This window comes from Aotus nancymaae, unplaced genomic scaffold (assembly GCF_030222135.1).
Source record: "Aotus nancymaae isolate 86718 unplaced genomic scaffold, 86718_ANA_hifiasm-v0.15.2.pri h1tg000008l, whole genome shotgun sequence".
Lineage (NCBI taxonomy): Eukaryota > Metazoa > Chordata > Mammalia > Primates > Aotidae > Aotus > Aotus nancymaae.
The window spans coordinates 47075842-47220020 of record NW_026988419.1 but is presented as its reverse complement, the minus strand read 5'-3'; the positions used below and the strand labels follow the sequence as shown (position 1 = coordinate 47220020).

Genomic DNA, 144179 nt, shown 5'->3' with positions numbered 1-144179 from the left:
TAAGGCATTCCACATTCTAAAAAACAAACACATTAAAATATGTCTTTAATAAGTAATTACATTTTCAACACATGTATTTTCTAACCTGATATTTATTTTTTTTAGTTGATGCTGATAAAAGAGTGATAGAATAAAATTAGAATAATTTGAAGTGCCTGCACTGATACAACTATTTCTGCCCTCATTTAATGAGAAGACTATTTTTGAGAGACTATAAGCATAGCACATAAGTAGTTAGAAAAAAACTGCTGATTCCATTAGAAACAAGAATTTCTGCCTCCTAATGGAAATGTATTTATTGTACATAATAATCACCATAGCTGTTATGTAACTACAGATTTTCATTCTGCAGCCAAATACGGTTTCTCAAAACAGATTTCTGTTAAAAATATATGTATGTATAGTATATGCATATAAATATAAAATAAACTACACAATACAAAACCAAATAATCATAAAAGGTATATCATCTTATGCAAATCAATAAATTCTGACCCTCACCATTGTGTTAATAAATAAAAACTATAATTATTTTTCTGAACCATACATTTTCTTCAAGGAAGGACTATATTGGTTAAGTGTTTACCATGCTCCTATCACAAAAGTCACTACATTGGATATTGGAAGGTTCTATCTCTATGAAGTAAAATGGTGGCATCCACAAACTTACCTTTACATTTTCTTTCTTTTTTTGAAACGGAGTTTCGTTCTTGTTACCCAGGTTGGAGTGCAATGGCGCGATCTCGGCTCACTGCAACCTCTGCCTCCTGGGTTCAAGCAATTCTCCTGCCTCAGCCTCCTGAGTAGCTGGGATTACAGACGCGCGCCACCATGCCCAGCTAATTTTTGTATTTTTAGTAGAGACAGGGTTTCACCGTGTTGAGCAGGATGCTCTCTATCTCTTGACCTCGTGATCCACCCGCCTCTGCCTCCCAAAGTGCTGGGATTATAGGCGTGAGCCACCGCGTCCAGCCTGCATTTTCTTTTGTCATACTTCTCTTTAGGATTTTAAAGGTGTCTTAGACTCTTGAGTTCTTACTTGGTTAGCAACCAAAACTGATTTTTTTTAAAAAAATTAAAGAGCTATTTTTTCAAAAGGATTTTTTTTCAGATAAAAAATTTTGAATAATTATGTACTACACAAGAATTTTCACATTTCAAGAATTGTTTTATAGTGTAAAACTTTTGTTAAGGGCCTAAAAAAATTATTAATAATATTTTTGGAGCTTGTGGAAAGGTTGTACGATTACCCCTTATGACACTGACTAGAGATGAAACTTTATGTAGCTATACTTGACTATGCACTAAGACATTAAAGAGCGAGAATACCTATATGGGAAACATTTGTTTTAGAATCATAGTTTCAAATCTGATTTAAAATTGCAATAAATTTGGTATCTCACCTGTATCATGGGGAAAAATAAAATCTCCTGGCTGGAATCACTTCTTCCACTGTTGATATCTACAATCTATCCTCCACAAATCTTAAAACTACAAATCATACTATTTTAATTGCTTTTCACCTGTCAAATTCCATTTCGTAGTGTGACCTATAATCGTCTTACATTATTTGCATCTGCTGTTTCTCCTTTCACATTTCTAAACACTCATCAAATTGCTTGTTGTGGTCTAATCCTACCAGCCTTCATTTTACTTGTCTATGAGCTAAACTATTTCCAGCCTCAGGGTCTTTTAGTTTCTGTTACCCCTGCTTAAACCTTTTCCTCAGATTTTTCTCTTCTTTATTCAGATTTTAGTACAAGGTCCGCACTCCAGAGAGTTATGTATGATCAAATATTATTCCTTTTAATTTGAGTGGGATGATTTACAGGCAAAAACAGATGCAAGTGAGAATATGGAGAATGGGGAACATTCATACACTGCTGGTGGGAATGTACATTAGGACAGTCTCTGTGGAGAACAGCATGGAAGTTCCTCAAAAAAATAAAAATAGAACTACCATATGATCCAGCAATCCTACTGCTAGATATGTGCCCAATGGAAAAGAAATTTGTATATCGAGAAGACATCTACACTCCCACATTTATTGCAGAACTATTCACAATAGCTAAAATATGAAATCAAACTATGTGTTCATCAATGAATAGATAAAGAAAATATGGTACAAAATGGATGTTATTCAGCCATTAAAAATAAAAATAAAACCTTGTCATTTGCTTCAATATAACGGAACTAGAAGTCATTATGCCAAGTGAAATAAGCCAAGCACAGAAAGACAAATATTGCATGTTCTCACTTTCTATGTAAGGACTAAAAAAGTGAATCTCATGAAGATTGATTGGTGGTTAGATTGAAGTTGGATTGGTGGTTAGATTGAAGATGGATTGTTGGTTAGATTGAAGATGGATTGGTGGTTAACAGAGGCTGGAAAGGAAAAGGGGGAGGAGGAATGAAGAGAAGTTGCTTAACGAGTACAAATGCATGGTTTGATAGAAAAAATAAGATGAAATGTTTTATCAATGGAATGACTACATTTATTACATTGTACATTTTAAAATAACTATAAGAAAATAATTAGACTGCTTCTAACATAAAGAAGAGACAAATATTTGAGGCGATTGATATCTCAATACAACAATATAATCTTTACAAATTAACTATATGAAATTATCACATGTACCCCAAAACTATGTACATCTATTATACATAAATTAAAAAATGAATTATAAAAGAAAGTTGCTTCTTGAACCCTGCCCCCGCAACATGCCTGTATATCACAATATCCTGGTTTATTTTTTTTCTGTCCTCTAATACAGGACTTTACACATAATAGACATTGAATATATATTTCATAAATGACCAAATATGATTCACTATCAAATGTGATTGTTAATTTATCAATTTTCTAATTAGCATAAAATTGTGGAAAGGAAAGCAGAATCCTATAAAAGAAAAGGCATAGGATCTTCTATTAAAAACCAGAGTTTAAATATCATTCCCACCAATTACTCGTTGTATAGACAAAATATATAACAATGCTGGATTTTTTTCTATAAAAAAATTTTTAAAAACTAGAAATATTATTTATTAAATAAAATTGCATTTTATATGTGCAGCACTACTTAGAGGTTAATAAATAATAATTTATTTTCTTGTCTGTATATTCATGCTTAAAAATAACTTCTTGAGATATCTCAAGAGATATCTCATGCAAGGGAAGTTATTAGACAGCAAGTACATAGAGAAGAAATAAATATATACTTATCTGGATTAAAGAATGATATAAAATTGAAAGGTTTTGTCTAAAAATTTTGTCACTATGCAGTTATGAATATTGATCTTACAATACAAATAGACACAATTTAGAAGCCACTAAAACACTTCAGACATTTTTTTCTACATAGATATAATAAAATTTATTTGTTACTGTATATTTGCTTACAGGTTAAGAACAATGTAACGTACAACATGTTTTATAAGAGATATGGAAAAGAATAGCTTTTTCCTATTATCTAAATGTGAACTTGCTACCGTTTTTTGAACACACCCAAATATTTCCAAAGATACATATACCACAACAGTTCTAACTTTTTAAGTTACAGAAAAAAATCTGTTCTCATACAACAGACTTTGCATCTTCTTCTCAGAGGGCATATCTTTTGGCATTCTGTATCGAACAATTAATGTCATTAGAGAATAGAGAATTAATAACTCTCATTTAAAACATCTGGAGAATTTCAGTACCACCATAACTGCTGCCAACTTCTTCTGCCCAAATAGAAATCAAGGTGATATTCTTTATTCTTCCTCTTAAATTGCCTTCAACTAGTTTGTGAATTTCCAAAGGAAAACTATCATATCACAGTAAGATTCAAATTTAATTAATATTCAGGAGTAGAATAAAACACTAGATTATTAATTTAGTTTAATGAGTAATAACATTATCTTGACATAATATCAATTAATATATGGAAATCATTACTGTTTTAATTTTCTGTAATTAGAATATGAGAATGTAAAACCCTTATTATTTCCATTATTCCTAAAGATATTAAGAAAAAATGACTGACTTCTCCCTAACCATGGTTCATACAGAACCATAGAGCCTTAGATTGGTTACCTCTGTACAAAATTATGTAATGGTGCTCTAATTCATTAAGACAAAAGAAATAACAGTTAAATGATAAGTTGCTTAAACTGATTTTAAATTCTCAAATTTTTACTTTAAACCCTATTTAAGAAACCAAGGCATATGAAAGGGCATTTAAACAGAATATGCTTTTTCAATACCAACCATTTTGTTTATTTTATATTCTGCCTTGATTCTACAGGTGCAGAAAAATATAACTCATCTTGATAAATGTATTTTACTTATTTTATATATTTATTTCAATTTTTTTTTAAGAGACAGGGTCTCACAATGTTGCCCATGCTGGCTTGAACTCCTGGGCTCAAGTGATCCCCTGGGCTCAGTCTCCTGAGTAGCTGGGATTACAGGAATGCACCACTGTGACCTGCTTTGTTTTATAAGTTTCAATCAAGCATAGACATAAACTCTTCAAATCTGAAAGAGGCAAATGGTAAATTATATGATGAGAAAATACTGTAAGTATAATTCTGTTAACCAAGTGATTCTAATACAAAACTAATAGTAAATACAGTAGGAATTTTCTGACACTGTAACAAGCTTCCCTTTAAAAAATTTTCTGTTTTCAATTTTAAAAATCTAAGTTTTTGATTCATTTGATTCATTAGTTGTTTTAAAATTATAATTGCTTTTTAGCTATACTTTCAACTATAATTACTTTTTATTATGTTCCTTTATTTATCTTTAACTTAAAATTTACTTTGGGTATTTTTTTCCTGAAAAACCTCACTAATTATATGACTTGTACCTAAAAAGATTATTGTACTATCCAATGATAAATATATTTTTATAAATTATTGTAGGTTAAAAATTATTTTCAAAGACTAACATGCACTGAGCCACATTTATATATGCCACATCAGGCGTTGCTGTTTTTTAATATCAATTTTTGCCTCTAGCCATGATTACATACATTAATGGTTTAGACAAGTGTTCATTAACAACTAAGTATTTGATATTTTATTAAACATCTTGGCTGACAAACAAGAAAATAATTTTAAGAAAAAGTAAGCATGTCCCCAAATAGCTCAGGATACAAAGAAAAAGATAGAACTTATGTTTGTGAAATTATTAGACAATTACGAACAGGTAGTATCAGTGGCTCTGCTTATCAGTTAATCTTGGAGGAATTAAATGTGAGATGACATTTTGAGGATAAAATTTATAAATAATGTGCATTATAAGAATATGATTATTTTTCAAAGATTTCTTTTTTAAAAAATGTATTTTCACAAGTAGTACTAAAACAATAAACCTACTGTCTCAGTTTTAATATGTCGGCATTCTCACTTTTTATTGGATTTATAATTGAGATATTTTTCTGATTATTTAGTTTTTTCCTTAAGAAATGTAATCATACAGGTTGACACTGTATATAAATATTCTTCTGGCCGGCCAGGCTCGGTGGCTCACGCCTATAATCCCAGCACTTTGGAAGGCTGAGGTGGGTGCATAGCGAGGTCAAGAGATAGAGAGCATCCTGGTCAACACGGTGAAACCCCGTCTCTACTAAAAATGCAAAAATTAGCTGGGCATGGTGGCGTTCATCTGTAATCTCAGATACTTGGGAGGCTGAGGCAGGAGAATTGCTTGAACCCAGGAGACGGAGGTTGCGGTGAGCCGAGATCGCGCCATTGCACTCCAGTCTGGGTAACAAGAGTGAAACTCCGTATCAACAACAACAACAAAAAAATAAAAAATAAAAAAATAAAAAATTCTTCTGGCCATTAGTATAATATTTTACCTCTGAACTATCAAATATGATGTGCTGAAAGGCAAATGGCAGTATAGAGTAGTGGTAAACAACATGAGATTTTGGGTGGTGGGGTCAGACAGTTTGAACTGATTCCTAGTTCAGCAATGTAATAACATTACCTTTCTTACAATATTATTGCAGGAATTAAATACATTAATATAAGTAAAAAAATTGTAAGACTGTTCAGGGGCATATAATATGTTAGCCATTAATATTATAAATTAAGTGGCATTGACCCCAAGCAGTAGACTGAAGTTTTAGATTAAACACATCCAAATTTGTTATATTATTCCATGGGAAAGAAATGTGGCTTTCTTTTGTCAAGCAAGATATTACATGATTGATATAGAAATGCAAACCATAACCTCAACCATGTTAATATCATACTCTTAAGAGAATATTTCCCAAAATAGACCCTGCTAAATGCTAGTTTTTTAAGACATTCTGAGAGAAGGGTGCTATACCCAAACACTTTTTGAAAATGTTGTATATATATCATTTAGTTGGAGAATCATTAATCATTTAACATATAATACATTTTGAGCAAAAACTTCAGTCAAGAAAAGAAGTTAAATCCAGTAAGTCACAAAATTATATGCCTACACTTATGAGTGTATGTGTAAGAGAGAGTGATCTATGAATATACTGTAGAATTACTGTGGAACACAGAAAAATTTTGCTCTGAGTCCACAAAGATGTCTTTTTTACATAGGATCAAGGGGTGACAATGAGATATTGATAGTGATGAAAAACTCTCCACATGCAGAGAGTTTTATAAGTACTCAAAAGTTTGACTACTTATTAAAACTCTCCAAACATCTTAGGTCTGCAAAATTTTCCTAGAAAATTCACCTCTTAAATGCTAGTTTTATTATTAGATTGCTGATGATTGCTGCTCCCCTTCAGGCTAGAAACATGCTTAGAACACCTTTCTAATGATTTCACTTCTTTTCCAGAACCTAGGAAATGCAGACATATAAAATATAAGAAACATTCAAATTGTAGAAGTTACCAAGTTTTGTGAAACTTAAATTGTAGTAGAAGCTCAAGAAGTATACTTATTAATCTAAAACAATTTTCTCACTTTTAAAGTATCATTTCTATTGATTATTAAAAGCTGACTCAGCAAACAAACCCACTTTTTATATGGTCAGTATATTCAGAATCTATGAATGTTTTTAATTGTAGTGTTATTATTCTGTCAATATAGCTGAAGAGAAAAATGCTCAAACAATTCATATTTAATTGTTATTGTTAATTTATAGTTTACCGGTATGTGTAAAGTTGAATGTATTAAGTTTATAAAATATGAGTTTTGGCTTAGTGTGATAGGAATACTAATTTGAGGAACAGATGATTTGTACATTGAATTGCCCTTAAAAAATTAACGCTCCAGTTTGTCTTAAGTTAGCAAACATTGTGCACTGTACACAGTTCAAAACAGCTTGAATAAGCAGGGTAGAAAATACAGAATCAGAATAGAGGTCAAAAAATATCAAGCCTGCCTCACAAAAGTAACATGATAATGAAAACTGAAGACTAATAAAATAAAGTTCACTAATTAACTTTAAAATCATGCCTATCGGAATATAAAAACTCAAAATTGTTTTTCTATATGCATTTATACTTGTTTTATTCTTTCCAAATTTTAAAATCATTTCTGGCAGGGCACAGTGGCTCACACCTGTGATAACAGCACTTTAGCAGGTGGGTGGATCATTTGAGGTCAGGAGTTCGAGACTAGCATGACCAGCATGGTGAAAGCCCATCTCTAATAAAATTCAAAATAATTAGCTGAGCCTGGTGGTGGATGCCTGCCAACCCAGCTACTTGGGAGGCTGAGGCAGAAGAATCGCTTGAACCCAGAAGACGGAGGTTGCAGTGAGTGGAGATCACCTCACGAAACACCCGTCTGGGTGACAGAATGAGACTCTGTCTCAAAAAGAATAAAAATAAATAAATAATAAAATCATTTCTTTGATATTTAATATAATAAAAAGCTAAAGAAATTCTATCACTGCAAGGGAATTGAAAAACATTATCTTGAAATTATCTTTCATTTTATTAAAAAGTTTTATAAAACCTATCTAAAATATAATACCACTAAAACTTAAGCATCGTCTGATATTTTACCTTATTCATAAGAATAAAAATGATGTAAGAGAACAGTAAAAAGAAATTGTTACCTACCTTAGAGAGCTTTATGCTTTCCAGCCTTATCAGTTACTTTAAGTTGACATTCTTTACTAGGAATTATTTATGAGTGGTATGGTAGAAAAGAGAAAAAGAGTCTCTACCCCCTTCTTTCTTGATTGGTCCCGTCATAACATGGTCATCATATCTAATATTGACAGATATTTAAAATCGACTATCTTTCTCATGAGACATATTCACGTGTTCTCTACAAAACCTTCAGACACTGGGTGTCCCTCAATTTTATTTATTTTTATTTTAATAACTCTATCAGATTCACTGTTTATTTTTACATAATTTCCCAAGAATTCAGTGTTTACACTTCAGCTTCAATCATCTGTGGTTCCATTCTCTGTCCAGATGCTTTTCTTAGAACATCAAACCAAAATAAAAGTCTGCATTGGTTTTCTTTCCCATGGATGGCTTATATTTTTCACATTAAGGAATAACAAAGACAGCAGAATTAAAGAGTTAATATGCTAAGAAAAAAAAAAAACTGAGAAAAAAATTGCATTATTTCTACAATTTTCTTTTGATGCATTTTTCAGACACCTCAGCTGAATAGAACAGGCCCTGATAACACCATAGACTTTTACTTAAGACAAGCGAAGTTCACATTCTAGGAAACAAGGCATACTGGAAATAATCTAGGTCTCGTAAAGACTGGCACAAAGTTTCCATTTGTCTCATTTTTAGAACAAGGTTAACCTTTACTTACTGTATCAACCCATGAGATGAAAAGAAAATCCTTTGAAGGAGAAGATTTCAGAGAACTGAAAATTATAATATAGAAATGAAGAATTAAATAACTCTAAATAATAATGCAACAGATGAAATTAACAGATCATTAGGCATATAAGAAGAGAGGATTACTGTAGCCATAATTAATATTAATATAAATATATAACAGAAGTGCAGAGAGAGAACAAAACAGGAAATACAGAAAAATCAAAAGAGATAAATGGAACATGAAAAAGTCTAGTGTGTATGTAACAGTAGTCCTCAGAAGAGGAGAAAGGAAATAAGGAAAAGGCAATAGTTAAGGAAATAATTACTTAAAATGTTCTCAAAATGACAAAACACAGAGAGTCACAGATTAAATAAGCTCTACAATTTGTAAGAATATAAGTAAAGAATATTGCCCAGTGCAGTGGCTCAGGCCTGTAATTCTGTCACTTTGGGAGGATGAAGCAGGCAGATAACATGAGGCCAGGAGTTTGACCCCCACCTGGCCGACATGGTGAAACTCTGTCTCTAGTAAGAACACAAAATATTAGCTGAGAATTGTGACAGGCGCCTGAATTCCAGCTACTCGGTAGACTGAGGCACTAGAATCACTTGAACTTAGGAGGCGGAGGTTGCAGTGAGCTGCGATCGCACCACTGCACTCCAGCCTGGGAGAGTGAGACTCTGTTTCAAAAAATTAAAATAAATAAATAAATAAATAGATCCATAAAGAATACCATACCCAGGAAACGTTGTTATACTCTGAAAAAAAAAACAAAAAGTAAAAATATAAAAATCATCTAATTAAAACATACTTATTAACCTGGAAAAATTAACAGATGTCACCAAAAATAATAATAGTAATAAATAAATAACAATAAAATGATACTTTAAAATTCTTAATGAAAAATAATTTTCAAAATAAAATTTATACTAATAAAACTAAATCTATACAAAAGATAATGTCTTTTGTAACTGAAAATGAAATAAGAATGTCTTCAGGCAAATAAAATACTAGGAAATTTATCTCTATTACATCTATCATACAATAATTATTACAGGGAATTCTTTAGGAAAAAGAAAATTTCACATGGAACTATGGTAATGTGGGGAGGAATAAAAAGCACAAAAAAGTATAAATAAAGTATAAACATGTAGATTAATCTACATTTAATTTATCTAAATAAATACTGAGTATTTAAAAAATAGTAATATCTAAATCAGTAGAAGAAAATAAATTTAAAAGATCAAAGCAGAAATATCTTTAATTGTATTTTTGTTGACTAAAAATATAATACTAAAAATCAATGAAAGAATTGATTTTTTAAAAAAATTGACAAATCTTTGGATAGATGAACTAAGAATAAAAGAGCAAAGACAAATAAAATGAAATTAAATAAAAACATTACAACTGATACGACACGAGTAAAAAGAATAAGAGACCATTATAAACAGCTATATACCAATTAAGAGAAAAACCTGGAAGCAATGGACAATTCCTGGACATATGTAACCTACAATACTGAATGAAGAAAAAATACAAAACCCTGAACAGAAAAATAATGAATAATAAGATTGAATAAGTAATAATGTCTCCCATCAAATAGAAGCCCAGTGCCTGATGGTATCATGGCTGAATTCTACCAAACATTTAAAGAACTAATACCAATGTACTCAAACTATTCCAAAAAATTGAAGAGAAAATAAATTTTTCAAATTTTTTCTGTGAGGTCAGCATTACCCTAATACCAAAATGAGACAATGGCACAACCATAATAACAACAACAACAAAACTACAAACCAATATTTTTGATAAATAAGGATAAAAAGGTTATCAGCAAATTGCTAGGAAACTAAATTCAACAGCATATTAAAAAGGTCATTCACTATAATTAAATTCACTCTATGCAAGATTGATTCAACGTATGCAAATTAACACTTGCAATACATCACATTAACAGAATCTAAGACAAAAACTACAGAATTATTTCAATGAATGCAAAAGCTATTCAATAAAATTCAACATCCCCTCATGTTAAAAACTCTCAACATACAGACATCGAAAAATACATTGATATTATAAAGGCCATATATAACAAAGCCACAGCTAACATCACACTAAATGGGAAAAAATTGAAAACATTTTATTTGAGATCTGAGATCTGAGGCAAGACAAGGATGCCCACTTTCACCGCTTTTATTCAACCTATTACTAGAAAGTCCTGGCCAGAGCATAACACAAGAGAAAAAAATAAAGGGCATCCAAACTGGAAGGAAAAAAGGCAAAGTGTCCCTTTTTATGTATATATACATAAATTATGTCTATATATATATATATAAAGCTTTATATATATATACACATAAAACTTTAAATACTCCACACACACCCCCAAAAAACTGTTAGAATTAATTTAAAAAAATCAGTAAAATGGCAGTATTACAAAATCAACATGCTAAAATTAGTAGCATTGCTATATGCCAATAATAAACTATTTAAAAATTAAATCAAGGAGCAATCCCCTTTGGCATAGCTACAAAAGAGTAAAAGATCTTGGAATAGTTTTAACTTGGGAGTTAAAAAAGCTCTGCAAGAAAAACTATAAAACATTGACTAAACAAACTTACAAAGACACACACAAAAAATGACAAGACATCCCATGTTCATAGACTGGAAGAATTAATATAAAATGTCCCATACTAAAAAACACAAATTATGCAATTTGCTCTATTAGAATACCAATGACATACTTCACAGAAATAGAAAAATAAAACCCTAAAATTTATATGAAACCACAAAAGACCCCAAAAGTGAAAAAAAAAAAAAATTGAGCAAAAAGAGCAAAGCTAAGGGCATCACACTATTTTACATCAAAATATATTACAAAGCTATAGTAACCAAAACAGCTTGATACTGCCATAAAAATAGACACATAGACCAATAGAAGATAATACAGAACCCAGAAATAAACTTATGAACTTACAGCCAAATGATTTTTGACAAAAGCACTAAGAACACTTACTGGGGAAATGACAGTCTCTTCCACAAATAGTGCTTGGAAAACTGGATTTTTAACACATGTAGAAGAATGAGACTAGACCCTATCTCTCACCATATAAAATAATTCAACTCAGGATAAAGACTTAAATGTAAAACCTGAAACTATAAAACTCCTAGAAGAAAACACAGGGGAAATGCTTCATGACATTGGTCTGGGCAAGAGTTTTTTGGACAAGAATTCGAAAGTGCAGTCAACAAAAGCAAATAGACAAGTGAGATTTTATCAAACTAAAATGCTTCTGCACAGCAGAAAAAATAATCAACAGAATGAAGAGAACACTTAAAGAATAGAAGAAAATATTTGCAAACTATACATTTGACAAGGGGTACATGTCCAGAATATATAAGAAACTCAAACAACCCAACAGCAAGAAAACAAATAACCTGATTAAAAAATAAAATCTGAATAGTTTTCAAAAGTACACATACAAATGGCTGCTACATTTAAAAAATGTTTAACATCACTAATCATTAGGGTGATGTAAATCAAAATGATGATAAGATACCATCTCACCCAATTAGAATGGTATGATAGTTAATATGGTCAACTTGATTGCATTGAAGGATGCAAATATTGCTCCTGAGTATATCTGTGAGGGTGCTGCCAAAAGAGATTTACACTGGAGTCAGTGGACTGGGAGAGGCAGACCCACCCCAATCTGAGTGGGCACCATCTAATCAGCTGCCAGTGCAACTAGGATAAAAGCAGGCAGGGGAACATAGAAGTACTAGACTGACTAAATCTTCCAGCTTTTATCTTTCTCCCATTCTGGATGCTTCCTGCCCTTGAACATCATACTCCAAGTTCTTCAGCTTTTGGACTCTTAAACTTACACCAGTGGTTTGCCAGGAGCGCTCCCATCTTCAACCACAGAATGAAGCCTGCTCTGTCAGCTTCCCTACTTATGAGGTGTTGGGATTTTGACTGGCTTCCTTTCTCCTCAGTTTGCAGATGGTCTATTGTGGGACTTCACTTCGTGATAGTGTGAATCAATTATCCTAAATAACTCCTCTTTGTATGTACGTCTATCTGGTTATATCCCTCTAGAGAACCCCGACTACTGCAAATGGTTCTTATCAAAAACAGGAAAGATAAATGCTGTTAGGATGTGGAGAAAGGAGAATGCTTATACATTGCTGGTAGAATGCAGATTAGTACGGCAACAATAAAAACTCTGGATATTCCTCAAAAAACTAAAAAATAGAACTAGCGTATGATTCAGCAATCCCATTATTGGGCATAGCCAAAGGAAATAAAATCGGTTTATCAAAGCCGTATCTGTACTCCCATGTTTACTGCAGCACTGTTCACAGTAATTACAATATGAAACCAACATATAGTATCCATTATGGATGAGTGTTTAATATACCCAATAAAATGTTATTCAGCTATAAAAAAAGGAATGAAATCTTGTCATTTGCAGCAACATGGATGAAGATGGAAGGCATTTGTTAATTGAAGTGAGCCAGTCACAGAACAACAAATACTGCAGGGTATCACTCAAATCAAAACCTAAAAAAGCTATTATCATAGAAGAGAGTAGAATAATGCTTACAAAAGGCTGGGGCAAGGAGGAATATGAAGAGATTGGTTAATGAGAATAGGGTGACAGTTAGTAGGAATGTGTGCTGGTGTTCTGTTGTGCAGCAAAGTGATTATAGTTAACAATATTATTTGGTCTACTTCAAAATAGAAAAATGTTCTCATCATAAGTTAAAGATGAATGTTTGACATGATAGAAATGCTAAATACCTGGATTTGATCATTACATTATATATATAGTGTATATATAAGTATAGTGTAAAATATATATATAGTATATATAGAAATATCTTACCATACCCCATAAATATATCTAATTGTTATGTGTCAATTAAGAAAAGATCGTGAACAGGATAATAAAATTACAATATTGATTTGGAGACAAATATAGCAATGCATTAAAATAGAGTACAGAGCAGACACAAACTCATAAGCCCTCTTGAATTACATTACCACAAAAATGAAACTGAGTAAATGATGGTTTGTTCAATCAATGCTGTTTGTTAAATTAGATACACATATGGAAAAAAAAGATAATCACTTACAGATACACTGAAAATAATGCTTGATTAATTATATAATTAAACAACAAAGTTTTTAGAAGACAAATAGTAAAATGACGAACCCAATTTCTTTAAAAAGAGAGAAAAAGTGCTAATAAAGGAAATTTGATAAATTAATCTAAAATTTAAAATGTATCTTCATCAAAAGTAAATATTAAGAAACTAAAAAGTCAATCCAATAAATTGAATTTGTTTACAGTACATATGTTAAACAGACCACTCTTATCCAGAATATATAAATAACTATTAGAATAGTAAAAAATAGAGAGAGAGAACATTTGGTGGGAAAAAATGGGCTAAAGATTTAAACAGGCATTTTTTAAAACAGCTGGATGGCACGGTGGCTCACACCTGTGATCCAAACACTTTGGGCAGCCAAAGTAGGTGGATCACTTGAGGTGATCCTGGTTAACATGAGAACAGCCTGGTTAACATGCCAAAATCTGTTTCTACAAAAAATACAAAAATTAGCAGGTGTGGTGGTTTGTGCCTATAATCCCAGCGACTTGGGAGGCTGAGGCAGGAGAATCCCTTGAACCCAGGAATTGGAGCTTGCAGAGAGCCATAATTATGCCACTGTACTTCAGCCTGGGAAGCAGAGTGAGAACCTGTCTCAAAAAAAGAAAGAAAAAAAGAAAGAGAAAGAGAGAGAGAAAGAAAGAAGAAGGAAGGAGTGAGCCAAACAAAGGAATAGATGGTCTGCATTACCAGTTATCAGGGAAATGAAAATTAAAATTATGAGTACCATTATCTACCCACCACAATGGCCAAAATTACAAAAATAATAATAATAATAATAGCAACAAAGAAACCAGAACCAAACACATGCAAGGAGGAAAAAACTGACAATTACACACTGCCAGTGGGGGTATAAATTAGTATTTCAGAATTGTGTTCCTTAGTTCAGCTAAAACCCAGATTCTTGTCACATGTTCAAAAAAAATTAGGCACACACGTTGAAGGGTGTTTACAGAAGGGTTTTATTTGGTGAATAAAAGAAAAAGAAAAAGAAAAACCCTCAGCAAAGCAACATGGAAGTCCTGCTAACAGGCCCCTGACCTCACAGACTGAATCCCAAGCCACCACAAAGGAACTGAGGAGCTCAGGCTCCCCGCCCCCCCACACCCCCCCACCCCGCCTCCTCCGTACCCAACACCCAAGGTGCAAATTCCCTGTGGCTCCACCCACTTTCCTCAGTGCACTTCTCGGGCTCCAGTCTGCTGAGGGCATGCCTAGGCAAGCCCTGGGCAGATTTCCTGATCTGCACAAAAGCACCTGATGTAAACACTTGTGAGGAGGGTCAGAGATTCCGGTGGTACCCCTTTTCATCTGCCTACTCATTTGGCTATCTCATTAGTACCATCACTTTTCTTAAAGACAGCAAATATAACAGAAAGAAGCAGAACACCAATAACATTAAAAATACGGTCCTGCACGTAGAATAATTTATTTACACATGTACTAGGAATGGATATTATCAATCTTGTGATTTTCTTTAAAGGCTGCAAACATCATCTAGTTATGTGTAATGTTACTAAATGTTGGGTGACATGATCATTATGTATTTTGTGTGGATATAAGCAGGTCAATATTTTTGCACAGATCAGACTGTTAGGCTTCACTTGTTCCTGCACATTACAAGTAGCTGCATTAAGGAGGCACATATAGCTTTCAAAGACCTGTACAATTTTTCATATCAGAGGCTAGAGAGTATATAAAAATCAGAAGTTTAGGAAAATTCTGGTAACTTCTGATAAAATCATGTGTATCATTATAATAAGGTTTCTTCATCTTTCTAGTAGACTGTGAAGGGAAAATAAATCTTGGTGGCTCCAAATCACTAAGCTAAATGGGAAAGTCAAGCTGGGAACTGCTTAAGGCCAGCCTGTCTCCCATTCTGTTCAAAGTCATCCCTCTGCTCACTGAGATAAATGCATATCTAACGGCCTCCTTTGGAGAGGCAATTCAGAAACTCAAAAGAATGCAACCATTGTCTCTTATTTATCTATAACCTGGAAGCCCCCTCCCCACTTCGAGTCTTCCTGATTTTGCTTTGAGTTGTCTACCTTTCCAGACTGAACCAATGTTCATCTTGCATATGTTGATTGATGTCTTCTATCTCTGGAGAATGTATAAAACCAATCTGTGCTCTGACAATTTTGGGCACATGTCATCAGTCCCTTCAGAGGCTTTGTCATGGGCGTGCATCCTCAACTTAGGTAAAATAAACTTTCTAAATTAACTGAGATCTGTCACAGATTTTCAGGGTGCACAAGACAAACTCTTGCAAAGAGCTTTTTTTTTTTTTTTTTTATTGCATTTTAGGTTTTGGGGTACATGTGAAAAACATGCAAGGTTGTTGCATAGGTGCAAAGAGCTTTTGAAGCTAAATGCTTTTCAGGCAGTTGGCTTGGTCCATGGTATAAATAACCCACTTACTTCCCGTGTCTTTTTCCTTTAGCTCATAAAAGTAGAGGTGGTGCCTTGCTGCTTGTATCAGAGAGTGACGGCCACTACAGAAGCAGCAGCTAAACGTGTAGGTACAATCATTTCTAAAAGTGATTTTGTAACCTAATCTAACATTTATGACCAAATATGGGTTAGTAAAACCAATATGCAAAATTAGAAGCAAATCCAAATATCTACTCATCAAGAGAGTTGATAAAATATAGTGTATTCACTGCAAGGTGTACTATATAGCAATGAAAGAAAGACATACTGTTGGCATATGTATCGTGTGTTGATGGATGAATCCTGTAAGCATCAAGTTGAGTGGATGAAGCCAAACACAAGAGAATAAATCCTTTATTATTGAATTTAATTAAAGGTCAGAAATACGTAAAATTAATCACTATTTCAATTTGTTTTTCAATTTTATAAACACTCATCATCGTCTAATTTTTTAGCATTCTATCCAATGATACTAAAATGTTAAGCAGCTATTTTGTGTGTGTTTGTAAATCAAAAGTGATTATCTGACCTAAAAAGGTGTTACAATTTAACCTATCCTGCACTTCTCCCATTATCAGCACAGCTAGAGTGTTCTCTGTAATTTTCATTTTTTAAGTGTGATGTAAACAGAAACAAAAATATTTACAATTTCATGAAAAAAGTAACAGACACTGTCAAGTATTTTTTAAACCGTTATCAATTTTTAAAATGGAATCATTAAAGAGTGTACATCTGTCCTAGTGGTCAAAATGGCTTGTCTATTATAAGGCATTTGTTATCCAAACACAAAGATCATTCAATTATATTTCTACAAATTTAAAAATCATATTATGAAGGCTTTTGGAAAAATTATTTTCACTATTTAAATAACACTTACCCTTAATTTCAAATGGCAATATTTCTTAGCAGACAAGCACAATAAAATAGTTGTGTTTGTAAAATGATGACAAAAGAAAAACATATTAATTTAAAAGAAAATAAATTATTTAGACATTTTAAAATAGTCTCAAAGCATTCTAGGTTGTGATCTTGTGGTACTTTTCTTACTTCTTGGTTAGGCTAGGTCCGAGTTCTTGTCCCATAAGCAAGAAGAATAAGGCACATAGATTCCAGAGCATAAGTAAGGTGGACCAGGTTTTTTTAAGTGACAGAAAAGCCTTGAACAACGAAAGGGGACCTGATAATGGGTTGCCAGAAATGGGGCTGAGTTCTGGGTCTTTTATGTGACAGAAACAAGGATGTTCTCTGTGAGTTTTATGCCTCCTGGCATAAGAAACATTTCCCCCCAGTAGCTACCTAACAAGGGTAGTACAGGTATGGTTCCATTGGTGTTTTTTCTCTCCCAAGGCCTTCCATTTCTATCTTCTTAGTTGGCCTCCAACTGCCTCCTCTATCAATCTCAAAGATTCCATTTCTTTAGAACCATCTCATGTAGCAATGTGCTTTTACTTTAATGTTCTCAGCTGAGCATTTATTTCGTATTTATTCAAGTTTATTCGAATTTTTTCTCATGAGTTAGAAGATTTTAGTTACATTTTAAAAATTACCCAAGGAATTTTCACCATTTCCACCATTCAAGCATAATTTTAAAAATTTATAAAACTTTACATGTGTATATTCCAAAAAAATACTTAATATTAGTTTTGCAAACAATGGATTATCTATACTCATAAATAGCACCTTAAATATTGACTATAATTAATTGCTATTGATCTTCCTGAAATATTTTTTAAAATGTTTCCCAAAATTGTTTAGAATTTGTTAAAATCTGCTATTATTTCATTAGATAATTTTACTTTTTCCATTCTTGAAAGGAGATGGGAGGCAGTAGATATTGAAATTTGTAGTCTCTTTTATAATAAATCTTCTAAGAAAGATGTTAAAGCATGAAATAGTAATTAGATACTTTTGAAATCTTCCATGTTTACAATATTATGATAGATTAATAAAGCATTTACCTTTAGAGAAACTCTCAAACATTATCAAACTTATACAGCATTAATTTTGCAAAATTATATTTTCCAAATAATTATCGAAAGGTTACAATGCACAAGGTAGTGTGTTAACACTAAAAGTAAAAAGCAGAATGAGACATATTTCATGAGTCTTAGAAACTTTCAATCTCATGGAAGGTACTGATGTATTAATAAGTTATTATAATGTAGTCTTATAAAGTCAATCCTGTAGAATGTTAAGAAAGGTCATGACACATAATATAATATGGAGTCAGAAAATCTTCCTGGGAAAGAGAGCACATAAGCTGAGATTTAAAAGGGAAGTAGGATCTACCTAGGCAAATCACATAGACAATTATAAGTAATTCTTAGCTGTGAGGCAGAATAAGAAAAGATGTATGGGCAACAAATAGATAGTGTGCTGTGTAAAATATATTATTTGGGTTATTTCTGAAACTTAAACTAAAAACCAGGAAGTGGCAAGAGATTATACTAGAGCAATAGGTAGGAATCAAATGATGAAAGCTTTATGTCTGATAGTTGATATTTTGACTTTAATATTTTGACTTTAATCTTTTAACCAATTCAGAGGCATTGAGTGTTTTACTAAACAAAAGATATAGTCAGATTTGAATATTAAATAGATTGCTTTGATTGCTGAATAGATTAAGTTGAGGAAAGTATTGCAGAATTAAGACACTTCTTAGGAAGCAGCTGAATTTGTTCAGATGGATGGAAACCTGATCTACAGAAGTAATTTGGCTAATGGAATACAGAGAATGCAATTAAAAAATAATTATGAAATGAACTTGTAGTGTTTTTATTATTAGATTGTAGGAAGAAATTATCAAATTTTCTAATTTGATATCTGAATAGCTTTGCAATATTTTTAGTTAAGACTATTATTATAAATTATGCTGTGAATGTAGAACATAATCACTAATTCATTTGTCAAGACTTAAGTTAATCAAAGTTCTAAAGACACTTTAGATTCATTCTGAAATATTTTTCCATTTCATTTTTCTGAAATCTGCTTGAGAGTTGTGATTTTATAATTCAACTATGTGAATGAAATAACTGATGTAAGGCATGTTGACAAATACATTTCTAACAAATGTGGCAAAGTAGAGTACCAATATATGCATGTATTGTAAACCAAATTCCATTCATTTGTTCACTTATTAACAATTACTGATTAAACACAATGTAAGCAAGACATGTAAGTATTGTGCAGAACTTTGTGTTCTTAGGTATGTTAAAATCAATATGAATCTATAAAAATATAAAATCAATACAAATATAACAAGCAAATTTACAAATTAGGCACATGAGATCAGTTTCGTAAAGATGATCCTAAAACTATTTGGCTATTTTTTATCCTTTTTACAGTTTGTGGATTATGTCAAATAAACACAGTCGATTTTATGCAGTATTTGAGCCAGCCATATATTTAATTATTTGATTTTTTTACTTTAATCTGTTTTATTAAGATTCATAAGAGATTATTTAAAGAATTTATTGTAAATAAAATCTTTTAAATGTATAATGTATATTTTGAAGCTACATTTAAATTTATTAGATATAAATTTAAAATTATTCAATATTTCAATTATACAAATACTTTTCTAATTATAAAATATCTCTATCTCTAGTAATAATTTTAACTTACATTGAAGTTTTTTTTACATTATTAAGGTTATGCATTGTTATTTCCTTTACAATGACATGTAACATGAGTTTTAAAATTTTTTCACTTCCAACACTTCTTTGTCATTATATTTCATATACCTCTCTTTTATTCACCCTGCAGACAGACACTTTCCCCACAATTCAACGTGAGAATCATAGTCTTTTTATTGTCACATTTGGTTTACATCTCATCTAATCTGTGATATTATTCAACATTTATAATTCAACTTTTTACTTCTGATGACATCTAGAGTGAAAGTAGGTTGTATAAAAGCAACCGAGAATTAAAATGAGTAAACAACGATTCTTTGTGAGTCTTAGTTTACTCTTGTATCTTACTTTGAGTCATCCCAGAGGCAGAACCTGAGATATTGATGTAAGTGCAAGTAGTACTTTTTTTTTTTAGGGAGGTGAGTCCAGGAAATAACAGTAGAGTAATGGCATTGTGAGACTGGTAAAGAAAAGATACGGAATATAATTTTGATGAAACCTGAATAATCCTACCAGCCTCTAAATTTCTTGCTTATTGGGAAGATTACATCAGATAATACCTTGTTATCCATATTTTGAAGAATGTCTCTGATAAAAATTAATCCATGTAATTACAACAGTTTTCACAGATTAGGCAGAAAAATAAATTTTAGCTAGATTTTTCAGTCAGCTTCTATTTGTTTATGATGATTTCAGTGTACAGGCACACAAAATTGTGACATGGAAGCATATAATCTACTGTGATACTACATGAAAACTTCAGCTTGCTAGCATAATATTCTAATAATGTGAAGTAGATATTAGGTTCAATAACCAAGAGCAAATGAATACACTGCACAGATGATATACTACTTCCTTAGAGGAGGAAACTCAAAAGGAGCTAACTATATTGACACATATGCCTAACTAGACTCCAAAATTGGAATGAAAAAGAAATTGGTCAGGGATATAATAGCATACCAATCTCTTTGACCTGTTGCAATTCCATGTCATGTATCTGATACAATCAGAGGAGCCACCGTGTTTAATCCTCAGTAGTATATTGTTAATCTTTAGGAACTTGTTTAATACACTTGCCGAGTTGCACAATTTTAAAAATGAAATCAATTAACCTGTTTTTGTCATTTCCATAAACAAAGCAGTGATTTTTTAGTTACCTTTTAAGATTACTATATGTCTGCTTGACTCCCTGGGACTGACTGGTTAAGTTCACATTTACCATAGCCAATTAAAATTAAGAAAAAGCAAGATTTAATCAATTTGCCAGGAAGAGGGCAAAAGCAATCTTAAAAATATCATTGACTGGGAAAGTTCACTTTACCTAAACCATTGCAAAAAAGTCCAAGATCCCCAATAAGAAGTGAAGTTGGAGAATGGCTGAAGTGAGACTTTCCTCTCTCAGTAAATATTTTTCAGATTTTAAGCTTCAATAGAGATGGCAAGTCCAGTTACTGTTCAAGCACTTTTGTTGTTACTGTTCTAAATCTTGATCCTTTCAATTAAATCTAAAGACCTCCAGATTAGAGAGAGAAAATAAATATGTTTCTTGGCTATAAAAAGTAGTTATGTGGACCAGGCACGGTGGCTCACACCTGTAATCCCAGCACTTTGGTAGGTTGAGGCGGGCAGATCACAAGATCAGCAGTTTGAGACCAGCCTGGCCAACATGATGAAACCTTGTCTCTACAAAAATATTAGCCAGGCGTGGTAGCAGGTGCCTGTAGTCCTGGCTACTTGGGAGGCTGAGGAAAGAGAATCGCTTGAATACAGGAGGCGGAGGTTGCAGTGAGCCAAGATCGTGCCATGGCACTCCAGCTACAGGGTAAGACTTTGTCTCAAAAAAACAGTGATTATGTACCAGAGTGTATTTTTCTAGGAGCAATAATTCAGTATTCACTGTACTTGAGGAAAAAAGGAATTAGTCCAGTTAAATAATTGTTTAGTTTCTTACAATGCTTTTAAAATTTTAGTTTTGCTAAAAAATAACCTGGGGAATTTATTGGTATCATAGTTTCTCAGGACCCATTCTCAGATATTCTGATTTAATAGAACTGAGATGGAAATAAGAATCTATGTTTTGCTAACATAATGAGTAATTCAGGTACAGGCAATCTACTCCTTGAGAAACACTACATAACAACAGAAATATTGCTATTCTCAATGTATTAAGGATATTTTTTATTTGTTATAAATCAAACCTGTTGACACTACCAGTCAGATCAACATTATGAAGCACCAATATTTCAAAAATATCCCTGAGTAACTCAATCTACTTGGTCTTAGTTAGACACAGATTTTCTCTCTCTAAATTCCACAGTCTTTTTTAAAAAATTCAATAGGTTTTGGGGAACAGGTGGTGTTTGGTTACATGGATAAGTTCTTTAGCGGTGATTTCTAAGATTTTGGAATGCCTATCACCTGAGCAGTGTATACTGTATGCAATGTGTTGTCTTTTATCCCTCAGCCCCCTCCCATCATTTCCTCCAAGTCCCCAAAGAAAATTGTATCATTCTTATGCTTTTGCATTCTCACAGCTTAGCTCCCATTTACAAAACAGAACATACGATGCTTGCTTTTCCATTCCTGAGTTACTTTACATAGAATAATGGTCTCCAACTCCATCCAGGTTACTGTGAATGCCATTATTTCATTCCTTTTTATGGTTGAGTAGTATTCCATGCTATATATCACATTTTCTTTATCCACTCATTGATTGATGGGCATTTGGACTGGTTTTATATTTTTGCAATTGTAAATTGTGCTGCTATAAACATGCCTGTGTGAGTGTCTCTTTCATATATAATTCCTTTTCCTCTGAGGAGATATCCAGTAGTGGGATTGCTGGATCAAATTGTATCTACATTTAGTTCTTTAAGGAATCTCCACATTGTTTTCCATAGTGGTTGTACTGCTTTACATTCCCACCAGTAATGCAAAAGCATTCCCTTTTCAACATCACTAATTATCAAATGCAAACCATAATGTGATAACATCTTACTCCTGCAAGAATGGCCATAATTTAAAAATAAAAAAATTAATAGTCTTTTAAAAGACTATAGTAACATACTGATCTCCTTTTAAGAAGATATAGTTGGAATGGACTAATTTCTCCTAACATGTTTGAAATAGTTACAGAAAGGGGATATGTTGATCAAAGTATGCAAAGTTTTAGTTAGACTGCAAGAATAGGTTTTAGTGATCTTTTGCACTTCATGATGACCACAGTTAATAATGTATTGTGTATTTCGAAACTGCTAAAATAATAGATTTTTAATGTTCTCACCATACACACAAAAACCTTGAATTGGTAAGGTGGTGGATGTGTTAATTAGCTTAATTTAATCTTTTTTTCAATGTATACATAGATCAAAACATTACATTGTACCCCATAAATATATACAACTATTATTTGTCAATTAAAAATAAATAAGCTTATTTTCAAAAAGAAGTCTGATAATTATTGGTTTCAAGGCTGTATATTAGTTTCCCTGAACCAAAAGTAGAGAAACTTGGGGTCAGGAGTTTGAGATCAGCCTGGCCAACATGGTGAAACCGCGTCTCTACTGAAATACAAAAATTAGCCAGGAGTGGAGGCCCGCACCTGTAATCCCAGCTACTCCAGAGGCTGAGGCAGGAGAATCACTTGAACTCGGGAGGCAGAGGTTGCATTAAGCCAAGATCACGCCACTGAACTCCAGCCTGGGCAACAGAGTCAGTCTCTGTCTCAAAAGAAAAAACAAACAAACAAATAAAACAAAAAAAAGTTTTATAAAATTAAAACAGCTTTGTAGATGCTAAAGTAATGTTTAAAGTTCTGCAGTTTTTTCAAAATGTTTTTATTGCTAGCTACATTTTTATAGATGAAATAAAATTAGTATATTAATGTCAGCATCAGTTAAAGTGTTTGGTTATTGTATATCTTTTTATCTAACATAAGCATTCAATTGGAGGTTAATACTCAATTTTGTAATGTACACATATGCTGTGATCTCAATGATAGAGTAAAATTGTGACTGCTTTGCTATATATTTTTATAGCATAATATTTTGATTGATTATCTAGGTTAGGGAGTAATTTCGTATTTTCCTTTATCATGCATTTTGAATACAACTTGTTCACATTTGCTGATTACGTTTCTGCAAGGGCTTTCAACCATCTGTGCTCTGTAGTTGCTGAAAATGTTAAACCCAAAGGGAAATAAATGACAATAATCATTAACATGAAGCAACAATAAAGGGTCTAAATTTGCAAGCTCAGACATTGCCTACAGTTTATGATTAATGAAGGCAAACACATACTGAAAGCTGATTATGTGTTTCATTTTATGTGATGCCTAAGGGGCTATAGCTAAAGAGAAACAGTATTGGAATCCCTCAAATCTCAGTACAAGTTCAATTTGTTTTCCCACTTGCATTGATTTTTAGACAGTCCTGAGTAAACTGAATCAGCAATAACTCTTGCTTGCACTACAGTGCATGTTAAGCAATTAGAATATATTTATTTTCCATTCACCAAAGTTAGCATTGTTTTGTCTAGTAAAACAATAATACCTTGATTTGTAGATGAGTAAATACTCTTGGGGACAAATTAAAATGTACTGCCTTATAATTTTTGAATCTTTTTACATGCTCTAACATCTCTTGAACATTTCCTCTGATTTTATTTATTAAAGTCATCACAAAATTTTTCTTACGCTAACACCTCAAGATTTCCCTCATTGTGATTTGTCTTCTCAACCACTGACCCATGAGTTGTCTCAAGAGAAGTTATATTTTTGCATTTTATACATCTAACAGCTGAATTGATTGAATTGGAATTTGTATTTGTCCCTTTTACTTCATCTTAAGATAAATCTAAACTTAATATTCCTATGTTAATTTTTTTATTGATTTGCCTGCTTGATTGAAAGATAGACATTGTTTTTGAATTCATATTTATCTTTGATCTTATTTGTTTATGCTAATAAACTTATAAAAATACATATTCTAATTAACAACGAAGTGTTTACTAGTTTAAAGGAACACAAATTTTAAATTTCTATTTAAATTTCTTCATCCTGATTATGCTTTAGTTACATAAGTCAATGTCTATCATCTTAGAATAAACATTCTGAAATGTTTGAGGATGAAGATTCATCAAATATGCAATCTACTTTCAAATGTTTCAGAAAAATATTATACATATTTATATTTATCATATTTATATCATATGTTTTATATTATACTTCTTATCTGATACAGTTTGGATGTGCGTTCCCACCCAAATCTCATATTGACATGTAATCAACAATGTTGGAGGTGGGGCCTGCTGGGAGGTAATTGGATCATGAGGGTGCTTTCTCATACTTCAGCACCATCCCTCTTGGTACTGTCTTTGCAATAGGGAGTTCTCATGAGATCTGCTTATTTAAAAATGTGTGGTACTCCTCCACTCTCTCTTGCTTCCACTTTCACCATGTGATGTGTCTGCTCCCCTTTCCCCTTCCACCATGCTTGTAACTTTCCTGAAGCCTCCCCAGAAGTCCAGGAGATGCCAGCATCATGCTTCCTGTACAACCTGCAGAACCATGAGCCAATTAAACCTCTTTAACTTATAAATTATGCAGCTTCAGGTACTTCTTTGTAGCAATGTGAGAGCAGACTAACACATTTTCTGTTTTCGTTTTTGTTTTTTTAATTTTTTTTTTTTGGTGCCGTGACTCGGATACGAACACATTTTCTATATATACACATATGAAAAAGGGAGAGACAGAGAGAAAAGAAGGCGAAAATGATGGATATAATATAAATATTGGAAAAATGTTAAAGCTGGAAAATTTGGATTAAAGATGCATCAAATTTCCTTGCATTATTCTTGATTGTTTTCCTTTAAATTTAGTGTTAGTTCAAAATACATAGACGTTTCAGGAGTTGAGTATTTCAATCAATTAAAATGGAGAAGAAATCATTGGGATTAATGTGGTCAGAGGATTGTAAAGTAAGGTACTAAATATGTTGACTATATAGACTGAAGACATGCAAGATGATGAAAGCCATTTAATAGGAATGAAGGCATCAAGTTAGGATGAATATTCTTAATAAATGAGGGTAAATGAGCGGGAAGTAAATGACATAGAATGTGTTTCAGATTAATAAAAAAAGAGTTATACACTGATGAAAAAATCAAGATTCATGTCTGGAAGTGACAAAAATATAATATTTTCTGTTCTTCCCAGCTGAAACTTAATTTCCAATTGGGATAAACAATAGATTGAGCATTCAGAAAAATAAAATTGTATTGGAAATTTTTTTTTCTTTTTTTTTTGGGGGGGGGTAACTCCTGAAAAGCCTCTTTCCACCTGGCTTCTACACAATCGGTGACAGGGTCATCAAATCAATTTAGTGGGTAGTAGGTAGCATGTATTTAAAATAATAGAATAGAATTGGTATGTTTAGGATAAGAATTGTTAGGTTTTTTTTTCCAATTATATTGCATTTATGTTGATAATGGTTCAAAATGTAATTCTTATTGTGGATTGAGTTTGTAAAAAATGCTTGAAAGCTAATTGCTCCAAAAACTTTCTATAATTCCTAAGGATTTAACAGAAAGAAATTGAAGAGTGTAAGTATTATTTAGGGGAATAGATTAGTGCAAAGAAAAAGGAGAATAATATGTGAATTATAGTTTAAGACAGGACAAATATTTAAATAGCTTTTTTTAGGTGTACTGGACAAAAAACGATATGCAGACACAGGCTAACATCAAGATTCTATATGAAAGTTTTCTTTTCTTTTTTTTTTTTGGAGACAGAGTTTCGTTCTTGTTACCCAGGCTGGAGTGCAATGGCGCGATCTCGGCTCACCGCAAACTCTGCCTCCTGGGTTCAGGCAATTCTCCTGCCTCAGGCTCCTGAGTAGCTGGGATTACAGGCACGCGCCACCATGCCCAGCTAATTTTTTGTGTTTTTAGTAGAGACGGGGTTTCACCATGTTGACCAGGATGGTCTCAATCTCTTGACCTCGTGATCCACCCGCCTCGGCCTCCCAAAGTGATGGTATTACAGGCGTGAGCCACCGCACCCGGCCTATGAAAGTTTTCCATGAAGTTTTTTTAGTGCCACTTGATGTCAACTATGCTGGACTCTGACATCCTTTTATGTAGATGTGTCCATTAATTTTAAGAATGCATAGTAAACTAAATGTGGAAGTAGATACTGTGAAAATACTTCCAGGAAATTCAACTACATGTATGATGACAGTCTCAGTTAATCACAAACATAAATTTATTGCATTATTCTATCCCCTGAGATTGCTATTGCAATGCTGTCATGCCTGGACCACTGGCTAAGGAGCATGATTAATATAGTGATTCAAAGAGACTGTTGAAGCGTTTGAATGACCTTGTTATTACTTTATGCAAAAGTTGGTTAGACTCATAAGGAATGCTTCAATTATAAACTCCCAGCATTTGTGACTTGTATTTCTACCTGGAGTCACTAAGAAATTATATTTTTATTGGAAAAGATTGAATACACGTGAAATGGCTAAATGTAAAAGAGATAATTAAAATAAAAGTAAGTGTTATACAGCACTAGTAGTTTCTTATAATCCTGAAAGACTTAAAAACCTAAATCAAGTATCTGGTGTTTATTTTGTCAGCGATATCAAAATATTCTTTAGGAATTTTGTACCAATTTGTTTTAAGATCCTACATAAATTTGACCTCATTTAGAATTGTGATTTGTTCACATGGTTTTATACATTTATGGGAATAGATTAATGTCATATATTAAAATACTAAGTTAAAACATACTATATATCTTAAATCAGAATTTATACTAAAATATACATGACATTTTAGAAATTGATAATAAATTTGAAGTTTCAAAATTTATGAATAGAAACAGGAAAATTACATCATTTTAACACTAAAGAAATTTGTTATGTTTACATAAGTTAGAAATTTTTAAATACTTCAATGTATATGAATGATAAAGAACACAAATCTTAAATTTACTCAGATTGATTAGTTTTTACATATGATGCTTTTATGTAGCTATCATTTATCAAAGTGTAAAACATTTCCAGTGTTACAGAAGGCTCTCTCATGCCGACTTCCAGTGGTCTTTCTCCCTTGTCCAAAGCTATTTTGGTAACTGACATGATAGTGTTTCCTATCCTTGAGTTTTGTATAAATGTAATTAAACAATGTGCTATTTTCTGTATAAATATTTCATTCAAATGCAAAGAACAACTATTATTACAGTAACATTAAGTCTAAGATTATTAAATCCTTATAAATTTGACATTGTAAAGATAACTTTTTCTTTAATTAAAAATGTTTATTGAACATCACAATTTATCATTATTTTATAGGCATAAACAAAATCATCAAGATGTCTGTTTTTATGGTTGTTTACTTTCTCATATTTTTATGGGTTGAGGGTGGGATCCAGGTAGACTATAAATAAAAGGATTATTTCATATCTGATAGAGCTCTTTAGTAACAAAACATGGCATTGATACAGGGTAAGATAACTGTGAACCCAGGAGGCAGGTTTGATCTTGTGATCAGTGAAATCCCCGAGAAAATGACATCTCTGAGAAAAAAGATGTGAATGACAAAAAACCATTAGCCATGCAAATGGGTGGTGAAGAAAGTTCCAGGCAAACCTGAAGTGAATACTCATGGGTGACAATAATTGAGGTTGTGAATAAAGAAAGAGAAGTTTGAGTAGGAAATCTGGGCAAATCTCTAAGTAATAATAAAAATTGGTCCTCTGATACCAACTAGAAGCAGGACATTGCTGGCTCATCTTTTGAAAAAGATTAAAAATTAAAGCAATAATACTATTAAATTATTATAAATACAATATATATGACAAAAAAATAAAATGCAATCATTTTGTCTGTTTTCAGGCAAATTGTAATCTAATTGGGGAAGGAAAGACATTAATTGAGAGAAATTGACCTAGCTAGGCACGGTGGCTCATGCCTGTAATCCCAACACTTTGGGAGGCTAAGGCAGGCAGATCAGGAAGTCAAGAGATTGAGACCATCTTGGCCAACATGGTGAAAACCCATCTCTACTAAAAATACAAAAATTAGTTGGGTTCGTGATGCACACCCATAGTCCCAGCTACTAGGGAGGCAGAGGCAGAAGAATTGCTTGAACCCAGGAGGTGGAGGTTGCAGTGAGCCAAGATTGAGCCACTGCACTCTAGCCTGGTGACACAGTGAGACTCCATCTCAAAATAAAAAAAGTTTTACCCAAATTTTTATATTCAGTGAAAAATTATTTTTAAAACAATGTAGAATAAAGATAATTTCAGATAAAAACTAAGATAACACAATGCCAGCAAACATGTATTACAAGAAATGCTAGCTTTTACATTGAGGAAAATATTACCAGAGAGAAAAATCAAATCTTCAATAAGAAATAAAAAAGCATGAAATAGAAAATATGCAGATTAATACATTTTTAAGACCACCTTTGTCACCTATTCCATATTTCTTTAAAGAAATTATGACTTTTTAGTGAAACAGTTACATTTTTTATACATACTTATGCTATAATATGCATATATTTGTGTGTGTGTGTGCATGTGTAAAACTATAGAATTAAACACAGACAGTGAATTAGAGTGGTGCAAGATTTTTATACCTTATATGAAAGATAAAATACTAACTCTAAATAGACTGAAAAGTTAAGGAACTATAATTTAATCTGTGGAGCAATCACAAAATTTACAGAGGCAGAGCCAAAATAAAAATGGAGAAATTATAGTTAAATTGTCAAATACTTTCATTCAATTAACATAATAGAAGACAAGAAAGAAGAGAAAATGGAGAGCAAAAATAGAAGGAAAAACAGAAACTAAATAGCCCCCACAAACCCAGCATCTTACAGACTCCCATAGATCACATGTTCCTTCACTACTCCTCTGCCAATAACTCTCTGTATTCCAAAAACTTTTTGAGCATCTGTATTTCATTGTCTAAATGCAGTTCTGCAAATATGGAATAGTCAATCATGAAGGCATATAGTCCTTAGATAGCTCCTAACATGAAGCTCTATTTTAATTATTCCAAGCGAGCTCAGTATGTAACACAACATCCTCTCAAGCAAAAGTACTTCATGCCTTACCTAAACACTTGTTAGAGTTTCCTGGCTCCATTTAAATTTATATACTGCAGGCCTTACCTAACCTGACTTCTCATGCACCTTACCTGGTTTGTTTCATATGGATTCCATAAAGAGCCTTTCTGCCCCATTCTTATGCTAATACCTGAAGGAGTGACACTAAAATTTCTTTGATAAAGGATGTATTTTATTGATGTATTTTGAAATTCTCAGTTGCAGACTGACATTTTTGTAAAATGCCTGAATAGTATTTCATTTAAAAAATTATTTTCTTTTGAATACACATTTTATATTTTATGTGTAAATTCTGCTTAAGTTTTTTGATTGCTTCATCATTCAGTATACCTCTGAAAATGATATGCTATAAACACCTCACTATCAATTATGGCTAATATATTCAATATACATATTCAATATGTATTCAATATATTTAATATATCATGGATCTAATATATTCAATATATCATGGATCATACTTCCAAGTGAAACTAGAACCACCCCTCTTTTGGTCTTTATTTATTCAGCATCATTTGCATTTGTATAATTTGGTTAATGCTATTGTCATATTCAGAAAAGTGTATCTTTTTTAAAACAAACAATTCCAGTGAAGCTTTTTTTATCTTCAGTAAATTGAAGTTAAAATTATTAATATGAATTTTATAATCTTAATTTAGCTAATAAATTCTGTATTAAAAGCAGATGATTTAATCAAAAAGACTATAAATGAAGTTATTAAAATTAGTTTATGGTTGCCTAGTTTTTATATAATTTTGCATTGAAATTTAAGCAAACCTTAAAATATTGCACATTATAAATCTGTTCTATCCATGACAACTCGCCTTATGAGTCTATCTACATCTAAATTGGCCTATATCATGTTCAATATGCTGGTCTCCAGCAATTGTGTGCTGGCATGCTCTGTTAACAGTTGATAAATCTGAAATACACAAATCTGCATCACACTCCTGTAGCATTGCCTGAAATAATTCAGTCACATAATTGATCATGATCTCCAACAAAATTAAAGCATCCCTGGTTTTCTCAAAACTCTCTATACTGAACCTTGTAAAACTTATGGTCTATTTATCTAAAAGCACTTTACACAAGTAGGAAAGTCCTACACATAGCATCTCTTAAAACCAGAAAAAGTTAAAAAACTAAATTAGAAAAAAATGAATAAAAGTACACTCTATACTCTTTTTGTAAATTTTTTCTAAGTTTAAGTTATTTCAAAATGAAGTACTTAATATTTGTTGTTCAAAAATTAAGTTCCAAGAATAATAAAAATCTACTATAGGTGGAATATATGATATCTCATGAGAGACTCCATTGGTTCCTAGCTTATAATCATATCAGATGGAAACAGATAATTATTATGAATCAAATTATTTATTTTGTTATAATACCCTTCTGAGTCTTATCCTAAAAAGAATCGAATCTCTTTTTATTTTTATTCCCAACATTTTCAAGTTTTTTAATTTAATTTTCTTTTTCTTACCAAGATTTTTTGAGTTGAATTTTCTTTAGCTCATTTGAGTAGTAATGACTTTCTGTTAGACAAACACATTTATGTCAGTTTAGTGGTAAATTGTACATAAACTTTTTCTAAAGAAATTCTTTGTTAGCTAATGAACCAGTCAAAGTGACATCAATTTGACTGATATTCATTTTCAAATACTAGTCTTGGTAGTTCATCAAAGCCATTACAGTTGCAGCATCTGTAGTTGAGAAGAACCAGAAACCTTGCTTAATTGGCTGTTAATCACAGCAAATCAATATATCCTTTATAACACACTATATACTCCAGCAAATTTCTTATTGTATATAAAATGCTAGAATAAGATATCAAAAAACCCAGTGACTTAAAGTCAGCATTAGGAATATACTGTACTTGACACTGCACAGCAGCAGTATCCTAAGTTATCATTTTTAATGTGTCTTAGAGTTATTAATTATTGACATTTATAGGTTAATAGCTATAGATTTTAAAGAAAAACTTCATTTTTTAAATAATACAAGTACTGAGTGTGTGTACTCTGAAATAATAGCTTGTAAATATAGTGGAGTAATCTGATTAGACAGGATTGTGATTTGCTTTTAGTGCTGTATAACTACCAATAGATTGAACTCAAAATATTGGCTACTTTTAAATGTGGAATAATTCTGAGCCTATAAAAATTTTGAGAAAATTCAAGAAAAATAACTGTCTGGTATGTTAAACAGCATATGTATTTCCTTTCCAGTGGTGTTATCTTTCTCCCCATAGTAACACTCAGATTAAGATACGTCAGTTGTTAATGATATGAATAACTTGGTGTCAACCTACAGGTTCTTGGAATGAAAAGTGAAGAACACCACTAAGGCATACATTGTGTCCTTTTCTCTTACAATAAAATGTATGACATACTCTTAATGTTATACTTTTTTATTCAAATTCTCCTGTTTGAAATTTATATTGCTCACCTATAATGAATCCTGGGGAACAAACATTGGAAATAATATCATAAAATCTCTGTTCTCAAAAAAAAAACCTTTCTGTATAAAAAAATTCCATAATACAAATAAATATTGTTAATTTAGGGAATACTCAACTGTCAATATTAATGTTGCATTTGAAGAAGTATTTACTGTAGAATATATTTTCTCAAGCATATAATTATTGTTTTAGTTTGTCCTAAATACTATGAGGGATATTTAAGCTTGATATTATGTTATGGTATGATGTAGATACATATTTATCAATGTAAGCTCTACTAATTAGTTTTTAAAAATATTTTAAAATAAATTTTTCTTTTATAATAATTGTAGATTCACATGAGGTTTTAAGAAACAGCACAGACAGCTTAAGTACTTTTTATTCAGTTGTTCCAAAGGTAAATCTTGCAAGACCATAGTACAATATCAAAACCAGGATATTGACATTGAGACAGTTTAATCACACAGCATTTCCATCAATGCAGAATCATTTCCTTTTGCCTTGTATAGCCATACACACATACTTCTTCATCCAAACTAACCTTAATCCCCGGATGACCATTAATTTGTTTAATATCTTTGTAATTTTGTTATCCAAAAATGTTAGGCAAATGAAATCACAGAGTATATAATCTTTTAGGATTTGAACTTTTAAATTAGATTAAATTTATGGTATTTTATACAAGTCATCATTTGTATCAGTAGGGCATTCTTTTTCTCTGCTGAATAGTGTTTCATTGTATGGATGTACCACAGTTTGTTTACCATTCATCTTTTGAAATAAACCTGGGATTTTTCCAGTTTTTAATTATTATTAATATAGCTGCTATTAACATTCATTCACAGATTTTTGTGTGGACATTAGTTTTTGTTTCTTTATGACAAATGCCCTGGAGTACAATTGCAAGATTGAATGATAGTTGTATGTTTTGTTTTATATAAACTAGCAAACTACTTTTCATAGTGGCTGTACCATTTTCCATTCTCACCATCAACATGTGAGTGATCCAGTTTTTCTACATTCTGGTCAGAATTTGATATTGTCACTTTTTTTTTTTTAATTTTAAGACATCTGATAGATGTGTAGTAATGTCTCATTATATCTTTGTCTTCACTCCTAATGCTGCTGACATTTTCTCACATGCTTAATTGACAAATGAATATTTTCTCTAGTAAAATATGTGAATGTCTTTTGCTCATTTTCTAATTGTACTTTTAAAAAACTTTTAATATTGAAATTTAGAAGTGTTTTATATATTCTAGACACTAGTTATTTGTTAGATCTATGATTGCAAGTATTTCCTCCTACTCTGTTTATTCATTATCTTTGTATTCTTTCAGAGAACAAATTATAAAGCTTTGATAAAGTTTAATTTACTAATTCTTTTTATGTGAAGTCTAAGAACATTTTCCTGGCCCAAGATCTTAAAAATTAACTTTCAAGGCTTCTTTTTGTTTTTGAGTTCTGAAGTTTTATATGTTATATTTAAACCTATGAGATCCATTATTCATTTCAAATAAATTTTGGGGTATTGATCAGCTTTTTATTTTAGAGATGGAGTCTTACTCTTTCATCCAGGCTGGATATAGTGGTTTGAACATAGCTTACTGCATTCTTGGCCTTCTGGGCTCAAGCAATCCTCTCACCTCAACCTCTCAAATAGTTGGGTCTACAGATGTGTGCCACTACTCTTGGCTGTTTTTTTAAAAAATTATTATTATTATTTTAGTAGAGGCAGGATCTCACTAACTTGCTGAAGCTTGTCTCAAACTCCTGGGCTCAAGTGATCATCCTACCTTGGCCTCCCAAAGTACCAAAATTACAGGCACTAGCCACCATGTCCAGCCCTGATTAACTTTTAATACCACATTTCTGTAAAGCTCAAATGGAAAGATAGTTAAACACAGTGAAAGTACTTTTAAATATATAAATTTCCACATAATATGAAGTATATAGTCTAAAACATAAAGTTCAATGATTTAAAAGATTGACAAGAAAGCCATTTTGTTTATATAAAATGAATTTTATCATGAAGAGTACTCAATATAGTAGACATGTTTAACAAATTTAGCATGAAACCTGTCTTTGTAACCTCCTCAGAAAATGTTAATGCACACAAGAAACTTGCAAACCATGCTCTTCTATTTGTACACACATTCTATTTGACTAACTTTAATATAAAGATTTCTTACGGGGTTATGATGGGACAACTAATAATATACTAACTGAAATTATTAAAGTGAAGTGGTCTTTTAAAAAATCATAATTAGGATCTGTTTAAAATTGAATTTGGGATTTTTGGTTAAGATTCTGAGACTTTAGATATAAAGAAGGCTTAAATCACCCCTCCAATTTTACCACTGAAAATGAAAGAAAGCATTAAAAAAAAAAATGAGATCTGTGGAGCTAAAAGAACTTTATTTTCTAAAAGCAATCTGGAGACCGGGGAAAGTATTTTCAGTTTGCACCAAAGACTGTATCTCTTTTATTTTCTACAAAAAGCAATCAGCAGATTTGAGAGACAGAGCCTCCAGCGTAAAATAAAAGCATGCTTCTAGGGAAGTCTGGAGTGTTAGAGATTATAAAGGCAAAAACCACAGGACAGGAGAAGGGAATGAGAGGAGGGAGGAACAGGGTCTTCATTGGATGACATTTAAGTCCAAAATTACCAGTCTTTATTTCATTGACTGATTTCAGGTGGTTTGTTGTTTGGTCCTAGGTGGTCCGGTGATGGTCAGTTCAAAAATTTACAACTGCAGTTGTTTTCAGAAACTGTTGTTTGACTTTATTGCAGAAAAAGAGGTTTCACAACACTTTCTAAGGACATAGAGAGTGTGACTGCTCCCTCGCTCTGCTATGACCTTTTGGTTCTGCCCTTATTTTGGGGCTATAGGAAGTCCATTTTGTCTGTTAACTGGGAGCATAATTCCACCAAAGAAAGAATGAAAAACAGGAAGGAAGGGTAATAACAAAGTAGAAAATAGCAATCTTAACACCATTAAAATGCTAAGGTCAATGGGGCAGCCAAATGGCCCACTCTAAGGAGAGACAGGTACCTGCAGAAAGATTCAAGATAAAGTCAAATTCAGTTAGGAAGATTTCAGTTTGCTTGATTAGTTAAGTGATTGGGAATTGATTATGCAGTAGTGAGAGAGAATGGATCTCCTAGATACTGAAAATACAGGATTTTCAGTATCTGTAATCCTGTAATAAATAAAAAAGTCCTTTCATTTAAAGGTGTCCAACCCTTTAAATAAAAGAAATTTTTTGCTTATCTGTGGTGGCAGATATCATGAAAATTATGCACAAACTTTCTTTTTTAGCTCATAATCTGTTGTTAGTGTTAGTCTATTTTATGTGTGGCCCGAGACAATTCTTTTTTTCTCCAATGTGACCCTGGGAAGTCAAAAGCTTTTTCTTCAGAAACCCTTCCAGGTGCTCTCAGAAAAAATTGTGAGCATCCTGAGACAGTCTCCCTTGTAGTTTAGACCTGGGACAAAGAAAAAGCAGCTGCTACGGTAGTTTCCTCAAAATATGATAACCTGTCCCCACTATTTTCCAATGGCACAAATGGTTTAGTGTGTGGTAGGAAGGTAATGAAAAATTTGCCACTGAAGGACTTAAGAAAATCTGCTGTAGCTGAGAGAAATAAGGCTATCAAAATCAGAAAATAAAGTACAAGTGATACAGTTCCTATGACTGGAGGAACACCAGGGTCCTTTGCCTCATGCTGAGTTAGATAAAATGACTTGGACACACATAGAGGGGTTTTAAAGAGTGGAGAGTATAATAAGCAAGAAAGGAGGAAGAAGCTCCCCCAGATAGAGACAGAGGGAAGGGTCTCCAAACCAAGAGAGGAAACCTTGAGTGCAGAGGGGAAAACAGTTGGTTATATTAGGAGGCTGGAGGAGGTGGCATCTGATTTGCACAGAGCCCAAGGGATTGGTTTGACCAGGTATGTCACTCACGTAGCCTGGCAAAAAAACAGGCCCTCCCACCCTAGCCTTTTAATGTAAAAATGCAGAGTGTCATGATATCTTTCACACCTGGAATCGCCATATTGGATGGACCCAGTGTCTAATGGCTGACAGTTATATCAAAGCCTGCCAGCCTGATCCTTCAAGCTATTTTTCTGCTAGACAAGAAATGTTTCTGGAGCTGCTTTAAAAGAAAAACACCTTGCCAAGGACCCCTTATCCTCTCTATCTGCCTAAAATAATTTTTACATTACATTAATTTAACTGTGTTTTGTATAGCAAAGTTTAAACTTGTAAAAACTCTTGTAATACAAGTAAATTATTATTTTATTTTAATATAAAAGTAACAAGTAAATTATTATCTTTTTTCAAAATAAAAATGCCCAAAGTATGCATTTCTTACATATTTCAAGATGGCTATGCAGAGGGCCTATGGACAAGAATATCCCGCAAAGTTGCCCCTTGTGAGAGAGATTTGCATCTCTACAGAAAATCTGCATCAATGAAATAAACAGCCAGGCTTTCTCTGAGGCTCTTGCCCTATCCAAATCTAGAGAAGATGAAATAAGAGTTTGATATACCTTTGAAAATCTGACAAAGAACATGTACCATAGTCTACCATCTATTCTTTCTGAGGACTGCTCCTTGGGAGGTTTCATCTGCCTAACAAGGTCAACATTGCCCATGTTTTTCCTCTTCTCCCTCCTGCAATATGTCTTGCCATGCTCTAAGCCATTTTTCTTTCAACCTCAAGATGGTATAAAAGCATCAACCATTTGACCATTTAACTTTTTCATATTTTGTATAACTTTCATAATTCTATGCACATTAAAATATTTGTATACCTTTTTCCTATTAATCAGCGTATTATCAGTATTTTTCACAGATTTGAATTGTCAAAACTTCTGGAGAAAAATTTAAACTTCCCTATACAAGACACAGTTAAGTTAATGTAATGTAAAAATTACATTTTAGGCCAGGCATGATGGCTCTCACCTGTAATCCCCGCACTTTGGGAGGCTGAGACTGTTGTAGGTAGTTAGGCATGAGCAGGGCTGGAGAGGCTCTCCCTCAACCCACTAGAAATGTTGAGAAATGGTTCAGCATTTATCATATTACCTCTTAAAAATGATAGTTTGGCACCTCCAGAAGGAGGTCACATACTGATGTTCCACATTAAAACATCAATTGACTACAGGCCCCAGGAAGAAGCAACTTCCTGGACATGTGTTTTAAGAGACAAAAATGGTGAAATACGATCTTCTGAAGGCACATTCTACCAGTAAAGGGAAGAAAGCCTGACATGGGCATGCATATAACTCCCTAAACACACTGTGCATGCTCAGTTCCAAAGGAAAGCATTGGGCATATGTGAAACCCACTCTAAGGGAAGAATCGTGGGAAAGAGGCAGGCTTATAAAAGTCCTAGGATCATGGTTAAATGGGTTACTTGACTTCTCTTTAACCTTCATGAGCCTGCTTGGGTCTCTCCCAAGTGCACTTTCTTGTTCTAAGGCCCTTTAAAATAAACTTTCATCCCTGCTCTGGAATTTGCCTTTTTTCTGCTTTATGTCCCTCAGTTGAATTCTTTCTTCGGAAGAGGCAAGGACTAAAGTTGCTGTGAACCCTCACAGATTTGCTGCCAGTAATGCGGGGTAAGTCAGATCTCTTCCACTGGCAAGAAGACAGGAGGCTTGGTTGAGACTAGGAGTTTCCAGCCTGGGCAACATAGGGAGACTCTGTATTACAAAAAAAACCTAAAAAATAAATTATTGGCACGTTGGCATGTGCCTATAGTTCCAGGTCCTGAGAAGCTAAGATGGGAGGATCACTTGAGTCCAGAGTTCAAAGCTGCAATGATGGCACCACTGTACCTCAGCCCGGGCAACAGAGCAAGACCTCATTTTATATGTATATATTATACACATATGTGTGTGTGTGTGTGTGTGTGTGTTACAGGAAAGGGGTCATGACACCTCAGGGATCTGTCTATGGCTTACCCATAGACCCCTCAGGGCTGCTAGTTACCCATTTTTATGGTTATTTCTTGATTATGTGCTAAACATGGGGTGAATTATTCATGCCTCCCCTTTCCAGACAATATAGGGCAAGTGCCTGATGTACTGGTGGGAGTGTAGCAGTGAGGATGACCAGAGGTCACTTTCATTGTCATCTTGGTTTTGGGGGATTTTAACTAGCTTTTTTTACTGGAACCTGTATTATTAGCAAAGTCTTTATGACTTGTATCTTGTTCCAACCTCCTATGACTTAGAATGCCTTAACCATCTGGAAATGCAGCCCAGTAGGTTTCAGCCTCATTTTATCCAACTCCTATTCAAGATGGAGTTGCTCTGGTTCACATACCTCTGACATAATATGCACAATGTAGTATTTGGGACATACATAAACAAAAAACAAGGTTCTAGTGTAAGTAAAATTTGAATTGAACTTTTTTTTTTTCTGTAAGTTTTCTGTCAAACTTAGGAGTAAGGGTACAGGTAAAAACACTCCATCACTGAAGAAGGTGCAGGATAACATGCTGTACTCAGAACTATGCCAGGATGGGCAGGAGCACTGAGATCAGTTTCTAAGACCCAGAACACAAAGACTGCCTAAGGCTAAGTCTTGATCAGCAGGGACTGAGGAACTGTCACACTTGAGAGGAGACTAGGGAGACAAGAAAACTAATACAGGTAGAATTCTGGATCGGATCCTAGAATAGAAAAAAATAAAAGGCACTCCTGGGAAAACTGGTACAATTTAAATGAGAAAAGAAAAATAGCTCAGAGCAGTCTGAGTTATGTAAGGTACCAAGATCCAGAGAGACATGAGTATGGAACTTCAGCTATCTCTCCCACCCCACACTGCCTCCTCTCTGCTGCCATGCCTGGGGGCCACTGTTGAAAGTTATTTTGTTCCTGACTAGGTGTCTCATTCACTATCTTCAAGCTCCTGGAATTTGTAATAAAAAGAACAATGTGCAGCCAATAAATAGCTTATTTTGATGAAAATTCTTGGCAAACAACTCAGGAAACACCTCTTACTTTTCTTTAAAAATTCACTTTTAACTGCCACAAATCAAAGTATATATTCAGGGCAACTTGAATCTATATTCCTGGAATGCAAACCTCAAGCTCGACCCAAATACTCTTCACTTTCATTAATTTTGCCTCAGCTTTGTTGGGGGCTCAGATGCCCCCAATATGGCATTTTGACATGCTAAACTAAAGAAACCTCAAAGTCTGTGACCTCCATTCTCTAAACTCTCCTAAAGAAGCTGAAGTTTCTTTAGCTTCCTAAGATCCAGACCCAGCAAGAAAATTGTTCCTTCTTCTGCTTCTTTTTTTCTCATTATCTATTGTAGAAAAAAGATCAAGATGTGGCCACACCTGAGCAGGTCTTTCTAGAATTATAATCACTGTCCCCAATGATTATTTAAATTCCAAAGAAAACTATTAACAAGTTAACCCCTGTTCCTTGATCTATTCATTCCCTCATTCCCCTTAACAATCATTTATTGCCTTTCAGTAGAATTCCGTTTTTTCCCCTCTTTCTCCCTTCCACACCCTTCTTCATTTTGTTAATATACTGCTAGTTTGTAATAACTTAACAATAACAAATGGTGTGCAAAGAATATAGAGAAATTCACCATATCATGCTTATAATCACTGTACCAGTCTAAAATTATTTCAAATGGAAAGTTGAAAAACTAATTTTTTAACTGCCCAATGTATTCACCTTGCCTGCTGCCTAAATAGAACTGATTTATCAAGACAGGGGAATTACATTGGAGAAAGAGTAATTTTTGCAGGGCTGGCTGTACAGGAAACCAGAGTTTTGCTACTACTCAAATCAATCCCCACAAGCAATCAGGGACTGGGGATCAGAGTTCTAAAAGATAATTTGGTGGTAGGGGCTTGGGAAGCAGGGGGTGCTGATTGGTTGGATTGGAGGTGGAATCTTAGGGGGTTGAAATGAGATTTTTTGTTCTTGGGTGGGATTGCAGAACAATTTGAGCCAGGTTACCAGTCTGGGTGGTATCAGCTGATCCACTGAGCGCAGGGCCTCGAAAATATCTCAAGCACTGATCTTAGGATTTTTATAGTGACATTATACCCAGGAGAAGTTTGGGAAGGTTCAGAATCCTGCAGGCAGAGGCCACATGACCCCTAAATAATAATTTATAATCTTGTAGGTAATTTGTTAGTCCTACAAAAGCAGACTGGTTCCTAGGCAAGAAGTGGGTCTTTGCAGGAATGGGCTATTAGCAATTTTATTTCAGAGTCAAAATATAAATAAAATTTCTTCCCAAGGTTAGTTCAGTCTACACCCAGAAATTAACAAGGGCAGCTTCCAGATGGAGTTGATTAGGTCTGATTTCTTTCACTGTCATAATTTCCTCAGTTATAATTTTTGCAAAGGCAATTTCAATGTTACCTCTGTTTACAACAAAATGTAGAAAATGAAGCCAACACCTGATATAAGTAACGTAAGAAACTTACTAATATAAAATCGTTCTCAGTATATTTTATCATATTTGTGAAAATAAAATACAACATAGATATTTTAATTTACAATTAGTTAACTTACATACTGTAACTTTTATTACATTTAATTTATCATTAGGCAGAAACTATTTTCAATCAGTTGTGAATTAGCTCTAAATTAACTAATTTCTCTGTTTTATGTTTTCCATAAAGTTTCAGGAACAGGTTAAAAAATATGTCATTAAAGTCTTCTAAAGTCTTTCACTCCTGTTCTGAAATATGCATATAACTTTATAATTTTTTTAATATTTCTTCACAAACACTTACATAATTAATAAAATGAGATGAAGCTAAAACATGCAGCACTCAACTTTTATAACCTTCACACTTTTTTTTTTTTTGAGATGGAGTTTCACTCTTGTTACCCAGGCTGGAGTGCAACGGCATGATCTCAGCTCACTGCAACCTCCACCTCCTGGGTTCAAGCAATTCTCCTGCCTCAGCCTCCAAGGTAGCTGGGACTACAGGCATGTACCACCATACCCAGCTAATTTTTCTATTTTTAGTAAAGACGGGGTTTCACCATGTTGACTAGGATGATCTCGATCTCTTGACCTCGTGACCCACCTTGGCCTCCCGAAGTGCTGGGATCATAGGCATGAGCCACCGCGCTCGGCCACCTTCACACTTTTAAAGATCAGGCTAGTTATTCTGTAGAATGTCTCCTAACTAGCTTTTTCAGATGTTTTTTCATGGTAAATTCAGGTTATACATATCAAAATATTTCCAAAAAAATGAAATATTTGAAAAAAAATTACAGAAAGAATTGTGTGTGAGCCTTGACATGGCAAATAATTTTGACTTGTTCCTATGTTGATGTGGTTCACTTTGATCACTTTGTTAGAAGGTGTACAGTTACTCTTTCCCCTACATAATTAATGGGTTCTGTTCCCATTGTATTAGTCCATTCTCACACTGCTAATAAAGACACACCTGACAATGGGCAATTTATTTTAAAAAAGCAGTTTAATGGACTCACAGTTCCACATGGCTGGGGAGGCTTCACGATAATGATTGAAGGTGAAAGGCACATCTAACATCACGGCAGACAAGAGAGAACTTGTGAAGGAGAACTCCTCTTTATAAAACCATCTGATCTTGTAAGATGTTATTTACTATCATGAGAACAGCACAGGAAAGACCTGCCCTCATGATTCAATCACCTCCCACTGGGTTCCTCTCGAAACACATGGGAATTATGGGAGCTACAATTCATGATGATGTTTCTGTGGGAACACAGCCATATCATATCATTCCACCCCTGGCCCCTCGCAAATCTCATGTCCTCATATTTTTAAACCAATCATGCCTTCCTAACAGTCCCCAAAGTCTTAACTTATTGGCATTAACTCAAAAGTCCACAGTCCAAAGTCTCATCTGATTCAAGGCAAGTCCCTTTTACCTATGAGCCTGTAAAATCAAAAGCAAGTTAGTTACTTCCTAGATACAATGGAGCTACCAGCATTGGGTAATACAGCCATTCCAAATGAGAAAAATTGGGGCTACAGGCCCCATGCAAGTCTGAAATCCAGCAGGGCAGTCAAATATTAAAATTCCAAGATGATCTTCCTTGACTCACGTCTCACATCCATGTCATGCTGATGCAAAAGATGGGTTCCCCTGGTCTTAGGCATCTCTGCCCCTGTGGCTGTGCAGATTATAGTTCCCCTCCTGACTGCTTTCATGGGCTTCCATTGAGTGTCTGTGGCTTTTCCAGATGCAGAGTGCAAGTTGTTGGTGGATCTACAGTTTTGGGGTCTGGAGGACTGTGGCCCCTTTCTCACAGCTCCACTAGGTGGTGTCCCAGTAGGGACTCTGTGTGGGGGTTCCAATCCCACATTTCCCTTCTGCACTGTCTTAGCAGAGGTTCCCATAAGGGCCTGTCCCTGCAGCAAACTTCTGCATTGGCATCCAGGCGTTTCCATACATCCTCTGAAATCTAGGTGGAGGTTCCCAAACCTCAATTCTTGACTTCCATGGACCCACAGGCTGAAAACCGGTGGAAACTGCCAAGACTTTGACTTGTACCCTCTGAAGCAACAGACCAAGTTGTACCTTGGCTCTTTTTAGCTATGGCTAGAGTAACTGGGAAGCAGGACACTATGTTCCTAGGCTGCACAGAGCAGGGGTGCCCTGGGCCCAGCACACAAAAATACTTTTTCCTTATTGGCCTCTGGGCCTATGATGGGAGAGGCTTCTTCTTTATTTATTTATTTACTTAGAAACAGAGTCTTGCTCTGTCACCCAGGCTGGAGTGTAGTGGACAATTTTTCCTAGGAAATGGTTTGTGTTAAATTTCCTGACATCAAAATAGATATTTCACACTCTAAAATTTTACTTTAAAATCTCTTTAATCTTTATCCTTTAAAGACAGGCAAACTGTAAGATTGGATATTAGAAAAAATAAAAGAAAATTAGCAATAATAACCCTATTAAATTTAATTTTTCTCAAACCTCTAATCACATTAATCCAATGATTAGTATAAATAGATATCAAAATGTGACAGCTATTTTCAGGAACATATTAATAAAAACATTTATTGCATGTGAGATAGACAGAGATTATCTAAAATAATCCCATAATTTTAATGTTTAAGAGAGAGTGATGATTTAAATAACAAACATTGTCACCATCAGCTTCTGGTTATATATTTACTTGAGATGTGATTATCTATATGTCTTTATATAATTTTCAGTTGAGAAGGGACCTGTAAGAATTTAATCCTCCCGATCTTCAACTGTATCGAGTTAAGACTCTTAAAGCTCTGCTTGTGGTAAAACCACTTAGTACCCAAGGAAATATAATTAGTGCATTTATATATCAGACTTGAGGATTATAATAATATTTGTGTTGCTTTGGGGATAACTCAATCAATTGAAGTTCTGTATGAAATTAATCTCCAAACTGCCAGGTCCAGCTCACTTGCACCATGAACTAGCAGACGTTTGAGTATTTAATATAAATATTATTTTATAAATTTTTATTAGGGAAATATTTCAGTTAAAGAAATAAATCTTATGTTAAAAACAGTAATTCATAAAACCAGATAAATATGCAATTCTCATTTATTTTTATACTTAGAGCAATAACATTATTCTAAATCAAAATTGATAATACCTAATTAGAAAAGTATAATCACACAAGGCTTTAAAAGTCTCTTTCATAGAACTTTATTATGCATTATACAACAAAAGGTATTAATCATGAGTTTATATTCATTAGAAAATATTGTTATAATTTCTATATAATTAAAATTACAGGTTGATGTATTAACCTCAGAGGAAAAATAATTGAACACTAAATATTGAATTAATAAATCATCAATTAATTAAATAAAAATGTAAATATAAAAATAAATTTAGTGTAATAATACAGAAAGAATATGATATTACCTCTCTTCAATTGCAGCAATTTCCCTATATATTAGAAGTAACCACTACACTGAATTAGATCTGAATACACACACACACACACACACACAAACACACACACACAGAAAGAGAGAGAGAGAGTAGACAGATTTGTTTTTATTACCCTATAAGCTCCTAGGATATATAGAAACTAAACTAAATGTGAGAAAAACACACTTTTCAGATTTAGCTTCCTCCATGGTTATGAATGAAAACTTCTATCAATAAGATTTATTTTCACAAAATTTGGATTCAAGAAGCTGAGTGAAGCCTAAACATGATGAACTCAAAGAAATACATGATAAAGTTCATCATAAATAAGTTTCTGAAATAAAGACAAAGAAAAAATTTTGAGAGCAGCCAACACAAATTATACACTATAGGTGAAAAATCATTTGAATAATGGAAACCATGTAGGTTAGAAGAAAGTAGTATCAATTGTTTTCAAGTGCTGAAAGAAAAGAACTGTGTTAACTGAATTCTACATCCAGCAAAGGTATACATCAGAAATGAAGGGGAAATCAAGACATTGTCATATTAATTAAAATTAAGATAATTTTATTTTACCAGCATATTTATTAGAAAAGAATGGCTAAATAAGGTCTTCTAAACACATAGGAAAAGAAAAAAGATATCTTGAAACATCAGAAGAAAGAAGATGGTAGGCAAAAATAAGGTAAAATATTATAGGTTTAGCTTTTCCCTCTGACTTTTCTAAATTATATCAGATGGTTGTAGCAAAAATTATAAAACTGTCTCATGTGGTTCAAAATGGAGATTCAGGAAATATTTAAGACAATAATATCATAAATAGGAAAATGTAAAAGGAGACAAAGAGAGGTAGGATTTATTCCACTCAAATTGGTAAAATAACAATAGCCATAAACTTTCATAGGACAGAATATATTATTTTTTAAGTGCCCACAAAACACATACCAAAATAGGTAATATTCTAAGCCATAAAACAAACTTCAGAAAACCTCAAAGAAGCTAAAAGAATTGAAATAATACTTGCTCACAGTTGATTCAAACTAGAAATCAATAACAGAAACACACACAAAAAAAACCTTTTTAAATAATTTAAAGAGAAAATTTCAGAAGAAAGCCGAAGCATACATTTAACCATATTAAAGTGAAAATACAATATAGCAAAATTTAAAATTAAACAGGTAAGACTCATCAAACTAAAAAGCTTTTGCACAGCACAGGAAACAACAAAGTAAAGAGAAAATCTATTGACTGGAAGAAAATATTTGCAAGCCAAATCTGATGAGTAATTAATATTTAAAAAATAAAAATTCTTACTATTTAATTGCAAAACAAGTAAATATCCTGATTTAAAATGGGCAAAAGGTCTGAATAGAAATTTCTCCAAAGAAGACATACATATGGCCAATAAGTATATGAAAAGAGGATGATCAACATCACTTAACAGTAGCAAAATGCAAATTAAAACCACAATGACATGTCATCTCACACCTCTTAGGATGGTTATTACAAAACAAAACATAAATAACAAATGTTTGTGAGGATATGGAGAAATTTAAACCCTATACACTGATGATGTGGTGGAAATGTAAAATTGTGCAGCTACTATGGAAAACAGTGTTGAGACACCTTAAAAAATCAAAAACAGAACTACTGTTCAATCTAAGAATCCCAGTTCTAAGGCTATACTCAAGTGAACTGAAATTGGAATCATAAGGAAATATCTGCACACCCATGTTCATTGTAACATTACTCACAATATCCAAGGTGTGGAAACAACTCAAATGTCAGTTGACAGGTGAATGGACTTGTTTTAATGTGGTATATACATATAATAAAATATTTTTCAGTCTTTACAAAGAAAAGAAATTCTGCCATTTGTAACAACATGGATGAACTAGAAGGATATTATGTTAAGTGAAATAAGACAGTCACAGAACAAATACTGCATGAGTCCACTTATTTGAGATATCTAAAATAGACTCATAAAAGCAGAGAATAGAACAGTGGTTACCAGGGAACTGGGAGAGGAGAAAATGGGGATTTTCTATTCAATTGGTATAAATGTATAGTTAAACAAGATAATTAAGTTCTAGAGATTTGCTGTAATTGCATACTGTATTATGCAATTAAAATTTGTCAAAAAGGGTGATGATGTTGTGTTCTTACCACAAAAGAAAAAGAGGAACACAGGAAAACTTTTGTATACATGATAGTTTTACAGTGTATGCATATGTCCAAACTCATAAAATTATATGCATTAACTATGCACATTTATTTTTAATAGCAATTACATATCTTCATAAAGCTGTTGCAAAATTTAGTGATACATAGATAAATTAGTGTGGAGGGAAAATCTTATAGCAATAAATGCATACATTAGAAAAGAGGATATGTTTTTATCAGTAACCTAACTTCTCAATTCAATAACTTAGAAAAGAAGATCAAAATAAACTCCAAGCAAACATAATGAAGAAAAGAGAAAAATAAGATAATAAAATTGAAACTAGAAAAGTAGCACAGAAAATCAGCAAAACAAAGACTTTGTTCTTCACAGATACCTATAAAAGTTACGAGCCTCTAGAAAACTGACAAAAAAAAAAAAGACAAAGTGACACAGATTACCAATAATAGAAATAAAACAGGGAATATCACTATAGACCCTGTAGACATCAAAGAAAAAGAAAGAAATACTATAAATAACTTTTTCACCCATCACTTTGAAAATAACATGAAGTGGTTTATTCCTCAAAAGTAAATCTGATACAACTCATCTCATATTAAATAAACAATTTTAATAGCCCTGTAACTCTAAAGAAAATTAATTCATAATTTAAAACTTTCACTATATCAATGTCCAGGCCTTGATGGTTTCACATGTAAATTTTAACCAAATATTTAAAGAATTAACATTGATTATACACAATCTATTTCATAACATACAAGTGAAAAGAACACTCTTTAATTTACTTTATGAAGCTGGTATTACACTGATACCAGTTCTGACAAAAACTAGTAGAAAACAGTAAGTTAAATACCAATAATTCCCATAAATATAGACAAAAAAATCTTAGTAGTAGCAAATAGAATTCAGCAATATACAAAAATAATTATATTCATAACTAAGTAGGGCTTATTACAGAGATGAAAAACTCATTCAATAATCAAAAATAAATTAATGTAATCTTCCTTATTATACGTTACACAAGAAAAATCACATGATCACATCACTTGATGTGGAAAAAGTACTTTACCACATTCAACACCCATTTAGTGACTCTCAGAAAACTAGGAATACAGAACCATAAACTTATTAACTTGATAAAGAGCATTTATTCAAAACCTACAGCTAACATGTTTATTCATGAAACAGTGAATACTATCCCCTATGATCCAGAACAAGGAAAGAATATTTACTCTCATCTCTTCTATTCAAAATAGCGCTAGAAGTTTTAGCCAGTGTACTAAGGCAAGAAAAGGAAATAAAAGGCATAAGGATTATTTAAAAATAAATTAAGTAGTAAGTAAAAGTTTCCCTATTTACAGATCACAGAGTTGTTTATTTACAAAATTCCAAGTAATCTAGAAATCTCCTAGAACTTGTATCCAAAATTGAAAATATAATACTATTTATAGTCACTCAAAAAATAAAATACTTGTGTCAATCTAGCAAATCATGTACAGGACTTTTCTGCTGACAAAACACAATGCTGCTAAAACATATCTGGTAAGAGATAAACAAATGGAGAGACACACTGTGTTTAATGATCGGAAGTTTCAACATAGTACTGATGTCAATTGTCCTTAAATTAATGGACAACTTTAACCCAATTTCTGTCCAATTTTTAAAATAATTTTTTGTAGGCATAGACAAGATTAATCTAACATTTATGGGGAAAGACAGAGGCACTAGAATAAGAAAAACAAAATGCAAAATAAAAATAAGTGGAAGGAAAGACTACTTGATTTTAAAACTTATTATTTAGATACAATAATCAAGACTGTGTGGTAAAGACAGAGGTATAAACTCACAGATAAAGGGACAGAATAGAGGACCCAACACAAATTAACCAATCAGAGTTTTGTTTTTATTTTTTATGTGTTTGTTTACAAAGGCAAAAAATAATTCAATAGAGGAAAGATAACTTTTCAACAAATGATGCTAGAGTACTTATACATCCATAGGTAGAATAACTTACAGCTTAGTCTCACACCTTATGCAAAAAAGAAATTCAAAATGTTTCACAGATGTTGCGCCAAAAAGAATAAATCTTTTGAATCTAGAAACAGGCAGTGTTGTTGAACTGAACACTAAGAGCAAATTTATAATAGAAAACCTGGACTTAATTAAAATTTGAAATTTCACTCTATGAAAGACTTTGCTAAAGTAATGGATACACAAGCTACAGAGTAGGAGAAAATATATGCCAACAGAATATTTCACCAAAGCTAGTTTTTAATATAAGGAAAGAATTCTAAAAGTCAAGAGCCAAACCAAACCAAACAAATGCAAAACAACTCAATTTGCAAACTACAAAAGATGTAAACAGACATTTCACTGAAGAGGATACACAGAGTACATGAAGAGATGATCCTCATTAACTATTTGGAAAATGTAAATTAAAACCACAATGAGTTAATACTACACACCTATCAGAATAACTAAAATAAAAATTACCGACAAAACCAAATGCATGCAAAGATGTAAAGAAATAGAATAATTTATATATTATTGTTGGGAATGTAAAATAGGGTGGAAATTCTGGTAAACAATTGGACAGTTTCTTAAAAAACTAAACATGTTACTTCTATATGGTTCAGCAATTGCATTCTTGAACCTATATCACAGAAAAATGAAAATGTATACTAACATGTAACGTTGTATAAGAATATTTTAGCAGTTTTATTAATAATATGCAAAAAAAAAAACCCCAGAAACCAAATATGCTGCAATGATTGAACTATGGTAGAGTCATACCATGGAATACTATTAATCAATAAAAATGAATTAGCTGGTCATACAACTAACAAGGGACATGAAGGACCTCTTCAAGGAGAACTACAAACCACTGCTCAAGGAAATAAGAGAGGACACAAACAGATGGAAAAACATTCCATGCTCACAGTTAGGAAGAATCAATATTGTGCAAATGGCCATACTGCCCAAAGTAATTTATAGATTCAATGCTATCCCTATCAAACTACCATTGACCTTCTTCACAGAACTGGAAAAAACCACCTTAAACTTCATATGTCACCAAAAAAGCCTGCATAGCCAAGACAATCCTAAGCAAAAAGAACAAAGGTGGAGGCATCATGCTACCTGACTTCAAACTATACTGCAGGGTTACAGTAATCAAAACAGCATGGTACTGGTACATGGTACTGATACCAAAACAGAGCTATAGACCAATGGAATAGAACAGAGGCCTTGGAAGTAATGCCACACATCTACAACCATCTGATCTTTGACAAACCTGACACAAACAAGCAATGGGGAAAAGATTTCCTGTTTAATAAATGATGTTAAGAAAACTGGCTAGCCATATGCAGAAAGCTGAAACTGGACCCCTTCCTTACACCTTATACAAAAATTAACTCCAGATGGATTAAAGATTTAAACATAAAGATCTAACACCATAAAAACCCTAGAAGAAAACATAGGCAATACCATTCAGGAAATAGGCATAGGCAAGGACTTCACGACAGTATTATAATTTATGAGACTACTCTCATATATGTGATCTGTCACTTACTGAAACATCATTATGTGGAGAATAGGGTATAGATCATAAACAGGCACATATTCTCTTGCAAGACAGAGAGAATTTTCAGCCAGGAAGAAAACCCTGGCCTTTTAGGAGAGAAATGGGTCATTTCAGAGGACTCATAGGATTAAGGAAAATAAAAGAATTCGGGCTTTTTGAGTGCATGATTCCCACCTGCCCACACCCTAAATCTCAGGGGTTTATTCTTTCCAATCAGGGAAGGCATACTTGGGATAGACTGCTGGGGATGATAAATTCACAACCTTCATTGAAGCACTGCCATAATTATAATATGCCACAGGTCTTAGTGATTTCTACCCTTTATCTAAAAGAGTACCTTTTTTTTTACTGGCTTTGATGCTATCTGATTTTCGCATTTTGATTTAATTTGGTAATTAGTCACCCTCAGATAAGCATTGTTTTTCTTTGGTACATCAGCAACATTCAACAATAGTCCTTATATTTATTTTTGAATGATTAGTGTTGTTCTGAAGCTCTCAGAAATCTGAGATGCCACACTTAGCAGGGCATTTCCTTCAACCAGTGTACCATGCCAACCAATTATCACTGGTGAAAGTTTTAGCAATTTCACTGTCACTTTGACCATGGTATCTTTGTGCTTCATCTTTAACTGGTGAGTGATTGAGTCCTCATTGCAATTGATGATGCCTATGGCAATGTACTAAAACAAGTATCAGACACAAAAGATATACTTGGAAATATAAAAAAGGTACATAATCAAAAGAGTAGTACTCCTGGGGTTCAGGGCCCCAACAGGCAGTATTCTCTGCCTAGGTCTATGAGTAGTAATGTATTGAGCTTTAACCACACAAATACTTCCTCTTTTTGTGTATACCAATTTATATTCTTGCCAGTAATATTCAAACTTCTCAAAATACTTGCCAGCCTCTTTTTCATTTCAGCTATTATTTTAGATTTATAATAATATCAATTTTTAGTTTTGCTTTTTATTTTCTAATGGCTATTAAAGAGTTTAGCATTTTTTCAAAAATTATGACAATTTAAAGTCCTTTTTGGGGAAGCACCCAATTTTATTATGAATTATGCTTTTTTATTATTAATTTTTAGTTTTATATTTCAGATGTAAATTTGAGTAAAATTACTTAATTTTAATGTATCAATTTTATCTTTTATTAAACTTTAACAATTGCATTTTTTATATCTGATTGTAATATCATTGTCTATCTCAAATAATCAAGCTATATTACATATTTTTTCCTAAAAGCTTTATTCTTTTACCTTTCATTTTTGGGTCAACTGTACATTATGTCATTATCTTCTGGCTTTTATTGCTTATTTTGAGAAAAGAAAATTCTTGTTCTTCATCTGACATTAAACTGTGAAGCCATATTTCTCTACACTTTTGGGTAATGTTAAGACATGCTTAATGTAGTAGTTCTTATAATTATCTCTTTTAGAATCTGTATAGTTTTAGGATATTTGTAATGTGTGTAGTGTCCTTTCTAAGTTTGGGAGTTTGGGTGTATTTTGAGTCCTATTCTTTTTTAACATTGCTTCTAAAATCTCACAAAATTTTAAGAATATTTTATTTAATTCTTCTTTCTTTTCTTCAGAAACCAAGTTTTATGGGGAAAAAAAACCTTTCTTGTCTCTCAAAAACTATATTTTGAACTATTCTTTTTTATAATTCTTCTTTTTTCTGAATGCCTTGTTATAATAACCTAACATAGGTCCATGATTACTGTATGAGTGAATCATGGCCAGAGATATTAAGAAGCCATTGAATATTTTCAGCAGTAGAATGATATTCTCAGATCTACATCTTAAAAACAATACTTTTCTTGTAATATTATTTTAAAAAATTAATTACTAAAATAGGGAAAGACATGTAAATATTTCCCACTAGTCAGATAAGTAATGGGAGTGATCAGGAGAGGAGGAATCAGATGGGGAAAAATACTATGAACTTAACTGTTAATCCAAATTCAAAATTAATCTTTATTATTTGTGATGAGAATGTAGTAAGTCTGTTTCTTACTAAGATTAAAATCTGTTCAGGGTAAGTTATTAAAATCAAAACTATTCTCAGTGAAATTATTACCACAACAATACACAGGAGACAATTATTCTTACAAATTTCTTACAGCAGCACACTGATTTGCCTATCTTATTAGTTCCCATATTTAAACAGTATTGATAATGTGAAAATATTATATGCAACCCTTTATTTTAAACAGAGTTGTGCCAAAATTGGTGTTATTTCTGTCAAAATATTGTAGATTATGACCAAAAGAAATAAACAAAACAAAATAAAATCAATAACACATTCCCCAGGCACTAAACAGTAAACTGAAAGAGGAAAGTCTGTTTTTAGTGTATCATGACAGACCACAGCAGGGTTCTTTATGGGAAATGCTACAAGGCATAAGCTTTAATAGGAATTCAATTTTATGCGTAAATGTAAACTGTGTGATAATCTCAAATCTATTTATTCAACAGCTGGATCTCAGGATTAGAATGAAGATGACAGAGGCATAGAGAATTACGTTCCTACAGAGTCAGAAAAATCCCATTAACTTTTAATGACCTACTTTTCTTAGGCTTTTAGTTTAAAACTATGACATAACCTACTGGTTATTTTGTTTTATTTTATGAGTTAGATTCAGATTTTACACAATGAGTTGCATGTATTTTATTAATAATAGTCATTTTAATTTAGAGAGTCAGTCCAAGGTCAGGGTAGGTATTTAGAGACTAATTTAGAAGTGGCACAGAGAAACCTAAAGGATCATGTATGTAAAACAGGAAAGTTTTGAATGCCATCAAAATACATAGTAGTATACATCTAGAAATTAAATCTCAGTGCTATGGTAGTTCCCTTACCAGTCAGTACTTCTTTGTTCATCTATCTGCACAGCTGTCATCTTACAACAACAACAAAGCCTTTTATGACCAGCTAATGGTCTATGTTATTAGTTTAATTATTATCTGGCCACTTAGAGACTCAACTTATTGGAAAGCAAATGGTGATTATCACAATTGAAAACTCCCTTGGCTCACATTTTATTCTGGACACTATCTCATAGATTTATTATTTTGATGTTTTATATAAAGAAAAGTTTAAACATTTTATTACTGAATTTTGTGATTATATACAATAAGGCTTAAATAGTTCTTTTCCAAATTGTGAGTCTTATAAATTTTTCTCCACTTGATTACTTATCTGTATTAGATCATGTTACAATTAAAAAATAACAATTCTCATTGTGTTGTGGATACTGTTCTAAATGTTTCATATGTATATGTTTTTGTAAGACTTGGGTTATTCCTTAATAGGAGAGGGAGGCAGAGCAAGATGGCTGAATAGAACCCTCTTGCAATCATCCTCCCACAACACCACCAAATTGAACAACTATATACACAAGAAAGGACCTTCAGTAATAACCAAAAAAATCAGATGAGCCATTGCTGTACCTAATTTTAATATAATATCAAAGAAAGAGGCATCAAAGAGAGGAGAAAACAATCTTGCAATGCCTACACCATCCTTTGCCCATTCCATATCAGCACTGTGGAGAGGAGCTTGTACTCTTCAGGGAGGAAGAGTTGAGTGTGAGTCTATGCAATGTAACTCAGTACTGACCTGTCATGGCAAAACACAACATAGGGAAGAATTTTGTTGCAACTCACAGATGGAGCATTTAGACCAGGCCAGGGCCAGAGAGGAATTTTCTGCCTCAGCTCATGAGACTAAGTCCTGGCTGGCTCCACCACTGGTTGAGTAACATGACCTGCAGCTAAGAATAAACTTGAGTGGTAGACAAAATGAACTGCAGTCCTTGGGCAAGCCTTCGTGCTGTGCTGGTCTCAGAAGTAGTGGCCTTGGGGTACATATGATCCAGTGCAACACCAGCTGTGATGGGCAAGGGAGTATTTACATGACCTGTCTACCAATTCCAGGAAGTACAGGTCAAAGAGAGACTCCTCTGCTTGGGGAAAGGAGAGGGAAGAGTAAAAAGAACTTATGTCCTGAAACTTGAGTACCAGGTCAGTGACAGTAAAGCACCAAGTAGATTTCTAAAGTTTCCAATTCCAGGTCCTCACTTCTGGATAGCATTTCTACACCCATCCTGGACCAGGTTGCCAGGAAGGGAAGAATCCATTCACAGCAAGATCCAACATCTACTGACTAACAGCCCTTGGGTCTTGAATAAACATCACTGGTAGCCAATCAATAGTCACCACAGGTCTTGTGCAAAATCTCAGGTGTGACCCAGTGCTGTGCCAGTTGTGGTGGCCACAAGACTGCTCATGTAACCCCTCTCCCAAGTCCAGACAGCCCAGAATGTAGAAATTCTTATGCTGACTGGGGGAAAGAGAGGGAAGGGAGCAAGATATTTCGTATGGTAACTCAATAAACTCTCTCCTATCTTACCCAACCCTACTAAAGTGGTGCCTCTAGGAGTTGGTAAGAATCAGAGCATTCTTGGGCTTAGGACATCTCTTAGTGCTGATATGTCTACAGTGATCCCAAGTTTAGATCACAACACTCAATCTACTCTGAATACATAAAAAACCTGCTAAAGAAAGATGGTTACAAACAAGCCCAGACTGCAAAGATTGGAATAAATACCTAATTCTTGAATGCCCAGACATCAACAAATGTTCACAATCATCAGGCATATCCAGGAAAACACAATCTCACCAAATTAAATAAGGTGTAAATGTAATGACTAAGCAATGTGATCTTTCAGAGACTTCAAAATAGTGGTCTTGAGCAAACTAAGTGAACTTCAAGATACCCAGAGAAGAAATTCTAAGTTCTATCACAGAAATTGAAATAATTTTTAAAAGCAAGCTAAAATTCTAGAGCTGAAAAACTTAACTGACAAATTGAAAATATGCATGGTCTCTCAACAGCAGAACTAATCAATCAGAAGAAAACAAATAGTGAGTTTGAAGACAGCCTATATGAAAATACAGGCAGAAGAGAAAAAGAAAAAATAGAAAAAAAAATGAAAAATGCCTACAAGATCTAGAAAAATAGCCTCAAAAAAGCAATTCTAAGAGTTATTGGCCATAAAGAGGACATAGATGGTGAGATCTGAGTAGAAAGTTAATTCAAAGGAATAATAACAGAGAACTTTCCAAGCCTAGAGGTAGATAGGAATATCCAGAGAGAAAAAGGTCATAGAACTCCAAGAAGATTCAACCCTAATAAGATTGCTTCAAGACATAAATTAATTAAACTGCAAAACATTAGAAATGAAGAAAGAGTCCTAAAAGCAGTAAGAGAAAATAAGCAAATCATAAATAAAGGAGCTCCAATATGCCTGGCAACATACTTCTAAGCAGAAACCTTGTGGGACATGAGAAAGTGGCATAAAATATTCAGTGCTGAAGGAAAAGTATTTTCAACATAGAATAACATATCCAGCCAAACTACCCTTCAAATGTGAAATAGAAATAAAGATATTTTTCCAGGTAAACAAAAAAAAGCTAAGGGAATTTTTTTCAGCACAAGACCTGTCTTACAAGATATGTTAAAGGAAATTTTTTTTTTTTTTGGCTATTTATAATTTATTTATAAAAATATTTTACCAGTGATGTCTCAAGTGAGAGGTGATAGCAGCTACACAAAGTAGCTGTTTATTTTTAGAGACGGGGTTTCACTGTGTTAGCCAGGATGGTGTTGATCTCCTGACCTTGTGATCCACCTGCCTCGGCCTCCCAAAGTGCTGGGATTACAGGCATGAGCCACTGCGCCTGGCCCACAAAGCAGTTTATAGCATGCAGTGTTTCAGTGCCTCTGAGGGGGAGCAACAGCTTGTGCTCTCAGATGGCCCTCAGTCCTTCCCCTGGTCATCTTTTTGTCCTAGACTGTGGCCTAACTGCTCACAAGTGTTCAGCGGCATGCAAACAGCCTTGGCTGGCTTTTATTTAAACTGCCCTTTTTGTAAATGCCAGACTTTCTCATCAGTATTTGAGAGCAAATTTCGTTTTCAACTCTTACTGAATCTGATCAGATCACTGACAGCACCATCCATATTGCTCAATGCTGACAAAGCATCTTTGATTTTCTGCATGTCATAACATTCTGAAGCTTGAGTTACTGATGGAACTATTTTTGCAACTACACATCCTTCTTACAGTTCTTGCTTTCCTTTCAAGCAGGCCACAGGGCCCATGGCAAGATGATTTCCTTGAGGAGGAAGTAGTCTGAGACTTAGAAATGCAATTTGTATAACTGACCCTGGTTTTTCCCCTCCTTTAGGAATCTGATTCTTCTTCCTCTTCCTCCTCCTTTTCTGTCACATGACTCTTTGTGCTCAACTCCAGTGTTGTTTGGTTGATCGATGCTTCATTGTCTACATGCACCAACGTATCATGTGACTGTTCAGGTACAGTTTGAGAAGACAGCATCTCATCCCCTCTTCTAGAACTGATCATTGATTGGAGGGCTAATTCTTCAACCTTGAGGCGGTTCAGCTGGTCGTGCAGGGCAGCCTTTAACCGCAGCAGCGTCTCCTCCTCTTTGCGCAGTTCCTGAAACCGGCTCAGCATGTTTCCTGGTCACACAGCTGGCCTCCGCAGCTGCCGTGGGCCCGGCGCTCGGTGATGACGCCATCGCCGCCGACTCCCGGAAACCCAGGAAATTTTTCAGTTTGAAAGGAGAGGACATTAATGATAACCAGAAATCACCTGAAGGTATAAAACTCAATATTAATAGTAAGTACATAAATACAGAATAGTGTAACACTCATATCTTTAATATAAGACAGAAAGACAAACCTATCAAAAACAATAGCTACAATAATTTTTAAGAGATAGTATAAAAGGATATGAATAAAGACAACAAAAATTTGAAAGTTAGGTGATTGAAGTTAAAGTGTAGAGTTTTAAAGTTTTCTCTTTGTTTACTTTTATCATCATTTATTGGTAATCAAAATTAAGTTGTCATCAGTTTACAATAATTGGTTATAAGATGTTATTTACAAGCCTTTGTAACCACAGAACAGTAACTAATAACAGATAACACAGAAAACTAAAAGCAAGAAATTATAACATACTACAAAATAAAAATCATTTACACAAAAGAAGACATAAGGAAGGAAGAGAAAAACAATCAGAAGACAAATTACACATGGTAGTAGTAAGTTCACTCCTATTAATATTAACATTTAATATAAATACACTAAATTATAGGTGCCGCAATCCACCATGGCACATGTATACCTATGTAACAAAGCTGCATGATCAGCACATGTGTCCCAGAACTTAAAGTAAAATTTAAAAAAAGAAAAAGTGATAAAACCCAATGCTGCCTACAATACAAGAAACACACTTCACCTATAAGACACACATAGACTGAAAAATAGGAATGGAAATAAGTATTCTACAAAAGTAGAAACCAAAAATGAACAGGACTAGCTATATTTATACCTGATAAAATATATTTCAAGAAAAAATGGTAGAGAGGGATAAAATTTTCATTATATAATCATAAAGAGATAAATCCAGCAAGAAGATATAATAATTATGAATATCTATTCTCCCAACACTTAAACACCCTACTTTCAGAATTGGACATATCATTCAGAAAAAAGATCAACTAAGAAACTTAACCTGTCCTATAGACCACATGGACCTAATATACAATTACGGAACATTTTATCTAATAGCTGCAGAATACACATTCCTCTGTTCAGAACATGAAACATTCTTGAAGATAGACTATATGTTAGGCCACAAAACAAGTCTCAAAAATGTTTTAAATAAATGTATCACGTATGTTTTCTGAGCACAATGGAATACAACTAAAAATTAGTAGCAAGAATGTTGAAAACTACACAAACCCATGGAAATTAAACGAATGACCATATGTCAATGAAAACATTAATAGGGCAATTTAAAAATTTTTGTGAAATAAATAAAAATGGAAACACATTATAACCTATGGAATAGAACAAAAGTAGTACAAATAGGGAAATTTATGTTTATAAATGCCTACATTGAAAAATCCAAAAAACTTTAAATAAAAACTTAATGATGCATCTTATAAAACTAGAGAAGCTGGAGCAAACCAGATTCAAAATTAGTGCAAACAAATAGTAAAAATGAGAGCAGAAATAAATGTAATTGAGACGGACAAAGTACCAAAGATCCAGAATAGGAAAAGTTATTCTTTTAAAAGATAAAAAAAAAAAAAAAAAAAAAAGATAAACCTACAGCCAGACTAAGAAAAAAAAAAGACATAATAAATGAAATCTGAGATGATAAATAAAACATTGCAACCAACATCACAGGAATTCAAAGGTTTATTAGAGGATGGCTAGTATGAAAAAGTCGAAATAATAGATGCTGGCAAGGTTGTGGGGTAAAGGGAATGCTTATACATTTTGATGGGAGTGTAAGTTAGTTCAAGCATTGTGTAAAGTCCTGTGACAATTTCTCTAAGAGCTAAAATCAGAACTACCATTTGACCCATCAATCCCATTGTTCCTGTATGTACATACTGTGAATCCTGAATACCTGGGACAGCTCTCAGTTAACTTAGAAAGTTTATTTTGTCAAGGTTGAGGACATGCACCTGTGACACAGCCTCACAATGTCCTGATGACATGTGCCCAAAGTGGTCAGAGCACAGTTTGGTTTTATACATTTCACAGTGACATGAGACATCAATCAACATATGTAAGATGAACATTGGTTCAGTCCAGGAGGTGGGACAACTGGAATCAGGGCGGGGGCTTCCAGGTCATAGGTAGAAAAGAGGTAAGTGGTTGCATTCCTTTGAGTTTCTGATTAGCCTCTCCACAGGAGACAATCAAATATGCATTCGTCTTTGGTGAGCAAAGGGGTGACTGAATAGAATGGGAGACAGGTTTGCCCTGAGCAGTTCCCTTTAGCTTAGTGATTTTGGGGCCCCAAGATTCACTTTCCTTTCACAATATTTATGATAAATCTTAATTTATAAATTAGGTACAGTTAGAGATTAATAACTAATAATAAAATAGAACAATTATAACTATATACTGTAATAAAGGTTATGTAAGTGTGATCTCTTTTTCTCTCTTTTCCTCTCTCAAAATATCTCATTTTACTACACTACGGGGAACTGAATCCTTAGAACATTCAACCTTGAATAAAGGAAAACTGCTATATTTTTTAATTTAATTAGATTAAACCTTAAATTTAATACTAAAATTGCCTTTGACTAATTGAAAGTGAAATTCACACATAGAGGAAGAAAATTGTAGTTTGAAAATTATCAATTTGTCATTGTCATAAACTGATATTAAGAACATTTGAAGACTATTTAATTGAATACAACTGTACTTGCTTATAAAACATTATTCTAGCATCTTACAGTGGAACATCTGGCAGGCTACATGACATTTATTAAATTTGGCTTTTTCTCATATAAGGCATGCCAATGCTTCAACTTAATAAACATCGATGGCTCATGCCAATCATTTGTTTCCTGACAGCCCAGATACACATATTTATTTGAATGATTTGGGGCTATATGGCATCCAAAACAAAACAAGCAATGTCATTGGAGTCAAAACTGAATCAAATTACAAAGAAAAATAATATATGCACAAAATAATTTGCAGGAAAAGAAAGTATACAGTCATTTGGAGCTGTTTTTCTGATATAACATTGCATATGTGATGGAAAATATCAGAAGAAAATAGGAAGCAGATAATTGATAGAATAACCTGCTATGTAATTAAAAACTGTGGAAACCTGGTTCTGGAACTGCTTGGCATTCTTCAGACAGTTTTACACAAAGCAAGTATGGACAAAATGACAATTCATTTCATCTGTGCCTTTTTTCTCTACCCAAAATGCGGTCATCTATGGCAAAACTATCTCTTTTGTCCTAATTATCATGCAGTAGTCTCCCACTTATGTGTTAGCCTATGCTCCAAGACCCCCAGTGGATGCCCAAAACTACAAATAGTACCAAAGCCTATACACATTATGTTTTTTATTATACACATATACCTGTGATAAAGTTTATAAATTAGGTACAGTAAGAGGTTAACCAAGACAACGACAATAAAATGGAATAATTATGACAATATACTGTAATAAAAGTTATGTCAATGGTGTTTGTTTCTCTCAAAACATCTTATAGGACTGTACTCATTCTTCTTTCTCTGATGATGAGAGATGATTAAATGTCTATGTGATAAGATAAGGTGAAGTGAATGGCACAGGCATTGTGACATAATGTTAGGCTGCTATCGAACTTCTGGTTATACGTCAGGACACACATCTGCTTTGGTTGATCTTGGATCATTGAACAATAACAATGTCTATGATTGACTGTCAGGGGCAGACAACGTTTGGAATTTTTCACTTAAAATTTTAGATCAGTTGAATAAATAATAAAATATTTTCAAATGCTATAACATAGTCTTTGGCTAAACATATCTATAATGTTGTATTTCTACATAACCAAACATACGACCAAACAAAAAGCAAAAAAAAAAAAAAAATTGTTAAACTCAAGGATACATATCATACCCTTTTTTAATCATTAAATAATATTTCAAATAACAGAAGTAATTACTTTTTCAGGTACTTGGTTGAATAAAACCAGTAATTATGCTATTTTAGAACCAGTTTGTTATTCTCTAATTAGCAAAGAAGGTATTATTAGATATATTTGAAAAATTGAGTGAAATTCACAAGTTTCATCACAGTTATACCATTGTAATATATTTTATTGCTCAATTATTGCACTAAGATGTGAATTTAATCAGATGTATATTCTGTGAGCTATATTTGTAAAATATTTTCTCCTTATATTATTGTTAAAGAATTACTTTCATGGAGTTACTATACTAAACCTTATTTTAAATTCTTAATCAAGCTCTACTTTTTTGTGATGTTTACTATTCTACTTGCTAATGCTTTATTTGAGATTTTCACATTTATTAGATTATTTTATAATTTTATTTTCCCATGAAGACTTTTTCATATTTTAACTAGTATGTCACAGTAGCTCTATGAGTACAGTAGATTTTATTTAAGATTAATTACTGCTATGATCTCAACTTTTTTGTCTCTTCCCTCAAATTCTTATGTTAAAATCTAATCACCAATGTGAGAGTATTATGAAGTAGGGCCTTTGGAAGGTTAATAGGTCATAAGGACTAAATTCTTATGAATGGTGTTTATGCTCATATAAATGATGCCCCAGAGAGCTGCTTTGTTCCTTCCACCATTTGAACACAGAGAAAGAAGGTCATTCTATAAAATAAGAAGACTTTACCAGACACCAAGTCTGTTGGCCCCTTGATCTTGAACTTCTCAGCTTCCAGAAATATGAGAAATAAATTTCTGTTGTGTCTAAGCTCTCTAGCATGGTATTTTGTTCGAGCAGCCCAAGCAGACTAAGAGAGTTTTAAATTAAATGTTATTATATAATTCAGAATTTACAAATTCAGTATTGTTAGGTAGTCTAATAAGGTTACCATTTTTTATTATTCAGTGAATAACATTAACTTTATCAAAGGTTTTGCTCTATATAGAAGACCCCTACTTCGAATGGTTCAGCTTAATTTTATTTTACTTTGACATTGCAAAAGTGACATGCTTTTAGTAGAAATTTTTTTCAAGTACCTATACAACCATTCTGTCTTTTACTTTCAATACAGTATTCAATAAATTGCATGAGATGTTAGATACGTCATTATAAAATAGGCTTCGTGTTATATGATTTTGCTCAACTGTATGCTACTCTAAGTGTTCTGAACATGTTTAAAGTACACTAGGTTAAGTTATGATGTTTGGCAGATTCAGTATATTAAATGAATTTTTGATGTATGATATTTTCAACTTACAAAGTGTTTATTAGTACATACCTCCATTGTAAGTCAAGGAGGATCTGTATTCAAATTCAGTGAACAGAAATAAGAGGATACAATCTGCATTTTAGTTATGTTTTCCTGATGTATTTGTTCTCATTTTTTATTTTTAATCTTGGTACGTCACCTAGAAGTAAATATGCATCATGTAAATAGCATATGTTGGGCTTTATTCTGTTTTATGTTATGTATTCTATCTATGACACTTTTTGGCGGGTGGTTTAAAACTTCTTTTCTTCTTTCTCTGGGATTATTCTGTTTATTTCCTCTCCTCTGGTGAAGATTAATTTTTATTGATTTAGTAATCATCTTTTAAATTTTACTTGCAGACTTAGATATCACTATCTATCTCAGTAGATTAAGTTCAATGGAACTTATAAATTCCATTTTCTTCCTGCCCCACTCTATCTTCTGCAACTTTCTCTCATGGTGTTCTACAAATGAAGTCTAGTCTTTTTTCTCAAAATAATTCCTCATTAGTCATAATTATTACTTACATTGTTTATATTCAATATGAATTTAAATTTAATGATGGCCATACTTATATTTGTATATGACCTCCTGGTTAGTGTTGACATTTTTTTGACGTTTATTATTTCATATATCTTTTAGGTCAAATTTATTTATATGTCTGAAATACCTTTATCTCCAATCTTCAATTTCAGTTTATCTAGGTCTGAAATGTTGACAAATTTCTTCTGTTACATGTTGTGACTGATGAAAAGCATGCTGTAATTGTAAGTGTCATATCTCTATAAGCAATATGTGTTTTTTCCCAACAACTGCTTGCATTTTCTATTTGCTTTTGTTTTCTGTAGATGCACTAAGGTGTGAATAAGTATAGAAATATTTCTATCTGTGCTGCTTGAGGCTGTGTAGGTTGTTTCTGAGAAATCATATTCTCATTTTTGTCATTTTTAACAACATTGACTCCCTGAATATCAAGTTGTGCCTCTGCTCTCATCTTATAAAGACACTGTTCTCTTGGAAAAACTCTTTGAAAGTTTACCCAAATGTGTCTGTCTTCTACCTGAGAACATGAGAACATATGTAAAATCAGTCCTAAAACACTCTCCTTCTTCAAGAAATCTAAAGTTGATATGAAATCTGAATCCAGGTAAACTGATTTCCCAGGTTCTTTTTCTCCTTTAGACATATCACATTCTGTCTATTCCAGAGCCTCTCCTCACAGATCTGAACTGTACAATCCCCTATATGTATCTGTAACTTTTAAAATCCATTGGTCTGCTACATTATGAGAACTTACAAAGCCATAATATGCTTTCTACATAGACTTTTCTAAAGTTGTGCCAAATTTTAAAAGCCTTATGATCTATTTTAGAAAATTATTCAAATTGTGTAATACTTGGTTATTACTTGATTGCTATTTATTATTCTCCACCAATCTGAAAACTTTACTCTGACATAGTAAACTTCATTAAACTAAACTTTTGAATTAAATGGTTATACATTTTCCTGTCTATAATTTTTCTTTCTTTGGCTACTTGACAACGGGTTTTATTTTAGCCAGCTTTACCATTAATTTATTTTATCATATCCTGCAAATGCAAATATCAGTACATAAGCCTCTGAATATGGTTATGTAGGCAGAGTTTAATATTCATTCAAGTTTTTTGTTTTGTTGGTTAATATAATCATCACATATAATAAAATGCGCAAATTCTAGGTGTACACTGGCTGAGTTTTGATGAATGGATATTTCTAACTTGAATCTTATCAAGAAAGAGACAATTATCATCACCTCAGACATTTCCTTATTCTCACCTCCCACTCAGTTCTTATCTGCACCCCCTCAAAGGCAATAATTATCATGACTTTCATCCCAAACGCATTAGTTTCATCTGTTCTACAAATTCATATAAATGAAATTGTTCAACATGCACTCTGGACAAGGCTTATTTCACCAATAAAATGTTTTTTTTTTAATATTTATCCACTGCTATTTTGTGTATCACTAATTTGTTCATTTTCATTGCTGCTGAGTAGGATTCCATCATTGAGTAGGATTCCATTGTATGAATTATCACATTTGTTTAACAATTCTCCTTTTGGAGGACACCTGAGCTGTTCACTTTTTTCGCTATTATTAAATAAAGTGGTTATGAATATTTGTTACACTTCTCTTCTGAAAATAAGTTTTTATTTCTTTCTAATAAATGCCGAGGATGAGAAGGCTATGTCACAGATTGTATATTTTTACTTAAAAAACGGGGAAAACAACTTCTAGATTTTCTTCTAAATGGTTTTAACACTTTATCTTCAACCATATATGATAGGTCTGGTTATTCCATGTTTCTTTCAACATTTGAAATTGACAGGCGTTTTCACTGCAGCCATTCTGATGGATGCGTAGTGGTAATTTATTGTAGTTTTGTGCTTCCCTGATGACTAATGAGGTTTAACTGTGCTGTCTAATCTTGGCCTCAAGTATACATGGTTTCTGAGTCAGCCAGAGATTTTATCAGAATTTATACATTGAATTTGGAGCTCCTCATCCCTATTTTTTAATCTAACATTTCCATTAAAATTGTGTTCATATTTTCTCTCAACTAGTAGGAAATGTATTCAGGGCATTTCTCTTGTGTCTGCTATAGGCAGCTATTCCATTAGTACAACTAGTTCAGTAGTCCTGTTCATTTCTGCAACTTTTGTACCCATCAGTCAAGTAAGAAATTTTAAAGGAGGATATCTGACTCTGATTGAGGGACTGAGAAAAACAGTATTATGGTTTACAATGTACTAAATGTTTGTTGGAGAAATGAACTCCAAACACTGGTTCCGCCTAAGCTTACCACAGATACTGAAACCATCCACATGGCTAGGATTAGTGAAAGTTTGTATTTTCAGTGCTCAACTATGACTTCAACTAGTATAAGTAAAAAAAAACTTTTTTTAATATTTACTAAATGTTTATAAAAATTTTAAATATACATGTTAATTTAATATTTTAGATCAAAGTAAGTGGAAACTTTAATTTTAATTTAATTTTAAAATTCAGAATTTAAATAATTCTGGACAGAGAATGGGAAACAAAATGGGTACACATAAAATAAGTACAATATGCAAAATGATTTCCATCTATAAAAAGAAAAGATTTGAGGAGATAACGATATTTTGTATTCGTACATATACTGCAACAAGAATAAATATGTCTTAAATTTTTATTCAGGTTAATATTTTATGAATCTTTGTGTAGCCTATGATTAAAATCAATTTCAAAATCATATTTCTTGTTTCCATTTTTATGTAAAATGGGCTTTATATCTTATAAATTAATGTTGGTATAGCTAATCCAGGTTTTAGTAATAATATACATTATTTAACTTAAATAATAAATAAATCTTAAACTGTGATTATTTTACTGGTATATAGATTTTGTTACATGTGATTATTTTAAAAGTACATCATTTTGATTATGTATTTTACAGTAGATTAAATGAAAAGAATACAACTATATTTCAACTTACTCTATGAGTATTTTAATACACTGAAAATCATATTAAACATAATGCCACACTGGAAAAAGTTCTTTCTGTTTAATAAAACCCAATTTTCTTTACAGTTCAAACTAATTTCATAAAGCTTTTCCCATATAGTCATCTCTTCTGATGATTTCATAGCATGTCATTCACTGAGAATTAATTATATGTCATGTTGTGATCTCACTTTTATTTGTAGTATTATTTCTATTTTTCATGTAGATATGTCCTGTTCCCCTAAATAAACTTAATATTCTCAGGGAGCTTATATAGTAATTCAAGCTATTCTCAGACAGGAACGTACAAGAGACATACACATGTGATCTGTTGACTGCATACGAAAATGAGATAGATCTCTGTTTATAAACATATCTATTCTAATATGATTTTTAGTGCTTAAATTTTCAGCATTTACATTTAAATTATCATTTAAATTAAATAAAGTTGAATGTAAAAATTTCAGCTTTTACAATGACAAACAAAAAAATACGTTTTGTCAATGTAAAAATTGAATTGATAGTAGGTTAAAAACAAAGGTTTGGCATGAAAGCCAGCCAATGGTGGATTAGGCATGTCACAGGGAAGAGGGCCAATATGTCATATCTGGGAGAAGAGACTCAAGGAAAGCAAGAACCATATTTGAAACCTGAGATAGATGCTAGTCCTGTTCCAAAGTGTTACAGAAAGCTCAAGGCCTACTAAATATTTTCCTAAAAAAGAATAGAGTATAAGGTGATTTTAAGGCTTTTGCCTTTTGAATATCTTACATCCTCAATTATTATTATTATTAATATTATTTTTCAAATGGGGTCTTGCCATGTTGCTAGGCTGAACTAAAACTCCTGGGCTCAAAGAATCCTCCTGCCTCAGACTCCTAAGTAGCTGGGACTACCATGATGTCCAGTCGAACTCAATTTTGATTTTCTGTTTCAGTGTTTAACACAAAACTTAATGGTAATTTACAGCAAGAGGTACATAAAATTATATACAGTCATGCAATACATGATGATGTTTTGGCCAATAATTAACTACATATATGATGGTAACCCTATAGGATTATGATGAAGCTAAAAAAAATCCTATCACTTAGTGATATTGTAGCCATCATAAGCCATATCACAACCCATTACTGAAGTGTTTTTGGTGATGCTGTTGTAAATGAATCTATTGCACTGCCAGTCGAATGAAAGTATAGTATATACAATCATGTACAGTACATAATACTTGACAACGATAATAAATAACTGTGTTACTGGTTTCTGTATTTATTGTACCATAATTTTATCATTATTTAAAGTGTAATCCTTGAACTTATAAAAGAAAGGCATTAACTGCAAAACATTCTCAGACAGTTATTTCATGAGGTGTTCTAGAAGAAGTCATTATTAAACTAGGAGATGACAGCTTCATGTGAATGATTGCCTTTGAAGACATTCCAGTGGGACAAGATATGGAGGTGGAAGACAGTGATATTGATGATCCTGACCCTGAGCAGGCCTCGGCTAACATGTGTGTTTGTGTCTTTGTTTTCAACACAAAAGTTTTACAAGATAAAAAATAAAAATGCTAAATATAGAAAAAAGCTTATGGAATAAGGACACAAAGCAAATATTTTTATACAACTGTACAATCTGTTTGGGTTTTAAGCTGTTATTACAAAATTCAAGAGGTTAAAAAACTGAAAATTTTATAAAGTAAAAAAGTTATTGTAAGCTGAGGTTAACTTCTTATTAAAGAAAGAATATGAATTTAATATGGCCTAAGTGTATAGTGTTTATAAAGTCTATAGTAGTGTACAAAACCATCCTAGGCCTTCATATTTACTCTCCACTTATTCACAGACTCACCAAGATCAACTTCCAGTCCTGCAAGCTACATTCATAGTAACTGGCCTATACAAATGTACCACATTTTATATCTTACACTGTATTTTTACTGTACCTTTTCTATGTATACATTTGCTTAGGAATACAAACACATATCTTATGTATTATAATTGCCTATAGTGTTTAGTGAAGTAATAGGCTATACAGGTTTGTAGCTCAGGAGCAATAGGCTATACCATATAGCCTAGGTGTGTAGTAAGCTCTCCTTTCTAGGTGTGTGTGAATACAGTCTACGATGTTTGTACAATGATGAAATTGTCTAATGATATATTTTTCAGAATGTATCCCCATCAATAATGTGTATATGACTATACATTATAAACCAGGTACTACTTTTTTTTGAAATATGACTATTTTGTTTAATAAAATATGATATATGTCTAAAGAATTGTTGAAACCATATGTCTAGTATCCATAATCTGTTCCTTCAATTAGCTGAACCTAAAAATTCAAATCTTCAAAGTCTTTGAGACATTTTCATATGAAAAAAGGTCCTGTACTTAAAATACTTGACAACCAATTCTGTTTTTCTTTTTTCCAAAGGACTTTGATTATTCTTTATGTTATTTAGTTAACGATAAAAATTTAACACTAAAAATAAAATTTAGAGATCTTGTGGGCATCCCAGAAAATTCACCTCTAAAAGCAAAATAAAACAAAACATGATGCTTTAGACATAAAGGCTCTATCTGCTACCAGCCTGAGGATTAAAAGAAATTTGTTCTCTAAGAGTCTAGAGCCATTTTGAGGGAAATGTTTTATTCTTTTGCTATTGAACAATTTGTCTCCTAAAATCTCTTTACTATCATACAACAGGGACCACATGGAAAAATCAGGTCTCTTAGAATATATATTATTTGGTTTTCCATTCCTGAGTTACTCCACTTGGGATAATGGCCTCTAGCTCTATACAAATTGTGCAATAGACATTTTTTTTTCTTTTTCTATGGTTGAGTAGTACCCCTTACTATATATGTGTATAGGTGTCTTTCTGATATAACGATGATTTTTCCTTTGGGTAGATGATATAATGATGATTTTTCCTTTGGGTAGATACCTAGTAGTAGGGTTGCTGAATTGAATGGTAGATCTACTTTAATTTCTTGAGAAATCTTCATACTGTTTTTCATAGAGGTTGTACTACTTTACATTCCCAGCAGTGTCTAAGCAGTCCCTTTTAACCACATCCATGCCAACATCTATTGGTTTTTTGTTTTTTTTGTTTTTTACTTTTTAATCATCACCATTTTGGCTGTATTAAGGTGATATCTCACTGTGGTTTTAAGTTGCATTGAGGAAGGAAATAATTGAATGAAGAAGACGCTAGATCCCTTAAAGAAGGGCATAATTATTTTCACATAATTAAGTCCCTGCAAAAATAATGGCTATAATGATTATCAAGGTTATGCAAAGTAGAACATGATAAATTTAAAATGAAAGCAAATCTAAAACATGTTTACAATATTTAGATCTTTTGGAGAATAATAAGATCATATTTGAAATGAGGCACCTATGTAAATCAGGACACATGAAATAATTTAATTCATGAATTACAAACATTATCTGAATTTTCTCACTTAAATAAAACATATTTTTTGTATCTTCAAAATCACAACGAGAAACAATAGTTCTGATGGTCTTTTAAATTGGACTAGAATTTTGAAAAATTACTCTGTTTTCAGTATGCACTTCCTGGGCCAAAATGAAAATACTATGAACATGTTCTATGAGTCAGTAGTTGAAAATAACTTCACTACTTTTTGTATGAAGATTTATTTCTTCCAAATTTATTTCTTCCAAAAAAAAAAAAAAAAAAAAAAAAAAAAAAAAGAATTACACTAAGTAACATACAAAGTATTTATGCTAAGTGAAAGTAGGTTAATTTATTACATTTTTAAAAAGATTTCAAAGTGCCTACAAAACAAAACCCAACAGTTTTCTGTATGTAGGAAATACATCTAAAGCAGTGACTGAGAAAGATTTAAAAGAGAGAAATAGAAAATAATTTGACAAACATATGCAAATATTAATATAATAGAAGTCAGTTTTTCTGTATAGAATGTCTCCAAAGGTCTTTATTATTCCCACCTTCCTTACTTTTGAAACCATATTAAAGATAAAGCTTTTCTCGGACTGTTCGCTAATTAGCTAAAAAAAATTCAACCAAACAACAACAAAAACCTATAACTTGATAAGCAGCTTCCTAAAATAACACTGTGATCCCCTGAAATGTTAATATGAACAACCAGCTGGCAGAAGATGATAAGGATGCAGTAATATTTTTAATTGGTGCTTGTTCTGGACACATATTAGCATAGTTACAATACCAACTACATGAACAATTATTCCAATGTTAACAAAAAACAAATTTCTCTTAATTCATTATAATAAGGATACAAAGTAAAGAAATTATGTAACCACAATTAGAGGCATCCTATTTAAATGAACATTCTTTAAAATTGGAGAACAGTTACATTTTTTTGTGGTGATGGCACTTAATATAATAAATATGTTTGCTTATAAAAATAATCTTAATGCCAGTTTCAGTTTAATAAATAGAACAGATCCAAAGTTACATGCTTGGACAGTTAGCATGTTTTCTTAGCCTCTATGATTTGATGGAAAACTGATAGAAGGCTTGAGTTATAAAGTTAAATCTCCCACTAATCTAAATTATAATTTTAGAAGATAATTTCATTTTTACTGAGCCCCTCTTTTATTACTTATAAAATAAAAAATGTTCATAAATGATGTTCAATAGCAATTTTTGTTCTAACATTTTGAAGGGTTTTCACATTTCAGAATGTTTTACTGAAACATAAATACTCATAATCAGTCATCTTGTGTCACTTTCAGACCTTCCCTCCTTAAACTCACAATACACACATCACATGTCATATATTTATACAAGCAAAGTATGTAAATTATACATCTATAACTAAGACAAATTTGCAGAAATTAATTTCTTACTAAATCTGGAAGACCCTATCCTGTTCATTTCTCATTTGTTTTACTTTTAAAAATATTACTCTTGACATCAGTTTCTCTTCTGCTGATCCTGCCCATTACCTCCTCACAACGTATTTTTCTACTTTCTCTAATAATGTCTTTATCTAAAAAAAAAAATCACACTTGACCCATTCAGTTAATATCACAAGTTACTAACAGTTTGATATCCTCCATTTAACAAAATAACTTTATCTTCATTCAGATCCATAATCCTTTTACTGTGATTAATTTGTGGATACTTAAAGTTTTATAAGCATCTGTGCATAAAGGTTGAACAATCACAAAATCTTCTTCTGTAGTTAAAGTATGTAACAAAGTTATTACTACAAATTTGTGATGTACATATCATTAAGTAGATAAATAAATGAGAGAAATAGATCATAGCAAGCCTTAACACATTTTTTACTATTCCATAGCTCAGGTTCTCAATATTGAACAAGAAAACAACAATTTAGAAGCTAAAAATATGGATGCTATCTAAAAGAGGGCAGTGTCAATTAGAAGAATCGGTGTTCAGGAATGAATGTCGTCCTTTCTCCACAAATAAAGGAAGAAAGGAAGAAAAGGAAACTGGAGATACCCTAGTGTAAACATCTTGAGAATGTCCATTTAAACAGTGACCCCCAAATAAATAAATAATGTATTTACTCATTTGCTGAGGTGGTATTCATTGAATACCTACTATTGAGTCCTTTCAACTTAATATTAATTAGTGGGCACTGTTCTAGTCATTGAAGAATGCACTGAACAAGAAAGATGAAAATCTTTTCTAAAGATTTTTCATATTGTTATGATGAGCCAGGTAAAACAAGACAGAGAATTACAACAATACACCAAATTTCATCTTCAGTTAAAAAGGGGACTGAATGCCTACCAACGATTCATATATGCAGGATTTCACCTAAATAAAAAGAGTATTTGTTAGTCAAATAATAAAAGACTCTAAGTTTCAAAACTATTGAAACATTATATTGATTGAGTCAGTGCTTCTGGAATCTCCAATACCACCCAGAACTCTGGTGATTCCTAGGACACATTGAACGCCATATAAAGATGTGCTCACTTCTAAGATTTATTACAGTGTAAGGCTATGCAACAGGATCAGCAGAGGAAGGAGTCCGGAGAAAACCACACACAGCCCTATGATGTTCTCTCCCTCCTCTTAGAGGACCAGCTAGCATGCTCCCTTCATTGGCAGTGGAAAGTGCAGTAAAATGTACATAATGGGTCTGCCACAACGCCCATTAGACTCTCAGAGTCTGTGTTAGTTTGCTAGGGTTGCTATAACAAACTGCTGCATGGTGAATGGTTTACACATCAAAAATTTATTTTCTCACAATTTGGGAGGTTATAAATTTGAAATTAAGGTGTTGGTAGGTTTTCCCTATGTGTACATCTGTCCTAATTTCCCCTTGTTGTAACACTAGTCATATTGAATCAGAGCCCACCTTAATGACCTCATTTTAACTTTGTTGCCATTTAAAAGACCCTATCTACAAATACTGTCACATCCTGAGGTACTTTGAATTACGATTTCAACATATAAGGTTTGGGGGACAAAATTCATCACATAACAGAGTCCTGGGTTTTTATGAGGGCTGATCATGTACGCACCTGCTCCTAGCACATATCAAAATTCCAAACTCCTAGAAAGAAGGCAGGCATTTAGCATAAACTGCATTATTTTCACAAACTGTACAGGCACAGTAAACTAATCTTATCAGTTTGTGAATGGTTCAACCGCTGAATTCCCTGGCGCCAGCCAAGGGTGAACTTTGCAAGCAGGTTTTTCATTATTTTTTAAAAATTATTATTATTATACTTTAAGTTCTGGGATGCATGTGCAGTGTGCAGGTTTGTTACATAGGTATACATGTGCCATGGTGGTTTGCTGCATCCATCAACCTCTCATCTAGCTTTGAAGCCCCACATGTATTAGGCATTTGTCCTAATGCTCTCCCTCCCCTTGCCCCCCACCTCCTGACAGGTCCTGGCATGTGATGTTCCCCTCCCTGTGTCCATGTGTTCTCATTGTTCAACTCCCACTTTTGAGTGAGAATGAGGTGTCTAGTTTTCTATTCCAGTGTTAGTTTGCTGAGACACATGCACATGTATGTTTATTGCAGCACTATTTACAATAGTAAAGACTTGGAACCAACCCAAATGCCCATCAGTGACAGACTGGATAAAGAAAATGTGGCACATATACACCGTGGAATATTATGCAACCATAAAAAATGAGCTCATGTCCTTTGCAGCGACATGGATGAAGCAAGTGGGTTTTTCTAAAAAATTGCAGTGTTGGGTTTACTGGGTTAAACTTTTGTGCATAGTTAAGCTGAAAAGTACAAAGTTGTATTCAATTTGTGGTATATTTTTATGCTAAATATTGTATGTAACATATACAATGTGTACTGTAGTTTTTAAACTTTGTTTTGATTTATAAAAAATACAAAAACTATAAAATTTTGGAGTTGAGTCCTTAAGTAACTTGGTCCATTTTACTAACTACTTTTGGTCTTTTTACTCATAATCTAAACTTATATATTTTTAAATGACTGAAAACTATGGGCTTTGCTTAAAGTTGACAAAATACAAGTTTCTTTAATGAAAAATAGTAAAAATTGGGGAAAGGAGAGAGGAATCTCTGTTATCTCTGAAACAAAAGAAAATTACATACAGAGAAAAAATAGTTTTAGCCATTACCTGAAACACAATCTATGAAAAGGCTCTATCTGGTACAGAAAGAGAAAACTAATTGCAGGTGCATAGCTTCTCAGATCTCCATTTCAGGGAGGATAAATTAATGTAACTGCTTTGAGGAAAGCATGGCAATACCTCTAAGGAGAAAAGCCTGGAGAAGTGGGTATACTTTTTAATCCAGCAATCTATGAAAAGGATGCTTATTGTAAAATGTTTGTAATGTAAAAAATTGAACATTCACAAATAGAAGACTAGCTGAGTAAATTATGGTAATTACAGAATTAAATATCACATCCATATGGTCAAAAACTAAAACAAATCCTAGTGTGCTTATATGAAATGATCTTCAAAATATATTACTCAGTTAAAAATATACCAAGTGGAACTCTGAACATTTAATATTTTTTAAGATATTTTTGCATGTGTATAATATTACATAAACTACTGTTGTTTGCTTATGAGTTGACAGTATTAGAACCTAGAATTAAAGAGTGGATTATTTTTCTTTTTACTGTGTAGAATTTTGCCTACACTTGTATTACTTTACCAATATACAAGGTGACTTTTGTGCCCCTAAGGGCTACCAAATTGATTAAACCAACTGATAGAAGGATGAAGTTTAAGAAAAGCTATCATAGAAATAAATACATCTTGGAATTTAAAATAACAGAAAGGATCAGATTTACCATTCAGACTCATGGACTCAGAGAACTTATCCAGTATCAAACTTCACTAACAATTTCAAGTCACTTGGAATCCTGAGGCACAGGTAAGGAAAGGTGAGATCAAAATGTCTATGTTGATTTCAGCTCACTAAGTCCAACCACACAACATCAAAGGCATTTCTGGCCCAAGTGAATAGATGAGCTTTCTATGAGGTATGCAGGCACCTCACTTTCATGAAAGAAGACAGATTATAAAACATTTATATTTTCTACAGGAAGGGTTCCATATATAACATTTTCCAAGGATCCATTATGCATAAGTCCATATATTTCTGTTTGCTTACCATAAATAATACCAGGCAATTAAGCACATTCTGTTAAAAGCTTACCATAGGAAAAGACTCTTTCATTAGAAAAAAACTCTTATTATTATTGTTGTTGTTTTACTGGTAGATTTATCATTAGTATGTTTATAAGAGGATTAGTTCAATGAACTTGACTTCTTTATTTTCCAGGAGCATCCCCAGGGAAGGGAGAATGTATTGCAAAAATGCAACTTAACTTTTTCCTTTCCAGATGGCATAGATGAGTTTCACAGACATGCTAGTCAAATACAATCAAATATATTTACACTAGAACTTATACTAGAATAAGAAATTAGTATTTAATACATAATGTAGTTGACATTATTCTTTGTTCATCACAGATTACTAAAATATATGAAAATAAAGATAAATTTTGATAATAAATTGGCAAATGGAATCATAGTGGATTATTGAAGTGTATAAAATAGTTTAATGATTATATCTTTAACATGTGATGTAGAATCAAGAAAACAAATTGTTATATCAGTCTTTTCATAACTTGCCTCTCATGCCTCTGCCAGGTTTTGTCAGGATCATGGTGCAGAGTACAGATGATGAAGCTCTGCCCATGTGGTGATTTTAATGTTGTTTTTCTATTATTTTCCTAATTATATACTGGTGAAATCCAACATGAGAAGCAAACATATACATAGTTTTCAAGACTTAAGATGTAAGAAATAATTTTACTTTAAAAACTGATGGGTAAAAAAGAGAAGTGTTTGTTGGTTAAGAATGATCCCTTGTAACAGAGCCCATTTCAAAGCTTTATGATTACAGGCAAATTATTTAATTTCTTCAAGCCCAACATTCCTCTTTGAAAAATAGAGATTATAATAACTGTCTCATAGCATTAATGAAAGGATCTCATACTTTGTCAGCTGACTACAACAATGAATGAAAGATTGTAACCATAGTTGTTCATTGCTATAAAATAAATTGTTCTAAAACCTAGCCACTCAAACCACAAACATTTAGTATCTCACAGTTTTTGCATCTTAGGAGTCTAGACACAGCCCAGCACGAGCCACACCCCTCCCCCCAGGAGGCCACCGCCATTCTGAGTTTAGAATCTGGAACACTAGGGGTAGAGGCTGCGGTCGGTCGTGAGGCCCTGGCTGTTCCTGGTCAGGTCCAGACAGAGGGGCAACAGCGTGTGAGAGAAGGAGAGCGGAGGGGCTCATGCCGACCATGGAGCGGTACCTCGGCACCTGCTTCAAGCCTGCCCATGTCGCCGTCACCAAGACGGTCACCAGCGTCCTGACTGTGGACACACAGCAGTGCGAAGACATGAGTGGCCGCAAGCCAGGCGGCGTCTTCCTCTGGCGGCTGCAGGCATGGTGGGGAGTGGGGGCAGGGATCGCCACTCAAGCAAGGGTCACGAGGCTCCCAACTGTCCCGCTTCAGGAGGCTGCCCTCTTGCTGCGCCCGGGGGCGGTGGCGGTGACTCGGACTGTACCGGCCGCAACTGGCAGGCATGGGACGCCAGGGGAACTGATGACCCGGGAAGCGGGAGGACTTCAGGAGGCCCTGAACCCTGCCTGACTGTGTGATTCTTCTGTGTCTTTGGTTGGAGTGGAAGTAGATTGGTCTAAATGAAACGAATACTGCCTAAGAGGAAAGACAAAACTCTCCAATTGTGTCTGACAGGGCGTGCACAAAACCCACTTTGTAGAGATTGGACCGGCTCAGCTACTGGACCTACCTCTCAGGGTCAAGCTGCCTGTGATCCCAGGAGGCAATCCTATATTCTATACTACAAATTTCGGTGAAAAGGTGAATGAGTTTTTATCATTTTCTTTCCTTTACCCTTTACTACTTTCTGTTCAATTCAGAGGCTGCATCATAGAACATCCATTCGAGGAATTTGCATCAACATTCACAGGAAAAAAAAAAATCTGACCGAAGGTATTGTTTAGAATGCATATGAAGCATTTTCATCTAATATGGTTTGGACATAATCATAGGCCAGAAAGTTTAAATTCTTAGTCCTTAATTTACAATTCATGGTACCATATTAATATTCCTTATAATAAAACTTCATATGTACTTACATAGTGAGTTTCGATGTACTTAGAAACATGTTTGGGAGGTGAAAGGCTATTAGTGCTAGCTGCCCTTTAATTATGTGTTATGATTTTAACTGACTATCTTGGACCAAACTCTCTTCACAGGACACATTATTTTGTTTTGAGTTGAATGCTGTTTTACACACATAAATTAAAAAAAAAAAAAACTAAATCAGTGGGAGTTAAAATGAGTTAGTATGTTAGTACTTTAACCTCATTTCAATGAAAGAAAGACCTGCCTCAGTGAGGAAGAGACTCCATAATGTACCCCAATCTTTTCATCCAGTATTGTCTCCAACCAGAGGCTCAGTTTCTTCAAGTTGATGTCTTTCACACCTACCCATGAATACCAGCCTAATACTTCTGTATTTTGTCAACTTTGCCCCTGAACCTGGCATACTCTGTCTTCTTCTCCTGTCTATGAATCTGAGCTATCTTTTAAGAAACGCTGAACTGTTATAGCCGCTCCCCCACCTCCAATTAATTGATCTTTGCTTAGGATTCACGTTGACCTGGATTTGTACGATCTCTTATACAAACCATGCTTAATCCTACTGGATTATAGTGTGTACTTCCCTTAAGCCTTTTCATGTTTTAGTCCCCAACACCAAACCTACCCCCATACCTCCTCAGCCTTTGACTAAGTAGTCAATGCTGAAAGAAGTTTAGTACATTCTTGTTGACTGGTTGCTTTTATCAATTTTGCAGAAAGTTATACAAGAAAGAATTCTAAGTGACCCACTTACCCTTCTAATGTCTATGATATCATCAGAAATGAGTAGAACCCTTTGGTATTTGATACTTGCCTAATGCCTTATACAGCTCAGGCTGTTATAACAATGTACCATAGATTGATGGCTTAGAAATGACATAAACATATTTATCATTGTTCTGGAGCTGGAAGTCCAAGACCAGGACACCAGCATGGTCAGATTCTGGTGAGGGCCCTTTGCAGTCTTTTCATTACCTCCCAGCATGGTAGAAAGAAGGCTAGAGAATTCCCTGTGGTCTTTATAGGAACATTATTCCTCTTGATGAGAACTCCACCATCATGACTTAATTATCCTCCAACGCCCCAGCTCCTAATGCCATCACATTGAAGGTTCGGATTGCATATGAATTTTAGGGGCATACAGTCAATCTAACATAATAAATAAACATGATTTCTTAAAGCAAGTTTTGTTTCTGGAAAAAGTATAATTGCCCTTTTAAAAAACTGATCTGTTCTATTACATTAGAGCAAGTGAACTACAAATATACCATCTTCAAACAATTTGAGTCACATCCACACAAACTTTGCAAAAACATGCTTGAAACTTATTCCATTACAGAAGTTATAATTTCTCTTTAGTGTACAAACTTAGAACTCCGTCTTTGGTCTCCTCCCTCAAATATATTCTTTTTACTCTATTGCCATCTTCTCTGTCTACCATTAAGTCACTTGTCTACTACTTTTCAAAAAAGATGTTCTATTTTTATTACATTATTTATCCCCAAATTTGTTTAATGATAATTGGGCACCATACTAGTTTTTCTGAAGAATTTTCTCTTTCAGAGTACACTTCTTCATGAAGTCATGCTTTATATTTACATTTTAAGGGAAATTAGATATATTAATTGGCAACAGAAAGGATACTCTGGCTCAAATGGGTGGATTTATTTAAAGGTGTTCTTAGTTTACAGGTCAATAGCACTCAGGTTTGGTATTGAGAAATATATGCCTGTCACGGCTAAAGGTTAACATTTTCAAAAAATTTACAGCTAAATGTCAATATCTGAAATAAATATTCAGTATACTCCTTGACTTACTGTTATTGATTATTTCCCTTCCAGAAAAGATCTGGGCTTCATTTGTGAACTCACTGAATTCAAGGCTTTCTCCTATAGGAGTCCTTTCTTTGCCTTCTCAGGAAAGCATTGGTAATCAGGGAATCTAGCTTTCTGGTTAGGCTCCTTGGAAGGGATTAAAGTTTAATGTTACACAAGAGGACAGAAACTTAAAGAAGTTTTTAAATGCAAAGGAAGAGCTAGTATCCTATTACGTTCCTCTCATCTACCTTTTACCCATATACAAAGCATCCTCCTACCTATCTTTCTGGAGTTCTTTTAAGGGTCCAACCTAGCCAGTCTCTGTAGTGTTTAGGATCTGGAGTGCAACTGTGGCTACAGTCAAACTGAAAACAGAGGTCACAAATTGGTGCCTCTAGACATGTGGATTGGTGCTTAGTGTTGTGGTAGTTAAATTGAACTTCGTACCTGCACACAGGGCAGATGCTCTCTGGTTTGCCATATTACCCACATACTCCAAATTTTTTCTTGTGAATTTGTTTAGGTTACTTACAGATGCTGGATATTAAACTCTTGTCAGATGCATAGTTTGCAAATATTTTTCCGATTTTGTAGGTTGTCTGTTTAATCTGTTACTAGTTTCATTTGCTGTGCAGAAGCTCTTTAATTAGATCTCATTTGTTAATTTTCTCCCTTGTTACAATTGCTTTTGGCATCTTCATCATGAAACCTTTGCCAGTTCCTACGTCCAGAATGGTATTACGTATGTTGTCTTCCAAGGTTTTTATAGTTTGGGTTTTACATTTAAGTTTTTAATCCACCTTGTGTTGATTTTTATATATGGTATAAGGAGTGATCCAGTTTCAATCTTCTGAATATGGCTAGCCAGTTATTCTAGAACTATTTATTGAATAGGTTATCCTTTCCCCATTGCTTGTTTTTGTCAGCTTTGTCAAAGATCAGGTGATTGTAGGCCTGTGTGTCTATTTTTATACTAGTACCATGCTATTTTGGTTACCTTAGACCTGTAGTATAGTTTGAAGTCAGGTAGCTTGATGCCTCTTGCTTTGTTCTTTTTGTTTAGGATTGCCTTGGCTATTCAGGTTCTTTTTTTGGTTCCATATAAAATTTAAAATAACGTTACCTTGTTCTGTGAAGAATGCTATTGGTGGTTTGATAGGAATGGCATTTTATCTGTAAATTGCTTGGGGCAGCATAGTCATTTTAACAATATTGATTTGTCCTATCTATGATCATACAATCTTTTTCTATTTGTTTATGTCATCTCTAATTTCTTTAAGCAGCGTTTTGTAATTCTCAGTGCACAGATCTTGCATCTCCCTGTTTAGTGGCATTTCTTAAGTATTTCATTCATTTTGTGACTGTTGTGAATGACACTGCATTCCTGATTTGGCTCCCAGCTTGACTGTTTTTGGTGTTAAGAACACTAGTGATTTTTGTACGTTGATTTTGTATCCTAAAATTTCCTGAAGTTGTTTATTAGTGTAAGTAGATTTGAGGCTGAGACTGTGGGATTTTCTAGATATAGAATCATGTCATCTGCAAACAGGAATAGTTTGGCTTCCTCTTTTCCTATTTGGATGCCATTTATTTATTTATTTATTTATTTATTTGTTTGTTTGTTTGTTTTTGATTGCTTGCTTGCTCTGGCCAGGAATTCAAATACTATGTTAAAGAGGAGTGGTAAGAGAGGCCCAACCTTAACTGTGCCAGTTTTCAAGAAGAATGCTTCTGGTTTTGCCTATTCAGTATGATAATGGCTGTGGTTTATTATAAATGGCTCTTATTATTTTGATGTATATTCTTTTGATACCTAGTTTGTTGGGAGTTTTTAATATGAAGGGATGTTGAATTTTACCAAAAGTCTTTTCTGCATCTATTGAGATGATTATGTGTTTTTTCGTCTTTAGTTCTGTTTATGTGATGAATAACATTGATTTGTATATGATAAACCAATCTTGCATCACAGTAATAACACCTACTTGATTGTGGTGGATTAGTTTTTTGATATGCTGCTGGATTTGGTTTGCTAAAAATAGTTATTTTCTGGATGGATAGTGGCTCCTGCCTGTAATCCTAGCACTTGGGAGGCTAATATGGGCAGATCACTTGAAATCAAGAGTTTGAGACCAGCCTGGCCAACATGATAAAACTCCATCTTTACTAAGAATACAAAAATCAGCCAGGCATGCTGGTGTACACTTGTAATCCCAGCAACTCAAGAGGCTAAGGCAGGAGAATTGCTTGAACTCAGGAGGTTACAGTGAGACAAGATCACACCACTGCACTCCAGCTTGGGTGACAGAGCAAGACTCCATCTCAAAAAAAAGAAAAAAAAGAAAGAAATGGTTACTTTATATATTTATATGGTATAATGTAATGTTTCATTGCATATGTATATTGTAGAATGATCAAATAAGGTAATTAGCATCTATGTATCTATATCTATATCTCACCTCAAATATTTATTTATTTTTTGTGATGAGAACATTTGAAACGATTTATTTTAAAATACCCATTGGGTTTCTTTGGCATCCCTTTCAAAGATCTGTTAACCACAGATATGTAAATTTATTTCTGGGTTTTATATTCTGTTTTGTTGGACTATAGGTCTGTTTTCATGTCAGTATCATACTGTTTTAGTCATTGTGGTTTTGTAGCATACAATATTTTGAATCAGAAAATGTTATGCCTAATCACATACCTTTGTTCTTGCTCAAGATTGTTTTGCCTTTTCAGGATCTTTTGTGGTTCCATATGAATTTTAGGATTTAAAAAATATTTTCGTAAAGAATGTTATCAAGAATATTATAAGGATTGCAATGAATTTGTAGGTCACTTTGTGTAGTATAAAAATTTTAACAATGTAATTTTTCTGATTCATGAACCTGAGATGTTTTTCCATTTATCTGTCTTTTAAAACTTCTGTCATCAATGTGTTCTAATTTTTGCTGTACAAGTCTTGTATCCATTTGATTAAGTTTATTTCTAAGTATTTTACTGTTTTTGTAAGTGGGCTGGTATTTCTTTCTTAGTTTTGTCTTTGGGTAGTTTGGTCACTGAAAATCAATTGATGTTTTAGTGGTGATTTTGTATCCTGCAACTTTACTGAATTCATTCATTCTAATTTTTTTTTAACTGAGTCTTTAGGGTTTTCTATGTATGTGATTATGTCATCTGCAAATAGAAATAATTTTACTTCTGTACACCAGATTGATCTAACAGACATGCACAGAACTTAGCACTTGACTGAAGAATCCACACATCCTGCTCAAACATACATGGAACACTCTGTGGAAGAGATCATATGCTGGGTTACAAAAAAAAATCCTATAAAATTTAAGATCAAAATAATTACATTTATATTTTCCAACAACAATGGAGCTAAACTTGAAATCAATAACAGAAGAAAAGCAGAAAAATCACCAATACATGGAAACTAAACAACACATTCTTTAGAAACCATTGGGTCAAAGAGAAAACTAAAAGGGAATTTTAAAATTGTCTCCAGGCAAAACAAAACAAACAAACAAACAAACAAACAAAAAAACACAACATACCCAAATCTATGGAATGCAACAAAGACAGATTTATAAGAGTAGTTTATAGCAATAAACACATAGCATTAAATAAGAAGAAAGATCTCAATTGATCTAACTTCACACCTCAAGGAACTAGAAAAAGAAGAAAGTAAGTCTGAAGTCATAAGAAGAAAAGAAATAAATATTGTCATAAATAAATAAAATAGAAAACTTAGAAGCAATAAGAAAAATAACAAAACTAAGAATTGATTGAAAAAAATAAAATGGGCAAACCCTTGGCTAGACTAAGAAAAAAAGATAAATCAGAAACAAAAAGGTACATATTAATATATCTTTCAAAAATAAGAAGGATAATAAGGAACTCTTATAAACAATTATATACTAACAAATTGGATAAACTAAAAGAATTGAATGGATTACTGGAATCATAAAACCTACCAAAACTGAATCAAGAAGAGACCCTCTGAACAGTTCAATAATGAAAAAGGAGACTGAAACCGTAATCAAAATGCTTTCAACAACAACAAAAATTGCCAAGGACCAGAAGACTTCACAAGTAAATTCTATCAAAACATCTAAAGCATTGTGGAAGACAGTGTGGCAATTCCTCAAGGATCTAAAACCAGAAATAGTGTTTTACCCACACCATCTGTAAATTATATTTTCCAAAATTGTGGAATTTTTGTGTTTTGTTTCTGTGGGTTTTTAGTAAGTTAGTTAGTTAGTTTGTTTGTTTCTTTGAGATAGAAGTCTCATTCTGTCACCCAGGCTAGAGTACAGTGGTGAGATCTCAGCTCACTGCAACCTCCTGGGCTCAAGGGATTCTCCTGCCTCAGTCTCTTGAGTAGCTAGGATTATAGGTGTGTGCCTCCACACCCAGCTAATTTTTGTATTTTTAGTAGAGATAGGGTTTTGCTGTTGGCCAGGTTGGTCTTGAACTCCTGATGTCAGGTGATCCACCTGCCTCAGCCTCCCAAAGTCCTGGGATTACAGGTGTGGGCCACCTAACCTTGCTGGGTTATGGTTTTATTTTAAAATTCTATTGTGCCACTCCAGTGGTTCATGCCTGTAAACCTAGAACTTTGGGAGGCCAACACAGGCGTGTAGTTTGAGCTCAGCAGTTTGAAACCAACCTGAGCAAAATGATAAAACCCCATCTCTACCAAAAATACAAAAACTTAACCAGGCATGGTGGCACACATCTGTGGTCCTAGCTGCTTGAAAGGCTGAGATGGGAAAATCACTTGAACTTGGGAGGCAGAGGTTGCAGTGAGCCATGGTCATGCCAGGGCACTCCAGCCTGGGTAACAGAGTAAGACTCCCCCTCAAAAATTAAATAAGAAAATATGAAAAATTATTTTAAAATAATAACAGCATTCATGCTCTATATTTTACTCTGAATGTACAATGCAACACTGAACATTTTGATGTTAGTTGTCCTGCTTTTCATTGGTTTCTGTGTATTTTTTACTTTCCCTCTTAGAATCCCTGTCAATGTTTTCTTCTAGGGTTTTTACATGTTAGGTCTTATGTTTAAATCCATCCTGGATTTAGGCATGGGCAAGGACTTCATGACTAAAACACCAAAAGCAATGGCAACAAAAGCCAAAATAGACAAATGGGATCTAATTAAACTTTTGCTGTGCTCTGCACAGCAAAAGAAAGAATCCTTAGAGTGAACTGGCAACCAACAGAATGGGAAAAAATTTTTGCAATCTACCCATCTGACAAAGGGCCAATATCCAGAATCTATAAAGAACTTAAACAAATTTACAAGAAAAAACAACCCCATCAAAAAGTGGGTGAAGGATATGAGCAGACACTTCTCAAAAGAAGACATTTATCTAACCAACAAACATATGAAAAAATGCTCATCATCTCTGGTCATTAGAGAAATGCAAATCAAAATCACTTTGAGATACCATCTCATGCCAGTTAGAATGGCCATCATTAAAAAATCTAGAGACAACAGATGCTAGAATGTGAAGAAATAGGAACACTTTTACACTGTTGGTGGGAGTGTAAATTAGTTCAACTATTGTGGAAGACAGTGTGGCAATTCCTCAAGGATCTAGAACTAGAAATATCATTTGACCCAGCAATCCCATTACTGGGTATATACCCAAAAGATTATAAATCAATCTATTATAAAGACACATGCACATGTATCTTCATTGCAGCACTGTTTACAATAGTGAAGACTTGGAAACAACCCAAATGCCCATCAGTGATAGACTGGATAAAGAAAATGTGGCACATATACACCATGGGATACTATGCAGCCATAAAAACGGATAAGTTCATGTCCTTTGCAGGGACATGGATGAAGCTGGAAACCATCATTCTCAACAAACTGACACAGAAACAGAAAACCAAACACTGCATGTTCTCACTTATAAGTGGGTGTTGAACAATGAGAACACATGGACACAGGGATGCAGGGAGGGGAACATCACACGCTGGGGCCTATTGGGGGTGCTGGGGGGTACTAGGGGGAGGGATAGCAGGTGGTGGGGTGATTAGGGAGGGATAACATTAGGAGAAATACCTAATGTAGGTGACAGGGGATGAATGCAGCAAACCACCATGACATATGTATACCTATGTAACAATCCTGCAAGATCTGCACATGTACCCCGGAATTTAAAGTATAATTTAAAAAAATCCCTTTCCATGTAATAGTTACATTTATACATATTTCTTGTATTTCTAACTTTGATAACAGTTGTATTTTTAATTTATTTGAATTCGTATCAGAAAATTAAATCTCTAGTCATTGACATTGTTGATTTTGGTAACATTTATATTATTTATTTTTAATTTATTTGAATTAGTATCAAAAAGCCTAGGCTTTAAATCTCTTTTCATTGATGTTGTTAAATTTTCTTTATAGCTAAGTATGTGATACAATATATGACATTTTTAAGTGTTTTATGGATATACCAAAAAAAAAGTCTATTTTCTGTCTGAGGGATGCAAGTTGTTTTTTTTTTTGTTTTGTTTTGTTTTTTTGAGACACAGCCTTACTCTGTCACACAGGCTGGAGTGCAATGGCACGATCCTCAGCTCATTGCAACCTCTGCCTTCCAGGTTGAAGCAATTCTCCTGCCTCCGCCTCCTGAGTAATTAGGATTACAGGCACGCACCACTATGCCCGGCTAATTTTTGTATTTTTAATAGAGACAGGTTTTCGCCATGTTGCTCAGGCTGGTCTCGAACTCCTGACCTCTGGTGATCTCCAAACCTCAGCATCCCAAAGTGCAGGGATTACAGGCACTAGCCACTGTGCCCGGCCTTTCTTTTTTTTTAATGAAAAATGTGTTTAAGTAATTTCTCATTTCATATGATAGGTACTGTGATCTTTTGGTAGATAATAATGTCAGGTTAAGAAAGCATCTTTCTATTTCTAACATGCAAAACTTTCTTATTAGTGGTGAAAGTTGACTTTTAAAAATATATTTTATGTGTCTGTTAAGAATGTGATATTTTATTGTTAAAACAACCACACACCCTTGATTAAATCAATTTTATCTATCATGTGTTTTTCTTCTTATACATGTGTAGATTAAATTTATTAGCAATTTATTTAGAATTTTAGCATCTAGGTTCTTGAGAGAGGTTGGGTTGTAATTTGCTTTTCTCATAATATCCTGATCTGGTTTTTGTGTCAAGATTACACTAGCCTCATGAGGTTATTGTATTGCCTGTTTTTACTATTTTATAGTCGTTTACAAAGTTGAAATTATGTATTCTTTGTTTGGTAGTAGTCACTGTTAAGGTAAATAAACTAGTCTTTGTTCTCTTAGTGAGAAAAAACTAAATTATGAATTCAATTGCTTTAGTGATTCAGAACTATTGTTTCTCTTTTTGAGTGTTTTTAGCAGGTAACTATATTATATAAATTTGTTTAATTCATCTAAATTTTCATATATATTTGCATAAAGTCATAATATACCCTTTTTATTTAGATCAGGTTATTGAAAGGCAATATGGCATAGTTGCTAAGAGAATGTACTCAGGTAGCTAGGTTTAATCCACACTCCAGTACTTAAAATGCATGCTAGTTTGGCCAAGTTATTTAATGTCTCTGTTCTTTAGTTTTTCCAACTATAAAATAAGAATAATGGTAGTGATTCATATAGTTGTTATGGAAATTCAATGAGTTGGTATTTTAAAGTTTTAGAACAGTGTGTGAAACTTAACTGGTGATAAGTAACTATGAAAATTTTAAATGTATCAAAAACCTTGTCATATAATATTTCACTTTTTTCTGAATCATGTTTAATTTCCAATTTTGTTTGCTAGTTTGTACTCATGAGTTAGTTGTTATATTTTGTACTCCTGGGTTAGTTATTCTAATTTTTACTTCATTGTTGTTGATGGTCATTTACAATTAGATTGCATTGTGGACTGACAGTATGATCTTTATGATACCAACCTTACAGAAGAACTAGAGAATGCCTTATGGCTTAGTAAACATGATTAATATTTAATAGGTTCTCTATGGTTGAAAACAATGAATATTGTTCAATTTGGGATGTAATGTTTAAATATGTCCATTCAATCAATATGGTGAATTGTGTATTTCAAATATATGACTTATTGTACATTCAAATCCACATATATACTTATTTTTTACTCCTTGTTCAAAACATTACTGAAAATAATGATAGTGGGTTTGCAAACTCCTTAATGTAGCTCAGCCCATTTTAAAAAAATATTTTTTGATCTAGAGATTAGACATATTCACATTTTAGAATCATCATATCTTCCAGGTGAATTGAATATTTTATCATCATGCAGTGACCTTTACCATGTTATGTTTTTTCCTTAAATTAAATGTGTTTAATATTAATATAGATATGTCAGCTTCTAATCTTAGTGTCTTTATTTGTTTAGATGGCTCTTGTAGACAATGTGCAGCTGGATTTTGTTTTATTGTTTTAGAAGCTATGACTTTTAACAGAACTCAATCAATTTGTATTTATGTAAATTACAAACCTTTGGAAGATTTTTATCGCTTTGTGGTTTCCCTTTGTCCCACTTTTTAATATCTTTTTATTTATTTATTGCTTTCTCTTAAGAGTGCTAAATTTAGTTTTTATCTAGTATTTTTTACTGTTTATAAATTGAATAACATATGCATATTTCTTTTGGCAATCACCCTAACATTTTTTGTTTAAATTTTTATGGATACATAAAAGTTAGACATATTTCTGGGGAACATATGTATTTTGATATAAACATACAATGTATAGTAATAAGTCTGATTAATTGGGAGATCTTTCACTCAAACATTTGTTATTTCTTTGTGTTAAACATTTTAAATTTACTCTTCGAGTTATGTTGAAGTATATTTAAAATAAAAGCTAAAGTAAGATAATTTACTTCTAATCACCACTTCATATTATACTTATTATTCAATAATTTATATTTTGACATTTTAAAGTTTTTGTCAGCCAAGTTACTTTCTTATTACTGTTTTATAAAGATTTAATTTATATTTATCCTCTTGTTTACCAACTTATTTTGTTCTCCGCTCATCCCTTCTTGTATTTAGTACTTCTTGGGATCATTGCCATATGTCCTAAAGTACTGCGTTCTTTAGAAAGATCTTTAGGGAACATATTTTGGGAGTAAATTCTCAGATTTTATTTGAGAAAATGTTCTTTATCCTTGTATTAGAATGTCATTATGTCCAAGTGTACAAATAAGGTTTAGGGGACAGTTATTTTTTCTTAGCACTTTAAAGATATTGTTTTATTTAGACTGAGGCAGAGATTTCAGTGAGCCAAGAATGTGCCACTGCACTCCAGCCTAGGTGACAGAGCAACACTCCATCTCAGAAAAAGAAAAAAAAAATTTAATTCTACTCTTTATTCTAAGTAATTATTCCTGTGTAAGTGATTCTTTTATCCCCCACATCAGGCTGTTTTTAAGATGTCTTCTTTGTTTTTCTTTAGTGTTATTATAATGAACAGTTCTGTACAAGTTTCAATCATTTTCTCTTTCTATATTTCCTCCCTTCATTTCCATTATCTTCTTCTGAGTATTAGACTACTTTTCTGTCTAATATCATTTAACAACTGTATTTTCCATTTCTCTCTGATGCATTCCTGTTAATTTCTTCAAATATGTCCTCCAATTCACCAATTTTCCCTTTAGTTATTTAGTTATTTAAAATTTATTGTTTCATAAATTAATTACATTATACAATTTATTGAACTATGGCATATTGTATATATAATACAATTTCTAAATAGTTATTCTCAAATTTGTCTGGGCTTATAAGCTCTTTTTCCATTCTTATCCTTTCAAATTCCTTCCTTGTATGTTTAAACATATAAAGTTCTCTTATTTTATATTTTATATCTGGTAGTTTTAATATTTGGAATCTTTGGGTCTAAATTTAATATATTGTTTTTGTTTCTATTAAAAACCATAGTTTCTTGTTTTTTTTTAATATTTCTGTGGGGGTGGGAGGTTATTATTGTTATATGTGAGCTCAGTATTGACAGAAATTTATTGTTGGGGATTCTATAATATTTGGATAGGCTGTAATTCTCTAAAGGAAATTTACATATGCTTCTACCAGTTATCTGTAAGAGCTGTGAACACAGCTTCATTTTAAATTAAATTCTCACATGCAGTTTGAAGGGCAATAGTTTCTGTGGATTTGAAACTCGAGGGTATAGAAAACAGTATCTGTGATTATGAGTTCTTAGGAAATGCTTTTATCTTCTCCTTCTCCTTCTCCATCCATAGCCACAAGCCAAGACATAATTTGTCTGCTTCCTCTGTGGTATGATTTTATTTTTCTTGTAGATGACTAATTGACAATGTAACTCTTTGGGATCCTATACAGATGGTCCCTGACTTACAATGGTTAGACTTATGATTTTTCAATGTTAGGATGTGTGAAAGCAATAAACATGCAATAGACACTGTATTTTAAGTACCCATACAACCATTCTGTTTTTTCCCCTTTCAGTGTAGCATTCAATAAATTACATAAGATATTCAACACTTTATTTTAAAGTAGGCTTTGTGTTAGCTGATTTTGTCCAACTGTAAGCTAATGTAAGTGTTCAGAACAAATTTAAAGTAGGCTAACCTAAGCTGTTATGTTCAGCAGATTAGGTGTATTCAATGCATTTCCAGCTTAACATATTTTTAACTTATGATTTTAACGTTTATTGTGATGTCAACCCCATTTTAAGTCAAGAAGCATCTGTATGTTTTTTGGAGTTCTTAGTTTTAATTCTCCATCTTTTGGGGGCCCAAGGTCTTGTTTTAAATGCTCTGACCAGACAGTACCAGATGTGGCCAATGTCCCTAGAGCAGGTATTAGCTTCAGCATTTGTTTATCACTATAGATTTGTGTTCTCACAATTGTTTTACCTTCTGAAAGTTCTACTATCTCTCTGAAAGTTTAGCTATTTTTAACAGTATGACTTTAATACTCTATACTGAATTCTAGGCAAAATGAAAGACACTGTTTAGCATATTGCTGGAAACCACAGAAGAGCTTTTTTGTATTAAAAATAGTTTTATCTTCACATTTAACTTTCAGATATGCGCACTCTTAATCTCAGTTCATTTCTCTCTAAAATTGATGAGATCATGTCCTTTGTAGGGACATGGATGAAACCAGAAACCATCATTCTCAGCAAACTGACACAAGAACAGAAAACCAAACACTGTGTGTTCTCACACATAAGTGGGTGTTGAACAATGAGAACACATAGACACAGGAAGAGGAACATCACACACCAGGGTCTCGGGAGTGGGGGGCTAGGGGAGGAATAGCAGGGGGTGGGAGAATTAGGGAGGTATAGCATTAGGAGAAATACCTAATGTAGATGACGGGGCAATGGATGTAGCAAACCACCAACATGGCATGTGTATACCTATGTAACAAGCCTGTACAATCTGCACATGTACCCCAGAACTTAAAGTATAATGAAAACATATAAAAAATAAAACAAAATAAAATTGGTCACAACTCAATTATTTTATTTTATATAATAATAAGGTGTAAACAAGAATTAACATAACTAATGCATAGCATGATGAGTTTTATAATATAAACATGTTTAGAGTGCTTTGAGAGCACTGGGAAAGGTATTTATTCAGGTAGCTTTCAAGGAAGGCTTTCAAGAGTTGACATAAGCTGAATCAGAACTAAAAGATGAGAAGTTTAAAGACAGCACAGGGCATTCTAGACAAAAGAAATTGCAAAACCATAGGCCAGAGAGGCATGAGAAACATGATGTATTTAGGGAACTGTGATACATTCTGTCTCTGGACCATAGCATATATATGAAAGACTAGTCAGAGAAGACACTAGAGAGGTAGAAAAGGACATCAGATCTTATAGTACAGGTTCTTGCTAAGGATTTTGGACTTCACTGTGGAGAGTCTCTGAAAGCTTATAAACAAGGCAGTAACAACAGAAAATAAATACCTACTAGAGGATTAACATTTAGTAAGTTGCTGAGGATGGATACAAACTATATAATTTTCTTTTTCTAATAAATAGGACCTCAGGCTCAGGCTACAGACCCGGGTATATTTTCTTCTCCTGTTAACACAAATATGTAAGCATCTAAGGAATTATATGTGATCATAAATAAAAATTTTAATGATTACATAAGAGTGCTGCTCATAAGCAAATGATTACATGGAATCCTCAATTTTTGCAGTTCTACTTGAATTTAGTGAAACTTAGTCTTTTCCAGACTTTCAGCACTAAGCTTAAGTTGTAGACAAAATGAATCTTTGTCCTTCCCTTTCTTTATCTCCTCTGTAGTTCTATAATCCACCTATTGTCAGGGTCTTCATGCCACTTTCTAGTGTATCTTCATCATAGCTTTCTTCAGGTAATTTCTCATAATCTGTATGTATTTCTTTGCCTTTCTTTTCTTTGAAATAGCTACCATTCCTTATGCTTTTTGAGACTATTGGCTTTCTAATACTGGTAATATAGTTTATTCTATAGTATTAATGACTTAATCAGTTATCCCCCACCCTAAAGGGTATTTTGCAGATTAATACAAAATAATAATCTCTAATAGTAGAAATAATGGCATGTAGAAGAGATATTTGTTAAGCCCAGGGACTTTTCACTCCTCAAACCTTAGTGACCACCTATTTTGTTGATGTTTATATCTGTTTTTCTCAACTCAAGAAAAGAGAGAGAGGAAAACATGAATCTAAGTAATAGCAATGAGTTATTTTACACCCATGCCACAATCTTTTTAAAAAAATCAGCACAACAAATGAAGTCTAGGAAAGACTTTACAAACCCCAAATTCCCATGAAGATGAATGAGTAAATTAAGTTGTGAGTGATGGCAAATGATCTTGACATTTTCAGACCAGCCTTCTTGAAATAATAATTTTTACCTTTAGACAGAAAATACCAGTTTGTTTGACTTATTGAGTGTTCATATGATACATAACACAGTAAGAGATGCAGAAGGAAGGAAACTGACTTGTCTAGTTCAAAGCAATAAAACTTGATAACTGTATGTAGACCACATATAAAATAACATTGCTTATTTTATTTATTGGATACATACATTTTTATTTACTGGAAATATACATACCTCTTTAAAGAAAAGGTTATAAGAGGCTCATAATATAGTTGTAAAAAGTGCATTTTTATCTTCTTCAACACAAGAATGTAGAACTACAAAAATCACTTGAATATTTCATAGCAAGCATTTTGGATATTCTTTCCTTATAAATCTTAGCTTGGTGAAAAATAAAAAACTCTTTATCTTACCTGGAGCTTCTTACCACTTTTCCAAAAGCATACACAGAGATCCAAACAAAGAGTAAAGACACATATGTCACATTCCTCTTGTTCAGGTTTAACTCCAAGTTTTATAGGAGTTTGCTGTGGAAGTCTCACATCTATTCCATCATTTCTTTCTCTTCTCTCACTTATTGCTTAGTTTTCTTGTTTCTGTTCAGTTGTCTAATGTTACAAAAGATTTTTAAAATAGAGATGAATATTTAGTACCAAAGGAATGAAAATAAAGCAAATACAACAGCAGTGGGAGTAAAGTTGCAATAATTCAGCATTGCACTTAGGTGATGAGTAAGCGTGTATTACAGGGAAGGTATAAGGAGTAACAGAGTGAAGAAAGCAAAATTTATTGGATAATAGTCTGATGGTTTTTAGTGCAGGTATAATGGTCAAATTAGCATACATAATGAGTAACTTTGACAATGATATATAGGAAATATTGAAAGAAAGAAACTCAGAATCAGTTATCAAAGTCCATTAGTGGCCTGCACAAAGGCTTCCTTTGGCATTAGAGAGAAGTAGGCACAGATGCAAAAGACTTTAAATAGGGATTTATTTATCAAACATTTATTGAGAACCTACTATGTTCAAACTATAATGCTAGATCTTAGGCAGGTACCAAGATAAAACTATGTTTCTATGATTTCAGGGTATTATTTTTGAAGGATATCATGAAGATGAAGAGAGGGGATAAAAATAAGACAAATTAAAACACCAAAACCTATTGCTATTACCTAGGCTCACTGTTTTTCCTAAATAAGTGCTCTCTGGAATGCTGCAAGTCTTTGATTAATTTTCTAGAGTTCCAGAAACTATAATTCTGGTCATTTTTCTTTTGCCAGTTTACTCATTACTTTTTTTGGAGGAATGAATATCTGAGATACTTACTCTGCCATTTCTGCTGATGCCATGCTTTATCTGGTTAATAAATTTGTTTTCTAATAGTCATCAATAAAGCTTTTTCAGTTTTCAGATTAAATTTACATGTAGGCCTTTGTACTTTGGTTCTGTGTTGCATGCTTTTGAAGCAGAAAGTCTATTGGGAACTGGTATCAATGAATACATAGAACTACTTGAGTTATGTTTTATGCCAATGATATAACATGAAGAAAACAGAAAAATGAATCTGAATGCATTAGGTTGCAGAATATCTAAGAGAAAAACCTGTGGAAACTTGGGTTGAACTAAGAAACCAGATCCTAGAAAAACAAATGAGTGCAAATGATAGAGAACATATCACTGACATCAGCTTCCATGCTCCTAGTTGCATACTGCAAAAAGGTACTAGTCTAAGGATAGACTGCTGTCCCAAAACCCATTTTATGAACTGAACCCAGTGAAGTTTTTTTTTCCTGCCAAAATATAGGATGTAGTTTTCAGTCTGGCTATTTCTTAAAATTGAATTATAAACCTTGGGGAAAATGTAAATTTAATCATGTGGAGTACAGGCCTAAAAGGAGTGTACTTAAGAAAGTAGAAAGAAAAAAGAAACAGCTCAAATCAGCAAAAATATATGAAAATAAATTAGACTACAGTGTTAGATCTTGTTTTAATAAATATCTATTTTATTTTCTACTATTTTTATGATTGAGCTATTCTTTTTTTTGCAATTCAGAAAACTTTTTATTTCATTAGTGTGTGATGGTAAATGTAATAACACATGATAGAATATTGTCATACACAGAAAAGGAATGCATCTAAACTGGTATTAAATATAGCTAGAAATCCGTGATTTTAACCCACAGTTATTGAAAAATCATTCACTATTTTCTTCCTGCCATGGAATATGGGGAGGGAATGGTAGAACTATGGCATTTCAAAGAGTAAATAAATGACTATCAGAAAGTTCTGGTCAGATGCCTTGCTGCTCTATCAGACTTTTTAACAGTCAGAAGGAACTCAACTGCCCCCTCCCTGCAAATCCTATATCCTTTTTCGGAAAAACCAAAGTGGGTATGGCTAAGGTGTGTCAAAAGAACAAAGATCAGAGAGGTACATTTTTTAGGCTATAGCTATAAGTCTGTTCCCATGAGTAATAAAGTACATTTCTAAAACTAAAGGCCAATCTATGGAAAAAGTAAAATAGAAGGATTGGAAAAAATGGTATATTCTTCATTTTGAATTTCTATAGAAAAACTCTTAGATACAGCAAAATGATTCAATGATCAGAAATTTTAGAAAAAAGTTTTATAAATTCTTGACTCTATAATAAACAAATGATCAACCTTTCTCCACAGGAAACAGAACTCACTGCAAAATTGCTTGCAAGAAAAAGTATGTATCATAAAATCCACTGATAAAGCAACATGTTAGTGTTACTTTCTGATACATCATAATAGAATATATTTTGTTAACTAGAAAACTAGGAGTCATCCATTGATATTTGTTGGTCTTCTTCTTTGTTCTTTTTTCTTCTTTGAAGTTCCTTTTCAGTTGATTCTTATACTTTTCTGTGGTCCAAACTTGTTATCTAAAATAATATTAGGCCCTCCAGATGAGGTCTCATGGGTATAGAATGGTAAAATATTAAGGGACCTAGCCATCACAGGAAGAGAATGAAATACCACAAGCCTATTCTATCATGGGAACATGATAGAATCTGCCCGTGTAGATCTTGTTGGTGAACTCAGTAGTAAATGAGTTGAGATGCTTGGATCTGTCTTTAGCAGTTTTGTGAAAAAGGACCTCATCACCTATAAGCTGAGACTTGGAACAGGCAAAGATAAGGTAGTATATTTTTATGAGACCTAATTTGGATCTAGACTGAACACACAGGAAAGAGAAAGCATTTGCGCAACAATACATGTTCTGGCACACTATTTAACATGGACACTTGCTCAATTCATAGAATATGCAGCAAATACAAAAGCTTTGACCCAAGGGAATATTTTTCAGTTTAATGTTGTAACAGGAAAAAAGGGAAAACTGGAATTTCATCTATCATATTTCGCTACAAAGAAAACTTTAGAAATAGATGCCTCTTTTATATATTAAGTTTGGAATCTCTTTGCCACCACTAGCCTAAGAGTAATAATGTAGGTTATTGTTTATCATCTCTTGTAATAAGAAAAATAACAATTGAATGTCTTAGTTTATAATTTATATGGTTGTAGTTGATTTAGAATAATTATCTTCTCTGTAAATATTTAGGTTTTATTCTTAAATATTTGATTTAGAGTGTATTTATTTAAGACAAGTATTTTATAACAGACTGTCATCTTAAAATATGTGTCATAACCACTAACCCCTTGCTTATACAATAAATTAAAAATATTGGGGGTATATTTGGGGATTACAGCTGAATAAAATGGCCTTTCCTCAGGTGCTCCTCAAATGCTTTGAAATGGGCCATGAGGGAGTGTGGTATATACATGTTAACTTTTCTTTGAATATTTCTCTGAAATATGAATAATTTCAGACTAATTTAGACAATATTTTGGGTGTGAGCAGCCTAGTTACAAGAATCTTATTTACACGAAGGCCTACATGTCAGCCTTCTAAGCTTTGCTGCCAATTACTTGTGTTTACAGCCTGTATGCTTTAAGAGTTTTAACAATTTAAAAACAGAGTACTACTTTATTATAAGTAAGAGTTTTGTAAGCACAAAATACATTTGCAGTTGGTAAGTAGAGGTTTATAGAACTCTACAGATGCATTTGTTTCTATCCATGGTCCAGTACAAATCTATGACAGCACCATTGGTCACTAAGGAAATGGTTATTCAAACCTGGTTCTTAGTTTCAGCTCAGTAATAGTCTAACTTTCTTAATCTTGCTCAGCCCTCCCTCCTCTTTGATTCCCAAATCTAGCTTGGCTTTTATGTTCTATCTAAATTAATATGTTACCTTACTTTATTATCTGTTCTCCGCTTTCCTATCTAAGGCAATTTGTATTTACACTTGTTTGTTAGGTAAAAAGCCCATCAATCTATATAAAGTATGAACTTTTATTTTTGCCTATCAAATAATTCTTTTTTTTTTTTTTTTTTGGGAGACGGAGTTTCTCTCTTGTTACCCAGGTTGGAGTGCAATGGCGCGATCTCGGCTCACTGTAACCTCCGCCTCCTGGGTTTAGGCAATTCTCCTGCCTCAGCCTCCTGAGTAGCTGGGATTACAGGCACGCACCACCGTGCCCAGCTAATTTTTTGTATTTTTAGTAGAGATGGGGTTTCACCATGTTGACCAGGATGGTCTCGATCTCTTGACCTCGTGATCCACCCGCCTCGGCCTCCCAAAGTGCTGGGATTACAGGCTTGAGCCACCGCGCCCAGCCTCAAATAATTCTTAATAATTAACTTTAGTCATTTCTATATATATATAGAATATATATAGACTGCAGGCTCACCCTTTCAGCAGGGACTGGAAGAGAGAATGGTTTGTGTTCCTTCCCCATATCTCAGTTAGACAGATGCTTCTGAAAGCAACCAAATATTTTGGCTGCATCTGTTTTGAGCAATATTTTATTACAAATATTTAATGATCTTAAAAATTAGCTGGATCATAAAGATTATACATTTTCTTTCCAAAATATTTGCACGCTATGTGCCTATACAACAGTTTGGTAATTTTTTAAAACAAAAAATCATTTATCCTGATAATAAATGCCAAGAGAAAAAGAAACTTCTGAGAGACTGTGAATAAAATAAATCTTAAACACTCACAAAAAAAACTTCAATGTAGTGCAGAATAAACAAACTAGAAATTCATCTGAAATTCTAAATTTCTAATCTGTTTTTGTTTTTTTTTACTATTTTCTTCCATAAACCATATTGGTATTCCACCTATACATTGCTTGATATAAAAATTCGATGTTACCTGCTGTCTTCAAAACATAGAGTAAGTTGTTACATGAATTTGTTTTCATCCCTGCTTACTTCATTTCTAGGTAACTTCTGAAGAACTGAATATTATAATTCAGAATATAATGACCTGGGTTGTGGCTACAGTGACTATTATATTGTACCCAGCCATCACAAAGTATGAAGAAAGATTGAGAAATAAAACATACCCAGCATCTGATAACTCCATCCTCTCTTCAGATAGTTCAATTTCTGTAGCACATGCAGTGAAGACTTTGCATATAGAACCTACATAACTTCAACAACTAAAACATTTCAGGCAGAACCCTGTGCATTTGCAGTTGACCTGTCAGTAAGACCAACCACACTGATACAACTTTCTCCTGCACATAAGGAAAGAACTGTTGTGGGGAAAACCTATCATGCAAAAGGACAATCTATAACCTCTACACTTAAATATAATAAAACCAATGTGCTATGTTCATACCCTAAGCTCAGAAGTTGTAAATCAGACAGTGATCTTTTAGCATCATTTGAAACAAGCACAACAAAGTATAAGGATACTACTACTCAAACAGATAGCCTAGGGAGTTCATCGATTTGTGATAAAAAAGCAAAAGCCATAGATGAAACGAAGAATTTAAAAAATGTTTTTCTTAATTTTAAATGTCACTTGAAAGAGAAAACTAAAGTGATTTTAGAAAGCATTTTTCATGAAACAATGTCTGATTTAACCCAGGCCATTCCCTCTCTCTCTTCTGTTACTGCTGAAGTTATTGTTGAACAATGTGAATGTGAAAAAGAAGACTTGCCCTCCAATGTTGTTTGCTCAGTTGCTTCTGAGATTGTGGAAAATATGCTTGAGAAGTCAGAGTCTGCAGTGGAGAAAAAATGTGTTGAGATGTTTTCACAAGAAGATGTACCAGTTGACATTGAACCAAGCTTAACAGCCAGTGATGAACATCCTCCATCATCAAATAAAAAACCTTTGATGGATTCAATGCCTCATACTTTAGACACGATGTATCATATTGCAGAGGACATGGTGCACACCATTTTAGAAAAGCTGATGTCTCTTACTTCTTCTAAGCAAAATGAATTTCTTCATCTTAAAGATTCAACTAAGCTTTCCTGCCAGCAACATAAGACAGACCCAGTATGTATGTTCCTTCAGAGAGCTGGCAAAAATAAATCTAGTCTTGAATCTGACACAGCTAGTTTAATTGTCAATGAAGAAATATGAAATTTACTATCAAATATTTTTTCCCAATCCTCTTTGGTTGGCTATATAGGGGAAGCAATCAGTGCTATACTAGGTTATATACAAACTGAACTAAATAATGAGAGAATTATTGCATCTGACAAACAGTAGTACTCCTTCAGCTACTTGATGATATCCTTGTTCAGCTCCATCAAGAACCAGCAAAGGAAAATTTTCAAAAATGTAGACAACCTAGAATAAATAGTCCTTCTGACACCAAAGAAAAGTACAGACTCGCTGGCACTAGATTATCTAATCGTCCTAGGTCTAGAAGACCATTTCTACCTATAAGTGTTCCAGGCATGGTTCTTTATTCTGAAGATGAGGAGATAGACAATATTATTTAAAAAGTGCTTGATTCAACTTTCAAAGATGAAAAAGTGAAATCACAAGAACAGATTCCTAATGATTCATTTACAAAGGGAAACACTTGTTTTAAATACAAAAGAAATATCAAACCACCTACAAAGCCTGTTTCTAGAAGCCAAGTTGCATTTCCTGAGTGGGAATTAAAGACTGAGCCACCATCTCTTAATCATAAAGATACTTTAAAGAAAAAACTTTGTTTGAATAAAGTTATTTCAACCTTCAGCCAAGACCAAAAGCATCAAATACAAAAGGCTTCAGAAAACATAGTCACAAGTGTTTTAAAAGAAATGCTCAAGGACATATCTTCTGTTCCTCCTGGTCACTTAGACAGCAAAACTGGTGATGAAGCTTCAGTTCTTGTTTCACAAAAACCTCAAGGACTGTCACATCAAGAATGGATAGACCAGCTGTTTCCTTTTTCAGAAAGCAATACAGTGGCTCAAGAAATAAGAGATTCTGTGTTAAACCTACTTCATAAGGCACCAAACTACATTTCCAATACCACTAAAAGTTACATTTCATCATCAGTCAATCAGACTTCCTTAGATAGTTCTGACACTGCACACAGACTCAAAGAAGGACCAAATAAATGTTGATTAAAAACATAGTTTGTCAGTGAAAAGAAAATGCAATATTTATCTTCATTTGATATTGATTCTAAAAAGCTTTCCTGGTTAAAATCTGGAGAAAGTGAACTTAAACCTGTAGATGACATTAATGATAAGATCATTCATACAATTTTTAAAAGACTGAAGTCATTAATTTGTCCAAAATTGCATATGGGATTCAAATCATCACTACAATCTCAACTTAGTAAGTACACAGCTAAAATAGTGAACATTGTTTTATGTGCTATCCAGAATGAACTGGAATTCCATAAGAAAAACCTAAATCTTATGGAGATTGACCATACCAAATCCCTTACAGCTAATACTAATAAAAAATTAGAATCTCTTGTCACAACTATTGATGATGACATTTTGGCAAGTCCATTATTAACATGTATTTATGATATGTTATCCAGCAAAAATGCAGATCAAAGAAACATTTCACTTTCTTCATGTATGCCAAAGTCTGCAAGTGACAGTGTTGATGAACAAAGCATTTTGTCAAATAGGCATGATAAAAAATCTTTTCACAAATATATGGCTACTCCTTGTGCTCTCCACAGTGCCAGTGATGAAAAAGATATTCAAAATAATGCAAAATTGGAAGTGTTAGATAGAATTGGGGAAACACTACATGAAATGTTAAGCAAGCTCCTAGGAAGCCAAGAGACTACCAATAAGAATCAGAAAATGGCTGCTGCATTGCAGTCTAATATTCAGTTAATTTCCAAAGCAATTTTTGATTATATCCTTGCAAAATTATCTGGTGTTGACATGGATACCAGTTCTGCAAGTTGTGGATTAAAAGCCATCTCAGAGTCTCTTGACATTGACAACCCATCATTTGCTTCAATTATTGAGAAAATGGCCACATCCACCAAAATAATCTCCAGCATAGTTTCCAGAATGGTTCAAGAGGGCAATAAAGAGGGGACTCAAAGCAAAGCAAAACCTGTTGCTGTGTCTTCCAAAGCAGAGAGCACAAAAGAAATGCATCCAAATAAACTGAGAACTGTAGCTTCAGACATTCTTAATATGTTTTTTGCTAAACTGAAAGGGTTTGCCAATGGATATTTAGAAATTCTGGATGCTATTAATGATGAAAATAAGAAAAGCAATAAGATGGGCTGGGAATGTGAAAGCACCAATATTTCCAGAGACACACATGAAGAATCATTTCTGTCTGCTTTATACACGCCTGCAAAGAAGGTATCAAGTGGTATCTTGAAGGCTATTCAAACAGAATTAAATGTGATTTCATCAGACTTGAAGACAAGTGTAAAAACCCCACCACCTGAGACTCAGATTCTTGTGGATGTAGTCAAATTAATTTTAGATGCAGTATCTTCAGATATGTTTAATGAAACTGAATCTGAAGAGGGAGGCACTGAAACTTATTGATACAGGCCAACATATGGAAGTCTTCCTGGAGGAGTTGAATCAGATTCATTTCTAGAAGATGATGCATATACAGAGAAGAAAATTATTGATGATAGATCACCACAAAGAGAAGAAATGAAAACATATTCTCTTAAATGATGGGCTCTAGAAAAAACCTTAAACAAAATTGAAGTAAATTCTGATGAGCAATTTTCCTATTGCTCAGTAGATCATACTAAGTCAGGAGAGACCAACTTGTGCCAACTGTCTTTGTCTAAATTAAATACTTATGCACAACAAGTGGCTAGAAAAAATTTACAAGAAATTAAACATGAATTTGATAAAGAAAAGGAAAATCATTTCTTAACTGACAACATTGGGATTTCTAAAAGTATTCAAGTCAAATTGTCAACACAGTGTTAGACATTATATCATGTAAAGGAAAGTGTAACAAAAACAGTTCTGATAAAGAGATTGATTTGGATCAGCAAAAAGGTGTTATTGAAAAGCTGCTCAATAAAACCGAATATCAAAAAGTACTTCAGTTTCAAATACAAGATACAATTGAAGGTATCTTATGTGATATTTATGAGAAAACCCTGCTTCAGAATAATCTGTCATTTGCCACATCCACTCTGAAATGTAGCATAGCTGATAAATATTCAAAAGAAAGTTCTGAAATGTTCATGGAGGGTGCAAATAAGTTTATTCCTAAGCTTTCAGTTCCTAAATCAGATGTCATTTTGATATCCAATGATATAGTGAATATTGTTCTTCATAATCTCAGTTCTGCTGTCATGCTTATCATAAATGCAAAGAATCCTACTTCTGTAACATTGCCCCTGACCTTTTCTGATATGTTTCCAAAAATAGACTGTCAACAGCCTCTTGGGGGTCAAAAACTGAAAGAAAAACAGTGTTTTTCGTATTCAAGAAATCAGAAATCAGCTTATGCTGATGATAATCATTTAACTGTAGTAGAGAAAGAAGACATCCAGAAATTTGCTGCTGATTTATGTGAAGAAAATGCTAACTTCATTACTAAAATTATTTTTAATCGTTTAGAATCTTTTGCCACAAAAAGAATTGATTCATTAATTGCCCTTGCTTTCCAACATAAAGAAAAGTCATTTGTTATCCCAGAATTGGAAAACTGTAAACAAAATGACAGCATGTTTTATGATTCAAGCCAAGTGGAATCAGATGTGAATGTCCAGAAAATTTCAGCAACTGAAACCATTCTCAGCCAAGAGCTCACGGATTTCACTTTTGCCAGTCACAGAGAAAAACTTGGATCCACAATTCACCTATCACAAGCTAGCCTTAAGACATATGCTGACATCATTGCGAGTGCCATTTTGAAGCTTATTAAAAATAATTTAGATTTAGAAATTCAAAAGATATATCCATATTCAAACAATATTTTGTTCCAAGAAAACATCATTGTGAGTGCAACTGTTGACAGTATGTTAAAGATGTTAGATAATAAAAGATCTGTAAAGGAAATTGGTTTCAATTCAAAAGAGAATCCTGACTTTTCACAGTTAACTTTATCAAACGAAATATTGCTGGGGCACAAAGAGAAGCAAATAAATACCAAATAATCTCTGTTTACAGAGGATCCATTAGAACAAAATGAACTGATATTGGAAAACAAAAGTCAGATAATTGTTTTGGAAGAAATATTTATGATAAATGGAGAATCAAAACACAAGGAAAAAGTTGAACTGCTCAGTGCAGTGGAAGAATTTTGAATACGTTGTATCAAAGAATAAAGGAAGTCGTAGGCCATTTGCCTGCATTTAATGAAACTTCCAACTTTGTATCTAATTCTGAAATTAAAACACCAGACACAATACAGAAAAACAATTTTCAGTCACATATTAACAGTGTAGCAAATGACATAGTTGAAAGTGTTTTGGGGAAAATGTACTTGGTAGTTGTGATATCATTATATGAAAATAATAAAAGTAGGAGAGAAGTTGAAACATCTGACTGCAAGGATTACTTACCAATGAAACCATTAAGGTTTAGAGAAACTAAACAAGCAGGAAAAATAAATAATTCCCCTAAATATGGGATACCACAGGCTTATTCTTACGCAGACAATCAAAATATCTCTGTAATGGAAAGCACATTTTTGCCATATTTACCATTGCAAGTGAAGAAAGACTTAATTTAAATGGTTCTCAATAAGATTACAAATTTTGTCTCACTTCATCTAGAAGAGAGTTTGTCCCCTGATCGTTGTGCTGATAAGTTGCAACTTTTAAGTCCATACACTTTTAAAGTCAACCCTAAGGACAGCCCTAAGCCATGCTTTAAAGCAAATTTAAAAGCAAGATCAAAAATTACCACTTTGCCTAAATTTACAAAAAAAAACCACACTTAGGACCGAGTGCTGCTAAGGCCAAAAGCAAAACCACGTTAGGTCCTAGAGAGAAGTCCCCTAAAGACAGCCAATCCAAAACTGCCATTGGGTTGTCACACATCATGTCAACTGAAGATGCCAAAAACTTACTGGACACAAAATTGCTCACTTCAGAACTAAAAGTATATGCCAAAGATATAATAATTAATATCCTGGAAACAACTGTGAAGGAATTTGAAAAGGTAAATCAAACCAAAGCCTTACCCTGTGATCAAATCATAGTAGCAGGTAAAATAGTTAATACAGTTTTGCAAGAATTATATGTTACAAATAACTGCAATTTGGCTTATCCAATCAAATCCTCACATCTCAAACTTTCACAGGGGAATATAAGCACAGGATCCCTTGCTAAACAAGAATGTTTTTACTTGGAGAATGTTTCTTCACAGGTAGAACACATTTTTCCTAGAGAAGGTATATTTTTAAAATTGTTTGACAAGTGTCAAACAGGATCAAATGACAAGGAAAATGACAAATGTAAGCTACTGATGATAGCTGAAAATGTTTTGACTGAAATTTCTATAAAAGCGAAAGAATTAGTATATTCTCTTTCACTTTTAAATTTGCCACCTCTTGAGAATTGTGAAAGCAGGCTTTATAATCATCTTCAAGGAACTTCTACTAGAGCTGAGGATAGCAAAGTGCAAATTAATATGTTTGGAAGAGAAATTGTTGAAATGCTATTTGAAAAATTACAGCTACGCTTTCTGTCCCAAATTTCCACTCCAGATAGTAAAGAGACTCTAGGAAACAGTAAAGAATACATTACTGCTAAAAGTAAATATGGTTTTCCAAACAAGCATAGCCTAAGCAGTTTACCAATCTATAACACAAAGACAAAAGACCAAATTTCTATGGGCTCTAGCAACCACATTGTTCAAGAGATTGTAGAAAGAGTTTTAAACATGTTAGAGTCATTTGTAGACTTGCAGTTTAAACCTATCTCCAAATATGAGATATCTGAAATTGTGAAAATGCCTGTAGAAAATCTTTTTTCTACCCAACAGAAACTATTAAACAAAAAAATGTTGCCAAAATTACAACCACTTAAAGTGTTTCCTGATGAATCCAAGTCAAATACTATTATTTTTAAGGAAAACATACAGGATATCCTTCTCGGGTTCATTCATTCCATTCACAATTACTGACATATGCTGTTAATATCATCAGTGACATGCTTGCTGTAATTAAGAACAAGTTAGACAATGAAATAAGCCAAATGGAACCATCTTCAATTTGCATATTAAAAGAGAACCCTGTAGCAAATGAGATCATTGGCACACTAATACACCAGTGTATTTATTTCAATGAGTCTTTGAAACAAAGGAAAGTTTATTCCATGGAGCTGAAAATGCCTACATTGTTAATCAGCTTGAATTAGTAACTAATAGGAAAATATTCACCTCAAAGTTAAAGGAAGGTAGTTTGGGGATTAATCCTTCACAAGTGAGTATAACTGACTTTATGTTTTGTTCAGATGAAGATATGAAAGAAAAGTACAGGGTTTTATCAAATTTACCCACCTCTGTCAGACCCTCTGTAGAAGACACATTTAAAAACTCAGAGCCCATGAAAAGACCTGATTCAGAAGCTATGCCATCATGTTCTAGAAACAAAGTACAAGACCACAGCCCAGGGAAATCTAACTTTGGTCATTTTGATGAGATCATGAAAGAAAATAACTCCCTCCCTGAAGGCAGTATCTCACAAAAGCTTTTTGGGAAAGCAAGCAGCTCCACAGATTCACAGTACCAACCAAAAAATAAACCTGGAATATTTACCACTAAATTTTTAGAAGATGTTATTACTGAGATGGTTAAAAAATTGATCTTTTCTTCTATACCAGAAACACAAATACAAGATAGAGGTCAAAATGTCTGTGATGAGAAAAATCAAGCTAAACTCTATGACACTGCTATGAAACTCACCGATTCACTGTTAAAGGAGTTTTCAGATGCTCAAATTAAGGTTTTCAGACCAGACAAGGAGAATCAGTTTTTCCCACCTATGGGAAAAGAGCCAACAACAGATGAAGCACCATCCAGCGTTAAGATAAAATCTGTGGATAAAATGCCACCTGTCAATAAAATGACTAAAAAACCTTCTTCAGTTAAGATACCATCAACTGACAAAACATTGGTCAATAAAGTTGTTCACTCTTCTGTTTGTAATGTTTAAATGAATATGGATCTCAAGACTCCATTTGTAAGAATATAAACAGTAATGGAGAAAATTTAGCAAGAAGACTAACTAGTGCAATGATAAATGAAATTTTTCAACATCAGCTTAACTTGATATTTTGTGATGAGGTTTCAGTTTCAGTATGTTTGCCTCTGGAATCTAAGGATGTTGTTAAAAAGGTCCAAAAGTTGGCCCAAACAGCCAGCAAAGAATGTCAAACTTCATCACCATATAAGATAATATTACCTCATAAGTTTTTAGAGAATGTGATTTCTGCTCTTTTATCTAAAATTTTCTCAACAATATCCAGCACAGAAACAAGAAAACTTGAGGTCAATTTGTTCACAGAACTGGATTTCTTTCAAATTAAGTTAGTAAGTGCAGTTGCAACAGAGATCTCCCAAAATAAACATATGACTATACAGTATGTAGAATCCTTATAATCTGATGATCACGAAATTACTCAGTTAGTGGTTCAGTCTGTTTATAACAATCTCTTGCCACAGTTTGGATCACAAGAGATCATACAAAATTGTGTCACCAGTGGATGCAAAATACTTTCAGAAACGATAGTTGACTTGGTTCTACAAGAAGTGGCTGGCAATCAGTTGCAGAGCTATTTTTGTGGAGGGCTAACTCCACATCAGTGTGTGGAAGTTGAAAACATTGCTGAAAATATCCTTAAAGATGTTTTCCAAACTACTGATGTGCCCTTACCTAAACCATCACATGTTCATAAGCTGTCTTACAACATAATAGAAGAAATTGCTGTGAAATTTTTATCAAAGCTTTTATCTGTATTTCCAAAAGTGCATAAAGAAAGAACCAAATCCTTAGAAACTGAAATGCTAAAAATAACTTCAAAAGTATTAAATTCAGTCCAAGAATTTATCTTCAAAAGTAAGATTAAACTTGTAGCACCCACCAAGGAATCACCTACTGTACCTGTAGCTGATAATGCAACTATTGAAAACATAATTAATTCTGTTTTTACCGGTGTTTTAAAGCACTTTGGTTCTTTTACTTCTATATTTAAAGATCTAATGGGTAAAGGTAGTGTCCTCTCAGATATAATAGGCTTTTTATTGGTGAATGCAATTTCCAATTCTGAATTTCAACCTCAAGTAGAGGAAGAAGTATCAAATTCAGAATTAGTTCTGGAAGCTGTCAAAATTATGGAAAAAGTGACCAAAATTATTGATGAACTTAAGTCTCAGGAAAAGTCTTCATCCAGAAAAGGTTTGACATTAGATGCCAAATTTTTAGAAGAGGTGTTGGCCTTGTTCTTGGCTAAACTAGTAAGGTTGCCAAGTTCCTCAAGCAAAGATGAAAACAACTTATCAAAGCCTGAGTTAAATAAAATTGCATCTCAACTGACAAAATCTGTAACAGCTGAAATTTCCAGAAGTAGCATTAGTCTAATAGCTTCTGATCCTGAAAAACACTGTTTAAATCCAGAAAATATAGAAAGTGTTTATCAGGTTGTTAATTCTGTTTATAATAACATACTACAACAATCAGTAACCTACAAAGAACTTTATTATGATATAAAAGATACACAGTCTTTCCTAAAAAAGTGGCTAGTTTAATTATTGATGGAGTTTCAAGTTTTCCATTAGATACAATTGGCTCAACAATTTCAAATGCTGATCTCTGTGGAGAGCTAGACATTAACAGAATTGTTCAAAAGGCATAAGAACATGCTATTAATATGATTCCTGAATCGGAGGAAGGACAGTTAGATCAAGTTTCATCTGAAGAGGAATATCCTATTAAAATAGTTCCATATATTGGGAAAAAAAGTCAAAATAGATCCAAAAATTATTTCTGAACACTTAGCAGTTATTTCTATAAAAACTCAACCCCTTAAGAAACTTAAGCAAGAGTGTTTGAAAAGAACTGGATTTAGCATAGCAGAACTGAGAAGAGCATCAATAATTGGGAGAAATTACTCCTCAGAATCACCTAGTTTAGAAAATAAAAAGAGAGAAAGATGTGCCTTATTGGATAAGACTGGAAGACTGGACATAAAATCCTTAGAGGTAAGTGCAAAAGTAATGGCAGGAAAATGAGTGGAAAGTGAGACATGGTTCTTCTGTGATTTCCTTCCTCAAATAAGTATATGGAAATGCATTCATTGTTGTTGCTATTGCTCAGCCCAATAGGAGAATTGGTTGCATCAGTTCATCCATACATTCATATTATTTACTAGGATTTGCCATGTTATTTCTGTGGCTCACTCTAAAAGTCTCAGGCTGGTTTTCCTAAGACAATCATTTTGAACATTTTTTTTTTAAGAATGTGATTCTAAGCATATACCCTTCACAGTAAAACCAGACTGACAGGAGTTATAATTGACATTCGAATATTTAGAAGTAGCAATCTTGTGTAGTTCCTTAGTTTGTTATGGGTATCTAAAGGTGTTCAAACAGGCCAGTTAAAAGAATATCAGGATATATAGAACAATCTAAAATAGTTTTAATTTTCAAATTTAAGGCTCCAGAGTAGTACTCATTTTCTTTCAGCAAAATTTATCAGCAAACATTAGACTGAAAACTCTTAGATTACATTTGTTCTATTTTACTTCAATTATATTACCCTTTCCCATTTGCCCTGGTCTCTCAAGATGTATCCATTTTTTTCATGCTTACACACTTGTTTTATCTAAACCCAGCTGCATTAGTGCTCCTGTTTTTATAAGCCTCTTTCCTATTGCTTGAGTCCTAACTCTGCATATACACAGGCCCCAAATATTTTAACTGAGAATTTAAAATGTCAAAAATAATGTCCTTATTACAAGGAAACTACTACTGAAGACCAAAGATTTGTCTCACAAACAAGTAGTTTGCACTGATCCATCAGGGATTTTGATTTGCATTAAAATCCCTTTAGCTGATGGTGTACATTTGTGAGAGGGCTGAGTATGCTTAGGTATGTAGTTCCTAGCCTGGACAATTAGCAAAGTTTTACAGAACCATCCCTTCTGGAGTATAAGCTTAGAGTAAATTGTTTTCAGCGCTCTTCTGCAACCCACTAAACTGAATCTCAAGGCTAGTAAATATGTTAATTAATGTTTTAAGTTTTCACACCCTGGTATATTTATCCCTGCCCAAATCTCATGTTGAATTGTAATCCCCAGTGCTGGAGGTGGATACTGATGTAAGGTGCCTGGGTTATAGGGACCGACCTTTCATGGCTTAGCGCTGTCTTTACAATAGTGAGTTCTTGCAAGATTGGTCATTAAAAGTGTGTGGCACCTACCCTCCCAACACACGCACAATCTTTTGCTCCTGCCTTCACCATGTGATGTGCCTGCTCTTATTTTGTTTTCAATCATGATTGGAAGCTTCCTCAGGCCTCACCAGAAACAGATGCATATATATATAAAATATAACCTAATATATATATTCATATATATGTATAAGGTTATTAATATATATTAACATATGTAAGGTAATTTAATACATATAAGGTAATATATACTATCTTATATATATTATATATATTTTTTATATATAATATATAATATATAAATATATAATATATATATATTTATATATAATATATAAATATATAATATATATATATAAAACCTGCTCTCAGGAATTTCTTTATAGCAGTGGAAGAATAACATAAAACAGAAAATTGGTACCAAGGAGTGGGGCAGCAACTGAAAATATTTTTCTGTTAGCCAGCACCTTTGGAACTGGTTAACAGACAGAGGCTGGAAGAGTTTGGAGGCTCAGAAGAAGACAGGAAGATTAAGGAGAGTTTGGAACTTCTTAGAGATTGGACAAATGGTTGTGACCAAAAGGCTGATGGACAATGGTGATATGGACAATGAAGTCGAGGCTGATAAGGTCTCAGATGGAAATGAGGAATTTATTAGGAACTAGAGCAAAGGTCACTTTTGTTATGCCTTAGCAAAAAAACTTGGCTGCATTGTGTCCATGTCCTAGAGTTCTGTGGAGTTTGAACATATGAATGATGACCTAGGATAGCTGACATAAAAAAAATTTCTCATAAATGAAGCATTCAAGATATGACCTGGCTGCTTCTAATAGCCTGTTCTCAGATGCAGGATGAAAGAAATGACTTACATTTGGAATTTATATTTAAAAGGGAAGCAGAGCATAAAGTCTGGAAAATTGGCCGGGCATGGAGGCTCACACCTGTAATCCCAGCACTTTAGGAGGCCGAAGTGAGTGGGGCACTTGAGGGCAGAAGTTTGATACCAAATGTGGTGAAACCACATTTCCACTAAAAACACAAAAATTAGCTGGCTGTGATGGCACATGCCTGTAGTCCCAGCTACTTCAGAGGCTGAGGCATGGGAATCACTTAAACCCAAGAGTCAGAGGTTGCAGTGAGCCAAGATTATGCCACTGAACTCCAGCCTGGGCGACAAAATGAGACTCCATCTCAAAGAAAAAGAAAATTCAGCCATATGGCAAAGAAAGAAAAAGTTTTTGGTTTTCGTTTGTTTGTTGAGATAAATTCAAGAAGGCTGTGGAACTATCACTTGTTAGAGAAACTTGCAAAACTGAATTCAGCCACATGGCAAAGAAAGAAAAAGTTTTTGTTTTTTGTTTGTTTGTTTGTTGAGAGAAATTCAAGAAGGCTGTGGAACTATCACTTGTTAGAGAAACTTGCAAAACTGAAAGAGAGCTAAGTGCTAATATTCAAGACAATGGAGAAAAGGCTTCAAAGGCATTTCAGAGACTATCACTGCAATCTGTTTTATTTCAGTTCCAGAGGCTTAGGAGGAAAGAATGGTTTCATGGGCTCTGCAGCCTCAGAACTCCACTGCTCACATCCCCATGGCTCCTTTTCCCTTTTCCAGCTATGGCTCAAAGGGGCCCAGTTACAGCATGGACTGCAAGCTATAGCCTTGGTGGTTTCCATGTGGTATTAAGCATATAGGCACACAGAATCCAAGAATAAATGAGGCTTCTCAGCCTCTGTCTAGATTTCAGAGGAAGTAAGGAAAAACCTGTATGCTCAGGCAGAAGCCTGCTGCAGGAGTGGAGCCCTTACAGAGAACTTTTACCAGGGCATGCAGGGGGGACACATAAGGTTGAAGGTCCCACACAGAGTCCCCACTGGGGCACTTCTTAGTGGAGTTGTTGGAAGAGATTTTGCATTCTGCAGACCCCAGAATGGTAGATCCACCAGTATCCTGCAACCTCAGAGTGGAAAAGCCTCAGGCACTCAGCAGCCTTCAAGAGCATCCACCAGGGCTGCATCCTGCAAAAACACAGGGGTGGGGCTGCCCAAGGCCTTGAGAGCTCACCCCTCCCATCATTGTGTCCTATATGTGGGACATAGAGTCTAAGGAAATTATTTTGGAGCTTTAAGATTTAATGACTGCACTTCTGGATTTTGGACTTGCATGAGGCCTGTAGCCCCTTCCATCAGGCCAATTTCTCCCTTTTCAAACATGAATGTTTGCACAATGCCTGTACTCCCATTGTCTCTTGGAGGTAACTATCTTGTTTTTGATTGTATTTTGTGGTGTGAGAAGGATAAGAGATTTGTGAGGAGCCACAGGCAGAATGATATAGTTTGGATATTTGTTCCCCTGTCAAATCTCATGTTGAATTGTAATCCGCAATGCTGGAAGAGGGGACCTGGTGGGAGATGTTTGGGTCGGGGGATGGATCTCTCATGGTTTAGTGCTGTCTTCATGATAGTGAGTGAGTTCTCATGTTACTTGGTCATTTAAAATTGTGTGGCAACTGCCCCCAACTCTCTCTTGCCCCTGCTATCTCCATGTGATGTGCCTGCTCCCCCTTTGCCTTCTGCCATGAGTGGAAGCTTCCTGAGGCTTTCTTAGAAGCTGATGCCATGTTTTCTGTAAAACCCGCAGAACTGAGAGACAATTAAATGTCTTTTCTAATAAATTACCCAGTCTCAGGTAATTATAGCAGTGCAAGAGTGACCTAACACACACCAAAATTCTTAGTTTATCATGGTCTAAAACTTCTTTAATCTTCTTTACTCTTGCTTTTTGGGAAGAAATGATGGTCTCTTCCAACTCTGAAATTTTATTTTTAATCTGGGTTCTCATCATTATATTAGCATATACTTGGTAGTCTTCATTCATATATAAATTACTGCCTGAGGAAAAAATTAAGTGAACAGACTACAAAATAACATTAACTAAACTCAGTTAATTATCTATAGAATTATCTGCCACAAATCTTACTCTTAGTTACAAGCTTTCTTTACTTGAGTCATTTATAACCACAGAGTGCAAGAAAGGAATATTTAAACTAAAACAAATACCACTGTCGTGTTCAAGGAAGGAAAAGCCATCCTAAAAACAACACAATAAAGAAGCAGACACAGGCAACTCAGTTAAGTCATGTTATTTGCCCCAGTCTGGCTACCAATATTATCTATCTTCAACAAAGGGCACAGCAGAGAAGAGAAAGAAAGACCAGCCTGGCCAATATGATGAAACCCTGTCTCTACAAAAAATACAAAAATTAGCCAGACATAGTGGCACTCCTGTAGTCCTAGCTACTCAGGAGGCTAAGATAGGAGAATCACTGGAACCTGGGAGTCAGAGGTTGCAGTGAGCCGAGATCGCATCACTGCACTCCAGCCTGGGTAACAGGGAGAGACTCTATATAAAAAAAAAGAAGAAGAAAGAAAGAAAAAAAAAAAGAAAGAAAAGAAAGTATGTATATTTAGATTTCTCTATAATTTCTTACCTAGGATTTTTGGAAAATAGGTTATCCTGTCTCGTTCTGTCACAAAACGTTCAAGATAAATGACAAAGGAGAAGTAATTTAATTATGTTAGATCTTGCTCTGACTTTTGGAGTACGTTAGATTAGACTGATGTATATAAATGTAAAAAAGTGATGCATGCCAACAAATATTTTTTATTTGACTTTATCTCTTTTAAAAATATCGCTAATATATAATTAAGTGATAATTGAAGATATTACTTAAATCAAAACTAAAAATCACAAGAAAATAGCTACATTATAATCAAACTACAGGAAAAGTGATTTAGACATTTGTTTTTAATATTTGCTATACCTTTATTTTCAGTCTGCTGGCAGAAATTCATTTCAGAATATAAGAAAGCCTGATATTACAAGGGTGGAGCTCTTAAAAGATGTACAAAGCAAAAATGATCTTATTGTTCAATTAGTGGCTCATGATATTGATCGAGTGGATTTGAAAAATTACATAAAAGAATAACTCGATTCTGATGAAGTTGTTTTAAGAGAGACTGTGGCAGAAGAAGGCATCAAAGTATTTAAAGATCAAGTAAAAGAAGTCAAGAAGCCAGAAGAAAACAAAGTTTCTCCTAAGTCAACATGAAGCACTAGCAGACTGAAAAAGCTTTTGTCACCATTTACACATTGTCAGACCACAGTCAGTCCAAATATTGAAAGTATTGAAGCAACCTCAAATCAGGTAATAGAATCTAAGGAGACACATGTTAAAAGAGCTGTTGCTAAGCTTGACATGGTCATAAAAAAAGCCATGCCTGAAACAGACTCTTCATCTTGGGAGGAAAAGCCACTGTGTAAGGTAAGTGAGAAGCATGACAGTTAGTGACAAGAAAGGGGAGATAGCTTTACAAATATGGTCCAATAATGTATCTTAGTTAGTCAGGAAAGAATGAATTCAGTCTCAAGCCTGTTGATATTTACAGAATAAGGGAAATAATTACCAGGTACAACTGTGAATCTCAACTGTAAGGAAGGCAGATAATAGGGGAAAAACTAGATTAATTAGAATCTCAAAGAAAAGAGAAAATGAAACCGTTAAGAAAAATGCAAACTAATTATTAAAAACAATTGGTTTCCACCCTTTTGTATTTTAGCTGGTAAGTACTCATTGAACATTTTGTGTGGTGAGCCTAATGCCACTAGAACAGCAGCAGAAGATTGGCTCTGAGTAGGAGGAAGAAGAAAAGATCCACAGAGATTCAGACTGCTTAGGTTTGAATCCTGACTCTTAGTAGCTAGGTGACCTTTTGGTAAGCTATATAACCAACTTACCCAATCTTAAGAAGATAATTTATATATTTTAAGTATCACCCTTACAATTAGCCCATAATCTCTGCTATCAGCATGGTTAACATCTCTTGTTGCTGGCTCTAAACCCTCAAATGATGATCTGGGTCTCAATGACCTTTTGAGTTTAGTCCTGTCCAAAAATCTATACCATAACATGTTTTTGGAGAATATATTATTTTTAATATTCTGATGAGGCCATTCTCTTGATTATCCATTTGATGCAATTCTAAGGTAAAACAAAAGCTTAGATGAACTACAGAAATTAACAGAAATATAACTGCTCAATTCAGAAGTACACATGACTTTGCAATAAACAGATCAAAATATGTGTTAAGGTGATTGATCTGGCAAGATACTTAATTGATCAGAGTTGTATCTGTGTTCTTCCTCTTTTTGAACCCCATAATATATGATTTTAAATGTTTTTAAAGTTTAGAGGTAGATTTCAACATTGTTCTAGATTTATGTTTAAAATTTGTTCAAAATCCAGTATCACAATTTGGGTAATCTTCACTGAACTATTTCAAATTAATTATATTCAAAGACACTTTTTAATTAGAATTATAGGGTTCATCCATCTTTTAAGTAATTTCTAAAACTTTGTCCTGTTAAAATGTAGATTATATGGCAAAAAAAATGCCATAAGGTAAGAAAGTATATCTCAAACTCCATTTAGAGTAATAGCTGATTTGCCCTTTTCCAGAAAGAAGAGAAGAATCTTCTTAATGAACCACCACATTACTTCATACACAGAATTATGAATTCATCTTCATACAACAAAGAAGATCTTATTTCATCTACTAGGTACATGAAATTAAAGGAGTCCAAATATAGAAATCTGATAAACTAGAGCTTGTGGGTAGAATGAGACCCCTGGCAAAACTGTAACTGAACAAGTATTTAGCTTCAGACCTTCCCTCACTTCTTCCTTTCATTGGAACCCTACTGTGGATAATTCCAAAGCCATGTCTGGCTATTTGCTCATGCATTTTTAGATACCCGGCCTATATGTCCCAGTTTTGAAAGCAGTTTCTAGTGTATCTTCTTTGTAGTCTTATTACAGTGTTTATTAATGTATTAGGTTATTTTCTAATATGAGAGAGGTAATGGCCCAGAAATAGAGTATGTAGTATCAGTACAAAAGGGGCCATGCTTAGCTGTCTTCACAAAGCTAGTGTTCATTGCCTATAAGAAGAATCCAAAGGAATGAGCAAGAAATGTAAGTTGGAGCATTCAGAGATAAATCATAGAAAGCAATGGAGTTTGATGTGACTCTTTAAGAATGGATAGCACTTATGCAAGTGAAAGACAATCCAAGTGTGGAGACACTAGCGGCAAAATACGGACCTTAACAGTTATAGGGGACAAGGAGGAACAAAGTGCCCTGTAGACTTGTAATCTGATTAATAACTCTATCAAGAATAGTGAAAATATCTAAAATTGTGCTTAAATTTATAAAATTATACATAACTTAGAAAAGATAACTTTTTTATCTGTTGAGAAGTACTGATGCTATACACAGAAAAATCTACCTAGTAATTTTTTTTTTCACTCAGCATGCTGGAATTGTATTTTTTGTTTTTTTGTTTTGTTTTGTTTTGTTTTGTTTTTTGACATAACCCTATTTTGGCTCACCATTGTCTCTTTCCTCCTGCATAACATGTTATTGTAACATACATAACTAATAATGTTGGAATCTCTCTATTGATTATATCAGTGAAGCAAAAAGCAGGCATAAATAATATTAAATAAAAATAATTTTAAAGCAAAATAATACCAGGAAGCTCAAGGTTCTGATTTTCCCATGGAAAGAAAATATAAGCAACTACAAACTGACTAACACAACTTTATAACAGCTCTGGAAAACAGTCTGTGGCAACCAAATAAATAGTGAATCAAGAAAAAGCTGGCTGGGCATAGTGCATCATGCTTGTAATTCCACCTCTTTGGGAGGCCGAGGCATGAGGATTGCTTGAGGCAAGGAGTTTGAAACTAGCTTGGGCAACATAGCAAGACCCTAACTCTAATAAAATAAAGTTATACAAAATTAGCTGGAATGGTCATGTGCACCTAGTGCTAGCTACTCAGGAGGCTGAGGTGACGGAATTGCTTGAGCTCAGGAGTTTGAAGTTACAGTGAGCTATAATTTTACACTGCACTTTAGCCAAGACAACAGAGTGATACTCAGAGAGAGAGAAAAAAAAATGAGAAAGAAAAAGAGATAGAGAAAGGAAGGAAGGAAGGTGAAAGAGGAAGTAAGAAAAGAGAGAAAAAAAGAGTATGAGAGAAAGAGAAAGGAAGGAGGAAAGAAAATAGAAAAGGAAGGGAAGGAAGGGAGGGAGAGAGGTGTGAAGAAAGGGAAGGAGGAAGAAAGAGAGAAAGGGAAAAACACATTCAAAATAGTAAAAACAAAACAAAAAAAACAAAAAAAAAAAAAACAAAAAAAAACCCTGTAGTTTAGCTTGTTCTTAGACTCAACTTCCTCCCAGCATGGTATAACATGGTCAAGAGAAAGGAGCCCAATTTACAGTGTCCTCCCTTTGGTCGAAAAAGCAGAATAGATCTTGTTCTGACCTATCTATGGGCTTTCTTAGGAAATTATTTTTGTTTCACCTGACTAGGAACTCAAATAGGCAATGGTGTCATCGTTTGGTTTTAAGCCTGAAAACTACAGAAAGTAGTGGATAGCTGCCACAATGCATGAAAACTACAGGGGGACTGCAGAACCATAAACATCTTGGGTAAGAAATTATGAGAAGAGAGAGATGCTGTAGAACATCTAAGTTCCTGAGAAGGAGCAAAGAGTGACTCTTTGTGAAATTAAATCATTTAAAAGCAGCTCAGAAAAATTGGGTTTGGGGAAGCACAAACATAGGCTTGAAAGCTGCATGCACAGCAAAGATCTGAAAAAGTCTGTCTTCACTTTTGACTGTTTCCAAGTCTCAAAGTCCCACTAATTAGTAAAGATTTTCCACATCAATCAGCAGACACTAGAAGAAGTGGCTTCTTTATTATTTAAAATATTCATATTTAACAAAAGACCACGAAGCATATAAAAAAAAAACAGGGAAATTTAGCTCATTTGAAAGAATAAAATACCCAGAAAATGTTTCTGAAGAAGCATATCAGTTGGACCTACATGGCAAAGACTTTAAGACAACCATCTTAAATATGTTGAAGAATGTAGGTAGACAAAGAACTAAGGAAATTAGGAAAAATATATATGAACATAATTAAAATATTAACAGAATTTACAAAAAAGAGTCAAACAGAAATTCTGGTTGTGGTAGCACATTAGGGCAACTAGAGTTAATAATACTCTATTATATATTCTAAAATAATTAAAAGAGTGGGATTGGACTATTCTTAACACATAACACAAGACACAATATATGCTTGAGGTAATGGATACCCCAATTACCCTGACTTGATCGTTGCACATTGTCTACCTGTATTGAAACATCACATGTACCCCATAAACATGTACAAGTATTGAATGCTAATAAAAATTAAAAATTAATTTTGGAGCAGAAAAATATAATAACTGAATTAAAAAATTTATTAGAGATGTTTAACAGCAAACTTGGACAGACAAAAGAAACAATCAGTGAACTTGAATGCAAGTCATTTGAAGTTGTCAAGTCTAAAGACCAAAAGGAGAAAATACTGGAAGAAAAGTGAGCAATGCCTAAGGGATTTTGAAAACACCATCAAGCACAACAATATATACATTATGTAAATTCCAGAAGAAGAGTTTGAGAAAGAAATGGAGAGATTATTTTAGGAAAAAAAAATGGCTGAAACTTACTAAATTTGAAGAATTATATACATACACAAATTCTAGAAGCTTAACAAACTTCAAGCAGAAGAAACACAAAAATACCACATCAAGACACACATTAAACATTCAGAAGACAAAGAGAATCTTTAAAGTAGAAAAAGGAAAGTGATACATCATGTACAAACAACCCTCATAATATTTCTAGTGTTTTCTCATTAGTTACAAGCCAAGAGGCAGTTGGATGATATATTTAAAGAGTGAAAGAAAAAAAAAATACGGTCAAACAAGAACTCTACATCCAGAAAAAAGTGTTTTTCAAAAATGAGGAGAAATTAAGATATTCCAAGACAAGAAAAAGAGCTGAGGGAATACATTAACACTAGACCTACCTGAAAAGAAATACCGAAGAAAGTTCTTCAAGTTAAAAAGAAAAATGAAATAATATGAAACAGTATCTCAGACACATATGAGACTACGTAATTTTTAACAAATATAAGTACATGAACAAATATAAAAAAAGTATTATAATTTAGCTCATACGTCCACTTTTTAATTTCTAAGGGATTTAAAAGACAAATGCATAAAACAGATTATAAATTTATGCAAATAGGTACAGAATATGAAAATATATAATTTGGGACCTCAATAACATAAACTGATTATGGAGTAAATATGTTAAAGAGTAGAGTTTTTGTATGCAATCAAGTTAATTTGGTATCAATTAAAAAACAGAATCTTAACTTTAGGATGTTATACATAATCCTTGTAGTAACCACAAAGAAAATATCCATAAAATATACATAAAAAGAAATTAGAACTGAATCAAAATGTGTCACTAAAAAGCTCAACTAAATACAAAGGAAGACAGTAATGGAAGAAATGAAGGACAAACTGTAAGATGCAAAAAACAACAAAATGGCAAAAGAACATCTTTCTTTATTCTAATTACTTGAAGTATAACTGGGTTAAACATTTTAATCAAAAGATATAGAATGACAAAGCGGATTTTAAAAACAGAATCCAAGTGTATATTATAAATAAGATATTCACTTTATATCTAAGAATACATGTAGGTTGAACGTGAAAGAATGGAAAAATATACACCATTGCAAAGGGAAACCAAAAGAGAGAAAAAAAAAAATAGGACATTATATGATGCTGATAGCATCAATTCAAATTAGGAAGAGATAATAATTAAAAACATATATAAATGGTCTCCAGCTTAATGATAATTCGACTTACAATTTTTTACCTTTATGACAGTGTGAAAGCACTACACATTCAGTACAGTATTCAATATATTATACAATATTTTTAATACTTTGTGTTAGATGATTTTGCTAAACTGCAATCTAATGTATGTGTTCTGAGCACATTTAAGGTAGGCTAGGATAAGCTATGATGTTTGGTATGTTGGATGTGTTCAATTAATTTCCAATGTATGATATTTTTTATATAAAATGGGTTTGTTGAGAAGTAACCAGATTGTAAGTTAAGGAGCATCTGTATGAACCAACATCAGAGCTCCAAAACATATAAAATAAATACTAACAGAATTGAACAGGAAATAAACAGCTCTACAATAATAGTAAAGCACTTTCATAGGCCATTTTCAATCATGGAGAGACAACTAAACAAAATAAGAAAATAGAGGATGTTGATATAGTTTGGCTGTGTCCCCATCCAAATCTCATCTTGAATTGTTGTTCCCGTAATTCCCACATGTCATGGGAGGGATCAGGTTGAAGGTAATTGAACCATGGGAGTAATTACCCCCATGCTGCTTTTCTCATGATGGTGAATGTGTTCTCCTGAGATCTGATGGTTTTATAAGGGGCTTTTCCCCCTTTTGCTTGGCACTTCTCCTTCCTGCCACCAGGTGAAGAAGGATGTGTTTGCTTCCCCTTTCACCATGATTGTAAGTTGCCTGACACCTCTCCAGCCATGCAAAATTGTGAGTCAATTAAACCTCTCTCCTTTATAAAGTATCCAGTGCCAGGCAGACCTTTATAGCAGAATGAGAACAGACTAATACAGATGTGAATAACACTATAGATTCATTGAATCTATCAGATATGTTTATATAAAACAATAACAAAATACATCATTTACTCAAATGTACATAGCACACATAGATAAACTGTATCTTAGGCCCCAAAATGAATCTTCATAGATTTTAAAAGTTTGAATTTATACAAAATATATTTTTAAATTACAAGGAGACAAAACTAGAAGTCAATAGCAGAAGAAAGCCAAAACAGCTTAAAATATATGAAAATTAAACAATATACAATATACTTATCTACTAATGGACCAAAAAAGAAATAATAAGGAAACTTACCAAACTTAAGGAATACAACAAAAGCAATGTTAAGAGGAAAATTTATAGTTGTTCCTTCTTCATTAAAAAATAAGAAATATCTTATACCAGCAACCTAACTTTACACTTTAAGAAACTGGAAAAAGAACAAACTAAAAGGTATTAAGTGAAAGAAAATAATAAAGATTAGAACAGCAATAAAATAAAGAATAAAAACACAGTAGAGAAAATCAATAAAACCAAGAGTAGGAAAGAAAGACAGCCAAAATCATAAACGAAAGAGGTAAAATAGCAACTGAGTTTACAGAAATAAAAAGGATTATATGAGGGTACTATGAATAACTGTGTGTCCAACAAGTTGGATACTCCAGATGAAATGGATAAATTCCTAGAAATACACAATCTGCCAAGACCGAATTATGCTAAATTATATTGAACAAATTTAGAAATAGTAAAGAAATTGGAACAATAACTGAAAAACCTCCTAACAAAGAAAAGCTCATGACCAGATAGTTTCACTCATGGATGTCACAAATTTTAAAGAATTAACAGTAATCCCCCTCAGACTTTTCCAAAAAATTGAAAAGAGGAAGTACTTCGAAAGTCATGATGCCATCATTAGCTTATTACCAAGACCAAAGACTGCAAGAAAACACTACAGACCAATATTACTGGTGGATATTGATACAAAAATCTTCAACAAGGTATTAGCCAACCAAATTCAGCAGTACATTAACAGGTTTATAGATCACGACCAAGTTAGATTTATCCCAGGAATGCAAGCAGGTTTCAATATACAAAAACCAATAATAGGCCAGGTGCAGTTATTCATGCCTATAACCCCAGCACTTTGAGAGGTTAAGACAGGCAGATTGCTCAAGCCTGAGAATTTGAGACCAGGCTGGGCAACATGGTGAAACCCCATCTCTCAAAAAATATATATACAAAAATTAGCCAGGGGTGGTGGTGTGTACCTGTGGTCCCAGCTACTAAAGAGGCTTGGCCAGGTGAATTTATTGAGCACAGGAAGTTGAGGCTAGAGTGAGCTGTGATCACACCACTTTGCTCCAACCTGGGTGACAAAATGAGACCCTATCTCAAAAAAGAAAAAAAAAATCAATATAATACATCACATTAATAGAATGAAAGGGAAACATACACATACATACATACACACACACACACACACACACACCCCACACACACCCATCTCAAATGATGCAGGAAAACTACTTGACAAAAGTTCGCACTTCTACATGGATAAAAAGACTCAGCAAACCAGAAAGAGAAGGACACTACCTCAGCATTGTTAAGATCACATATGAAACATCTACAGCTAACATTGTCCTCAGGGTAAGGAAATGAAATATTTCCTCTGAGATCAAGGACAAACAAAAAACAATGACTACTTTTGCTGCTTATATCTAACATAGTACTGGAAGTGTTAGCCAGAAATATTAGGCAAGAAAAACAGGGATAGGCATTCAAATTGGAAGAGTAGAAAAGTTATTGCTTATAGATGACATGGTCACAATGTAGAAACCTCTAAAGAATACACACAAAAAAATCTATTATATTTAATAAATTAATTCAGCAAAGTTGCCAGATATAAAATCAAAACAAAAATTAGCCGCATTCTATATACTTACAATGAACAACCTAAAGATAATTAAGGAGAAAAATCTATTTATATTAATAACAAGCAGAAAAAAAAGAATATATTTAACCAAGGAATTGAAAGATGTGTACTTTGTCAACTACAAAATAAGCAGAAAGATATTTCATGCTTATGGATTGGAAGGTTTAATATTGTTAAAATGTTCATTCTACTCAAAGTAATCCATGGAATCAATGGAATCTTTATCAAAATACCAAGGTTTTTTTTGTAGAAATAGAAAATTTATCCTAAAGTTCACTAGTGTCTCAAAGGACCTTTAATAGGAAAACAACCTTAAAATAGAACAAAGATGCAGATATTTCATTTTCTGATTTCAAATCTTACTACAAAGCTATCATAAACAGTGTGATATTGACATAAAGATAGACTTATAGAGCAAGGACATGGAATAAAGAGCCGAGAAATAAACCCTTCCATATATGATCAAATGATTTTTGCCAAGAGAATCGAGACCATTTAATGGGAATGGGATATCTTTTTCCACAAGTGGTGATGGGAAAATTAGATACTCACATGCAAAAAACAAGCAAACAAAATGAAGGTGAACCCTTACCTTAGACCATACACAAAAATTAACTCAAAATAAATCAGATATTTAAGTATAAGAACTTAAAAAAACTTTTGTCGGAAGACATGGGACAAAGGCTTCATGACATTGGATTTAACAATGTTTGTTGTTGTTTTTGTTGTTATGATATTAAAAGTACAGGCAAGAAAATAATAGATATATTGTGATTCATTATACTTAAAACTTTTGTGCTTCAAAGGACACGATCAACAAAGTGAAAAGTCAACCCACGGAATGAAGGAAAATATTTGCAAATTCTATGTCTAGTAAATAATTAATATTCAGAATATGCAAATAATTCCTATGACTCAACATCAGTGAGACAACCCAATTAAAAATGTCCAAAGGCAGGGAAAATGTGGCATATATACACCATGGAATATTATGCAGTCATCAAAAATGATGAGTTTGTGTCCTTTGTAGGGACATGATGAACCTGGAAACTATCATTCTCAGCAAACTGACACAAGAACACAAAATCAAACACCACATGTTCTCACTCATAGGCGGCTGTTGAACAATGAGAACACAAGGACACAGGGAGGGAAGCGCTACACACTAGGGTCTGTTGGGGGAAATAGGGGAGGGACAGTGGTGGGTGGGGAGTTGGGGAGAGATAGCATGGGGAGAAATACCAAATATAGGTGAAGGGGAGGAAGGCAGCAAATCACACTGCCACGTGTGTACCTATGCAACAATCTTGCATGTTCTTCACATGTACCCCAAAACCTAAAATGCAATAAAAATAAAAGAATTCAATAGCCTACAAAAATTCTAATAAACCTGTATGCTAAGGATTAAAAAAAAAATGTACAAAGGACTTGAATAGACTTGAATATAGGCAATATAATGATTTTCAATCATTTCCCTAATCATTAAAGAAATGCAAATCAAAATCAGAAGATTCCACTTTCAACACATTAAGATAACTAAAGAAGGAAGTAAGAGAGGGAAGGAGGGAAGAGCGAGTGAGGAAGGAGGGAAGGAGTGAAGGAGAGAAGGAAGGAAGGAAATGGAGGGAGGGAGGGAAAAGAAAATAAGCACTGGTAAGGGTGTAAAGAATTGAAACTCTTGTACATCGATGGTGGGAATTTCCATAGTGCAGTCACTGTGGAAAACAGTATTGAGGGGTTCTCAAAAATTAAACATAGACTTACCCTATGATCAAGCAATTCTACTTTTGTGTACATACTCATAATAATTAAAAGCAAGGACTGAAACAGATATTTGTACACCATTTTTCACCATAGACAAATCCCAATGTCCACTGATAGATGAGTAAATAAATGTGTTATAAATATTCAATGTTATAAATATTCAGCCTTAAATGACACACACTACCAGATGCATGAACTTTGAAGATGTGATGCTAATTGGGATAGGTCAGCACAGGTCAGCACAAAAGGACAAATATTTCATGACTCTCATATGAGTCCCTAGCACAGTCAAAAATCATAGAGACAGAAAGTAGAAAAGTGGTTTCCAGGGGATGAGGAAAAAGGGAAATTAGGTTTTAATGTTTAATCGGCATAGAGTTTCAGTTAAGAAAGATGAAAAATTTCTGGATCTAGATGATGATAATCATTGCACAGCACTGTAAATGTACTTAATGCTACAGAACTATACACTTAAAATGGTTAAAATTGTAAATTTAATGTACGTATAACCACAATTGTAAAAGTAGGGGGAAAAGTCAGTCAGAAATCATTTTCATTTGATTTGGAATCTCAGTGAATAATATACTATTTCAGGTTTCTTTCCATATGAAGAATAACTGTTCTTTTGCTTAACCAGTAAGTTCTTCATTTATTAAATATACCTAAAGTGATGTTCTTTTTTCTTTTGTTTTAGTGAGGCTGAAGATTGTCACTCAGATCCAAGTGCTGAAATATTAGAAGGTTGGATTCTTTTTTCTGAAATTAGAGAGTGTTCAAAAAGAAATGTCGTTTACTGCTTTGATAATTTTTTTTAGTTATCAAACTAAAAACTATTCCCTATCTAAGGTCCTCCTCTGTTTATTTCTGGCTCAATCCATTCCAATTACCCTAACCTCCTTGCTGTTCCTCAAACATTTTCTACATTAACAGCCCTTGGATTTGCTGAGCCTCCTGTAGTACTCTCTCACCTGGATCTGCATATCAGATCTTGGCTCAAATGTCACTTTCTCAGTGAGGTCTTCTCTGATCACACTCTGAAACTGCAGCTTAATTCTGATCGTGGTGCTACCTATCCCAGTTCTTTGCTCTACTGCATAGCACTTTCTGTTTATTGTGTATTTTAATTGTTTTTTGACTATCTCTCCAGAATGTAAGCCTCATAAAGGTGGAGATTTATGTCTGTTCACAGCTGTATCACCAAGAGCCTAACACACTGCATGGTTTATAGTAGATACAGGTATTTAATGAGACACAAGAGACTATGGGAGGAACAAAAGGTGAAGGAGGAGCACACGATTTCTTTTTTGGTTATGTGAGTTTGAGATATCCTTTAGACATTTAAGTTGAGATGTCACATAGCAATTGTATATTTAAGTCAAATTCAGTGGAAAGATCAAGGCCAGATATACGCATTCCTAATTCATAGAATATACAATAAAATCTCAAATAACTTAAATCTGAACATCTGGGTCCCACAAATATCAGGAATATTTCTCTGCCACTTCATCAAAATAACTTCGTAGTTTTTTCTGGGGAGTTGGATGCCCATGTACCCTAGAAACTTAAAAACATGTGTTTGGAATCATGGCCCTTGTAGCAAACCCAAATGTCCTCAATCATTTAAAACAAAGTTTGTTCAATTATGTGCAGTATAGATACAAACATTTTTTAGGAAGATTATCAAGCAACAGTGAAATCTTACCAATTTTATCACATAATTTAATCACTTCTCATATTTGAGCTGATTGACATTTTACTATTACTTTTTTTTGAACCCATATTGGCCCAAAGGGTATTTTAGATAGTTATTCCTTTATCTGCATATTCCTTTTGTTGGCTTTTGATGAGTGTAGCTATATAAAATGCATAGTGTTTTCTTATATGATATCTCAGTGGCCGCTTGTGAGATAACCACGGAAGACAGTCTCATTCCCATATATGTATGAGAAAATGGAGTCAGAGAAGTTAGATGTTCAATGTTCACAAAGCTCTAAGCAACGAAGCAAAGATTCAAATACAGGTTTTCTGTCTTAGCAGGTTAGCTGCTTCCCTAGCAGTGGGTTCTTGTGAAGCTTCTCTCAGTGTCATTTCTAGCTCTTTGACTGAATTTCTTTCACTGATATATTGACCTACTCAGGCAACTTTTGATTCTGTAGATTCCACCAAATTTCCTCCAGGGATTGCCTCAAAGCTCTCCTGATTGTCCCAAAAGTTACAATTTAATAATATCAGTACTCTCCTCTTTATTCTAATGATCTGCTTTTAAGTATGTACAGAAAGTGGTAGAGCTGGAAGCGCTATTAAGAATCGTCTATAATCTCTCATTTTACAGGTAAACAAAGAGGCTTATAGGGATTGAATGGTTGTGCATAGATATATAACTGCTAAGTTATAGAGCTTGCCTCTCCCACATGTTACATTTCTTCTTTCTTTCTTTCTTTCTTTCTTTGTCTCTTTCTTTCTCTCTTTTCTTTCTTTCTTCTTGAGACAGATTTTTGCTCTTTTTGCCCAGGTGGGAGTGCAATGGCACAATCTTGGCTCACTGTAACCTCTGTATTCTGGGTTCAAGTGATTCTCCTGCCTCAGCCTCCCAAGTAGCTGGGATTACAGGTGCCCACCACCATGCCCAGCTAATTTTTGTATTTTTTTTTAGTAGAGATGGGGTTTCACCACGTTGGCCAGGTGGTCTCGAACTTCTGACCTCAGGTGATCCACCTACTTGGGCCTCCCAAAGTGGTGGCCTAAAGTGAAGCCACCACTCCCAGCCTCATCTTTCATAATTTCTAACTGAAGGACTAAGACATACCCCAGCATTCTAGGGCTCTCACCTATTTCAGTGTTGTTCTCAGTACATTTAAAATAACAGTTTCTTCCATCTGCCTAAATTATATGATTGTTTGGTGAAAAATAGTAATGCAATCAGATTTGTGTTAACAAATATATATGCCTCAGAAAGAGACTATTTTACTTCTTTTTTTTTGATCTCTACAGAAAGTTCTCAGGAACAAAAGCCAGAGAATAGAAGCAGTGTTGAGGTAAGTATTTTTAATTATCCTTAATTGGAATGTATTGGGACCTAATTAAGCACAACTCAGTTTTCATAGTTCAGTCAGGGACTGTGTGGTGTGATTTGTAGGATATCAGGAAGCATTCTCCTGTTCACAATTTCTTACACCCTGTTCTCTCTCCCTAGCTGAGGCCTGTCCCTGGTATATTAAAATATCTTAAAAAAATCCTTTGGGTTAAGTCAGCATTCCCTGTTTAAGGGCACCAAATAATATACTGGTTTTTCCTAGCATCTAAGTACAATTTCATTTATTAGCTCTGCTGCAACAGTCTCTAGAAAGAGCCTAGAAAAAAAAAGTTTTCACAGATAATGCGATTATATAGCCTAAGTTGAGAATCAATACTTTACATTGTCTCTGCCCCATTTTATTCCTCAGGTATCTTGCTTACAATAACTTAATACACGAGCACACTTAAGTCTTCTTGGAAGAACTATGGTAAAACTCTTGTAGTAATATCTGCTGCTCTTTACCTGATATAGACACTGCACATTCCTTTTATGTTTCATGTATTTAAGCCTTATTTTATTGATTTTTAGCAGATGATATTTTTTCAACCACCTGTCCCAGGCTATTTCATGCCTCTCTGGGACAATTGCTGCTCCTGCACTCAAAATTGATAAGGGTCTACAGAGTAAAGCTAATATTGGAGACACAATCCCAGCACTGTCAGGTCCACAGAGCCACTTTATTGCTACCGACTTTGCAGTGGCTAAGATTTCAATAAAATAAAATTTGGGGTTACAAAATGATCATCATTTCTCTCCCCTTATCATTACATCTTTTTTCAGAAAAGGATTTTTAACTTTTGTCAATTCAATCAAAGGATAGAGGGGGAAGACAGAGCTGAGATTTTTCATGAGTTAATATGGTTGAACCACTGACCTTCATTTTGTGTTAGCCAAGGCCTGCATTCATAACAAGGGTCAATCTTAGGCATCTTACTTCACAAAAACTATGAGCCTCAGTCTCGATGAGCAATTATTTGAGATTGCAGAGCACAGATATATTTTATGGAAGGTGCTATAGTGATATATATAGGTATATCTAGTGGATTTGAGGATTTATTGGTATATCTAGTGTTTAGTGTCCGATGAAAGACTCAGTTTGTATTTCAATTGACCTTGGCAGTTTATCACCATCTTTGAAAAATCCAAGGATGTTGGCAATGCAAATTCTTCAAACATTTCAGGTACAAAATGAACTATTTTAACAACTGGTATAATTAAGCTCTCAATTGTATGATTTTGAATTTAGGTTTTGTGATTACTATCCTGGAAATGAGTGGCTCTCCCCTTGCATATTATCAGAATGGGATTGAAATAATATTCTTACTGTTTGTACAAATGCCAATTTGCGGTAAATTACGTAGTTCTCTATCTGTACACCAAGGCGACAATGGATAATTTAACTAAAATGTGTCAGGCACCAGCTATCCACATTTTATTTAAAGAAAAAAATGAGAATCATTAAAGAGAAAAATGACAATAGGTTTCCAAGGTTACCCCCCAGCTAATGAGTGGCAGAGCTATGTTTCAAATCCCAGTCTCATGTAGCATCATCATTGTCTACACACTCTAATGGTCATAAGTGTAAGGAAGGTACTATGAACAACAGCAGCAGGTTGAGCAGGGGCATGAGGCTAATGGGAGATGGCATGCAGCCTTCCCAGGAGGGAGCTGCTACTCAGCTACCATCACTGGCATGCTAGATTGTTCCCAGTTCTTCCAATTTTTCCAAAGAAGCTGGGTATAAAAATTTTATATGAAAGTTTATAACTTTTGAGTATCATTTACTACAATCAAGAAAATATGCAATTTTAGTGGCCCTATTACAACTTATGAAGTATCAGAAAAGTACATAAATGATTATTTCTTTACCTATAAAATAACAATTTTGTTAAACTAATATGATTATATTTTTTAAAGCCTCATGATGAATAAATGGTGCAAAAAAAAATCCAAATAGAAACTCTTTTATTACCTATATAGTCCTATCTCATATGACATAAAGAACCACTTGGGGTCAGTCAATGGAAAATTTACTCAAAGTAGATGAGAATTTATAGTATTTTTAATGTACTTCTACCTTCTCTTGAGCATTCTGAAATAGGTGTCCACACTGAATAGAGCTGAAAGTCATGTTCCCATTTAACTCATTAGACATTTTCAGAGTGTTCCGCTGGGAAAAGAGAAGTGGACTTTGCATACCTGACTAAAGAAGTCTCATAGGACAGTAGGCATAATGATGCCATGAGTGTCAGAAAGCCTGGACCCTATTCCCAGCTGGGTGACTGTTTACTCATATAACCTTAGGCAAGGTATTTGACATCAGCATCCAAAAATAAAGATAGTCTTCTTGTTTACTTTGTCCACAGAAACTCCCAAGCCCAATGTCTCCAAAGGAGGATCTAAAATGCTGGCAAAAATGTCTTCAGCTTTGTCAAAGGTGTTTTCTCAATATAATACCAATATTTCCAGATCTTCTTCACCAACTCACCACGGTGAGCACTAAAGCTTTTGTACCTGATATAAGTATGCTTACTTCTCTTAGAAAATAAAATGATTTTTAAAGCATAGCACAGTGTCTTATAAGATGATTCCTGTACTACTGAAAATAAAAGCAAATAGTGTAAGAGGGACCAGGTAAAAGAAAGGTTTAATGTGGGTAACCCCCCATCTAGGCACCAAGGAAGGAGAGCTAAGCAGATTCCCAGCACAATTAGTGCCTGAAGAATATTTTAGTTTATAGTGTTACTACTCAGTTATTTCCTTTTATATTATCCTTTATATATAATCATATATTAGTTTATAGAAGGAGTGCCTGAAGAATATCTTACTACTCAATTATTTCCATATAATATATATGTGTGTATATATACATATATATATATATACACACACACACACATAATTATATGTTGGTTCATAGAGAACTGCCTAGAGCAGACACGGTACAGGGCATGAATTAAGGAATAAGCAGCTTATAGTCGGAGGAATGTCTGGAGCACACACTGTGCAGAGCATGATTTAAGGGAAAAACAGTTATACCAGGATGAGAATCCATGGCCCAGATGGCAGCGTTCAGTATCATAAAGATACCCGCTGTATGGCAGGCTTGGGGCAAGAGCCACTCCTGATAAAGGAGTTGTAGTACCTTGTGTCTAGTTCTTGTGGAATGCTGCCCTCAGACTGGCAATCCCATGAGCGACCAAGGGCTTAAAACCCGTCCAGTATGATCACGCCTTGGTGACTGTGAACTTCATCAGCTCTTGTCACTGTGCTAGCTCAAAAGCATCCTCCTATAGAAATCATTAGAAGCTGCCAGCAGGTGGCGGTAGACCCTGTCAGCTCTGCTGTGTGACTCAAACATCCTCCTATACAGTCTTAGAAGTAGCATGCCCATAAATAAGAGATATTGCACACTGCACCCTCTTCACTGTGCATGGCCCACCTCCTTGCCTCGGTGACCTAATGGGGGTTGACCCCTCACTGAGCACGGCCCACCTCCTTGCCTCAGTGACCTAATAGGAGTGGACTCCTTGCTGTGCACTGCCTACCTCCTAGCCTACCTTGGTGACCTAATGGGAGTGGACCCCTTGTTTATTGCTCATGACCCTATCACTACCCTTAAAGATGACCTCACTCACTACCCTGCCCCCTAACCTTTACCCAATAAATACAGATACTTCTGGACGTTTGGGGCCTCGGCTGTCTCCACTTACAGGTGGTGTGGCCCCCCCCTGAGCCCAGCTGCACTTTCTTTGTCCTTCTGTGCCCTGTCTCTTTATTTCTCAGGTCATGTGCCTCAGCAGAGTGATAGGGGACACCCCATGACCCAGTGGGGCTGTGGCCCTACAGTTAAACAAATGCTTTGGATATGCATTTTGGTATAAGAAATGTTAATAATTAGTATTACCCGTGTGCCATGAGAGTAACTGACTAAACGTATAATTAGTAAACTAGACAACTCACAATACCCACCAGGAAATGCACATTGATTTCTCCTATTAAATTTTAGAGGATGTTGTTACCAGGATAGTTATTAAATTGAGATGAAAATCAAGCTGAAAATGAAACTATGTAACTGATCAGCTTATTGTTAAAGGCATATTTAGATACTCAAATAAAATAATTTATACCAGATAAACTTTTCCCATCTGCAAGGAAAGTTAGTTTAGTTTGTGTCTCCCAGGCAAAATGATCAAACTCTAAATAAAGCACCATTTGAAAGTAAGTGATAACTGTATATAATTCCATATATGCATAAAATGGCCCCTGTGATTAAAAAAAAAAGATAAATCATTGCAAGTAAGGTACCTCTTGTGGATAAAATATGAATCATGAAATCATTGGTCAATAAAGTTATTAAACCATTCTCAGAAATATTAGACAGGAATAGAAATCAAGATCCATTTGTAAAAACAAAAAGTAATGGGAAAAATTTAATAAGATGGCTAGCTAGTGCATGATAAAATATATATATTTTTTTTAATTAGCTGAACTTGCCACTTTGCGATAAAGTTCCAACTTCAGCATGTTGGCCTCTGGAATCCAAGGATGTTGTTAAAAAGATTCAACAGATGGACCAAGCAGCCAATACAGAATGTCAAATATCATAACCCAAAAAGGGTGATTCATGAATTTTTAGAGAATGTGTCTTCTCTTTTATCTAAATGTTCTTGACAATTACCAGTAATAAAGCAGAAACATCTGAGAAAAATTTGTTTCTAAACACCAAACTCCCTTTAATGAAGTTGGTTGGTGCAGTAATGACAGGAAATAAAGTGATTACCTAGTCAAATTTTTACATTTAAATGGTAGTAAATTTATTTAACTGGTGGTTTAGTCTACTTATAATAATCTCTCAAAAGCAGATTAATCCCAAAGATCATACAAAATTGTCTAACTTGTGGATGCAGACCTTTTAAAAAATGATGGTTGGTGTGAAATAGCTGGAAATTCAGTTCAGAATTATTTTCAAAAGAGCTGACTCTACGTTAATGTGCATTAGTTGACAGTGTTGTTGAAAGCATTCTTATAGCTGTCATCCAAACCAATGATGTTGCCCAAACTAAGATATCACATGCATATAAGTTGTCTTTTAACATAAGATATCACTATAAAAATTTAAAGAACTCTGATGCACATATTTGTGAATTGAAAAATTTAATATAAATGTAAGATATTCTCTTATTTAAGAGGGTTTTTAATTGTGAAGGAAGTTTCCAGTTTTCTCTGACTCAAGTAGAGGAAGGAACATCAAGTTCAGAATTAGTCCTTGAAGTTGACAAAATTTTAGTAAGAAATGGTTAATATTGAGAAATTTAAGCCCCAGGCAAAACCATCCAGAAATACTTTTATGTTAGATATCAGGTATGTGAAACATTGTCTTTATTTGCAACTAAACTCGTAGGGTAAATATGCTGAAAGTATCAAAGACTGAATTGAAAAAAATATATATTATTACCTGATAAAACCTATATTGGCTGAAATTTCTAAAAGTTAATATTAGTCTTCTAGCTAATGACTAATGCTAAAGCAAAGAAAGCTTTTAAGATTCCTAAAGTATCAAAATTATTTCTTAGGTTGTTGATTCTTTCTATGTTTTACTAAAATGGACTGGAAAACATTTTATGTGAAAGGCTAGAAGGCAGATATTTTAGGTTTGTAAATTCTCTGTCAAATGTACTCCATTATGCTACTGTAGCATAAAACCAACCATATATAACACATAAACAAATAGACGTAGATGTGATTCAATAAAACTCTATGGACACTGAAATTTGAATTTCATTTAATGTTACATGTCATAATATAGTATTTTTCTTATTTTTTTTTTTTTTGAGACGGAGTCTCGCTCTTGTTACCCAGGCTGGAGTGCAATGGCGCGATCTCGGCTCACCGCAACCTCCGCCTCCTGGGTTCAGGCAATTCTCCTGCCTCAGCCTCCTGAGTAGCTGGGATTACAGGCATGCGCCACCATGCCCAGCTAATTTTTTGTATTTTTAGTAGAAACGGGGTTTCACCATGTTGACCAGGATGGTCTCGATCTCTTGACCTCGTGATCCACCCGCCTCGGCCTCCCAAAGTGCTGGGATTACAGGCTTGAGCCACCGCGCCCGGCCTTATTTTTTCAATAATTTAAAAATACAAAAATTATTCTTAGGTTAATTAAAGACAAGTGACCGGACAGATTTAGCCTGTGCTGATTTCTGCACTATAATAAATGGGAACCCATGAATAAGTTTAATATTATGTGAAGGGTACAGATTATTGCCTTAAAATAATACTAGTAAAGGTTCAAATTCCATTACAAAAAAAATAGTTTATATAGTTTAAACGTTGATTTCCTTATTGAATATATTGTTAAAAAGGCATATGAGCATGCTGCTAAAATATACTTTGAATCAGAAAAAGAAGAGGTAAGGCTGGCCATTCTGGCTCATGTCTATAATCCCAGCACTTTGGGAAGCCAAGAAGAGTGGATTACTTGAGGTCAGTAGTTCAAGACAAGGTTGGCCAACATGGTGAAACCCCATCTCTACTAAAAACATTTAAAAAAAAGCTGTGCATGTTGGTGGGTGCCTGTAATTCCAGCTACTCAGGAGGCTGAGGCAGGAGAATCGCTTGAACCCAGGAGGCAAAGGTTGCAGTGGGCCAAGATCATGCCACTGCCCTCTAGACTGAGGACTTCATCTCAAAAAAAGAAAAAGAAAAAGAAAAAACAAAAAGCAAAAGAAAAGAAAAGAAGGAAGGAAGGAAAAAGGAAAGGCTAAAGAAGACTTAGATCAAGATTTAATTTGCGGGTAAATTTCTAGTTCAAAATTCTTTCTTACTTTGACAGTAGCCAATGAAAATGGATGCAGACATGAAATCAGAAGACTTGGTAGTCGTTTTTGTAAAAGAAATAAGCAAATTAAAACCCCAGTTAATATTGCAGCAAAATGGTAGAGTATGCAGTTCCAAGCTCTTATCATCCAACAGAAATGTTGACAAATAAGTTTTTAAAAATGTCAGCAGCAAGTTTTTTAGAACTCTGAAAAACAGTCAGAAGTTTGCAGCAATTAGTCAAACATTGAATCCAGAACAATAGGAAAGATTTGTGGTATATTTACTTGCCTTTGCCCCAATCCTTTTCTCAACCCAGTAGCAGTCTCGAGCAAAGGAGTGTACATTCCAGTGCAGGACCTTTTTGAAAGAGCATAGCAGACCTCATTCAAAAACTACTGTGTATGTCTGCTTTATTTGCCACATGAACAGCTGAAGCAAGAGAGTTGTCTCTGTTTTATCTAACTAGGAAATCAGACTGGAAAATTAGTAGACATTGCTCAAAAACCCTGCCAACCAAATTACAACCTGCAGATGCTTGAAGCAAAAAATAACCAAAGAACCAGGAAAAAAACCTGGGAAGAAAATCTTCTAAGAAATTAAGATGCCCATAGCTCCTATGTCGGGGAACTTAGAAAGCCATGCACATGTCTAGGGGAAGACCTACATTCTGAAAAGAACAAAAATAATCTAAGATATTACCTCAGGTTGTTCCTTTGGCTCTGTGCAAGCCTAGCTAAGAATTGAAGGAGTTCCGAGCAAAGATCCAATAAGCGTAGACTGAGAGACATATTTTTAATTGTATTCTTGTTTGCTTGTTTGTTTTCTTTTTGTTCTTTAACAAATTCAAGGAAATCTCTTTGAAAACTAACTGAATACCAGGAATGGATACTTCAGTGATCACACAAGGAAGAGTCTTTACAAAAACATACTGTCAAATACACTGTCAAGACACTAAACAAATAGACCACTAAAGCCTTCAGCAATTGAAAAACAACTCCAGGAAAAGGGGGATATCTGATATCCATAGTTAGCACATAATATTCTTAAGCCCAGTTTTCAACAACTACAAAAATCACAAGGAATACAAAGAAGCAGGAAAGTATGGCTCATTTAAAGGAACAAAATAAATGATTAGAAGCCATGCCTAAGGAAGTTTATACTTTGGATTAATTGTACAAAGACTATAAAACAACTGTTTAAAAAATACTCAAAGAGCTAAAGGAATAAGTAGACAAATAATAAAATAAGTCAAGAAAACAATATAAATGTTAATAAAGAGATAAAAGTATAAAGAAAAAGTAAACATCCACTCTTGAAAAGTTTGGAGGTTTCTCAAAAAAAATTAAACATGGAATGACCACATGATCTATTATTTCATCTTCTCAATATATACCCAAATAATCAAATACAAGGATTTAAACATATAATAGTACACCAATGTTTATAGCAACATTATTCACAAAGCCAAATGTGGAAGAAACCCAAATTTTTATCAGTAGATGAATGGATAAGCAAAATATGGTGCGCTGTGTGTGTGTGTGTGTGTGTGTGTGTGTGTGTGTGTGTGTGTGTGTAAAGACTCAATGGAGTCTTAAATTCAGTCTTAAAAAGCAATGAAATTCCAATACATGCTACAACAAGGAAGAAGATGGAAAACATTATGCTAAGTGAAAAGGAGACACAAACGAGAAAATGTTGTTCCACTTCTGAGGGGTACACAGAGTAGACAAATTTATAGAAAAAAAAGTGGAAAAAAGTAGAATGTAGAGCTAGAGAGAGGGAGGACTGGGAAGCTATTGTATAATAAGCATAGTGTTTCCCTTTGGAATGATAAATAAGTTCTGGTAATGAATAGAAATGATAATTACAAAACAGTGTGAATGTACTTAATGCTAGGGAACTGTACACTTAAAATCATTAAAATGATAAAAATGGAAAATTTTATGTAATGTATATGTTACCATAATAGTAAAAAGGAAACCACACAGAAATTCTGAGGCTGAAAAATATCATAACTAAAAAAATTGCTAGAGGGATTCAATAGCAGATTTGAACACATAGAAGACATAATCAGTGAACTTTAAGACGGAACAATTGAAGTTATTTATTCTGAGGAGTAGTAAGAAAAAATAATGAAGAAAAGTAAACAGAGCCTAAAGGACCCATGAAAAACCATCAGGAGACCAAAGAATGCAATATGGGAATTTCAGAAGAGTAAGGGGAAAAAAGAATATTGGAAGAAATAATTTTAAAAACTGAAAAATTTGATGAAAGACATAAATCTATACATATAAAAAGCTCAAAAAACTCAAAGTAGAATAAACTCAAAGATACCCACACCAAGACACCCTACAATCAAAATGTCAAAGGCCAAAGACAGGATTCTGGGAAGATGGTAGAGTAGAAAGCATAAGAAGCCTCTCACCTCACCTAGACAATTTTACTGACAGAATATGGTTGATGTAACTATTTTGGAACTCTGGCATTGACTGAAAGTTGACAAATTTTAGTCTCAGAAAAGACCTGAGAAGATCTTAAATTTACATCTTAGGCAGATCCTTGGCATAGAGGAAAGCCTACAACAATAAAAAATAAAATAAAAATAACTAAAAAGAGCAAACAAGGCCGGGCATAATGTGATTTCCATAATTACCACATTTCTTAGATTCAAATGTCCAGGTCCAGTGAAAACTCACAAGGCATACAAAGAAAGGGACTATTGAGAAGCAATGCAATGTGAGAGGGACATGGGATTTCGAATGGTCTATGGGCAGTATAATATAGTTTAGATATTTGTCCCTGTCAGAATCTCATACTGAAATGTAATCCTCAATGTTGGAGGTCAGGAAGTGTTTGGATCATGGGGATAGATACCTCATGAGTAGCTTGGACCATCCCATTGGTGGTAAGTGAGCTCTTTCTCTGTGTTCACATGATATCTGGTTGTTTAAAAGTGTGTGGCACTTCCCCCACTCCCCTACTCACTCTCTCTCTCTCTCTCTTTCTCTCTCTCCCTCTCTCCTAATTTCACCATGTAATGTACAGGTTCCCACTTCACCTTTTGCTATGAGCCAAAGATCCCTGACATCTCAGAAGCCAAGTAATGTGGGCACCTACAGAATCATCAATCAATTAAACCTCTTTTCTTTACAAATTACCCAGTCTCAGTTATTTCTTTATAGCAATGCAAGAATAGCCTAACACACCAGGGATAAATTTCACTTGTTCATAGCATATAGCACTTTTAATGTTCTACTGAAGTTGGTTTGATAGTATTTTATTGAGGATTTTTACATCTATGTTCGTTAGAGATATTGGCCTGTAATTTCCAAGCATCTTTTCTGATCACAATGAAATAAAACTAGAATGATAACAGTGAGAAATTGAGTAAATTTATAAACACATAGAAACTAAACAAAACAATCAACAGGGCCCAAGAGAAAGTCAAAAGAGAATTTCAAAATATCTTGAGACAAATGAAAAAAAAAAAAAAAATCCCAATATCCCACAACTAATGGAACACAGGAAAAGTATCTCTTAAGTACTTGGAGGGAAGTATATAACCATAAATGCCTACATTAAAAATGAAGGAAGGTCTTTTTTTCCTTAGCCTCCTCCCACAGGAAAAGTCTTAAATAAACAACCTGACTCTGTGCCTTAGTCTCTAATTCCTTACACATCAAGAAATTAGAAAAAACCAACAAATTAAACCCAATGTTAGCAGAAGGAATAAACTAATTAAGATCAGAGTAGAAATAAACCAAATAGAAAATAGAAAAACTTTAAAAGAACATTATAAAACTAAAAGAAAGTTTTTTGAAAAAATAAACACAATCAACAAATTCTTACCTATACTAAGAAAAAAGAAGATTCAAATAAACAAAATCAGAGCTAAAACAGGCAACATTACAACAGATGCCAAAGAAACAAAAATAATCATAAGGAACTATTAGGAACACTTATATTCAAACAAATTAGATAACCTATAAAAAATGAATAAATTCCCAGAAACATACAACCTACCAAAACTGAATTAAGATGAAATAGAAAGCCAAAACAGATAATAACAAATGAATTATAATTATTAATTAAAAACCTCTCAACAACAACAACAAAAAGCCCAGGACATATGGCTTCATGGATAAATCCTATGAAACACTCAAAGAATAATTAACAGCAATCTTTCTTCAACTCTTTTGAAACTAAAAGAACAACACATCCAAGCTCATTTTATAAGTAAGGCAGGATCACCCTGCTAGCCAAAGAGAAAGTCATCTTTTAAAAATTGTGTCCTAATGTTTACATTGAAATATCATAGTAGTGTTTAACTGTGTCAAAATCACTAATCTCTTCAAACTTCATAGAGGACTTCTTATCATTTTAATAATTTCTGAGTCTTTATTTGCAACAAACTCAATTGGTCATATGAAGTTTTTCTACATAAATTATAAATTTGTTAATGACATGTTTCTATGCTGTTGCTTTTAGAGGAATGCTAAGCAAGCCTCCAAAAGTTCAAAATTATAGTAAAATCTATTTTTTTTTTCAAAATTATAGTGAAATCTATGAGGGAGATTATTTTATGATAATATATAAGTCAACAATTGCCTTTACTTTGGTGAAATAAAATCACCACATTTGGAATTTCTAAGAGACATCTTATTTTCAAAGTTTTCCTGGAATTTTAAGAAAGTTATGACAGAGAGGTGATTTGGGGAGGATGTAAGAGGTACATTGATTAAATGATTTATCATGTGCAAACTTAGGAAAACCTGGTTCAATGTAATTTTAAGATTGATCAAATAAAAGCATGATCTAAATTTCCATGCAACTTCACATTTCTCAATTCTCCTCTGGAGAACTAAAATAACCCATAATGTCATGTTGAAAAAAATGAGCATTCATGAGGGTTTACCTAAGACACCCAGCTGTCTTTGGATCAATAGGAGAATTAACAGATATGCAATTTTATATTCAAAGGCACTTAATGACAGCTAAGGGAACTACTGCAGGGAAGTCTTACGATCTTTTCATGTGAGGTAAAACCTCAAATTTGGAGGCTTACAAGAGTTCTGGTGATAAAAATAAATAAATAAATATACTTAGGGAGGGGTCATATCAGTTACACTTTGTTAATCACTTATGTCAGTTTACACTTTGCTAGAGGATTTAACCAGTTCTTTTTACTCCAGAAAATATAGAAAAGGGTTATGTTGGTGGAATAAATTACTCCTAGTGGACACAATGGCTAGCTTAAAGAATACTACCATTTGCACCTAGAAATGTCAGAGATAAGAGAGACGAGAGAGTGGTAATGATTTATTAGCCCAGTACATAAGAACTACAGGTGCTAAAAACTAAGTTAAAAACTAGTTTTATGATCTAAAAACTAAATAGAACCCCATGTAGGGTTTTTGGACTTATAATGTTATTTAATGTGCTGAAGGAGATTGTGACAAATATTTGCTGAGCTTCTACTATGTCTCAGGCACCGTGCACAGTGAGGTGATACAAGAATAAGTAGAACACTTGTAGCCTTTGGCTCACTATAATACACAAGAAAGATACACAAACTGATAATCACAATACTTTGTCAAAAGTGATATGACTAATGTGAGCAATGCATAGTAGAAAGGTACATTAAAAGCATATTTAAATATATCAAATTACATAATTTTTAAATATAAAACCAGCTCAGTAGAAATTACAATAAACTGTCAGAAAATGAAAATATAAATGTTATATTTTTTATAATAAAAATATACTAATGAAAATCAGAATATAAATGACTATTACATCAACATTGTGGAAAAGAATCAGGAGGCCACATATCAAAATATATAAAGAAACATTTATAAATATGCATGACGTCTGAAATGAATTATGAGGAATCAAAACAATTATGTTAGCTCTGAGTATCACTTTTTTTCTTTTGTAAAGTATTTCTAATTTTAAAATTAATAAATAAAATTAAATTTTTGCTGGAATGGAAATCATCATTCCTTATTTATCATTTATTTTCATATGACTTTTAATGTTAAATAATATCTTATGTCTTAATGCCAAAACTGTCAAACATCATCGACCACAGAAATGCTTGAAATTATGGTAAATTTAACAATTTTACTAAAAGAATTATGTCTCACTTCTCCTCTGGAAAAGTTATAATTGTTTTAGTAAAAATAATTTCTATTTCCAAGTCATGTTTCTCTCAGTACATTAAATGCATTTGGGTAGGTAAATTCTGAAACAGGAATTTCATTTTTATTTCTAGCTTACACAGCTTTCTAGCTTCTAAGTTGCAATACCCCCTTAAACAATAGGTTATACAACTGCATGAAGTAGGAAAAATTTAGGAGCTTTCTCTATACATTTCTGGATATGTCAGGATTTTTAAAATACATTTTTCTAAGTGAAATAAACATCATGAAAACAAAAATGAACAACAAAAAAATTTAATTTTTCTGATAATTTTTTGACAATTTTTTGGATAGTCCTAGTATGCTTCATTAAATTGTCACATTCTATACTGATGTGTGAATTGCTAAAGGTTATGCTTATATGCTATGTTTTGAATAAGCTGGAAGTTAATCTTTAATTATTAAGACAGCATATTAGGTGATAAGTGCATTGCTCTGATGTTTATTATAGCACAATAATCAATATGGTTAACTCATTTACACAAACCAATTAAAATTTCATTGCATTTCACTGAAAGTTAGATTATTAATATTTAAACTAAAAATTTTACATAAGAACAAAAAGACAATGTTAATAATTTATCCTGTTTCAAGAATTTCATAGGTGCAAATCATGCTTCAAACTCTCTTCTAATGAATTCTTAATAAATATGCAAAGCCAACACATTTTAAAACCCTGTGACAAGTTAGAGTCTAATAAAAGGAGAGATACATTAGCAACATATTCTTGTTCAAGTTAGTCCATAAACATTACATGAGGTAAGGACTAAATTAATAAAGGATACGTTATGTTATTGTTACCATATGATAGCTGTTACAATTTTAAGTTATATCAAGCTAAAAATAGATTAATATAAATGAAAATAGGATTTTGTATGACTAGTAGAACATTTTACAATTAGTATTTATGAAAACTTTTTATAATACTGGATATGAAATATTAGGAAAAGATGTTAAGGAAGATTTGAAAATTTTCTGAATAATTTATTATTTAATAAGAGAGTATATACCAAATCAGTTATCTATGAATCGAGGTATGTATCTTAAATTTACATATACCAATGCCTGAGTAGTATTCTGTTAATATTTCATTGAAATACTTATAGCTTATATTTGTGTACCACTCAACAGTTTATATTATATATATAATGTTATATTATTATACATATCACTATATTTAATAACTATGTAAGATACATAGGAAAGAAAATAGTATTCTATGAGATATGACACCATTAATTTCAGAAGAAGGAGAGTAGCCTAATACTATATATCTAATCAATTGCAATCTTTCTGTTTTGCTAGACTGTGAAAAAGGGTAAATTTTACAGAATAACTGTCAGAATAAAGTAATTATTATTACCAAATACACCATATTTGGGAAGCAAGTTTACAAAAGGAGGAGGAAAAAGAATAAAAAGAAAAGCTTATAAATAGAATTAATAGAGAAAGAAGATGATTACATAGGACTTTCCAATGAACTTACATGTTCTCATCAATATTGCATCCATTATCTTTTTATAATATAAACTAAAATTCATTCATTTAAACATGTTTACTATCTTATATTTGGAGAAATTCTGTATTATGGGTGTGTCAGCATTCTTGTCAACCTGTCTGAGCTGCTAAATGCTCAACAGATATGTATTTATAACAAGTTTTATATCCCCAGAGGTTTGAGACTTCAGAACAAATTAAAGAATATTTCCAAAATTGCCAAGTGGTACAATAAATAATTGTAACAACATAAAACTTAAGCTTAATTTAAATTTAAAATAACTTATCTTAAAAGGCAACTTAAAAGTCTCCTTCTTGATTTTATAAACTTTACAAAATGTTAGTTAGGCTACAACTATGAGTATAATGCTTGATGATCTGATTATCTGAGGTGTAACAGTTTCATCCAGAAACCATCCATCCGTATTTATCCACAGTCATGAAAAAGATTTCTTCCATGAAACCGAAACCAATCCTTGGTGCCAAAAATGTTGGGGACTACTGATCTAAGCTATACAGTATAACAACTACTTACATAGTATCATCTAGCGATGATTTAAAGCATCTGTAGATTTTGAAGGGATCCTGGAACCAGTCCTAGATGGATATCAAGGGATGACTGTATTAGCAATAAACATGTGAAAACTGAAATTAAAAATTACCACCACTGCTTAAAAGGATAATATACCATGACCAGAGTTTATCTCTGGAGGAAAAGATTAGCTTAATATTCAAAATTTATTTAACTAACAAATTAATAGATTTAATTAATAATATTAATGATATATTGGTATTATAATATATCATATATTGTTATAATAATATATATTGTTATAATAATGAAATAATAAAGAATATTAATTTAACAATATTAATGAAATAAATGATAAAAATATTTGTTCATTTAAATACATACATAAAATTTCAGAAAAAAGGCAACACTCATTTACAATACACACTCAACAAATTAGCTGTAATAGGGACCTTCTTCCTCAACCTGATAAAATGAATCTGAGAAACACCTACAGACTTTGCTTTTTAAGTGGGGAAAACCTGACTCATTTCCTCCTGAAATCAGGAATATTGTAACAATACCTACTTTTCCCACTCCTATTCAAAATTTTTCTGGGGTGGTGGTTGTAATTTTTATAAGAAGGTACAAAATGAAGACAGAAACAGGAAAGGAAGAAGTAAACCTTTTACAGATGGCGTAATTATTTAAGTAGAAATATTCTATTTTGGGAGGCCAAGGTGGGCAGATCACGAGGTCAAGCGATTGAGACTATCCTGGCCAACGTGATGAAACCCCATCTCTATTAAAAATACAAAAAAATTAGCTGGGTGTGGTGGTGTGCACTTGTAGTCCTAGCTACTCGGGAGGCTGAGGCAGGAGAACTGCCTGAACCCCCGGGAGGCGGAGGTTGCAGTGAGCCAAAGTCGTGCCACAGCACTCCAGCCTGGTGCCTGGTGACGGAGTGAGACTCTGTCTCAAAAAAAAAAAAAGAAAAAAAGAAAAGAAAAAGAAAAATTCTGTGGAATCTAAAACAAACACATGAAAAACTACTAGAATATATAAAGGAATGTGTCAAAATGTAAAGACAGAATGTCAAATACAAAAAGGGTTGTATTTTTATTGACTAGTGTCAAACTATCATAAAATAAAGTATTTAAAAGTTTATTTATCTTTTCAACACAAAATATAAAATAGCAGGAAGTCTAACAAAAAAATGTATAAGATCTCTACAATGAAAACTACAAATCATAAATGAGAGAAAAAAGATGACCTAAGTAAATGGAGAAATATAGAATATTCATGGACTAAATCACTCAATGTGTTAAGATAACCATCCCAATGAACTATATAGTAAATGTAATTCTACTTACACAAATTGATAATTGATTCCAAAAAATGATACTAGATAAGAAGAGAAAGTTGAAAGACTTATTCTGCTACAAAAATTAAAACTATTTGTTATTAGTGAAAAGACAGATATGTAGATCAATGTAATAGAATAAAGCATACAGAAATAGGCCTCCTCATGTACAGTTAATTTATTTTTGACAAAAGTGCCAAAGTTATTTCATTTAATTTGTGTGGATAAAGATTGAGAGCCGGGCACAGTAACTCATGCCTGTAACCCCAGCACTTTGGGAGGCTGAGGCAAGCAGATCGATTGAGTCCAAGAGTTTAAGACTAGCCTGGGCAGCAGGGTGAAACCCTGTCTCTACAAAACATACAAATATTAGCTGGGCATGGTGGTGTCCACTTGTAGTCTTACCTACATGGAAGGCTGGGATGGGAGGATCACCTGAGCCTGGGAGGTCGAGGCTGTGGTAAGCCATATGGCACCACTGAGCAAGAGTGAGATCCTGTCCAAAAAAAAAAAAAAAGAAAGAAGGAAAGTAAGATTGAGCATTCTCCCCATCTCACACCATGCACAAATTTACCTTTTAAAATGAAAAATTTCTAAAAGAGAAAGACAGGAAAAATTTGTGATCTTGCAAAAAAAAAATTTACATAGGCTAAATAAAACATGAAATATAAAAGTAAAAACATAAATTATGACTTCATTTAAAAAATGCTCTTCCCAAGATACCATTTATACAATTAAGACAAAAGGGATTTAGCTGCCAGGTATTGAGGTGGTAATTGGGGCGAGCCAAACCAAAAGACACAATCAAATCTTTATTCTTTTTCCATGTGTATTTATTTGCTTGAGCTGTCATAACAAAGCACCACAGACTGGGTGTCTTAAACAACAGAAATTTAATTTTTCACAGTTACCCAAGCTGTGTCTCTGAGATTAATGTGTTGGCAGGATTGTTTCTTCTGAGGGCTGTCTCCTTGGCTTGTAGATGGTCATCTTTTCCCCATGTCTTTCATGCCCCTCCCTCTATGGGTGTCTTTGCCCTAATTTCCTCTTCCTATAGAAATACCAATCATATTAGATTAGGATCCATCCCAAAGATCTCATTTATTTTTAATTACCTTTTTAAAGACCTTATCTCTAAAGACAGTCATATTCTGAGCTACTGGTGATTAGGACTTCAACATATAAACTGGTGAGGGAGGAAACACAATTCAGCCCATAGCACTTCAACAGTGAAGGTGAGAGGCAAAGGGAAAAAAAAAAAAGTGCAGGCTTGCAGTGTTCCATTTTCCTCCACAAAATCGTTCTGGGCAAGGGTCAGTCAGATGCCAAGCTGTGCAAGTAGGGGAATAATCTCATGGCTGATAATCCTGAAAACAATGAAAACCTTTTTAAACACCCAAGTAGCCAGGAGGAAAGTGAGGGGAATGTGCCAGGAGTGGAAACTATTAAGGCAGAGTGGAGAAAACATCTTAGTCAAGGCTTCCTGATAAGGTTTCAGCAGAAGCACCTAAAATATATCCAGCCTCAGTCCCCTCATAATGAGGCCTCTGCATGGAGGCACCTTTGCTAGGAATGCCAAAAAAGCACATGAGCACGGCTGGCCCAGGACTGAGGGACTTCATCTTTGACTGCACTTCCTCTATATTTAAACTGTCAAAAATACAATGTATAAATGAAAGTCCACATTCTTAATACATTCTGGATGTATAATCTAAAAGTAACTAAAATTAAATTGTCAAGGTACTCATAAAGGAACTGTAGAAAGAAACAAAATCCACCTAAATGAGAACAAGCAAGGGCTATTGATTCAGAGCTTCCCATATAGCAACGGAGGGAGACATCATTCCTTGTGTTTGGCAGAGACTCAAAGGCAGGCATACAAGTGGCTGAGTTTTATATGGAATAAAAGGAAGACAGCAAATACGCTCTGATTGGAGGCTGTTGCCATGGGAAAGCTATAGTCAGGCTAACTACAATCGAGGGCATGCTCTGTGATTGGTTATGGAAGCATATTTGACTTTCTCCCATTGGTCCTAAGTTGGAAATAGGGCAAAAATTAGAGAAGCTGTCACTTATTGATCATGTCTTGGCTGCTTTGGGCCAACGGCTACTGGGATTGTTGTTCTACTTCCTGAACTGGTTGCTACAGGATGAGGGTCAGAGTTCTCTTTTTATATATGATGTGACTATTGTCTGTTTGTATATTCAGTCTCTCAGAGAAAGCAGTAAAATAATAGTTCAGGACTTTATGACCAAATTATACTGTCAGTTTCTGAATAAATCCCAACTAATGACTATTATTTTGTATTTTTTTCCCAGAAACTAGAGTTTATACATGCTTTATAAATTAGAATTAAAATTACACTGTAAAGTAGAAAAATGTTCAGAAAGCACAAAATTAAGTGCAATATGCATAAATATACCATACAAATAGTAATGAAGAAAAATCTGAGCCTGAAATTTCAGAGTACAGTGAATAGCAATGCAAACCATAAATAATGAAAAATAAAAGGTTGACAGGTCTGAGATCCTAATAAATTATAATTTTTAATTCATCATGCTGCTTTCAGAAACAAAAATATGT

General features: G+C 33.5%; 2 protein-coding genes and 1 long non-coding RNA gene across 3 annotated transcripts; 1 reads left to right on the top strand and 2 right to left on the bottom strand.

Moving 5' to 3' along the window:
* Positions 1 to 56432: 56432 nt before the first annotated feature.
* On the bottom strand, positions 56433 to 56868 carry LOC105731943 (snRNA-activating protein complex subunit 5-like). Its single transcript, XM_064372845.1, has one exon. It carries the CDS (start codon positions 56866 to 56868, stop codon positions 56575 to 56577), a length of 294 nt encoding a protein of 97 aa, XP_064228915.1. The 3' UTR covers positions 56433 to 56574.
* Positions 56869 to 65566: 8698 nt separating this feature from the next.
* LOC135273619 (uncharacterized) lies at positions 65567 to 74558 on the bottom strand. The gene is made up of 2 exons (XR_010341365.1): positions 74448 to 74558; positions 65567 to 66399 (listed from the first exon to the last, which is right to left on the bottom strand). It is a non-coding gene; the product is annotated as an uncharacterized LOC135273619 (long non-coding RNA).
* A 947-nt stretch (positions 74559 to 75505) lies between these two features.
* Positions 75506 to 127758, top strand: LOC105731936 (fibrous sheath-interacting protein 2). The gene is given in 23 exon segments (XM_064372765.1): positions 75506 to 75628; positions 75965 to 76090; positions 76150 to 76222; positions 90277 to 90334; positions 93788 to 93824; positions 96435 to 96594; positions 96597 to 97706; positions 97709 to 100360; positions 100363 to 101712; positions 101715 to 102185; positions 102249 to 102349; positions 102352 to 103510; positions 103513 to 103713; positions 103716 to 104567; positions 104570 to 106132; positions 106135 to 106378; positions 106380 to 106620; positions 111643 to 112131; positions 113326 to 113426; positions 122821 to 122867; positions 125118 to 125161; positions 126323 to 126383; positions 127569 to 127758. Coding segments are annotated over 23 exon segments (11400 nt in total). The 3' UTR covers positions 127706 to 127758.
* The last annotated feature ends 16421 nt before the right edge of the window (positions 127759 to 144179 follow it).

What these genes read in the sequence shown, in the direction of transcription:
- LOC105731943 (XM_064372845.1), bottom strand. Translation starts at nt 56,868, where the DNA reads ATGCTGAGCCGGTTTCAGGAACTGCGCAAAGAGGAGGAGACGCTGCTG.